Source organism: Gopherus flavomarginatus, chromosome 1 (genome assembly GCF_025201925.1).
Source record: "Gopherus flavomarginatus isolate rGopFla2 chromosome 1, rGopFla2.mat.asm, whole genome shotgun sequence".
Classification (NCBI taxonomy): Eukaryota; Metazoa; Chordata; order Testudines; family Testudinidae; genus Gopherus; species Gopherus flavomarginatus.
The window spans coordinates 29,558,370-29,702,548 of NC_066617.1; the positions used below are offsets into that span (position 1 = coordinate 29,558,370).

General features: G+C 43.7%; 1 protein-coding gene, 1 long non-coding RNA gene and 1 pseudogene across 3 annotated transcripts; all 3 read right to left on the reverse strand.

Moving 5' to 3' along the window:
* Window positions 1-3,545: 3,545 nt before the first annotated feature.
* On the reverse strand, window positions 3,546-62,339 carry NAMPT (nicotinamide phosphoribosyltransferase). 2 transcript variants are annotated; one of them, XM_050925743.1, is made up of 12 exons: window positions 62,139-62,294; window positions 35,020-35,176; window positions 33,276-33,379; window positions 30,909-31,037; window positions 30,097-30,255; window positions 29,426-29,562; window positions 26,590-26,815; window positions 21,551-21,670; window positions 17,978-17,995; window positions 11,555-11,695; window positions 10,733-10,867; window positions 3,546-6,427 (listed from the first exon to the last, which is right to left on the reverse strand). In XM_050925743.1, the coding sequence occupies exons 1-12, from the start codon at window positions 62,196-62,198 to the stop codon at window positions 6,314-6,316; spliced, it is 1,500 nt and encodes a 499-aa protein (XP_050781700.1). In that variant the 5' UTR covers window positions 62,199-62,294; the 3' UTR covers window positions 3,546-6,313. The 2 variants fall into 2 exon arrangements, with proteins under 2 accessions (XP_050781700.1, XP_050781691.1); XM_050925734.1 differs by lacking the exon at window positions 17,978-17,995 and having other exon boundaries at window positions 62,139-62,339.
* Window positions 62,340-95,796: 33,457 nt separating this feature from the next.
* LOC127035938 (uncharacterized) lies at window positions 95,797-105,990 on the reverse strand. Its single transcript, XR_007769971.1, has 4 exons — window positions 105,825-105,990; window positions 103,799-104,273; window positions 96,618-96,856; window positions 95,797-95,881 (listed from the first exon to the last, which is right to left on the reverse strand). It is a non-coding gene; the product is annotated as an uncharacterized LOC127035938 (long non-coding RNA).
* Window positions 105,991-122,481: 16,491 nt separating this feature from the next.
* Window positions 122,482-136,559, reverse strand: LOC127040187 (uncharacterized; annotated as a pseudogene).
* Between the last annotated feature and the right edge of the window lie 7,620 nt (window positions 136,560-144,179).

Consider the following 144,179-nt stretch of genomic DNA (forward strand, 5'->3'; position numbering starts at 1 on the left):
GCACGCAGGCAGGGGGGCAGGCCTTGAGCCATAGGGTCCAAAGTGGCAGAGAAATAAGCTACTGGGTGATTCTTGCCTCCATGCACCTGAGTGAGAACTCCAAGTGCACATCCAGATTTAATGCCCACAGCGGACACGGTTTTTCCAGAACAGGGAACCTCAGGCAGGTCGGTAGTACGAACTGCAGAAAGCGAAGCTCCCGTATCAACAAGGAAAGGGAGAGAAAGATCATTGATAGTTAACACAAACTCACCCATGGGAGTGAGAGGCAGTAAAGGGGCTAAAATTTCCTGAGGTTCCCCGGTTTCCTGTCATTGTTGTGGGGAAAAGTAAGGCTGGGGGCTGACTGGCTGTGCTGGCAGGGAGTTTAACTGGTTGTTCACAGAGTTACCAGGCCAGCTTGGACACTCATTCTTCCAATGTCCCGGCTGTTTACAGTAATTACAAACATCCCCATAACCCGAAAATCCAGTTCCCTGTCCCCTCCCACGACCACATCCCCATCCCTGGTACTGTTTGCCCTGCCCTGAATAATGCTGTATTTGCAAGGCCATTAACTGCTGAGCTGATTGCTCTTCCTTTCCTTTTAAAAGTACATTGGCAGTGCTCTGCCACTGTTTGCAATTTGTCCATGGTTTCGGTCTCCCATCCAACACTTATTTGTTTTAGCAGATTGCCAATAGCAGGCAGGAGGCCATTAACAAATGCACTAGCCAGGGTGCCCTGTCTATTTGTATCTGGTTGCTGCATACCAGAATGTTGCAGAAAAATGTCAGTTAGCCAGGTGCGATAGTCGCCCGGGTTTTCTCCGTCGTTGCTTACAGCTATTTATGGCCGTCCAGTTGGTTTTAGGAGTCCATACTCGAGGGATGGCTTCAAATAGATTTTTAGCTCGTTCCTTACACTTTTTTCGGTATTCAGCATTAGGACCAGTGTCTGGCAAAGTAGAGTGGCAGTCAGCAGCAAGCCAATCTGCTGCTGTGAGCCATTTTTCATGCTCACTAGGGGCTGTTACAAGTAGCTCGCACAGCTGCAAGAGGTCTGCCTCAGAGGGTTCATAGGTATCACACACTAACAACAATTCCTCTGCAAATTTGGTAGGATTTTCTCAGGCCTTTTATAATTGAAAGGAGCTCAGTTCGAGTCCAGGGTTTATAGCTCCAAGTGGGACCCCCGTCCTGGCCCCCAGTATGCAGGATTCGGAGGGGAGCCTGGATATTTTTAAGGCCCAAGCGCGAGCTTTTACGAGGCAGAGGAGTCCAGAGGAATGGGCCTCGGTAGTACCGGATGATCCGGATAGGTCTGAACTGGAGATCTCTGGGAATTGTTCCTGATCTGGGAGATCTGGTAACAGTTGTTCCTGAGCTGGGGGCGTGGGTGGCCGTCTATTGATTCGACGCAAGGCTGCCAGGCCAATTAATGCGTCTTCTTCATCCTCGTCCTCGGAATCTAGCAAGGGGTTTTGTCTTTTCCCACCCGGAGACAGGAGTATGAAGAGGGGGTCTGCTTGGAGAACAGGTAAAGGGGAGTGCTCGGTCTAGTGGTGGGAGAGGAGGTTTCCAATAAAGATTTTAACTTATCATTTGAATCTTTGAGAGAGAGTTTCGATTCTGTCCATCTACAATTTGCCTCTTCCCACCACTGCATGAAACAATCGACCTCTCCTTTTGCCAATTTAGTTTTAGATTGGCCAAGTTTGTCTTTTAAGACATCTACTCGATCCTTATCCCAAGATCCTAACAGTGGCCACTGAGTTTTGGGATCTCCCTGAGTTAGCCTAGACCATTTTTCCAAAAACTTACAGGAGTCCAGACCCTTCCTAAAATACATAAAATAAGCCAGAGTTCCTTTAGGGAACTGCCCCGGCTTAGATGTCTGGTTACCCATACAGGAGGACTTCACACACCAATCACACAAGAAGGAAATTAGGGTTCGTCAGAGCGATGCCCAGTGCAACACACAAAAGGAGCCCACAGGCTACTGCCTCAATCACCCTTGCTTTCACACTAAGGGTTTTACCCAAGGTGTGGTGCGGCTGCGATTGTGCAGATTTCACTCACTCAGACCGCGGGGACAGGAACCCCTTGGTTGGCCAATCCCTGGACGGAGATGGCACCCAGACTCAAAACACTCCACAGGGAGGATGCATAGACACAGAGACAGGACAGTCCTCAGTCCGGACAAAAGACAGAAATAATTACCTGACCAGATTCTGGATGTCAGATCCCAGGATCCCTACCAGAACAGAGTGGGAACCAACAGGTTCAATGGCGTAGACTTCACTGCGGTCGTGCACCTTTCCGTTCTAGTGGAGGACCGCTTGGGCCAAGTTCCCAGGTGCTGGCTGCCACAGTCGTCCTACAAAAACGGTCAGGAATCACACAGCCCCAGTGAAGACAGTTGACATCTCAGTGGGACCTCCAAATTGTCAAAGTTAGAATCAGGACTCACACTTTGTCAGACCACTCTGTTTATAACACAGCGCTCCGCCAATAACATTCAGAATATGTGAGTGGCCATGCAAGGCCCAAACAGTCTTATTTATACAGGTAAAAGAGCGGGAATTAGACAAAGGGACAAAGAAAGCAAAATAGTAAAATTCACCTGGGGCACAGCATGCATATCCTATTTCCTTACTAACTGTTATCGATCTAAGGCTAATGCTTCACCAATTGCCCTTAAACGGTGCAATTGTTCTATGTTAATGTCTGTATTCCTGACACCTGGTTGCAACATTCCAACAATTTTGCTTAAAGGTACAGACATTTCTTTAATCCTTTCTATTCTTACTATATAATTCATTCTACTTTCACAATTCTGAAACTGTCAAGTCCCAAGGAGAAGACATTCACTTGACTCAGAATTGTGTGAAATACAAAGGGTGATAAACCCTTGGGGTTTTTATACCTAGTGTTCCGGCAGCTGTATATCAAGATCATGGAAAAGTGGTCCAGGTTCAAGTACATATAAAAACTATAAGTGGAATAAGGTGCTAGAGTAGGGATTTGCTCAAGCTCTATAGCAAACACGGAATGCATGTAACCCGCCCCACCTCCTTCCAGTATGTGTTTTAAATCTAATACATAAATGTAAACAAGTGATATTCAGACTTCAGCGGTTCACGAGCCAAATCGGGTATAAACATTACCTAACAGAGCCAGAGTACTGCAAATTCATTGCTTCACTTATTATTTATATAATATATACAATCCTCACAGCAAAATGACTGACCAAGTATTATTTTACCAATTACAATTGGTTAATAACATAGTAAAAGCATCCTGATTGGTTAATAATTAAAACCACAGTTTTAATATGATGTTCTGCAAAGAGCTGCAGGAGATGCATTAAAGAGCCACTTATGGCTTGCGAGCCTCAGTTTGAGTATCACTTATGTAAACTGTTCGCTTTGTATGGTTAGCCTATATAGTAGATTGAAATTGAGGTGCCATGATACTCTGTCCAAACTGCTGGCAATGGGTGCACGTGGAAGAAATCTGATGTCCAACATCACAGTTTAAAACAAAGTCAAATGGATATTAGTGTTTCACTACCAGAACTAAAACTTTATTTCCATTTTATTACATATTTGTATTTAATGTTGAGTACATTTAACATAGGATTTAAGTGAAGAATATTTCCTCTCCACTAAACAAGTTGAGGAATGTAAAACTAGAAAAACGGTTTAAACTTTACGTTTTGAATTTTGGCAAATAAAACAAATACTTTTCTATTTTCTCCTCAGATCTTCTAAGATGGATCTTGTTACAAAAAGATTTAGCATCAGTTTCATAGCCATGCATCTCAGGAAAAAAGTCATAGAATCCTTCTTATGCTAAATACTGGTTACAAATAAATTATTGAAAGTATTGAGAGTATTAACACAAAACGCCCAACTCCTATTTTTAAATACAAACACTGTACTATAATTAAATGGGGATAATTAAAATCTCAATGGCTACAAATCTAATTATTTAAAGCAAACCCAAACATGCTGTTTGCTTCAGTATGGAAGAATTACGATATTGTAAGGTTCAAGCACAGTAATAGGCTATATCTGACATCACTATCAACTCTTTGGTGTCTGGGATGTCAACTGCCAAACACTTGGTGGCAAGAGTTGAGGATTGACTAGCACCAGGTGATTAAAGTACTAACATTATTTTGAAATGAATGACATGACTTTCTGCAAGTGACATGCACAGCTTAGGGAATTCATAGAAAAGTCCCAAATAAACTGAAATCTAGATATAATATCAAACAGTCACTTGTGTACTTCATGACAGACAAAAAGAAAACAGCGCTTCCATAGCATATCCCCAGCTTTTAATTACAAAAATATCAGTTATGGGTAGTCAATAGTTATCAAAATCTTTATTGGTACAGAATGAACGTTTTTTTTTTTTTTTTTTTAATACCATACATCATAAAATTCTCTAATACAGATCATATGGAGGAGTGAAAGTCTCTATTCTATTTAACTGTTACTAATCCTACCTCTGGAGTTAAAATCTTTCCTGACCAAATATGAACAATATGGGTAACAGCAATAGAATGCAGATCCAGGGTGTGAAAGGTCAGTGTTTATCATCTTACTTTAAAACTCTACTTTTTGAAACGATACATCACTGAAGTGTATAATCACATACAGTAAGAGTGAAAACATTTTTTAAACAAATAAAACAAACTATTGCGACTGGGCTTAAGTGTTTTAACTTCATATCCCGGAAACATCCTGGAAACATTACAAGTTCTTTGATGTGGCCCTTTTTGGTGTGACAGTAAGAATAATAAAGTATGGCTTTTTAAGCTTCCTTCAAATAAAAGTATGTTTTGTATTATCTGTGGTTGGTCTAAATTGTTTGATCTCTTCTAAACCATTTGCCCTATAACATCAATTACTAATACATTAGAGCCAGAACCAAATGCAACACCTGTACAATGATCAGTCGTTACAGACACGATTGCTTTTCTAAAAAAAGGAAGGATTCATTTTTTCGTAAGAGCCACCCTACAGTACAAACATCTGAAAACTTGCTATGGTTTGTCAAACAAAATCATTGACAGTTTTGTCCTCTTGCAGGTGTTCAAGCAAGCATATGCAGAGAGTGAATAAAATCAAGCACAGCTGACTAAAAAGTACCTTTCATATCTTTTGTTTTCATAATTATCCCTCTGTATCATGTCCCCCCTGGGGGGAGTCACGTAAAAGGAGTTTGTCTAGTGTAATATTTTATTAAAGTTGTTTAACAAAAAATAGTTAAACATATTTATACAATTTAACATCCAGTCTGATAAAAGGCAAATCAATGAAAAAAATACAAAAAGTAAAAAAGTGCACTACCCAGTCCAGTATTTCACTTTAAAGTCATGTCACTTACAATATATGAAAAATAAACCCAGAAGTATAATCACTTTAAAATACACCGCTTCCATATTTATCAGTATTTTACACATATATTCTGTAGTGGAAGAGGATATCTCTTAAAAACTTTACTCTTAAAATATTGAGGTGCATATGCCAAGTGGACTATACTTGACAAGAGACAAGTTGCAGTAGAGAATTCTTTCAAATTTGGCATTCCATTTACATACCATACACTGCTAGCGAGGCCTATATGCTTATAGTACCTAAAGATTCCAGCAAGAACAGTAATTTTCCTTAATGTAGAATGACTACTACAGATAACTATAAGGAACAGTGAGGTCAGCAATTCTATGGGTCTTAAGTAGGTACAAGTCCTGATTTAACCTTCAAATGGTACAATGTCACAAGAAACTTTAAGGCCATGTTTATTTGCTGATTAATGGACAAAAGGCAATGATTTTTCCTCCAAAACATTTTCTTGGAAGTCTGTGGTCATAAAAATCATGAAAAGTTGGAAAGACTTAATTATTGAAACTTTAAATATATTTTACACAATCTTGTTTGTACAAAAATACAAGTTAAATATAAACAAAGTAAGCGTGATAATTTTATGTAAATCCATTTTGTGATATTCTGTTCCATATAAAAATGTTTCTCTGCTCTGTCTCATTTGTGAAAAGATCAATACCAGATTGAGTCACTACTGGCAAAGGGCCCTAAAAAGCACACTTTAGCATGAAATAGATTTTACATTGTAAGGACCATTACCTAATTTCATCTTTTCTAAAGACTGGTGCAAAAAAGGAAAGAAAAAAGGCAGTATGTCCATAAACCAACAAATAATTTGGCTATAATGTATCATAAAACACAAACACACAGATCTGTACAACAAACTCGTTAGCTATGCAGTACATACTCATTACACAGAGAGACATGGAATTAAACTTAATGAGGTGCCACTTCTAGTTCACTGTCCTTCAGTCTGGCATTTTTCCTTACTTCGTCAAACGAGTAAGACTTCATTACCTTTCCGTTCTTGAAGACCGTATGAAGGAGATCCTGTAACAGATACCACTTTGTTTCAGTGAACGTGAAATAAGATCTCTTTCAAGAAGAGATGCTGAACACACATGTATACTAGTTATACTGTCAGATGTAAACTTCTATATGATCCTGCAAACACGTATGCACTGCTCAACTTTATAATATGAGTAGCAGCCCTGTAGACATCAATGTACTGATATGCAAAAATGAGCACCCACAAAGTGTTTGTGAGATTGGGCCCTTAGTTGCTAAGAGACTAACTTTTGTCTTTCTATTTATAACACTATCATTCTAACATTATTAAAATCTTATAAATATTTCAGTCATATTATGCATGTGTAGCAGAGTTTCTAGTACAAAGAATTAGTACACACAATCTCAAAATAAATTAAGACATCAACCTCTTGTGCCATGCCACTGCAGAAAGCACATAAACTAAGAGTGGGGAAGATATTTTATACACACTGCTAGAGCAATTAATAGGAAAAGTGAAGCTCACTGACCAACACCTGACTGTAATTCTGATATTAGAACTAAGGGTGTGATCTGACATTCACTTCCCTCAGTGCGTAGAGACCCCAAAACATTTTCCCCCGCTGGAATGGCTATTGGAAAACCTGTTTGCAGCATCCCGCAGAAATCTCCTTTGTATATATCCTTGTATTAAACAGAGCATCACCAAAGACACAAGCTGTAAGTTAGAAGTGTAACAAAAGCCAACTCTGTATAGAGTGTTAATGCGAACAAGAGTACCTGCCATCAGATGGACCTGCAATTTTAGTCAACCAGGCCTGGGGAGCAGTGAGTATTTTGTATTCAGCTTCTATTTAGTGACATTAATGAATAAGCCACTTCAACACAGTAGGCAGCATATCTTTCCTCCTTACTCATAGTACTTGCTAGAGATGGAGGACCATATTTTGCCTGATTTTGAACAGACTCAAAGCTTTGGAGGTCCTGAATTGTGTTGTGCTGAGGCCTACCTCCTATGTTTGAAAGCTAGATACCTCCAGGACGGACAAGCGTGTTACTCTGTGGGGCTCAAAGTGTTCCCAAAATATACCACCTCCTACAACAGTGCCATGCAAATACCTATTCTCACTTTCTGGTGGCACTGTAAATAAGCAGCAGGCAGTATTATCTCCTGTAAATGTAAACAAACTTGTTCGTCTTAGCAATTGGCTAAACAAAGTAGTAGGACTGAGCGTCCTTGTAGACTCTGAAGTTTTACCTTGTTTTGTTTTTGAGTATAGTATATATAAAAAAATAAAATCTACATTTGTAAATTGCACTTTCATGACAAAAAGATTGCGCTACCGTACTTGTATGAAGTGAATTGAAAAATACTATTTCTTTTATCATTTTTACAGTGCAAATATTTGTAATAAAAATATACACTGATTTCAATTACAACACAGAATACAATATATATGAAAGTGTAGAAAAACAGCCAAAATATTTAATAAATTTCAATTGGTATTCTATTGCTTAACACGGCAATTAATCGTGATTAATCGACAGCCCTAGAAATTATAGATCTGTTTGAGAAATCTAAAGGCAAAAGTGATGTATGTGCCTTCCTTGCTTGCGAACAGGCAAGTCTGTATAACTGTACCTTGCTCTTCCTCTTCAAGATACACCAGGCAGCTTCTATGACAAACTGTTCTGCAGTGAAGGTGTGCTATATAGTTGCCTTTACCCTCCTTTGCATGTTAGTGTAACCTGGAGAATAAAGACTCTAAAAATCTGTGCATAAATACTACTTAGGAAATTTCCTGTATACAGCCACTTCTTTATCTGGAGACAGTTAATGGATCCAAGAAGACCAAAGGATTGCATGACTTCTCCAACCTCCCCTGATTCTTCCTCCCCAAAAACTGCCCTGCCATTGTACTGTCCTGCCAGCTGCCATATGCTGCTGACAATTCACACATTTGATCCCTTTATAAGGGCCCCTACTATTTGTACACAACTGTCTGTAAAGGTTTTCTTTAGAATGCACTAGTGCCTGTTGTGATCACCTGCACCAAGTGTAACATGTCTGGTAACTCATGTCTTAACTGCTTCCTCAGAGAAGTAGGGTTAACACTGAGAAGAAAGTGGCTATTGGGTGAAGTGGCTGCAAAGGTAAGAATGGTCAGTCCTCCTCCAAGAAAAAGTCCTTTTCTCAGTAAGAAATCAGAGTCCAATAATCTGATGTTTCTTTGCCAACCAAGCACTGTGGCAATTCAGAAAGCCTGGGCAACAGCTGATAGCATACACATCTCTCACCACCTCGTTCTCCAATTTAAAACATGGCAACCAAGTATTTCCTCCCTGAGCATGCATATCACAGCCCCCACACATATCCCTTCTATACCAAATTCAGGAGCCCATTTTAAATGTCAAGCCAATGCAAAGCTCTCAGTAGTTTCATCCTGCATTCAACTCCTATCCTATCCTTTTGACTTTGTATCTCCCCTCTTTGCTGCACTCTAGATTTGAAACTGATTCTCTTGGCCTAAGCACTAAGTCACCTCCTTCCTCTCCTTCAAATCTACTGAGCCTGCTGCTACTGATCAACTACAGCTACTTGTTCTCACTCTTGCACCCAAATGTTGTTTAGTGTTTATCTGAACATGACTCAGCGTTCCAAAAGGCAGTGAACTTCTAAATCCTCTTCAAGTATTATGAATACATGCAGTGCAATGAAATGGCTAGAAGCCAGGAATGATGGATTTACTCTCTGATTTGCCCCAGATTTAGCTCAACACTTTGGGCATGTCATTTAATTTCTGCTTTCCTACATCTGAAAAGTGGAGAAATACCAACTAGAAGAAGCATTGCAAGGCTAGTTTATAAATCCTTGTCTGGAAGTCTCTAAGGGAAGTATTTTTTTTAAGTGCTCAGAGCGGGCCTAATTCTCCTCCTTCTGAAGTTAAAGGAAGTTTTACCTCAGATTTCAATATGAACAGAATTAGGCCTACACCAAGTGTGTTTAAAAATTCAACACTAAACCATAATTAGCATAATCATCAATAATGTAATATTTAACCCATAGCAAGTTAGGCAATTCTCAGGTGTTACTTGGCATCTGGCCAATTCCTTGGTTATTTTTGGGCTACTAGGAATGTGATGTGCCAGAAACAGAGTGTGTGGGTGTGTGTGGGGGGGAGGGAAGAGGAGGAGAAGAAGAGATGTGGTCTCTGCTAGGGTGGGCCTTCTAATGTACCCCACTTCTCCCTACAGCTGGATCCTGCCTCTTCCCCTCAAATTAGATAAAAGGTAGGAAGGGAAAAGCAGATACTGGGGTGCTAAAGTGGGAAGATAAGAAAGAGTGGGTCGGTGCAAGTCAGCGCAGGTGTACAACACCCTACTGGGGATGGGATCATTTTGAAAATGGGAAGATGAGAAGAGTCCTTATGTTGAGAGAGGTTGAAAACATCCCCCCCAGCTCCTTTTGCCTCCAAAACATCTAGTAGGAGTGTGCTAATGCTTAGTGATTCAGATCAATTCACTGAGGTGGTCTGCCGTCATCCTAACAGTAAAACTGGTCATTGACGTCCCAGGTACATCTTGAAGAGAACACACTGGATTTTTCTTGTAAAGGGGGCGGGGGAGGAAATCAGTGAAATAAGATGCATTTACTGAGATATTCTGTGGCCTCCAGAGTACAGTGTCAAGGGATTAATCAAAGTTTATGGCACAATTAAAGTTGAGTTTAAAATTTTAGACAACTTTAATGCAGTTTTGAAGGCTATGCTCAGCGATACAGTATATAATGCCACACACTGCAGATATGGCATCGTAGACAGAATGGAGCTAAAAATGGTTTGAGAACAGGAAAAGAACTGCAGCTTGGCTTTTATGAACATACCAAAAACCTTAATTTTTAAAAAAGGAAAAAAATGAGGGCATGCTCTCTAGAGGGTTCTTTACCAGAAACTGGATTTTTAAAAATCCATTTAAAAAGACTCCAGTTGACAAAAGATATTTAAATATTGAGGGAGTATTACAGAGGTTGCACTGTAAGAGCATTCTACATTTCAACAGACTGTTCAGATATGAAAAAAGGCAGGCAATTTTTCTCATTCCTTTCCTATAATCCCAACTGAAAATACTTGAGAGTAAAATTAAGCGATAACTACAATGCTGTTCATACTGAATTTGCTACAGATGGAGCTTCTGGGATTATTTGGTAGAGGTTATTGGTTGAATATTAAGAAGACTGAAAACAAATCTCAAAATCAAGCTTAACTATCTAAGCTACTTTCTCTCAGTTTGGGTTAGCATTGGGAATGAAGTCATCTACTTCTGGCAGTGATAAGTCAGAATACATACATGACCATATTCTTCTAGATCCCCCTTGCCTTCTTCTAATGTAACAAAATCTCCATTGGGTGTCCTATGTAAAGAGAGTCGACCTTTCTTTGACCTTTTGTTAGGATCTGCTACTGGATCCTTAAAGACGTTCACCTGAAAATCAAAGTGAGATGTTGGTAAGTATAAGAGGAGATATTCAAATGAGTGCTCATGCACATCATGCAGATGGTACTAACATGTGATTGAAACGTGAAGCAATACAAATACAGTAAAACGTCAAAGATACAAAAACCAGAATTACAGACTGACTGGTCAACTGGACACCACATGAAACCGGAAGTAACCAATCAGGCAGAAGCAGAGACAACAAGAGCAAAAAAAAAAAAAAAAAAAAAAAAAAAAAAAGGCAAATACTGTACTGCAGGTTAAAGGTGGGCACATGTGAGCTCCCTGTCCCCATCCCCACCACCTTGCATGAGGCACCCACTTACAGCTAGGAGCTGAAGATGCTGTGATTTGCAGGCAAAGCTGTGAGCCCCTGCTTCCAGTTGAAAGCAGCCGGAGCAGGAGCAGCATTGGGGTCTGCACTGCTTTTCTGTAAGCTCTGGGTGTTGTTTTCACCTCCCCTCCCTCGGCCAATCAGGAAGGGGACAAGCTTCCCCAGAAAGAAGCTGCCTAGCTGCATCTGGAACCTGGCCTGGAGCGTGAACTGTTGGAGCCAGAGCTGCGTTTTGTTCAGAGTTACGAACCTTTCAGAGTTATGGACAATCTCCATTCCTGAGATGTCCATAACTTGGAGTTCATATGTGATAAAATGAGTGAAAAAATTAGAGGTCATACCCCAAGGCCATTGGTCACCACATAACTGCATTTGAAGGAACAATTCAAGAGATCCCTAGTTAATTTCTGCAGCAAAGCTCCACCAGATCCGAAGGAAACATTTTCAATACTCCATTTATTCTTCTTCATTCCCTCCACAATCTGATAAGAAAAAGAAACAGTGAGAAAGGAATGTATTTTAAGAGCTGGGCTGATAAGTGCCATTTTCCATAATTTGTTATTGCACATTTTGAAAAGATGCTCTTTTACAGACAATTAAGCCAGCTAGCATTTAGGTTCAAGAAGATATATGTAAAATATTGTCAATACCGGCATGCTGTTCGAATTTTTAATTGATATTTTAGTCTGAGATAATTATAAAATGTTACTGCTGGAGAACTGCTATTTGCACTGTAACATGCAACATAAAACACCATCCCTTCCCTTCCCAAGACATGAGTAGTACAGTAATGCAACACCCAGCCACAGGGCCCTAAAGCATATTATTTCTTTGCCCAAACTTAATCCTTCATGGTGGCATTCAAGAGCCTTCTGATGGTTGTCAAAACTGTGGGCCAACGCTAGATTTCAAAGATGCTCAAGTTATAGGATGTGTTCTGAAACAAAGTGATCATTTCACCCACAAACACCAAGAGGGGGGCTTTGCTTGCCTCTACCCAGAACTGCAATAGAGCAATATATGAAGCCTAGAATTAGTTGTATTAGAGATTTCTAGGATGATATTCAATTATTTGTTTTACCCTCTTCTTCAACCAAAGTTCTCGAGAGATTCTTGTTTGGCATATGCAGCTGTTTTACCATCTTTTCTGAGAGTTATCAGAAAAAAAGTTAAATGCAAATGCAGACAATTTAAAAACTTACCATAAGTAAATACGTCTTCTCATAACACAAGAATCCTCTAGTCCAGAGTCATGATTGATGTATTAGCCCTACCCACAATGGCCAGATAAGCTGACTGGTCAAAGATCTGTTTTCCTGAACTGCTCCCCTATATGAGCTTGGAAAGCATGTCACAACTCAGGTCAGGAAACTTCCAGTGCTTGGAGCCACCTATAAACATACTACTAATCAGAGTGCAAAAGTCCTAGATGAGAGGATTCTTCTGTTATGAAGGGACAGTTTACATTTAAATTGTTACATTAAAATGATTTACTCTCTCACACAGACAATCCCTAGCCTGAAGTCATGACTGATGAGAAGTGACAACCAGGCCATCCAGAGAAAGGGAAGAGCTAAATGAAAAGAGATTAGGGGAGAATATGCAGTGTTGTTGTAGCCGAGTCGGTCCCAGGACATTAGAAAGACAAGGCAGGTGAGTTAATAGCTTTTATTGGTGAGATAGGCTTTCAAGCTTACACTGAGCTCTTCTTCAGGTCTGGGAAACTGGTTTGAAGTGTCACAGCTAAATACAAGGTGGAACAGATTGTTTAGCATTAGTTAACACACATTCCAAGGGACCATTTGAGGTGAAGTGGCCAGTTAACACCCATTACGGAGGGAAGGGGGGGGGGGAAGAAGATGTATTTAGTGGGTTATAGACTGTTGAAATGTGTGTTAACTATTTATGCTAAACAACTTTGTATTTAAGGGTGTAAGTACCTCCTGATACTTCAGTGTACGGTTGTCTCACCAACAGAAGTTGGTCCAATAAAAGGTATTACCTCACTCACCTTATCTCTCTAAGTAGGGGAGAATGGCAGACTAAAAGATGTAGCAGTCCAAAGCAGCAAGATCTTCAGCAGACTTTTCAGGATATTTAACATGCCCAACTTTCCCCTTGCATGATTTGTTCAGGGCCTTAACCTATGACAGGGGAGTCTGAAGGTTGTGACACTGAACATGACTGTTTGCAGAGCTGCAGAGGCTCCTTTAAAGAAGAGCTCGAGCAGGATGATGGGACAGTACAAGAAGGGGACACTCTGTCCCAGGGATAACGTTCAGATCATGGCAGACTTTGCCAGCCAATCTCAGGCCTGGTCCATGCTACAAAGCTAGGTCGATGCAAGGCAGCATATGTCGACCTAGTTGTGCATGTGTCTTCACTTAAACTGGGCTACTACTGACATAAAAAAAAAACAAAAAAAACACCAAAACCAAAATGTAGCAGAACACATCTTTTGACCTCTCATTAAATTAACTCATGTTAGAAGAGGTAGTGGTACAATCAAGAAAGAAAGACTTGCTATCTGCTTTTCATTCTCCTCTAGACTTAGGCAGGGGTGTCCATGTGGAGCACTAAACGCACAGGGATGTCCCAAAAATCCTCCAGAAAGATCTCGATGAAACTTTCATGAAGGTACTCTGCAAACCTCTGCCATATGTTTCTAGGGAGAGCTGCCTTATTTCTTCCACTGTGGTAATACATTTTCCCACAACATCCAGCGATACATTCAGCAGGCACAAGCTAGCAGCATATGGGCCTGGGCAGCATCAGGTCACCAGCAGCAGCTGTGTTCTCTTTGCCTCTGTTACACTCAGGAGTGAGATATCAGCTAAAATCACCACCACCTGTGGAAAACAGTGCCAGTATCATAGAAGATTAGGGTTGGAAGGGACCTCAGGACCCTAGTCCAACTCCCCTGCTCAAAGCAGGACTAATCCCCAACTAAATCATCTCAGACAGGGCTTTGTCAAGCAGGCCTTAAAAACATCTAAGGAAGGAGATTCCACCACCTCCCTAGGTAACCCATTCTAGTGCTTCACCACCCTCCCAGTGAAAAAGTTTTTCCTAATATCCAACCTAAACCTCCCACACTGCAACTTGATACCACTGAGAACAGACTAGATCCATCCTCTTTGGACCCTCCCCCCCCCCCCCCCCAATCAGGTAGTTGAAAGCAGCTATCAAATCCCTCCTCATTCTTCTCTTCTGCAGACTAAGTATTCAGTGTCATTGCCCTATACTACTAGACTCATGCAACTGAGCTATTACCACCTTATTTCCCCTTCCCCGGGTGGGACATACTCACCCTGGCTGTTTGTGCACTGCTCAGCACCAATCACAAGCAGAAGTGAGAATGGAGTGCTTGCAATTTCTGGGAGCAAAAGGAGTGTTTAACATCTTAAGTTTCACTTTCCCTAATGAATACACTAACAATAGTATCTTTTTGTTTTATCTGCAGCTGCTGCCATTGTGGCCTTCAGGTTCTCCCCCTCCACACCTGCAGAATGCCTGAGTCAGACAAGCAAGAGAAAGAAGGGGTCTCATGGAGACACATTCCAGGAGATCCTGGAAGCCAGTGTGGCACTGAACAATGAGCACAGGGCCTGGAGGATCACCATTGCCAATAGCCTGGAGAAGGATGGAGTAGAGGGGAGCAAGATGCAGGAAAAGGAGAGGGACATGCAGTAGGACATACTGGGATGTCTCAGGAAGCAAACACAGATGCTACAGACTCTAGTGGACCTGCGGGTTCAACAATTCTGTGCTCGCCTCCCTCTGCAGCCTTCCGACTTCAGCCCATAGCAGCTGGGAGTAGCACGGTCCCCCTGCTGCTCCCAGAGGGCTGTGATGGCGGTGGGGCCCCCACAACTCCCAGCCACCGGGGACAGCAGGGGGACCCTGGAGCTCTGAGCCCCCACAGGCAGTGCTCCCAGGGGGCCCCCCAACTGTGGGCAGTGTGGGGATCCTGCAGCTGAGCTCTCCATTGTGTCACGTATATTTTTAGTAAAAGTCATAGACAGGTCACAGGCTTCTGTGAATTTTTCTTTATTGCCTGTGACTTGTCCATGAGTTTTACTAAAAATATCCGTTCACAACATATGCTGGCTGGTGCTGAGAAGTTCTGAAAGGGATCAGTTACCTAGTACTGCGCAGTGTTTCAACGCCAAAAGATCATTCACAAGCAATATTAATAAGTGCATTGACAATACACTGTTCCCATATATACAGCTATCACCACACAATTCATACTGGGCTGCAAACAGGAGGGCCAGATAGAGCACATTACACCAACACACACCACTTGCTATTAAAATGCTATTTCAACACCTCCCTTAGCTGTATAGCTCTGCATTGAGCTCTTCTAATAGCCCTTATACCTGGCTGTTCAAATTCAGCAGACAGCCACTCCACCTGCACCTTGTTGAAAACTTTTTCTCCTCTCCTTCACATATATTATGCGGCACACAGTAGGCAGCTATAACCATTGGGATATTTCTCTCACCAATATCCAATCTTCTGAGTAACAACCACTAGCAACCCTTCAAACGACCAAAGACACATTCAGCAATTATTTTACACCTGCTGAGCCGGTAACTAAAGTATTTCGTGGTGCTGTTGGGCTGTCTGGCTCATGAAGCCAGAGGAGCAAAGGGAAGGCTGGGTTCCCAAGGATCACTACTGGCATTTCAACATTGGCAATCAATCTGCTGGTTGGGAAAGAAAATCCTTGCTTGCAGTCTTTTGAACAGTCCTGTGTTCTTAAAGATGTGAGCCATCAAGCACCCTCCTTGACCAGCCCAGAATGATATTGGTAAAGCATCCTCAGTGATCCACCAGTGCTTGCATTACCATAGAAGAGTAGCCCTTTCTTTGATGTACTCTGTGGCAAGGTGGTCTGGTGCCAAAATAAGAATATGCATGCCATCTGTCACCCCCTGCAGTTCAGGATTCCCACTGCTGCAAATCCATTACTATGACTCTCTGCAACATGCAGGATAGAGTCCTGCATAGGAGGCACTTAATGGTCCCGCAAACTTCTGTGACAATAGCCCCCATGATGGATTTACTGACTCCAAATTGATTACTGATTGAGTGGTAGCAACCTGGCACTGCAAGTTTCCACTGTGCAATTGCCACTCACTTCTCCACTGTCCTTGTCCGACAAGGAGAAAAGAATGTCAGACTTCCCTGTAGTACTTCAATTTAACGGAATCTTCTTGAAGCATCCCGAAAACTTCTCTTCTAAATGTCTAAAAATCATATTGGTTTTAACAATGAACTTAACATCCTCTGGTGCCAACGACTAGGGGATTCTGATTTGGACACTACTTCCTAGAGAGGAGTATGAGCGGGAAGGGAGTCTCTTTCCTTGGTGGATTAGAGGAGAAGGGGAACCCGAGGATGACAACATGATTCAGAGTTGTCAATTGGGTCTGAATGAGGGAGATTCTCCAAGAGCCTCTGGAATAACTGAAGGAGACAAGGAAGAGCTGTTTGTGCAGACTCCCTTCAAGCACAACCTCCAAAAAATTGTTAGAAGATGGCCATGAGCAACATCTTATCCAGGAACATGAGACTGCCTGGGAGGACCAGTCATTCTGAGGGAATACTCCCAGGTTAACAGGCATTACCAGTGCAGAGAGTGGCATAACTGGGCTATGCTTGAGTCGTGTACTACAGTGTGGCAAGAAATCACAGCTGCAGGGTTGGTCCCCTTCAGCCAGCATCCAGCCATATGCTTCACCCCATTCTGTCTGTGGCATCCCTGGACAGTGGGCCACCTTATGCTGTGGACACATTCCTCCATTATCTCTGCTGATGAACAAACACTTTTGGATGAAAAATTGGCTTCAATCCATCCACACTCCCATCATGAAGGGCCTTGGTTGGTCAGAATGGCCTTGTGTGTGTGGGGTATAGTATGACCCTTGCTAATGCTATAGCAAAGTTCTGATTCTATCACTGACCCTTCTGCTGAGATCCACATTTGGTGCTTCCAGAGAGGAAGAGGAGAAGCAAGAAGAAGAAGAGGAAGGAATTACTTCCACTAAAAACCTCAAAGGTCTGCAGCCTTTCCCCAGAGCAATGCCACACAGCAGAGTTTCTCATTGTGGTGGAGGCAGCAAGACAGAGGGCATGGTGTACTTTCCAGCTCATACAGAGAGAGCAATTCAAGTGTCCAGATTTTGACCAGCTAACAAACTTCATTGCAATGCGACCCCCTTCTGACAACAAAAATACTACATGGTCCCAGGAGGGGGCTGAAGCCTGAGCCCGCCCAAGCCCCACTACCCTGGGCGGGGAAAGCCAAAGCCCAAGCCCCATGACCCCAGGCAGGGGGCCAAAGCCAAAGCTCAAGGGCTTCAGCCACAGTTGGGGGACCTGCAACCTGAGCCTCACCACTCAGGGCTGAAGCCTTTGGGCTTTGGCCCCAGCAATGGGGCTCGGGCTTTGGCTTCATCCCTAGGCCCCAGCAAGTCTAATGCCTGGTGACCCCATTAAAACGGGGTGGCAATCCACTCTGGGGTCCTGACCCACAGTTTGAGAACTGCTTAGCTAACCATTTCTATTGTAGGCATCGTTAGCCCATCTGTCATGATCCCAAACTAGAGGATTCTCTAGTACAAGAATTTAAAGATGGCTGGAAATTGATGCTCAAAGATAATCTCTTGAAGGTCTAGTATATTTTGCAGTTAGCAGATTGCAATGATTTAAAAGTGAAAACATCAAAATAAGAAGTCAAACAGAAGGTTCCTTACCTGTGCTACCAGTATCTCCTATTAAAAAAGAATTTAAAAAATCCAGTTTACACTCTTCCTGCTGGTTTTTTGTTTCATCTAGTTTGGACAGTGAACTAGACTGATCAGTTAATTTCTCATTCTAGGTTTTCATAGCATGCCCATCACCACAGTACTGTACCTGGTACATGACACTGTAGTTACATTTGAGATTCCAACACTGATGTGGAATATTTAAAATTAAAACAAACTTTCAAAGAGTTTAAAAGAAAAGTAATCACTACGAATATGTATATACAGGTAAGATCATGTAAAACTATTTAAAAATGTTTTATTCTACATGAAACCTACACACATTTGTGTGTGTAAAATACTTGAAAGTGTCCAATCCCAGCACTGATATCCTGTACATCAGCATGAGAGATCTGAGGTTATTGAAACAACAGGAGTAAGAATGCCTTTGCAGTTTTAAATAAGTATAAACTTGGTTCTCTTATATCAAGTGTTACGACTGTTTTTATTCTCGCAGGTAATGCTATGCTGCTAAAAGGCTCATGTGGGGAAAATTAGTACATATATTTTTATATCCTACATTTTTGGAATTTGAATAGGAAAGTAATTTAAATACAGACTTATCCCTTGTGTCCATTTCCTCTCACATTAGGTATTAGAAATAAAAAACTTTTCCTGTCCTATTTATACCTTGCAGCACAGTACTGAATCTCCGTATCCTGAAGAACAAGGTCCCACCCCCTCCCCCATAAATATATATTTTAAAGACTAGTATAACACTAATTGTTGCCTCCTAGAATTTTGTCAGGTTAAGGAAAAGTCTTAGCAGAAGCTCACTGGCTTTCTTCTGGAAAGACTGAGTTTACTGGGCCAAATTCATCGCTGGTGTAGCCCCATCAAAGGTCAATGGAGTCAAACCAGGAATAATTATGGTCCAATATATTCTAACTCACAACTGAATTCTGTTTAACAATCAGACAGACAACGTTACCAAGTGTTCAGTAGTTATGTATTAAAGAGAGACTAATACTCCTGGAGGGATTCTGCATCACTGTGCATGCGCAGAATTCATGACCCCCCACAGATTTCTTTGCTTTCCCACAGAAAAATAACTTTCTGACAGGGAAGCAAAGGGAAGCCACAAGAGCAGTCATGCGACCCTCCCCAGCAGTACGTTTTGGGTGCCCAGGGAAGCCAGCAGAGAGGTAAATCACTGTGGAGCAAGGGGTGGGACTGGGGAAGACCTGGCTGGTGGCTCCTATCCTGTGCTGGGCTCAGCTGCTAGTCCTATCTGGGCAGGATGGGACTTCCTCTTTCCCAGCACAGCATCCGGAGCCGAGTCAGACCCACTCCCAGATTGCTCCCTAGGCTGCAGGAAGTTCTGCAAACTCCTCACCCATTGCTCCTTAGCTGCAGGGGGAGGGATCACTGTATGGGGAGCTGCTCCCCCATTCACCCAACCCCCATGCATCCAGACCCCCTCATACCTAGCCTCATCCCCACACACTCAGATCACATACACATACACCCCCAAGCCCCATGCCCCCTGCACCTGGACCACCTCGACAAGCCACCTGCACCTGGATCCCCACCTCACTGAGCCCCAGCCAGCTACACCTGGATCCCCACACCCCATTGAGCCCCTTTCCCCCAGCATCTGGACCTCCCCACTGAGTCCCCCCACACCCAAACCCTCCTGTTGAACTCTATCCCCCCTACACCCAGACCCTGCCCTGCTGAGCCCCCACCACCTTCACCTGGACCCCCATGCAGAGTCCCATTACCGTTGCACCCAGAACTCCCCAACAAGCCCATGTGCATCCAGACTGCCTCACACACAACCCTCTCAACTTACACCTGGATCCCCCACACTAAGCCCCTCCATACTTGGATCCTGCAGGGCTGAGCCAGCCCTCCCACACCTGGTGTACCTGGCACACAGGAGCAGGGCCTTAGTGTTTCTGGGACAGGCTTGGTCCTTGTGCTGTGTCAGGGTTCAGTGCAGCCTCACTGCTGAGCCATTCCTTGGGGGGGGAGCTGCAGAGCGATATCTTACCTCTTTGCACCTGTGGTCTATATTCCCCAATGACATGCTGGAGCCCCCACATGTATTTGACAAATAAAACTTGCAGAATTTTGAAATATTGTGTGCAGAATTTCTATTTATTTGGCACAGAATACCATTAGGAGTAGAGTATCCAGATTCAGTTATTTCATGTTTGCTGTTATCACAGTTGTACATTATACAGCAAGTCTATTCTTGTCAAATCACTCTTTCTGTCAAACAAACCAAGAAAATCAGATTTGTTTTTCAGGGCTGTCATGGCATGAGTTTGTTAGCTGTTCTTCATTACAAGGCTATCTTCCCACCAATGATTTTGTTACTCGATATCCCAACTATCATCCTCTCTCTGAGGATTTATCAGTGACATGTAAACAACTTCGTAACTTTGTTGTTTGGGTTCATGTTCGTGGATCTCAGATTATACATGCAAATGGTTTATCAAACTGAACAGATGCATGACTCCCACCAGTGTGCCACTGCTTTACTCCCACTTCTGTGGTCTAGTTTCTCCAGTCCTTAATTCAAAAGAATGCAAAGCTGCTCAGACCTGGTGAACTGGAGTTCCTGAGTGTGCTTCCAATATCTAAGAGGTTTCACTGAACTGCGTATTTCCTAATTGACTTTGTAGCATTGCAACAGTATTTACTAAGGTGAAGATGATGAATGCCCTGTGCAATGCTGGTATTCATTTTCAAAGCAAAAGGCATTAATCCTGTGATGGCTAGACTCTTAACATCAAATAACTGATGAAGTGCAGAAATAAGATTAACCAATCCTGCTCTGCACCTCCATCCACTAGACAGTAGCAAGTTTGTCACTAGAGTTTCCAGGTAATAAAAATTTAGGCTTCTACCTTGCTGAAATTGTACTTTTTAAATTTAACAGTAAGAAACTATGTATCCATCTGTCAGACTATCGGGCACCAGTAGGTTAATGTGGTATAATTTTGCATAAAACATGGATTGCTCAATTATTCTCATTAGCTGGCTTTTAAAGAAGCCTCCCTCACCATATTTTATACTAACAATGGTTTGTAGACACTTTTGCACTTGTTTTCAAAAGTATCTCCTTCAAAAAGCACAAGTATACCTTGAAAGTTTGAATGCAGACATATTTAATTTACAATCTAACAATTCAAACTAGTTAATTACTACTGTTGCCATAGCACAAGTCATGACTGGAACACTAGAGACAAAGAAAAGGATAGATCTTTGCCCTGAGTTTAATCCTAAATAGTTTCAACATGGGAGGGATTAAAAGTAAACAATGAGGTGATGAGCGAGAATAAAAATTACAACTGTGAGATTAAGAGACGTATTTTAGGTTATGTGCATTTTTTTTTATTCCTCATGTTGTTTTAATAAATTAATTTTGTATGTTAGGGTTTGTGGGCAGTGTCCAGAATGAAGGCTAGGAATGGGTCAGTAAAGAAACATTAACATCTGACTAGTTCTAATAGACTCCATATTAAAGGAGGACACTGCCAACTTCATCTGATACATTAAAAAAATTCATACCTCTTGCAGCGTGTTGACGTCCACGCCATCCCCCTGAATAACTCTGATATAAGGGGGCAACACCTTGTAGCCTTTTGCATTTTCTACAACAGGAAACTTCTTTCCTAAAATCTCCAAAACCTGTAGAAAAAAAAACTGAAGCAATTCTGTTTCTACTTCTCCCACTCTAGTAAAGTTAAACACCAAATCCATTAAATAGAATCCATTAATAGAATTAATTTTTGTTAGCATTTTGAGTACTTGGCTCAGAGCAAAGCCATGCTGTACTCTAAATACTTCAGCCATTGTGCAGAGGGTGGTTTAGAAGAAAATGGCTTAGGAGACAATAGGGTCTGTATAGTCACATGGCTAAAGAAAACTAATCACACCCAATCCCTATTTTTCTGCTTAACCACAAATTGGCAGCTAGACTCTTCTCAGTAGGTCAACCCAGCATATTATTCTCTCTCTTTTTTTTTTAAAACACTTTACACAATGCAAACAGCGAATGTGCCCTTCACATTTCTCAGATTCGTGAGCACCATACGCCTCATGGAGTAAGGACTGCTGTCTGAAGTCTCAGTTTAAACTAGCAATACTCAAAATTTAGATCTTGATCCATACGGCTTTTTTTCAGGGTTCTGAAAAAGGAACTTTGCTTAATCTCTCTATGGTGATGTAGCACTTGCCCTAGAGAAAAAAGTACCCAGACAGGTTAAATCTGTATTTGTCCTCGTAGATAGCCAAAATGTAATAACACTGAGAGTTACTCTAATGGAATGGTATTGTTGGCTTTTATGATAAGTTTTCTACATGCAAGTGTGTGTTCTAAATAGCTTTATACTTTTTTGTGGCATAATGCAATGACCAGGAGAACTGCATGATGACTTGTCTGCCTGGTGTAACAGTTGCGCATCTCTCGAGGCATCTAGATAGACTTATGTGTAGTGTTGGGGAGGAGCCGGTGGTGGTCATGGTACATGTAGGTACCAATGATATAGGGAAGGATAGTAGAGAGGTCCTGAAGGCCAAAGGTAGGCTGCTAGGTAAGAGATTGAAGTCCAGGACCTCCATGGTAGCATTCTCTGAAGTGCTTCCAGTTCCATCCGCAGGGCCAATTAGACAGGCAGAATTCCAAGGTCTCAATGCATGGATAAGACAATGGTGTAGGGAAGAGGGGTTTAGATTTACTCAAAACTGGAGAAACTGTTGGGAAAGGGGGAGCCTATACAAGAAGGATTGGTTTCAGTCAAGTATAGGTGGAGCCTGATTGCTGGCACTTAAAATTAAAAAGGTCATAGAGCAGTTTTTAAATTAAGCGCTAGAGAAAAGCGGATAGGTGCAGAGGAGCACGTGGTTTGGACAGAGACATCCTTTAGTGGAGGATTTATTAATCGAGATTCTCTATGCCCTAGTAAGGAGGAGAGGATGGAAGATGAAAAATACAGGCAGGACCTAATGAGAAATGAAAAAAATTAGTCAAATGAAAAAAAGTCCCATTCAATTACATCATGTAATGGCAGACAGCTAAAAAGTGCTTATAAACAAGCTTTTAAAGTGCTTATATAGAAATCATAAGATGGGCGAACTAGAGTGCTTTATACTAAATGAGGATATTGATATAATAGGCATTACAGAAACTCAGTGGAATGAGGATAATCAATGGGACACAGTAATACCAGGGTACTAAATACACTGGAAGGACAGAACAGGTCTTGCTGGTGGGGGAGTGGCACTATATGTGAAAGAAAGTGTAGAATCAAATGAAGTAAAAATCTTAAATGAATCAAACTGTATGATAGTAATTCTGTGCTCTAAGAAGAATATAGCAGTAGGGACATATTACTGACCACCTGACCAGGATATAGTGACTGTGAAATGCTCAGGGAGATGAGACAGGCTACTAAAATAAAATAATAATGGGGGATTTCAACTATCCCTATATTGACTGGGTACATTTCACCTCAGGACGGGAGGCAGAGATAGTTTCTTGACACCTTAAAGGACTGCTTCTTGGAGCAGCTAGTCCTGTAACCCACGAGAGGCAATTCTTGACTTAGTCCTAAGTGGAGCAAAGGATCTGGTCCAAGAGGTGAATACAGCTAGACCCCTTGGTAATAGGGACCATAATATAATTAAATTTAACATCCCTGTGGTGGGGAAAAAACCACAGCAGCCAACACTGTAGCATTTAATTTCAGGAAGGGGAACTACACAAAATTGAGAAATTTATTGAAACAGAAATTAAAAAGTACAAAAGTTTCACCAAAAGTGAAATCGCTGCCAGCTGCATGGAAACTTTTTAAAGACAACATAATAGAGGTTCAACTTAAATGTATACTCCAAATTAAAAAACATAACAAGAGAATCAAAAAAGTGACACCATGGCTAAACAACAAAAGTAAAAGAAGCAGTGAGAGGAAAAAGGCATCCTTTAAAAAAGAAGTGGAAGTTAAATCCTAGTGAGGAAAATGGAAAGAGAGCATAAACTCTGGCAAATGAAGTGTAAAAATACAGTTAGGAAGGCCAAAAAAGAATGTGAAGAATAGCTAGCTAAAGACTCAGAAAGTAATAGCAAAAAATGTCTCAGGTATATCAGAAGTAGGAAGCCTGCTAAACAACCAGTGAGGCCACTGGATGATCGAGATGCTAAAGGAGCACTCAAGGATGATAAGGCCATTGCGGAGAAATGAAATGAATTCTTTGTATTGGTATTCATGGCTGAGGATGTGAGGGAGATTCCTAAACCCGAGCCATTCTTTTAGGTGACAAAACTGAGGAACGGTCCCAGATCGAGGTGTCATTAGAGGTTTTGGAACAAACTGAAACTAAACAGTAATAAATCACCAGAATCAGATGGTATTCACTTAAGAGTTCTGAAGGAACTCAAATATGAAATTGAAGGACTATTAACTGTTGTCTGTAACCTATCATTTAAATCAGCTTCTGTACCAAATGACTGGAGGATAGCAAATGTGATGCCAATTTTTATAAAGGGCTCCAGAGGTGATCCCAGCAATTACAGACACCAGTAAACCTGACTTGTTGGGGAAGAGTCACCAAAGTTAACAAGTATGTGGACAAGGGGGATCCAGTAGATATAGTGTACTTAGATTTTCAGAAAGCCTTTGACAAGGTCCCTCACCAAAGGCTCTTAAGCAAAGTAAGCTGTCATGGGATAAGAGGGAAGGTCCTCTCGTGGACTGGTAACTGATTAAAAGATAGGAAAGGGTAGGAATAAATGGTCAGTTTTCAGAAAGGAGAGGGGTAAATGGTGGTGTCCCCCAGGGGTCTGTACTGGGTCCAGTTCTATTCAACATAATTCATAAATGATCTGGGAAAGGGGGTAAATCGTGAGGCAGCAAAATTTGCAGATCATACAAAATTTCTCAAGGTACTTAAGTCCCAGGCAGACAGCAAAGAGCTACAAAAGGAACTCTCAAAACTGGGTGACTGTGCAACAAAATGACAGATGAAATTCAATGTTGATAAATGCACACTGGAAAACAATCCCAACTATACATATAAAATGATGGGGTCTAAATTAGGTGTTACCACTCAAGAAAGATCTTGGAGTCAGTGTGTGTAGTTCTCGCAAAACATCCATTCAATGTGAAGAAGCAGTCAAAAAAGCAAGCAGAATGTTGGGAATCATTAAAAAAGGGATAGATAATGAGGCAGAAAATATATTGCCTCTATATAAAGGTATGCCAACATCTTGAATACTGAGTGCAGATGTGGTCACGCCATCTCAAAAAAGATACACTGGAATTGGAAAAGGTTTAGAAAAGGGCAACAAAAATGATCAGGGGTATGGAACGGCTTCCATATGAGGAGAGATTAATAAGACTGGGACTTTTCAGCTTGGAAAGAGATGACTAAGAGGGGGATATGATTGAGGTCTATAAAATCATAACTGGTATGGAGAAAGCATATAAGGAAGTGTTATTTACTCCTTCTCATAACACAAGAACGAGAGGTCACCAAATGAAATTAATAGGCAGCAGGTTTAAAACAAACAAAAGGAAGTATTTCTTCACACAATGCATAGTCAGCCTGTGGAACTCATTACCAGATGACATTGTGCAGGCCAAGACTATAAACAGGGTTCAGAAAAAGAACTAGATAAATTAATGGAAGAGAAGTCCATCAATGGCTATTAGCCAGGATGGGCCACGATAGTGTCCCCAGCTTCTGTTCGCTAGAAGCTGGGAATGGGCGACAAGGAATGGATCACTTGACGATTACCTGTTCATTCGTTCTGGGGCACCTGGCACTGGCCACTGTAGGAAGATAGGATACTGAGCTAGATGGACCTTTGGTCTGACGCAGTATGGCCATTCCTATGTTCTTATTCTACAGTTCTGTATGATGAAGTGGCTCTTTGATTGTTAAAGAGCAAGTATCTCTGGTTTAAATGCAAATCTGACAGGCTTTGGAGCTTTCCTTGTACGTGCAGCATGTGTAATTTATTGCTTCAGTGTTAAGTGACTTTGGATTTTCAGGCTTATCTTAAGTGGTGAGAAATGTCACTTTAGCTTGGCATTTGATTAATGCTTAGTCAGCCTCCTATTTTATTCCTTATTAGAAAGTGCTGAGACACTAATATATGTTGTATTATCCCAGAATCTTTCTAAAAAAGAATGAGGAGTCCAGTGGCACCTTAAAGACTAACAGATTTATTTGAGCATAAGCTTTTGTGGGTAAAAGACCCACTTTTTCAGATGCATCTGAATCTTTCTGTATCACAACTGAGAACAACAACATATACTATTCTTCAAGCAGTTAATACACTGACTAATCTTGCAAAGTTCTAAAAGGGACCAAAAATGGCTTTAAGACCTCTAAGAAGTTGAGTAACTGGCTTTAGTAAAAACCAAGCTATTGGGAACGCGGAACAGAGAGTTTCCTCAGATAAGGTTAATGAGGGACATTTTTGGATCTATCACACATGAAACACCTCAGTGCAGCAATAGTTTTAGCTCATCAATAATAAATTTCCCAAATGCGTTAGACAGCCATTTCAAAATTCTACATTGGAAGAATTTCAAAAGTATTACCTTTAACACAGTGTCAAGAGGATTTCCAGAATCTGGTCTAATAAGCAGCGGTGCCTTTGGACTTCTGGATACAATTAAATGCCTCAAGTCCTCACCCCATATTTTCTCACAAGCATTGTAGATGTCATAGCTGTCACTGACCACAGATACAGGCACTGAAGAAAATTGCGTCACTATGTGTTCAAAAGCATCTTTCTCATGGTCTTTTCCCCAAGCGGTTATGGTACTGGAAAATCAGTTGAAGATCTGCATTAGACTGAAGTTCATGAGCTAGCTGAATCACATGTTTTGTATTTTTCTGTATGTAAAAGATATTCTGTAACTAAAGCCAATTACAATGCAAACTGACCCAGTCCTTTAAATATCTTCAAGTAGTTTATATTAACTATAAAACAAGCTGAATCAACGTATTGCTGCTAATAGTTTTACAAGGGAATCTCTCAAAAGTGTTCCGCCTTAGCATCTTACTATCCTCCTCAGGCAGTGACCCAACAAATGTCACCCATCCCCTTCAATCTGAGGTCTATAGTACTTTGTAGAGGGCGCCTGTCTGCATTTCCAAACCTGGACACCAAGCCTAATTGGTACTGGTTAATCATTCTGTAGATTAGAGTAGGGTAGAATAAATAAAATCTCCCTCTACTTGGCTGCAAGCTGGTTTCCCAAAACTGGGTACAGGATATGAGGGAACAGATCCCTCTTGCCAGTAGTGGTGCTTGAGGTTCTATGTCCTGTCCCGTCACTCACTTCACCATTATCTGTAAAAGAGGGAAGGGCCCTTGTGGAGGCAGCAGAGTGGGGAGCAGGCATCTGTAAGACAATAGAACCAGGTTGAATGGAGAGCAGCACTCTAGCCTGGGGCAAGGGGGGTGGGGAAGAGAGGGACAGGGGAGGCAGGAAGGAGGAGGAGTAAGGACAGAGTCCTCTACTGCTAGGGAGTGGATGAGATGTAAGTACTCAGCTAGCAGGGGGTGGGCACCTGGCTTCCTCTCAGGACCAGCTCCTCCAACCTACAGGCAGACAGACTGACTGTTCAGCAGCAGCTCAGCTCCACCTCCTCCTCCTGCAGGAGCACCGTAGCTGGGGGGTGGGTGTGGGTGTAATGCATGCAAGAGCGAAGGGATTTACCTATAAATGCTGGGTTGTTTTTTTCTAAAATGCTGATACTGGATGGGAATCTTATTTTTCACCTGTGCAGTTTTGTAAAACTCTGCAGTATCAAGGCCTTAAATACTTCTAACACTTAACCAGGTACCGAACTACTTACATCAATAGTCTTATTGACTACAATGAGGCTACTCATGCTTGAAGTTAAGCAACATGCTTATATGTTTGCAGCACTTGGCACTAAATTTATGTTAGTAAAAACTTGTCTTGGTAGCATAAAATCTGTCACTTAAAGTAAAAGCATTTATCCAGTCTGGTTGTTCTCTCGCCTCACAGGCACCCTCAGCAATGTTAGCAAAGAGATGTAAGAAAGAAGTTCCTTTTCCAAGAGGAGCTGTGGCAATAATGGGATCATGCACAGCCAGGTGCCAGCTACAAGCACAGCACTGACAGCACTCCAATCCTGGAGAACTTGGAATGATTTGAGAAGTGGCTTGCATGAGCCTCTTCAAACTTATTAGCGGCTCGGAGACAATGGCCGCAATATACATTTACCAAACAGAAACTCAGCTGGGACTACTTAAGCTGCTGACTTTAACATCACCATGACAATGAACTGCACAGAACATTTATTACAATTATTAGTATATTTTCTTAAATTACACTTTAAATTTACAGCTGGTTCTGCCAAGCCTAAAATAAACAAGTCAAAAGCACTGGGCAGCCTGTTGAACTTCCAACAACGTTTACAACAGTTCTCTAGATTTCCAATTAGTAATTAAATCCCATACTTAGATTGCTCCAGAAACACTGATCTGGACAGATATTTACTGCTCAGAAATGACCACCATACAAAGTAAATCCAGTCTTCAGATTGGAATCATGTACCCCAGTTTACCAGATTAAAATATTTATGACATTAAACACTGGAGTTTTATCCACTAAGAATAATATGGAATGGTGCAAAGTTTTTATCCATTTAAGAGGGTAGACTGGATAGCACAAGGTAATAAAATGCAGACACTGTCATCTCTGTATCAAAATCCAGTACAGGTCAGGAGTAGTTGAAAGTTACCAGCTAACGACTGTGATATGATGTTTGAAATGAATGAGTGTCAGTCTCATAGGAGTGTTCAAAATATAACAACCATTGTCACAATTCTCATCCTTCTTGGCGGGATCAATAAAGATCAAGGATTGATAGACCTAATTACTCAGCCAGGGTCCTGACATGATGGGAAGCTTATTATATCTTAACTACCTCTGCCTGGGGGAGAGGTCTTGAGTTGGGAGTGCTGACACTGGCAACTTTCATGACTTCTCATGCATTTTCAAAGAGCTGTGCTAAAGAATTGGGCCCCAGTATCAAATTGTTGCCCATTGAGAATACAAATGTTCAAGATGTTTTAATTATGACTATACAACTTGACTCAGAAAACCCCCCAAGTTACTCATTTTGAACCTAAATAAGTTTCTTAAAAAAATAGATCAGTACATTATACATGCATCAGCTGGCAAGGTTCACTTCTGCCTTAACTGCTGGACTAGTATCTACTCGTACAGTGTGCCACACAAAAAGACTGAAGAGGTTTTATCTGCCTCCTTATGTGGAACGAAGCAAGCATTTCCACATGCAAAGAAAGGACATGGAAAAATAGTTGTGTTAACACTAGAAACAAAGAAATTCAGCAAGGGTTTCAAACAACTGGAGGGAAAAAAAAAATCTTACCTGTGTTCAGCAGCTGGAATAGAATATCCTGGAACAGGGTCTTTCGTTCCATAGTACTTTTTAATTAAAGCAATTCCTGCTACTGTGTCAGTTCCTTTAAAGTTTACCAGGTGAGCAGATGCTCCTATTCCTGCTGTCTGAGAAACAGAGACATCACTTTAAATTACAGTGCCGAATCACAGAATATCAGGGTTGGATGGGATCTCAGGAGGTCATCTAGTCCAAACCCCTGGTCAAAGCAGGACCAATCCTCATCTCCCCAACTAAATCATCCAATCATGAAGCCTAATTATCAAGTATTGTACAGGGTTAGTTCTGTTACACCAAAGCTCTTGTTTAATTCTAGTTTCTCCTGTATTTAGTTTAAACACAGTCTCATACTATCCAGAAGATAATTTCCATAAAGAGAAAAGCTCTCCAGATCTTGATATTTAAGTAAACTGCAGTTTCTTTAATTTTGCTCCTGAAGGTACTAAGAGAAGGAAAGAGTTCTCAGGAAAGTACTCTCAACACACACTGCTCCAATAATCCAAACTTTCCTAACATTACAAGACACCACAGTGTCAGAAATAGTCAAAAGGTATTTGCACCAAAATGCTATAAATTCCTGGCTATGCTACATTTGTTTAAATAGAATCAGACTTCTCAAGCTCTTGGGCAATTAGTGTTACCTCTTGTGAAGAAACTCCTCTGTAGCCAAAGTCATGCAGTTTATACTCCAGTCCTTCTAAGCTGCCAGATGTCTCTAGCAAATACTTTGCCAAAATTTTCTTCTGCTCCCTGGAATTTGTGGCCACTGTGATTGGATACCATGACTGAACAAGAATAGTCTACAACAAAAAAACTCATTGTTATCAGGTGCACATAAGTGAAATATGCTTGATCAAGACTCAAAAAAATCCCCATTTGGCAATGAGCCAAGCACAACTGGGACTACTGGCAATAAACCAAGGGGAAATCTGTATGGACTGCAAAGACTTAGCAAATTAGGTATGGCAAATGGTTTCAATGTGTGCACAAGTCACTTACTGGGAGAGTACCATCACATCATTCCCCAATTCTACTTCTGTCTGTTAACTTACAACTACACTCTTCCAAGAGGTGCTCCTCATTTTTAGAAGTGATGCAAGAAATATTGGCTATGTCCAAAATAATTTAATTAAGAGTCAGATTTAATTGAATAAGTCCTTTTTATTGTGAGGTGGGCCAAGCAACTACTCACTGCAGAAGTCAAACTTCCTGAGCTGCAGACCAATGCACACAAAAGCCAATCCCCACAACGTGTACGAGCACTGTTGTGAATTTCCCCTATTTATTAAATAAGACTATCATACATAGCACTTCTGCAGCAGGCTTCAAGAAAGAGACAGATCTTTTGAAAGCAGAAACCAGCTGGTTCCAGAGATCTCACCCTAAACCCAAGTAAAATGATTGTGATCCCATTCTTTATTTTTAATGAAAGCTTCATTTTTAAAAGCCTGACCTCAACCCAGTTAGTGAGCCAATAGCACTCTGGATCCATGTTTTCTACTGTGAAGAGTACATTTCCTCTGGGAATGACTGAGCCTTCAGGAACAGCCTTTACTTCTATTGGAAGATGCCCTTCATACTTCTGTAAGAGAAATTAATAGCAGCATTAGAGTGTAGGAACGGCTTGGCCAGCCCTGCTTCCATTGACTTCAGTGGAGCAAAATCAGGCTTTATATTTGCTAAAAAGAAAATTTACAGTGAAATAAACTGAATATTTAAAAAAAAAAAAAAAACCCACTCAAATGCATCAAAACCTATACATTTAAAAAGGAACCAATTCCACAAAATGAATAAATAACCATGTTCCACTAAAGGATATTTAATAATGTTATTCTTTGAACATACATTTAAGGAGACCCTGCTGTTTAAAATAATAAATAAATAAATAATAATAATTTGTTTGGTCCAGAAGTGTTCATTTAAACAGATCTTTGCCATTCAATTTTCTCTGGTGTTTTACCTTGACGGTTACTCCAGCTGGCATCTATATTTTAAATGGTCTGATTATGTCTTGGTGCAGACATTTATTTTAAGAGAAAAAATATCTTTAAATGGGAATCAGTGTACAACCTTTCTAAAAAGGATCATCTACTCTATCCACTGACCATGGAATCCAGTCTCCTAAAGTTTTATTTTTTCAATTTCAAAACAATTGTCAACATTAACCTTCATGCTTGAAATATTCAAGATTCTGTGGAATACGTCGTCGCTGCCTGTTTGCAATGAATAAATTATGAGACAGCAACTGTAAAATAACTATTGTAAGCTACTGAAATAGCACAATGAACTAAATTGATAAGTAGCAGCTTGCGTAGACTCAAATGAACATGCCTTAGGAGTCTTTCCATAAAGTGTACAAAAGTGTGTTAAAATGAACGTATGTACCAAAATCGTGCTTCTTTAGAAAAATGGTGCAGTTTTGTAGCTAGTATCAAAACACATTCTCCAGTGATATCCCAATGTATGTCAAAATGCTGCTTCAACAGCTCCAGTTGTCAAAGATTAATCAATATAACTTTTATTTAAAAAAAAAAAACAAAAAACAAAAAAAAAAAACACTTCCATTCAGAATTTCAGAAGCACTTTCACATGGAGACACATCCTAGAAATTCAGGTATTTCCAAGAAATTGCTAGTGTTTTAGAGGTATCATCAGAGTCCTTTCCTGTTTAAGAGCCTTCTCACATTTATATATAGCAAGGAATCAGTTTACTAGACTGACCAAAGATGACCATGCCTATTACAATCTCCCAAGACAGAAGCCTAGTAAAGACTGTCCAACAATAAGGCTTTAAATTATTTATTGGTGAGTAAATGGTGATAAAAAGATACAGCCTGGAAACCAGGTTATTAAACAAGTTCTGGTTCTCTTCAGGAGAAGTAATATGGGAAAATCATAGTAATTTACTCAAAGGATCTATGAACAGAAGTAGACAGACACCCACCCCTTCAGCACTCTGTTTTTCTCCATCCTACCATTTACTCCAGTTTGATTTACCTTGTCACTAATGTTACGCTTTGTGAAAGTGGAGAATTTCCATTCTTATTGTCCATTTTGGTTGCTAAAGGACATCCAGACATGCCAATATGTTCATAGCCACATGCCATCAAATACCTCAGTCATGATCATTAATGGAATACACAATGCTTTCGAAGAAATAATTCAGTCTAACATAAAAATTGGCAATGCAGCAACCTTTAGTGAGTGAAAAGAATGGAACAAATCTGCCCACACTTAAAGAGAAAATGCTCTCATTTCTTTGAAAAAAAATTACACACTAAGAAAATAACATTTTCAAAGATAGTTATTTTGGAATTTTTGTGTCTCAGAAAAATTCCTAACTGTTCTCTATATCTCATAACAAAAAACTTATTTTAAGTAGCACAACAAAATTTAGACGCCCGATTTTCATATACCAATTAAAATGTATTTTCTCCATTTACTAGTTACTCATGCAAAAAGTTGTAGTGCTTTCTGCATTAGAAGAAAAGAAACTATGATGAATTAGAGAAAGTGATTTTAATGTCATAACCAGGCAATAAATGTTGTATTACATAGTGAAATTTACCAACAAGCCCCCACTCATACTAGCAGGAGACGGCAGCAATAAATCCCTATTACAAATACCAGATATGGCTTTCTGGGTAAGGATGAAAACTACTTTGCTTTATGGATTTACAATTATTTGATTATTCTGTGTCAGCTGCTAGTCCTTGCACACTACAGCAATGATCCTAAAGATGGGAGTAACTAATTCCGATGCACAAATCCTACCTAGAATTTCCTTGAATTCAAATATACAAAAAACACAGATTTTTACCTCAAGAATATAGTTCCATCCCTTTTCATTGAAGACATCATCTTGAAAATGCTCCCTGTACACCTCTTTGGCTTCCTGGATTTTCTCTTTGGTTATCACTTTGCCTGCAATGAAAAATAATTAAAAATAAGTTCAGACAATGCAATAATTTTTTAATGCCAAGCATTATTAAGCAGCTCTTTATGAATAAATAAAAGATGAAGCTTTTATTATCAAAGTCTCCTTCCAGACATAAAAAAGTTACTTTGTGTACAAAAAGCTTTTGGAGGGCAATCCTGTCATAGCGAATGCTATGCTTAAAAGCATCATTTTTGGCTTTAAAGTTGTATTGTAAGAGAGACAGGATGGCTAAGAAAATTGGTATGGGAACAGAAGACCTTTCACTTATAGATTAGTAGTTCAAATTCAGCTCAGGTTGGTAATAATTTGAGGTCACTATCAATTGATGGCTGGTCAGCATCTACATGGAATGAGTTGATGATGCCCTCAACACTGTTCCCAGAGAAGGAATCACAACATTCAGCAAAGCACAGAAAGTCTGGATTAGCGTGGATCCTAAGCTATGTTCCTCCACACTGATGATCTCTTCAAAACAGGGTTGAGGCACCTTAGCAGGACACTCTAAGGAAGCTTGTAATGATATTGCCTCTGTCATACTCTTTTTATGCTAAACAGGGGACTTCAACCTACAGGACTTCTAACCTGGCACATTCCATAAATGCTAAAATGAATTAAGTTTAATATTGTCCTATAATTCTTTAGTGCTCTATAGAAGCTGTTATAGTAAGGTCAACTAGCCTCTGACAACCCACCCCAGAATGAGATTTTGAAGACCAAGTATACTGATTTGAATCATGCTGTGATTATTTTGGGACAGTTTTCCTATTTCAAGGAGGTACAAAAAGAGGAGGTTCACAGTGAATGAGATGGGACTGCCAAATGATTTTTTACTGGAGTGCCAACATTTGGCAAGAACGGAGATTGGAGTCTTGGTTAAGATTTGCACAGTCTGTGAACAATGATGTAGGAAAAGGATTTTTTGGTGTAACAGAAACTGGAATGAGAGGAAGAATCAAAATAGATGGTATTTACTTGAAGTGCAAAAACCAAATAACTGTACCAACAAATATGGATTTATAATGCAATGTGAAGTTGTAAGATGTACATCTTTAAATGGTCTGGAAAAAAAATGCACACTTAGCTACCACAGTCAACAATTAAAATCCTGTTATAGACCATTACTAGATTTAAAGGCAAACACACTAAAACACAAGTTACTAATACATGCATATAACTAATTGAAAAATGCACAATTTGTATTTTCTAAGTTTTGAACATAAAACTTATTTTCCTCCAAATCTTAACTGACTCTCAAAGAGAATGGTGTTGCTACCGTTTTTAATGATTCCAGGTAACTTATCTTTGGCTCTGATCTTTTTCAAGTTTTGATGTTTCAGATGACCATTCATCTAAAACACGGTAGCATCTTTTTAGATAAAAACACTTGTTATTCTTTTTAGTTTGCTGACTATCTCATTGATACCTAACAAAAATAGAAGGCACTGAATGTAGAAGATCGTTTTACAAAAGACGACATCACATTTGAGAGTCACGAGAATAAAATGAGACTTCAAATTTTAAAAACAACACAGAGCTAAAATAAACTGCTTCAACTATTAGAATTCAAGAAGTTTGGAGAAAAATATGGAGATTTACGTTTTACCTGAAATAATGAGACAAATACCTTTTAAGTACTTATTTAGAATGTACTGCAACCCGTAAAAAACTGTTTCCTCATATTTCACCTTCTTTAATCTGGAGTTCTCAGTCTTCTTTTCACGACATTCAAAGTAGGAATAAACTTTGCTTGTATTAGGTGGATATTGCTTATAATGTGTAACCTACATTAAGAAAAACCTCAGTAAGAGCTCAAAACGTATAATCACCACAGGACAGACAATAAAAGATCAGAAATGAACAAGACTTGTTAGAGTTTTCAGCAGAGTTCCATCTTTACATGTGACTTTGGAATGACTCCCAGTCTTTCAGGCTGCTAGAAATAAGGAACATTCTCTCATTTCCCCATTACATCCATACTAGTAGCTGAGCGGATGGGTGGGGGATCTCTACCAGTTTACCTCTCCCTCAGATTTCTGATTGCTCAACCCAATTTCTCCTATTTTACTCCTTCCCCCATCTGTTTTTCAATCTTTCTGTCTAGTGAATAGCTTTAGTGCCCACCTCTGCTTCTACTCATACAGTAGGTTTCCCTATATCAGCAGAGTGAAACTGACCTGGGTTTTGAATAGCAGCAATGAAAAGTGACAGGACTGGTCAGTTTTCGTTCTGCTGTGTCTTTGCAAATCTGGTAGCAGCAGTGGAATGGAAGATGTTTGCCTGTTGAGAAGTTAGCACTGCTTTGGTTTATGCTCAATTCACATTTGCAGGTTATCATAGTCATAAGGCTAGAAACAATTCTTGAAGCAGTTCAGATTCTGAAGAAGCTGACGGCACTAACCCAAAAGAGCTTCTCATCTATCCTGGGTGAACAGAGGAGTAGATTTTTCTAGCTCTGCTTATGTCCATGCCAGCTCTCAAATCTGTTATTGCTGTTAGTTGTGTTAAATAAGTGAGTTGATTTTCTTCTTCAATGGAAGAGTTGCATTTTCCCACTGAAATTATTAAAGGGATTTTTCTCAAAACTTTCCATGAAGGCTGATCTTCAGGCACAGACCAGGGATTAGGAGTTCCACTCCAATAGTGAATGTTTAGTGGGAGCTGACCATTTGAACACAAATGGTTATAAATGTACCTAGCATTCTATCTTAGCGTGTACATTATACAGATCTATTACATTTCAGGTCTAACTAGATCTTCCTTTCCCATAGATGGGCCATTTTAGCCTTTAACTTTCAAAGCTGGTATTCCTTTTAAAATTACACATACAATCCACAACTGCATGCGAGATAGGAAGGGTATACAATGGTGTAAATTGGAACGTTTGGGCTGATTTACAGATTCTACCATCTAAATGTCATAAGAAATCAGCTAATTTTCACAATTTTTTTTTGTCTGTCAGAATACGTACTTATACACCATACATACACTAATATACGCTTACATGCTTTACAGCAGAAAAAAAATGTAAGAAAGGAGAGGTGTCATCACTGCTCAGAACAGAAAATTGAAGGAAAAGTGCAAGATGTGTTTGCATATCTCTACGAAGACTGACAGATTTCTAGGCTTGAACAAGATATTAGAAATAACATTTTCCCTGCTACTACTTCCAAATTAAAAGGAAGTTGAGTGATGGTTTCTAAGTATTTGTTTTATTATATCTTTTTAGAAAAGTGTTTCCCAGCTTATTTTTACAATAAGTATCTGACACTTTCAAGATTAAATACTTAATTTTTCCCTTACCTGTATTACTAAAACTGTAGATTAAAAGATTTTAAAAATCCAATTTTCCTTTTCATCACTTATGCTGTTCTATTTTTTGAATTTCACTCAGCTTGGACAGTGAACTAGACTGGCCAGTTTCACTTTCCGGTTTTCATATACCAGCACAATGCCGTTGTGTTTGGGTATCCAATGCTGCAAGGGAATGTTTAATAAATCAAAGAGTGTAAAAAATGTACGTTTTTATTCATCTTTGGCCTTAGAAAATTCAAACCCCAAATTTTAAGCATGGACAGCATAATGGAATATTTTTGTGTCTGCATTTACTTCAACTAATGAAAGTGCTGCAGAACCAATACAGCTAAAGGATCATAAGCTGGCTCAAACATCAAACACAATTGCTCCAAATGCAGAATGTGTATCATCTCTGATGTTAGAACCAGAAACAAACAACTGGACTTTTTAGATTCAGCCAAAGGAAAATGATGTGTTTTAATTTGGAAAGTCAGAACATTCTATATAGAATTTAAAGACATTGCCACTTCTATTGACCAATTCTTCAAGAGTAATCACATCTGTATGGAAGAAAAAGTGCTACAAATCGGAAGAATCTGAAAAAATTAAGTTGAACTCTTAATTCCACTTAATGTTTATATATAAACAAGTATGTTTGACCACTAAAATTATATTACTTGATCTTTAAGAAAAGAGGATGCATGGAGCCATTAACAGGTTTGGCTATTACAAGATATTGGATGTTTGATATTCTGTGCCAGACAGTTTCACACTGAAGCGTACTGGACTAATCATGTGATTAACTTTCTAGTGTGTGTAAATTTGCAGAATTAGATCCGTCATTAGGCATTTTTCTGGTTTTGTGGGTTTACATCACCGTAACATGATGGATATTAAGTTTGTGTGCATACTGAAATTCAGTATTTGCACCTACTATTTTAGCTATAGTTATACTGGGCTCTGATCCAGTATCTATTAGTACCTAGATTTTGTATAGCAACCTGAAGGATCCCAAGCTGCTTCTGTGTCTACACTACTTTGGTCTATAAAACTTTTGTTGCTCCAGGGTGTGGAAAAAAAAACAAAAACAAAAAAACCCCAAAACCACACCCGGATTGAAAAGTTTTACTGATGCAAAGCCCTGGTGTGGACAGCGCTTTGTCAGGAGGAGATGCTCTCCCGCCAACAAAGTTACTGCCCCTCGTTAGGGATGGTTTTATTTTGTCAGCAGGAAAGCTCTCTTCTGATGACAAAGAGTGGCTACAGTGCCTGCCTTACAGCAACAAGGCTTTAGCGGCACAGTTATGTTGCTGTAAACTGTGCAGTGTATATACAGCCCTAACGAGAACACTGTCATAATGAATTGGCAACACTACTTCCTGCTCCATCTACAGAAAGTGTTCTTTAGAGGTTTCCCAAAGAAATACTGAATGGGCACAACGTTGCTTAGCTTGAAATATGCAATGTGATCACAGTACAAGGTGTGAGAAGTGTAAACTACAGCTTGCAGGCTGAAGTCAGATAGGATTAATAATAACTAGATTAGTTCTTTATGTATGGGGATTGAAAAAAAAAAGAAAAAAAGTTATCCAGTTAATTAAGAATCCTTCATTGACAGTTTAAAATCTATAAACTATTAAAGTCTCCAAAAAAAAAAAAGCAATCAAGTTTAATGGATTTTCCCCTCTCAAGTTTCTTTGGGAAAAAATGTTCCCTTACCTGAAGATATATACCAAGCTGCTTTGCAAAGAAAACTTTTCCATTTAGTTTTAAAGCCTTGAAGAAAGTTATATTTCACAGAGAAATGCTGTGTAATGTAATAGTCAATTACATTGCCTCAAATATTTTAAAAAGTCATTGACAAATTTCAAGCTCAATTAAATTTCTAAGGCTAAAATTCTTATCTTGATCACTGGGTACTGAGAAATAATTTAAATGAATTGAACAAGGTATATATGTCTGTCATTTTAAGACACATAATATTTAAGCAATCTTTGCATTATATTTGTAGCATGCAGGGCCAGCTCCAGGGGATTTGTTGCCCCAAGCAGCTAAAAAAAGAGCCTCGCCCGCGATCTGCGGCAATTCAGCAGGAGGTCCTTCGCTCTGAGCGGGAGTGAGGGACCCTACGCCGAATTGCCGTCGAATATCTGAAAGTGCCGCCCCACTCCGGAGTTGCCGCCCCAAGCACCTGCTTGATAAGCTGGTGCCTGGAGGCAGCCCTGGTAGCACGAAACACACAACATATGCTCCCTCCCACATATTAAAACTCACAGTGTTAGTTGTTCTCACTTGCTTTGTCTTATTTGAAGACTGAAAGATCTTCAGGGTACATGTCCTTGTGAGGTGCCTAGCACACTTCGGTGTTCAGAAAAATAGAACTGCATAGCCTTAAAGTGCTATACTTTCCAACTGTTTATTACAGTCGAACTATATTAACACGTTAGAAGTTAACAGAGGGGAAGGCTGGTCTTGCGGTTAATATGTGGAACTAGATCTCAGGAGATCTGGTTCACTTTTAAGCTCTGCCTGAGTGAAATTGGGCAAATCCCCAAATCATTCTGTTCCTCATCTGTAAAACGCAGACACTACCACTTCCTTTATCCCACCCTTTCAGTCTCATCTATTCCACTGTAAGCTTATTGGGGTAGGGACTGTATCTTACTAAGGGTCTGTACAATATTGAGCATAATAAAACCTCAATCTCATTAGGGCCTGTAGACTTTACCATGATACAAGTAAATGTAAATCATCATTGTGACAGTCAGCAAGAATGATATATGGGTTGTGTTTAGTAGAAAACACAGCTTTGAAAAGGACAAAACATTAGTGAATAAAAACACTGCAGAAAAGATACAGACAACGAAGAAAGCGATAAAAATCAGTATCATATGGCACTTATGACTATAAAAATGTCAAAAGAATGTTACAATCACTTTTTTCCATTTCCAGGTAGACAAGAGAAAATGCAAGACATTGGGGAAAAAACCCTACAATCAGAAGAACAACAACTGAGTGAGATGCGGAGAACATCTCACCTGAATTACCATGTGTCCAACAGATCAGTTTAGGGAAAAGTTACTGTTGACTATTCTGTCACGGAGGAATAACTTGATACATTTTGCAAATGGTATAGACTCTGCAGGTGACTGTTTAGGGATGAGGATGTGTTGATACAAAGGGACAGAGCACTCAAATTTAAAATGACCTATGACAGACTTGTTATCAAAAGTAACTATGCTGTTCAATAGAAAAATGCAAGATAATGAGGCAAGGACCTTCAAAAGAAAATACATCTCAATGACCTCACACTGTTAAATCAGACTAGTGGTGTGTAATGGGGTGTAACAGCCCACACTAGATGAGAAGGGTTAACCCCATATTGTAGGCAGAGGAAGCCACATCTCCTCACCACTACTGGGCTTGCTCCAACTGAAGCCTCAGTATAAAGGGAGCATCCCAGCTCAGTCTGCCCTGATCAGTGAAGGAGGATGCACATCACAGGCTCCTTCCTGGGAGCTGCTGGAGCCCCAGATGCCAAACACACTGAGACCCAGGAGCATGCCCAGCTGCCCACAGAAGCCCAAAAGGAGACAGAGCCATTATGACCTTCGCCAGCTGGTGATCACAGAGACCAGGAGACCTGTGGATGGCAGCACTAGAAAATAGGGTAGGAAGTAGCCCAGGGGAACTAGATAGTGGTCCAGTGGTGAAACCAGGACAAAGGCAGCATGTTTTGGATGGATCCCTGCTGACCAATGAGGAATCCACTCACTGCTATCAGGGTCCTGGGTGGAGTAGGAAGGGCCCAGGTCCCCCCTCTACCCTGGCCACCACTCACCCCTGGGAGGCAGCCCATTTCCCCTTGGCCACTAGGCCCCGCAGAGGAGAGCTGCCATATAGACTCTAGCCACTAGTCCATGCAGCCCTGAGGCTTACAGTGATCATTAGGACTCAGCTGCAGGGCTATAACACCCTTACCTGCCTACCTTAAGGGTATACCAGCCCAGGACATGGTGATAGTTTAGACTTTGTCTACATGCAATTTGAGCAAAGATTCTGATGCAACACCCAATTTAACTAAACTAGATTGTTAAACTGAAGCTCAAACTGTGTGCAAACCAGCCCTAAGAAGCAGCTAAATAAAACAAAAAACTAATACCATCTACCTGCTAATGCCACACTAGCATAATCGAGAGGAACCCAATAGACTAAGCCTGTTAATGAAACTGCTTTCAAAACTACATAGCCCATCCACTTTTAACCATTCCAGAACTGTTTTAACACATCCCTGAGACACCCCCAGGCAGAACCAGATTCAGGATCATTCCTGGTGCCGAGCAAGGTTCAAACATGTTAACAGAGGATAAAAATGGTTGTCTCTGTGTACACCAAAGAGATATCTGGCAGCAGCGATTTGCTTACACTGGAACTCCCACAAGTTCAACTAGACCTGCATCAGACCCTGTTGTAGTTAACTGAAAATTTCTCCAGCATCGACAAGGCCCATGAGTTTGACACCTGGCATAAGCTAGCATGATAGGCACCTTATTGTGACGGATGCTAGAATACACTGTCTTACTGACGTAACCAGTTTCAACAGCAGTTGGGACAGGGAGAAGGAGAATAATAGGCAGTCATGTTTGGCAAGATTTTCAGCTGTAGACAACCAGTTAGCCAAATCATTTTTAAACATTTATTTTTATCCACCCTGGAAACAAGAATTTTTTTTTAAAAAGTCAGATTTTTATTTAAATTGGATTTTTTATAAAATGCTTTTTGAGGAAAAAACAAATTTAAATTATCTTTCAATTAAGATATATTATATCTTAAAGAACTCATCATGGAATAGGGATTATAAATTCTATTGCAGTGGTTCTCAAACTTTTGTACTGGTGACCCCTTTCACATAGCAAGCCTCTGAGTGCGACCCCCCACATAAATTAAAAACACTTTTAAAATATATATATTTAATACCAATACAAATGTGGGAGGCAAAGCAGGGTCGGGGTGGAGGCTGACAGCTCATGACCTCCCACGTAAAAACTTTGTGACCCCCTAAAGGGACCCAACTCCCAGTTTGAGAACCCCTGTTCTATAGCATTTGACAATATATTCATATAATGTTTAAGAAAAGTTTTGTAAATGAGTTCCAATAGTTCATGGATTAGGGATTCAATCTTATGGGGTTCCACAGGCTTCTGTATAGATTATTTAGGTTAATCTTTCAATCTACCCAATGGGACTCAGGGCTCAGTCTAGAAGATACCATCAGAGATGCATAGTTTTGCAGTTCTCAAACTGTGGATGTGTCTCTCCAGAGGTAACATGCTTGTTAACAGCAAAAATGTTTTTAAATACACAGAGGTGAGAAATAGCAGACCTCAACTCTATTGTCTCTCTGCAAATTTGGGTAAAAAAAGTCACTCTCTTATCTCTCTCTAAAAGTCCAAAGTTTCAGAAAGTTCAATGAATAGAAGATTGTTGGGGGCGCAATAGATCTGGACAAGGAGAAGTCTGAAGATAAATTTGAGAAGTGAGGGACATATGCTTATTTTGTTAAATTATTATGTTTGCTGTTGAAGAAAAAAATCCAGAATACTTAACATTGTTTTAGTTAAATAAAACAATTTAAATGTCTGTTTGGTGATGTTCTCTTCCTAAAACGGCATGGCAAGAAAATCCTCCAAATAGTAATGATTAACCTGTTGAATTGGAGATATTTAAGAAGTCATTGGGAGGTGAAATATCTGCTTCAATTATCTTTGGTAAATGAAATAACCAATCATTCATTTTCTGATATAGCTGTAAAACTCATCTGAAGTTTTCAAAATAAATCACTATTTAAAAATGTATAGTGTGTACTTTCCAAAAACGAAACCTACATCTCTCTCTGAGTTGCGAAGAATATGTATTAAGGGTATAACAACCAACAAGAATGCATTTTTATGTAGAAAACCATGATTAAATCGAGTCTTCCTGACTAATTATTTAAATCAATTGCACCCTGATTGTTTCAAACAATCCTTTTCTCTGGGAGCACAGATGTCAGTTTGGCCTGGCCTAACAGCTTTGTAAGTTGGTTTTGTTTTTTTTCATCTTAATTAGAACACTGTAAATTGGTTTGCTACACAATTAGGCTGTAGTCTACAGTAGCCAGGGAGATCATAAAAATGTAGGACTGGAAGGTACAAAGGGTCATCTAGTCCAGCCCCCTGCACTGAGGCAGGACCAAGTTGTGACGTTATTGACAAACTGTGACTGTATAAATCATTGCTGCAACCACTGTTATATCTGCGGCAAATATTGTACAAAGGTTGTGATTTGTTGATTATGATTATACAATCTGTATGTGTGTATCATTTTTGTAGTTGAAGTTATGAATATTGGCTATATACTTGTATCTCAATGGATTTTGAGTCTAAGGGCTTGTCTACATCAGAAAGTTGCAGCGCTGGTGAGGGAGTTACAGCGCTGCAACTTAGGAGGTGTACACATCTGCAGGGCACCACCAGCGCTGCAACTCCCTGTTTGCAGCGCTGGCCGTACTCCCGTTTTGTCTCGGGTGTAGAGGATCCAGCGCTGGTGATCCAGCGCTGGTAATCAAGTATAGACACTTACCAGCGCTTTTCTTGACCTCCGTGGAATAAGCAGGTATCCCAGCATACCTGAGGAAGCCTCTGGTAATCAAGCTGGTCTCCTTCCCCGGCTTGCTCTCGCGTTCCCCGAACCCCGAGCAAGCAGGTCTCCTTCCCTGAGGTTTGCTGGGTGGTTCCGGGAACGCGAGAGCAAACCGCGGCGAAGCTGGTCTCCTTTCCCGGTTTGCTCTCTCGTTCCCCGAACAAGCAGGTCTCCTTCCCTGCTGTTTGCAGGGTGGTTCGGGGAATGCGAGAGCAAACCGCGGCGAAGCTGGTCTCCTTTCCCGGTTTGCTCTCTCGTTCCCCGAACCCCCGAACAAGCAGGTCTCCTTCCCTGCGGTTTGCAGGGTGGTTCGGGGAACGCGAGAGCAAACTGCGGCGAAGCTGGTCTCCTTTCCCGGTTTGCTCTCTCGTTCCTCGAACCCCCGAGGAAGCAGGTCTCCTTCCCTGCGGTTTGCAGGGTGGTTCGGGGAACGCGAGAGCAAACCGCGGCGAAGCTGGTCTCCTTTCCCGGTTTGCTCTCGCGTTCCCCGAACCCCCCTTGAAGCCGCCCAACAGCGCTGCAGTGTGGCCACATCTAACACCACTTGCAACGCTGGTTGCTGTAAGTGTGGCCACTCTGCAGCGCTGGCCCTATACAGCTGTACTAATACAGCTGTAACAACCAGCGCTGCAAAATTTTAGATGTAGACATGGCCTAAGAAGCCTCAGTGAAGCATTTGGTCAGCTTCTTGAGAAAGGAATTTGCAAATTAAGCACTCAATAAAGAAACACTTAACTGACAATGAACCTTGGAAGACTCCAATCCACATGAGAAGTCTTCCTGGGAACATTTCAAGACGCATGTGAGCAATGGCTGCTGCCTGTAAAGAACTGAGTCATGCATGGACGTGTGACTTGCCTATGACTCCAGACTCCATCTTCCTGCTGGGATTTTCCACAGTAAGAACAAAAGGTGTCGTCCTATGGGCAGAAAGCATAAAAAGGCCCTAAAAACTCCTATCTTGTCTTCAGTCCTGCTTCTTACTTCTGGAGGTTCTTTGCTACAAACTGAAGCTCTGAACAAAGGACTGAATGACCCATCCCAGCTGTGGATGTACTTCAGAGACTTAATTTGAACCTGCAGTTTATTCTATCACTGCTACAAGCCTGAACCAAGAACTTTGCTTTTACTGTATGTAATTGATTCCATTTAACCAATTCTAGCTCTCATATCTTTTTCCTTTTATAAATAAACCTTTTGATTTTAGATTCTAAAGGATTGGCAACAGCGTGATTTGTGAGTAAGATCTGACTTGTATATTGACCGGGGTCTCGGGCTTGGTCCTTGGGTAATAGGAGAACTTTTTTCTTTTACTGGGGTATTGGTTTTCATAACATTCGTCCCCATAACGAGTGGTACTGGTGGCGGTACTGGGAAACTGGAGTGTCTAAGGGAATTGCTTGTGTGACTTATGGTTAGCAAGTGGGGGTAAAACCGAAGTCTTCTTTGTTTGGCTGGTTTGGTTTGCCGTGGTGTGCAAAGGAACCCCAGCCTTGGGCTGTAACTGCCCTGTTTTAAGCAATTTGTCCTGAATTGGCACTCTCAGTTGGGTCCCTGTAGCAGCATCCTTACACAAGTACACCTAAATCAATCATTACAGCTGTTTGTCTAACCTCTTCTTAAAAACCTTGAATGACAGAGATTGCACAGACCTCCATTGGAAGCCTATTCCAGTGCTTAATTATCCGTATGGTTAGGAAAAACTTTTGAATGTCTAACCAAAATTTCCCATGCTGCAGATTAACATTACTTCTAGTCCTGCATTCGGTGGACATGGAGACCAACTGATCACCATCCTCTTTATAACATTTAACATATCTAAAGACTAATCAGATCCCTCCTTTGTCATCTTTTCTCAAGACTAAAGATGACTAGTTTTTTAAGCCTTTCCGCCTAAGTCACGTTTTCTAAAACTTTTATCATTTTTGTTGCTCTCTTCTGGACATCCTTCTTAAAGTGGCACCCAGAAATGGATAATACTTCAGCTGAGGCCTCACCAGTGCCAAGAAGAGGACAATTACAGTCTGCAGCTTGCATGACGTTCCTGTTAATGTACCCCAGAATATTAAAGCTATTTTCACAATTGCATCTTTTTTGGGTCATTCACTTTGTGATCCACTATAACCTCCACATCCTTTCCAGCAGTTTTCATCTAGTCAGTACTTCCTCATTTTGTACTGGCACATTTGATTTTTCCATCTTAAGTGTAGCACTTTGCACTTGTCTTTACTGAATTATGTCTTGTTGATTTCAGACCAATTCTCCAATTTGTCACGGTCCTTTTGAATTGTAATCCTGCTCTTCAGAGTGCTAGCAATCTCTCCCAGCTTGGTGTAGCCACATATTTTATAAGCGACAGAGTCCTGTGGCACCTTATAGAATAACAGAAGTACTGAAGCACAAGCTTTCGTGGATGAATACCCACTTCATCAGATGCATGCTCCAATACTTCTGTTAGACTATAAGGTGCCACAGGACTCTGTCGCTTCTCATAGATCCAGACTAACGTGGCTACCCCTCTGATATTTTATAAGCATATTCTCCATTCCATTAACCATGTCATTAATGCAAATTTTTAATAGTACAGGACCTCACTAGATACATCCTCCCAGTTTGACAGTAAGCCATTGATAACTACTATGAGTACAGTGGTTCAACCAGTTTATTTCCCTATTTGATTTATGACAATGTCATGTGGAACTGTGTCAAAGGCCTTTCTAAAATCAAGGTACCACATCCATAGCTCCCTGCACCCACCCCCCTCCCAATCTTCTAACCCTCTCAAAGACAGAAATTAGGTTGTCTGGGCATGATTTATTGACTATTCCCTATTATCCTCTAGGTGCTTACAAATTCATAGTTTAATAAATTTGTTCTAGTATCTTTGTACCTTTCCAGGTATTGAAGTTAGGCTGACAGGGGTCTATGATATTTCAGAGTGCAATCCAGACCAGTGAGAGGCTGTGTCACCCCGGCCCTGCAACCTTGGGTCTGTTTACATATACTAGTTGTGGGACAGCATTACCATGAGACTTTTTAATATGCATCTTCATTCACCTCTCCTGGTACCTCAAAAGATCCTTCCAAGAATTTTGCATTTTTTCCCACAGGGCTTAAGATGAACACCAAATCTCCTATTTCAAAAGAGTATTTACATGTAATCATAGCACACCTTTTGTTTGGTCTGTCACTGACGTTAGTTTGAACAATATCCAGCATGTCTTAACTCTTTTCTGAACCTTTGTACATACTCTATTACTGTTCTTCTTTTGCCTCAGGGTCCAGTTCCCAGGAGTCTGAGATCTAAGGGTCCTCTCACATTCCTTTCATGTAGAAGATCAAATGGGGGAGAACCTAGTTGATTCTTGGGGTACCTCTCTGTAAGAGAATAGCAAATAATGCAACAATTTGTCCCCGTCTTGAACTCTTCTTTGCGTACATTCCCAGCACAGACTGAAGAGTTCTACTGAATCTCTTCACTAGACCATTTACCTCTGGATGATATGGGGCAGCCATTAGTTGTTTCACCCCACATAACTTCCATAGCTCACTGAATAGCCGAGACATGAAATACAACCCACAGTCAAATAAAATCCCTTTAAGGAAACCCATTCTGCTAAAAATAGTGAACCAGACTTTAGTCACAGAATCAGCTTCTATGTTAGTCAGAGCAACTGCTTCAGGATATGTAAAGGCAAAATCCACTACCAACAGGATATTTCTTTCCCTTCTGGATAGGCACAGGACCCACAATGTCCACTACTACCCTATAAAATGCCTGTTCTTTCACAGGCCAGGAGCATATGGGAATTTTCTTTTGTCTGAAAGGTCTTTCCCCTTTTCTGTCATAATTCACAAGACCTGCTATAATAATTCATCATTCTGTATCCCGGGCCAGAAGAAATTTTTCTTTAATTTCTCAGATTTTCTTGCCCTCAAATGATTGGCAAAAGGAAAATCACATGCTAGAAACATTAATTCCCCACAGTCCTGGCCAGGCTTAGTTACCTGCTTGTACTGTTTTTGAGGGCTTTTGGTTTCTCCTACAGGAGCTTCCCTGTAGCGTCTCCTTTCTTCAAAATATCTTTCCCATTTCCCTTTTCTGGGAGTCTCTCTCTGAGACATCCTCTTATGCTCTCTAGAATGGGGGTATCCCTTTTGTTCATCTTCAAAATGCTGGCAACTGACAACTGGGACAGCTTCTTCTGAAACAGAGGTCTATTTCTTCCACCCTCACCCCTAGGGCCAGGGCCAGCTTTAGGTTGATTCGCCCGATTCCCCGTCTGGAAGAGGGGCCCCCCAAAGTAAGAAAGGACCCTCTGCCTAAGTGCCGCTGAAAACAGCAGCAACCGATTGAGCTGCTGCCGAATTGCCACCACTATCTTCGGCAGCAGCTCTTTTGAATCAGGCCCCGCGCATCCTAAAGTTGGCCCTGCCTAGGGCATACTATTTCCATGCAGGAGCTGGCCTCAGCCCCTCCCACATCTGGTAATATGCTGATCCCCCCCGTGATGGCGTACAAGGAAGCACCTTCGTCTCTTTTCTCAGCAGTTTCTGGGATTTTACCATTTTCCTCTCTAATCTCAGCACAATATTCCCTTTTATTATGGGTTACAACATTAAAAGCCTTAGTCATGTGCAAACTATCATTCCTACAAGCATTTCCACAGGCATACTATTCAGCACACCCACAGTAAAGTCACCCTTTAAAGCTTCCCATTCCAAATTAACCTTAACCAAAGACATGGGAATTTTATGTTCCCCCAGTGCCAGAAGCTCTACCTCCTGGCCAGGTAACATAGTCTTTTGAACCAGACTTTCCCTGACCAGAGAGATATGCACACCAGAGTATCTCCATCCTATGCATTTTTTACCATTCACTTTACCATTAATTGGCAATGTCAATAAATTCCATATCTACCTCCATAGGGTCAAACCTCACAAGATTACAGAGAGGGCCTACAGATACCTCTTGAGGGCCTGCACTCTCCCAGCCACCCTCCTCCCTTGCTAGCTGGAGGATCTGTTTCCTCCCAATGCTGTAGACCCTGCGGCCTCAGATAAGTCCTGGTAAACTGCCAGCCCACCATTGGCTTTGTCATAATCCATGAGGTTTCTTAATTCCTGTCTTTTTTCCACACCATGGAATAGGCAGCAATTAGCACACAATTCTTCCGGGTTTTTCTGGTGTGTTTGGCATGTATTTCTTTACTTATCTGGCCCTTGCTTCTGTTCCCCATCTCTCACCCCAAATAAGCAAATAGAAAACTGTAACCTTTCTTTGACTATTTCTGAGCCATTGTACTTGAGACCCACCTAAACTAACACCAGTGCTTACACCACTATGACATTTTAGGGTGCAACCCAGACCAGGGAGGGAATATTGTAAGACATCCTGCAACTTTGGGTGTCTTACAATACCTTGCTGCTGTAGCTCCCACCTGGGCCACTCATAGGCAGCCTGCAGGTATGCAGGTCATATCCCGAGTGAAAAGTGTCCCATTCAATTACATTGTGTAATGGCAGACAAGTAAAAGGAGATACATTTTTAAAGTGCTTTTATACCAATGCTAGAAGTCTAAATAATTAAATGGGTGAATTAGAGTGCCTCGTATTAAATGAGGATATTGGTATAATAGGCATCACAGAAACTTAGTGGAATGAGGATAATCAATGGGATACAGTAATACCAGGATACAAAACATATCAGAAGGACAGAACAGGTCATGCTGGTGGGGAGTGGCACTATATGTGGAAGAAAGCGTAGAATCAAATGAAGTTTTTTTTTTTTAAGAAGTATCTATCCCATCCACCTGGGCCCTTTTAAATCACCAGGCCCCTGGGCAATTGACCCCTTCCCCCCCTCCTGTCCCCTGATGGCAGGCCTGACCCTTGGTAAATTGTTCCAGTGGTTAACTGATTGTCAAATGGAAAAAGGAAGCCAATGGGGGAGAAAGCCAGTAAGGTTAAGTGACAAGGTTTTAAGAAGTTATCTGAGCCAAAAAGGAATCCTTTAGAAAACGGGATCCAATTCTAGTGAAGTCAATAGACAAGAGCATCAAACTACAGCAGCTAGCATAAGTGCTGGAACTAAGGGTGTGGGGGGTGCTGCAGAAGCCCATGGCTTGAAGGGGTTTCCATCTTATACAGGGTTTACAGTTTGGTTCAAAGGCTCTCAGCACCCCCACTACAAAAATTGTGGGGCAGGTCAAGCGTAACATGAAAAATAGGAAGCCTAATAGGGTCTATAGGAGTTTGAAGATCAAGTAGCCAAGGACACAGAAGTACATAAGAATCTCCAAGCACATTAAAAAAACCGGTTGCCTGCAAGAATCAGCAGGCCAGGCCTGCTGGACTAACAGTATAAAGGGTGTAGTTAAGGAAAATGGAGGATAAGGACATTGCATAGACACTAAGGCCATGTCTACATCTAAAGTTTTGCAGCGCTGGTTGTTACAGCTGTATTAGTACAGCTGTATAGGGCCAGCGCTGCAGAGTGGCCACACTTACAGCAACCAGCGCTGCAAGTGGTGTTAGATGTGGCCACACTGCAGCGCTGTTGGGCGGCTTCAAGGGGGGTTCCGGGAACGCGAGAGCAAACCGGGAAAGGAGACCCGCTTCGCCGCGGTTTGCTCTCGCGTTCCCGGAGCCACCCAGCAAACCGCAGGGAAGGAGACCTGCTTGCTCTGGGCTCTGGGAACGAGAGAGCAAACCGGGAAAGGAGACCCGCTTCGCCGCGGTTTGCTCTCTTGTTCCCGGAGCCACCCAGCAAACCACAGGGAAGGAGACGTGCTTGCTCGGGGCTCCGGGAACAAGAGAGCAAACCGGGAAAGGAGACCCGCTTCGCCGCGGTTTGCTCTCGCGTTCCCGGAGCCACCCAGCAAACCGCAGGGAAGGAGACCTGCTTGCTCTGGGCTCCGGGAACGAGAGAGCAAACCGGGAAAGGAGACCAGCTTGATTACCAGAGGCTTCCTCCTTCCACGGAGGTCAAGAAAAGCGCTGGTAAGTGTCTACATTGGATTACCAGCGCTGGATCACCAGCGCTGGATCCTCTACACCCGAGACAAAACGGGAGTACGGCCAGCGCTGCAAACAGGGAGTTGCAGCGCTGGTGGTGCCCTGCAGATGTGTACACCTTCAAAGTTGCAGCGCTGTAACTCCCTCACCAGCGCTGCAACTTTCTGATGTAGACAAGCCCTAAGTAAAGACTCTGGGGGTAGATCTGAACTAATAATGGATTTTATGGTTAGAGACCAAATGGAAAAATCCAGAACAACAACTCTGGCTTGATTCCAAACAAAACCAATTTTTTTTTTCCTTAAAATGTTTTGTTTAGTTGAAAAACTTAAGATTTCATTTCAAATTAAAAAACAAACGTCAGGTCAAGTTCAACACTTTCTTTGTTGTTTATTGCAAACAAGATATTTTCAAGTTCTTTTTTTTAAATTGGTCAATTTTGAACTAAATCATTTAGAAATGAAACACTGAAGGAATCCCCCCCCCCCCCCCCACAGCTTTTTCATTGGCTGAAACTATTTGTCAAATTTGACATACATTCACAAATAGTTTTGGAGCATCAAAAAAAAAAAAATTGGGTGAAATTTTCTTGAGAAAGATTTTTTTCCCCCATCTCTGGCTGGGAGACACCTAACTTTCTATATAATGAAGAGGGGATACTGGTAGAAATTGAGGTGTAAGAATGGTGCTAGAACAAAGCAACACATTAAAAGCTAAGTCACCAGAACCACAGTTCCAAAAGGACTTAAAAATGATGAGGCTAAGCTGCTAAAGAAAAATATTCAGAGAGAAATCCTGGTCACACTGAAGTCAGTGAGAATTTTGTCACTGATTTCAACAGAGCATGGACTTCTTCAATTTCCCAATTAAAACCTTTTAGAACACTGGAGGACAAGTGAGGCAAATGTGATCATCTTTAATTCCCATGATCACCTCTTTTTTGTTTATTGTTTGAAATCAGGCTTTTCTGAGTAGTTACAGTTAATTTAGTGAGTTTTACTTCAATACCATATAAATTGCTTGGAATAATGATTAAGAATTAAATTTTAGTATTTAATGTGATGACAGGGACAAACCAAGCTTCTGTAAGAAGAAAAATCATTGTATCTCTTCCAATTGATTAGAATTCTTATAAATTGTCAAAATAATGGCTAAATAAAAGAACCAAAAAGATTTTTTTTGTTTATTTGTGTTTGTTTTTGAAGTTCCAGATAAGCTTTCACAATGTTCCTTACCAGAGGCTATTAAGGAAACTAGTGTAGCCATGGGGTGGGAAGTTATACAGCATCATGAATTAGAAACTGGTTAAGAATAAATGGCTAATTTTTATTAGGGCAAAGAAATTAACATGAGTCCCTCACTGGTCTAAACTACAAAGTTATGTCAATGTAAGTCTACTTGCATCAACCTTGTTGTGCAGGTGTCTACACTCAACTTTGTCTCCAGTTGACACATGTGCCCTATTACAGCAATGCAGTAAAACCACCTCCCTGAACAGCATTGAGCCAAAGTAGAACTACTGAGGTTGTCTCAGGATGAGTGTAGACACTGACACCTATGGTGACCCTAACAGTCCTCCATCAGCTGTCCCAGAATGCCTGACAGAAACCACTGTGGTCACAACTGTGAATCTCACTGCTCAAGGGTCATGGAGACGGAAGCCATTCCCCATCCCTTTTAAAACTCCTATGCATTTCTGAAATTCCTTTTCCTGATTGCCCAGTGAGCACACCTACTAGTTCTCCTATGTTGCATACAATGTCTCAAACAACCGTGCCAGTTATATGCTTTAGAATGTGCTCCTGCCTGGAGTAGACAGGAATATTTCTCCCCACAGGTCCAGGAGAGCCAGAGACTATGGAGGCACAACTACCATCCACTCATAAAAACATTGACATCTATGATCAAATTACATTGGAGGGGGATGCAAATGTAGGGATATGACAGGGACCAGCATGAAACAGAAGGAATACTGGCAAGCATATCACAAAGCCAGGGAGATCAACAGATTATCTGCTGCCAAGCCGCAGGCCTATTGCTTTTACAAGAGCTAAATGCCATACTTGACAGATTCCACAAACACCCTGCAGAGCACTACGGATACCTTGGAGGAGCCAGAGTCAAAGACCCCTTCTGTGAACAGCAAAGAGAAGGAGAAAGACGGGGCACATGCAACTGGCGGGGTCCAGCTATGCCACAAGCTAGGACCATTGGAGTCTCCACCACAGTCTAACCATCAAGCTCAGCTGGCAGGACTGGAGGGGAAGGAACCTTGGGTAAGTGTGTGAATGTATATTTCATTACTATGTTTAAATGTACAGATGCTACCCTGCCCAACTTAGCAGGACACAGGTATAGATTTTTCATTATTTTACTCATATGAGAAGGTGGTAAAACAAAAAGGTAGAATTGGCATCCACTTTTCATATCCTTGTTGGGTTAGACCGGACTGGGGTGTGGGGGAGGGATGGGACAGGACTTGCAGAACAAGTTGTTTATGTACATTGGGAAGTACCTTGTATCCTCCTGAGAGTTCTCAAACAAACAAACAACAACACTTTCACAGAGATATTCTGCAGTCCTCCAAAAGTTTTAGGGACAGCAGCCTTATTTCTTCCTCCATGATAGGACACTATTCCATGCCAGTCTGCACAGACTTCAGCAAGCACCACTGCAGTAAACAAGATAGCGGCATACAGGCCCAAGCGGCTCCAGGAAGCCAACAGCTGCTGTGCAGTTTGTGCCTTTGTTACCCTCAGGAGCGAGAAATCAGAAAAATTACCACTGCATGTGGAAAATTGTGCCAGCACTCAGTGACATTTCCATATACTCAGATCCATGGGAACAGGCTGAAATTGTATTGCTTCACGTGATTGAGCAATTCCTTCCTCAGCCACACTCACCATGGGACTGGACAGCAGTGCAACGTCGAGGTGCTCCTAAGCTGAACTCTCATAAGCATGTCTTATTTAAAATTTATAGGGAGCAAGGGAAGGAATTCTGACTCTTATTAATAGTAATAACAGAAAGCAAAAGTTAACTCTGTTTTATCTGTAGCTGCTCCTGTTGCTGCCTTGAACATTTGACCATGATGAGGAAGAGAAAGAAGAGGACTCGGGAGGATGTTTGTCAAGATCTTGCAAGCCAGCGTTACACCAAACCACGAACAGAGGGACCTGGATGGTGAATACTGCAGACAATATGGAGAAGGAACAAGCATACAGGAGAAAAGTCACAGCATGAAACAGAGAAGGAGATGTACCAGGACATGATGGGGCTTCTCCAGCAGCCAACACACATGCTGCAGACTCTTGTTGACCTACAAGTTCAACAAGCACAGGTTCCCCTCCTGTTGCAGTCAATGGAGAACTCCATTTCAACAGCCTCCTACACCCCTGAACATTCCACATGCCATCATGGGCCACATCTCTATACTTCCCATTCCACGCCAGGGGATAGTAAGGACAACCAAAGCTTCAGATAAACCAACAGTGGCTTTCACAAATCAGTGTATGGTAGCCAAAGTGGTCTAAAATGGACACGAATGTTCTTTCCCCTTGTTAAGTCTGTTCAATTCATTTATTTCAGAGGTTTTTATTGTATTTTTTTAGTTTTGGTATGAATTTTTTTTTATTGGAAGTTAATTCACTATTTCGGAAGATACATTGCAGAATGGCTAGCACTACTCAAAACACCAACTACTTGTTATTGTGCAAGATGACAGAACTCATAGGATCAGTGACAAACACACTAATAATTGTAAGTGTACATCAAGTACCACACAATTCCTTACAGGCCCTGAAACTTCAGGGCCAGGTAGAGCACAAACATACCACATCACTGTGGTTGACTGTTAAAGTGCTCTTTCAAAGCATTCCTCGGCCACATAGCTCTGCGTTGAGCTCTTTTAATAGCCCTTGTGTCTGGCTGTTCAAACTCAGATGACAGCCACTTCATCTCTCTCCTCCATCACAACAGCAATATTCCCCCCCCCCCGCCCCCCATTGCCTTACAGATATCACGTAGGACACAACAAACAAGCTATAGCCATTGGGATATTTTTTTTCCACTGAGATCCAATCATGTGAGTGAACACTACCACCAGCATCTCTTCAATACACCAAAAGCACATTCAACTGTCATTCCACACCTGTTGAGCTGTTAGCTGAATTTCTCTTTGGTGCTGTCAAGGTGGCCACTGTACACCTTCATAAGCCAGGGGAACAAGGGGTAGACAGGATTCCCCAGCATCATTATTGGCATTTCAATCTCACCAGTGGTAATCCTCTAGTCGGGGAGGGGAGGGGCGGAGGGAGAGGACCTGCTTCAGCTTTCTAAGCAAGCCTGTGTTCTTAAAGATGTATGTCATGCACCTTCACCGATAACCCATAATGATACTGGCAAAGAGTCCCTGGAGATCCACCAACATTTGTTTAATCACACAAAACTAGCTTCTTCTGTTCGTGTACTAAGTGACAAAATAAGCTGGGGCCAAAATAGGAATATGCATGCCATCTATTCCTCCGTCACCCCTGCTGCACCCCACTACTGCAAAGCCATCTACTATGTCCTGCATGTTACTAAGTCACAGTCCCACACAGCATATGACAACTAACGGCCCTGCATACTTGCATGACAACAGCCTCCATTGTGGATTTTCCATAATGATTGCCCACTGACTGGCACCAAGTCGGTACTGCAAGCTTCTACAATACAATCACCATTCACTTCTCAGCTGTGAGCGGAACTCTCATTCTGGTGTCCGAGCTGGCGGGTTGGCATGAGCTCAGCACACAGATGCAGGAACATGGCCTTCTGCATCTGAAAGTTTGGCATCCACTATAATGTAAGTTTGGGACAATGAGTAATGTGATCCAACCAATCAGTGCTTGTTTCTTGCGCCCAGAAGCATCATTCCACCATCTTCTGCTGCTCAACGAATGCCACCAAAAGCCTTGAATTAGTTTTCACTACGTGTCCCACAGCAAACAGTCCTTCATGAAATAATCATGTCCCCCAGTGCCGTTCTTCCTAAGTATCAGAGGGGTAGCCGTGTTAGGATTCTTTGCTGCTTTAAGGTGCCACAGTCTGGATCTGTAAAAGACTAACAGACGTTTTGGAGCATGAGCTTTCGTGGGTGAATACCCACTTCTGAGGAAGTGGGTATTCACCCACGAAAGCTCATGCTCCAAAACGTCTGTTAGTCTTTAAGGTGCCACAGGATTCTTTGCTGTTCTTCCTAAGGCTCTACAAATACCGAAGGATTGTGCATCCTGTGTTTCCAATGCTTATGACGATAGTGCATATCTACATAGGCTCCATGCTTCTGCCAGAGATGTCAGACACCAAAAAGTGCTGCAGGGTGGGACTTAAAAAAAAAAAAAAAAAAAGTCCCACCCTGCAGCACTTTTTGGTGTCTGACATCTCTGACATCTATATATATATATATATGGGATATGGATGGCATTATGGGGATTTGACCCCCTTGCTCCCAATAAGGATTTGTTCTGCCCCACCCTGTGTTGTCAAAATTTCCCAAAAGATAATGCTTCAGAGAAGGTGATTGGCACACTAGCATACCTATTCATGGTGTTTCACATTGTGCATTGACACAAGCAATCCTGGTGAGCATGCGCAGCCCGGATACAAGAAGCCAACTATGCACACGCATGAGTGACACACTAACTGCTGTGGCTCTATGCCAATGTAATTTATGTTTGTCTAAGTTTGTAGTGTATACATGGCCATAGTTGTGTACAAGAATTAGTAGGAAAAGGAGATAAGCAGCAAGGTAGAAAAATTTACTGATGACAGAACTTATTTTGGATAATAAAGACTAGAGAAGATAAACTTCAGATGGTCTAATAAAGCCAGGTGAGCAGGCAGCACAATGCCTAGCGCAGTGGTTCTCAAACTTTTGTATTAGTGACCCCTTTCACATGGTAAGTATCTGAGTGTGACCCCCCCCCCGCAATAAATTAAAAACACTTTGTTATATATTTAACACCATTTTAAATGCTGGAGGCAAAGTGTGGTTTGGGGTGGAGGCTGACAGCTCATGACCCGCCCGCCCCCCGCCCCCATGTTGTAACCTCATGATCCCCTGAAGGGTCCCAACCCCCAGTTTGAGAACCCCTGGCCTAATGCAATTCATTGTTACCAAATGCAAGGTAATATATCTCTGAAGAAACATATTAAACTAGGGGGAATCCCATTCCATGTCCTCATCCTACCCCCATCCCTATGCCGGGGGTTCTGACGCACCCATGTCAAGAGTTCTGTCTTCCCCCATTAATCTACCCACCAAGGAGTTCTCAGAGTGCAACCTGGATGTAGGACAGCTGAGCTAACTGTTGCACCAACCTGGGGTCTCCCTCTCACACCAAGAAGCTGTTGGCAAGCTACGAACCACTGGCAGGTACTGCACTTACACAGACATCCACAGGCAGGGACACACCCAACTGAGTTACATGAATGCTTCTCTCAGCCACTAGAACAAAAGAGAGGCTCAAGCCAATTCCCCCCAGCTCCCCAGCTTTGCCTGATCAGTCTAAGTTCATTATCCAGTTCACCCCCTACCTCACTGTGAAGAGGACACACACTAGCCTTTGTAAACTGAGTGGCAATTTCCCAAGAATTTTAACCAAAACACACTAGTTTAGTAAAATATCAAACAGATTTATTAACTACAGAAAGATAGATTTTAAGCAATTATGGGGAGTAAGCATAAAGATCAAATAAAGCATAAAGACCTAAAAAATAAAAGTAAATTTGCAGTCTGAGTTATATAACTAAACAGGATTTGAATCAAGCAGTATCTCACCCTGATAGATGGTACAAACAGGTTACAGGTCTTCAAGGCACAGGCTAGAACTGCCGTCCAGCCCAGGACCACCCTCCCAGTTCAAAGTCTTTGTCCTCCAGACAGGTTTCCAGGTGTTGAGTTGTGGGGGGAGTGAAGGGGAGTCATGAGGTCATTTCCCCTTCTTTTATAGTTTCTTCCAGCTTGCTGGAAAGATCTTTTGCTATGAGGCGAGTCAAACTGCCTCCATTATATACATGCTCTCTCTGAGATGGTTGTCAGGAGTGTGGATTCCCTTCAGCAGGTCTGGCTACTCCACTATTGTACCTGAAAGGCTAGTTGTGGGTGTTCCCAACCTCACAACATATTTCAGTAACACAACAAAATGTCGTAACTTCACATCCAAAGACCGTACATAGAACCCAACAGGCTATAAGTGTTCAACAGATCAAGACTTTTAAAATGATACCTCACAAGGCATACTTTTTACAAAACAATTACATGACGGTGGTGAATATGGGGGTTCCAGGATGCTGTCTTCAGGTACAGAGTGCCACACAAGGGTTTTGTGGGCCCCTCCCAATAACAGTCCCTGGCATATGACAATTAGGGCCACACAGAGCCCCTACCATGGTGAGCATGGGGAAAACGAAGGGGCACAGAGCCCCAGGCACAGATTAGAGGGAGTCCCTGAAATAAAAAGGGGAAAGAGGGAGGCACACAGAGTTTGTGAGGTGAAATGGACACACACCAGGGGCTCCATACATTGTGGTCAGCCTAGAAAAAGCAACAGAGTATGCGACGCTCTAGTTAAAAACTGCTAGCATTTTAAATCAGAAGAACTTTGCCCTTTTTCAGCTATGTTGTTTCACAGTAAAACCATAACAATGAATCTTTAGCTTTAAGCTATTACAAATGATTTTGCACAAACTAAAAAGTTTAGTTTTCAGAAACTGCTTTTGGCTTTCACAGATACAAATTTCTTTATTCAGTTTGCCACATTAAGATTTCTCCCCTACACTGAGGATTCGTTTAGAGATGTTTACAAAGTAATACCACATTAATAACCCTTGAAAACTTTATTTAACAATGATAAACCAAGTACTAACAGGGAACATATTCACTCTGCAAGACACATATGCCCCAACATTAACTAAACATCTCATTTAGTGATATAGCAATTACTGACAAGAGCTAAAAGTGATACCTTATATATTTTAAAAAAAAAAAGTAAGAACCACTTTCCTCTAAGCCTGCATGTGCTACCTTCTTGATCTTGGTCCCTGTACACAGTCCATGTCTCCACAGTTCATCCAACAGGTTGCTCAATACTGAGAATGAGGCAGGCAGAGCTGGACTATATTATACTAGACTAACTGCAGGAAGGCAAAACACATGCAGGTGTGCAAGGAAACAGTGAGTGTGATTATGTGAAACATAGTAAATTTAATTTATTTCTGCAAATTGTTTTTAGTGTCATACAGTGTAAAGTGTTATATAAATATTTATCTTGTTATTGGTGTGGAAAGGACAAGATAACTTAGTTTCCTGCTTCAAAAAACTAGGAACACTTGCTCCATATTTCTGGGGGCCCAATTTATAATGCTAAATTGACCTTGCAACTCAGCACTGCAGAAAACTGTCCTTAGCCTGCAGCAAAGCTCTGAAATCCATCCATCAAATGTTAATTGTTACCTAGAATAATTATGCCAAAAAAAGCTTTTTAATACTCTACCACCCCTAATTTTTGATAGACTGGCCCAGTGACCCAACAGGACTTTCCTGCCATACCGTATGAGATACTGAGATGTTTTTAGAGGAAATAGTGATAACATGCTGATTGTTCACATGGTGTTCCTTAACCAAAAGATCTGAGTCCAGTTCACAGTACTTGTTTTTAAAGTCCTACATGGGGAGAGAGCTACTAAGTCCCTCTCACTCCCCCACCCCAATCTCTTCACATTACATTCACTAAAGCTAATTATCAGAGGGGTAGCCGTGTTAGTCTGGATCTGTAAAAGCAGCAAAGACAGGTCTGTTAGTCTATAAGGTGCCACAGGATTCTTTGCTGCTTTTACTAAAGCTAATAAAACTCAGATTCAAATTCATGGTTGGGTAGAGGGAAGGGCTGACAGTTGCTGAGTCTGCTCTCCACTAAAAATGAGTTCAGTAACAGTCTTGCCCCATTTAGGACAGATTATAAATTCTGTTCATGCTGGCTTTTGCTAAATAATCATGTGTCACTGACAATGGTTGCTTGGAAGTCATCCACTGGGATTGGAACACTAAGTAAGCAGCTTAAACCAGAGGTGGCGTCTTCCTCGGAGGCTGAATTATGATCCATTTTTATAAGGTGTTCATACAGTAAAGGACATTATATATGTGTGTAACAGCTCTTACAGATTTTTTATTATTAGGAGGTAGGCATATAACAAATAGTAAAACTTACATCGTATAGAAAAAGTAGAGGTTTCCAATTGTATCTAGTATACAATGAAGGACACTAACTGTAGTATTAACTTTGTCCAAACTACCCGCTTTAAGTTATGTTAAGGAGTATCAGGCCTACTCTAGCCTTTTCTGACAGTTTGAACTGGAATCCATAGTGTAGATGATGCACAGGCAGTCAGCAGCATTTTAAACAACACAGCTGTTAAACACTGGCTAACTGATCTATTATACCAGCACTCCTACTATTGCTACCACCAGTGGAGATACACTAGCGGAAATCTAAGAAAAAACATCCAGCACAGATTGAGTTTAAGTACATGCAGCACAATTTACACCCACACCACAAAGATTCTGAACAGTATTTTAAATTTATTAGAGAGCAGTATTTGAGACCTGCTGGTGTTTAGCCTGAAACATAGTTCCAACTTGGTTCACTTACACCTAGAGCGCCCAGATTGCAAGTATGAAAAATCAGGAGAGGGTGGAGTGTAATAGGCACCTATATAAGAAAAAGCCCCAAATATCAGGACTGTCCCTATAAAATCAGGACATCTGATCACTCTACTTACACCCCTCCCTTCCCCAAAAGAGACATGGTAAATTCATTGACATAGTTCCTAGAAGGGTAACGTACATGGGTTGAAAGCAGTTTCACTAAGATCTGGTTTACATTAGAAAATTAGATCGGTTTAACTACATCCATCATGGATGCAAAAAATCCACACCTGAGTGGAGTAATTAAACCAACTTAAGTCCCCATGTTGACAGTGCTCTGTTGATGGAAGAATTCTCCCATCAACCTAGCTACCGCCTCTCAGGGAAGTAAATTATCTATGCTGACAGAAGAACCCCTTCTGTGGGTGTAGATGTCTATACTGAAGCACTCTGGCAGCAGCAGTGCAGCTGTAGCATTTTAAGTGCAAACAAGCCTTAACCCCTAATTGACTTGGTAAACTGATCTAATTTTCTAGCGTAGACCAACCAGGTCTAAGCATAGTTTAACAGTTACAAATACTTTTTTCTTCACTACTCTAGAATGAGACCCTTCCCTCCAGATCCTAAGCAATATATCTCTCAAACAACTTCTACAGTGAGACTGAACAAAGCTTTAGAGAAAACAACACAGTATGTTATAAATTACAAGCATACTAGCAATAACAGAAAAATTTAAGGGTCCTGTTAACTAATTCACAGCCCAAATTTGGATTCTGGGGGAAAATGCACAAAGGTTGGGATATTCAAAATCTATTAGGGTTATTTAGTCAAAGCAGCAAAGAATCCTGTGGCACCTTATAGACTAACAGACGTTTTGGAGCATGAGCTTTCGTGGGTGAATACCCACTTCCTCAGATGCATGTCATTTAGTCATAACTCTTATTCATTCCAGCAGAAGGCAAGCAGCTAAGGAGCTGGGTTTGGAAGTTTTACCCCGAGAATCTGACACCCAATGTTAGCATTGATTGTTCCCTTTACAGCATTGTGAAATCACGACCAGAAACGAAACAAACGTGAAGCCAACCAGCACAGCCTCACTGTCCGAAGTTGAATGAAAAGGGGGTGGGGAGCTCAGTGAAAAGAGCTAGACATGGAACATTTTCAGTTGTTTTAAGAAGCTGTCAGTAACACGAGCAAGGGGTTTTCAATAACATTCGTTTTACAATTTTCTCTACACAGCCCTTCTTTGGGATCCCCCAAAACACCATCTTTATAGCCGGCTAGTGTGTTTTTTTAGAACAAGGCGGGTTCCTGGCCAGGCAGCAGCATCTCCCCTTCGCTGTCCCACCAGCTAGGTACCCAGGCTAGTCGCTCTCCAAACGCGAGGCTTTTCTTAGCAAGCCCCAAGTGACATGCTGCCGCTGAGCACTTAGCAACCGCCCGTCCGCAGCCAGCGGGCACCGCGTAACCACTGACCCTCGCGGGCCTCGGGCCCCCACAGACCTGCGGCGGGCGGCGCCAATGCCCGCCAGCGCCGAGCGTCACCCGGCACCGGTTTCGCTTTCTAGCTCGCCTCCACTCTCCAGTTCCCGGCAGCCCCCGCCCCTCTTGCTTAAAGGGGGCACGACCCCCGCACCGGGATAGCCCGGGCCAGACCTGCCCCCCGCCCGCTAGCCCAACCCCTCCACTGGTACCCCGGTCTCCTGCCGCCACTGGGACCACAGGGCGGCCTCCCAGCCCTCCCTGCAGCTAGGGGGAGCCCCGGGGGCAACCCAACCCCCTCCGTTGGGTACCCCGGCCTCATGCCACCACCGAGACCCTCCGCCAGCCTCCCCCGGGGGCAGCTCCCCTCCAGCCCCAGCCCCGTGCCGCTCTGCGGCGGCCTGCCCAAGCCGACAGGCAGCGGCCTCAGGTCCGGCCGGTGCCGTGCGCGGCGGCGCCCCCTCGCCGTGCCCCGCTAGTCCCTGGCCGGGCACCGTCGGGAGCCCGGTGCCCTGCGCGCCATGGGCCAGCCGAGCCCACGCACGCAGAGGTGACCCCGGCCAGGCCCGCCGCCCCCCTACCTTGTAGGAGTCGGTGGCGAGCAGGATGTTGAACTCCGCGCCTGCCGCTGCACGTTCCATCTCGCCGAGCACGAGCCGCCGCTGCCGCCGCGAGCAGGGACAATCGCAAACGGGCTGTGCCGCTGCCGCTGCCGCCACCTCCCCCCCTCGCTGCCAAAACCCTCCCTGAGGGGCGGAGCCACCGCTCCATAGCCCCCCCATTAGATTAGACCAGCGACGGGAGGAGGAGGGGCTATGACGTCACGCAGAGGGGCGGGACCTGCGCCTCCATGCATTCTCGAAGAGAGCGGGGCGGAGCCAGCGCTTCACGTTTTCTGTCGTAAGACTCGATCGCCCAGCTGTTGGAAGGGGGCGGAGCCGAGGCGGTGATGCCACGAGGGTAGCCGCTCCACTCTCTCTTTCTATTGGCTGGGCTCCCCGGAGCTGGGCGGCAGGCGAGGGGAAGATGCTCAGTCAAGAGAGCGGGTGACCAAGCGGGGAAGGAGCGTGCGCGCGTGGGCTGGCGCAGAGCTCGCTGCTTTCGATTCCTCGGAAACGCGGCGGGGGCGGGGAAATGGCTCAAGCCTCGCCCCGCCCCTGGCTGAGGCGCCGCGGAAGCCCCGTACGCTGGACTCCGCGGGCGGGAGGCCAGGCCCAGAGGGCAGCCGCTTCGCAGCGAAGGAGGGTCTGGAACAGGGCTGGGCCCGGCTCCTCTGTGGGAGCCCCGCTCTGTAGAGCACCAGCTCGCGGCGCTGCTCGGAGCCCCGCTTAGCTGCCCGGCTGGCCGAAGCTGAGCAGGGCGCGCAGGCCGGCACGGAGACCCGCATGAACCCCGCATGAAGAGGGCTCAGGGCTGCTGCAGCAGGAGAAAGTTGATTGGAGACGCTTAGGCCCATCCCTGTAGTCCAGTCCCTCGTCGAGCGTGCCCTAGCGTCTGGGCCTCCGAGGGATGGAGACTGTGTCTCCCCGATGACTCTCAGCGAGCCTCAGCCAGGGACACTGCTCCTAGTCCGGAGCTGGCAAGTGGCCACTGCAGGGTGGTGTGTTTGGAGAGGGTCTCATCCCCAGGGGCGGGGGCGGCTCTCTGTGTTTTGCCACCCGAAGCCCGGCAGTCAGGTGGCTTTTGGTGGCGCGCCTTCGCCTATCCGTCGCTGTAATACCACGGAACCAGTGACCTGCAGAAACGCCGCCGTGCCCTCACGGTGACCGGCAGGCCGCTCCCTGCGGCTTGCCACCCCAGGCACGTGCTTGGTGCCTGGAGCCGCCCCTGCCCAGGGGAAGCATCAGCTGCTACATCTCTCCTGAGCTGTGGGGCTGAGTTCTGCACACACAAGCCTACCACAACCAACTCCTCTGGGCCCAGCTTGCTGATTTACCTGCAAATGCTCTGTATGCTGGCTGCCCTTTGAGGATCAATGAGCTGAATGTAGGATTAATTCACCATGACCTCTGACAGCCTCTCCTTCTCCCCTGTGACTGACATTGAAGTTTCCCACCCACTTTCCTCTGGTCCATAACACTTGATAAAGTCACCTTTCTCCCTCCCTTGATTGCTTTCACTGGTTCACCCTCTTCCACAACATGAAGTTCAAGTATCTCGCCCTTATCTTCAAGCCAGTACTGCGTAACTCTGCCACCTTCCTGGTGTTCCTTCTAATTTTTCCCACCCTTGGTGCCCATAACAAAATTTATTCCGCACAATATGGAGGGGATGTGTGGTGGGGTGAGAGGTTTGGAGTGTGGGAGGGGGCTCAAGGCTGGGGGTGCAGGCTTTGGGGTGGGACCAGGGAAGAGGGGTTTGGGGTGCAGGAGGGAGCTCAGGCCTACAGTCAGGAGTGAGGACTTTGCATAGCTCTCTCTCCACACATCAGTACCTGGGCTGGCAGAGGAGGTTCTCCCTGCTGTGGCAGATCAGGGGCTGCAGCATGGGTGATCCTCCCCCATGCCCTGAGGGTCCAGGCTGGAGGAGGGCTGTGCCTGGGGCTGGCCCAGGCAGCACTGCAGCAGAGTTGGGGCTGGGGTAAGGGCAGCAGGTTGAGGGCTGGGCAAGGTGAGGGCCAGGGGAGAGGCATCCCTCCCCTGGCCATTGTAGGTCCCCTGAGTGCCTGTGTATTGCAAAATAGGCTGCTGCACGGCTGTGCAGCTTACAGGGAACCGAGTTTTCTACTTATCTGTCCTTGTCATGCCTCCCCGCTCCTCCAACAGTGCCAATCTCCAAATACCATTTACCTGCTTTTCTAGTGATCTTTTCTGCACCCTCTGCCACATCACCCCCAAGCATGGAATAACTTTCCTGAGCTGGTCCGGACTGCAACCTCAAACCCCTTCTGAAGACCTACTTCTACTGTGATGCATTCAGTAACTATAGAGTTGTATAGTTGTTGTATACCCTACAAGTATAGTTGTAGGGTAATTTGGGATCATTTTTACTTGATATATGATCATTTTAAAGTAGTCTGTCCTTCAAACTTTGTATTATCAGGATGGGGCCAATCATTGCCTGGCTTGTTTGCAGTTCTTTTTTGCCCTGCCCTGCATGTCTATTTTCTTTTAGAGTGTCAGCTGTTTGAGGCAGGGGCTGTATCTGTTTTAGTGTTTGGAAAATGCATATTATAGTGCAGGCATTATCAGAAACAAGAGTTACTGATAATTAAATTAATGACTGAATGAAGAAAAATCCTTTGCCTGAAACCACAGCTGCAGGAAATTTGCAAACTAGCTGTTTAATTAGTTAAGACTGGGGAGCAGAAATCCTGCAGTGTCCAGTTTTTAAAAAAAGTAATGACATTTCTCTGTATAAGGCTCTGTTGATGTATTTTAAAGCTTTCAGTAGTATGATTAATGCTGATTTGTTCAGACAGGATCTTTAATCCTCAGCATCTTCCCCCCTCTTAGCTCTTCAGTTGTATCTGACAACATGTCAGAGCTTGAATAATGGCTTAATTTAGTTTAGGTGAAAGAATCAAACTGTATCCATAATGAAATATTGGAATGTTAGCACACTGTGGAGCCTAAATAGAAAATGGGACCAGGCTAAATGAAATTATGCTAAATTACAGTTTGCTGAGGAAAAGGACAAAAAGCAAAGATTAAACAGTGGCAAAGATTAAATACTAGTCACTGATGCAGCACTAACTGGAGGGAGCATGGTTACAAAGGGGAAGAGGGGTGAATCTAGGAACATACAGAACTCTACTCAGATATAGAAATGCACTCAGTCAATGATTACCCGTCATATTCTCCATTGTGGGTATAAGTAGATGTCAGCCTACACTACAAACTGGAATCAGGATTGTAACTTGGTTAGGGGACAGCTACAATGTAATCAAGTTGCATTTGTAGCACAGACAACACCTTAATCTCTGTCTAAAGTAGGCAGGGAACCAAGTTACGTTTTTATTTATTTATATTCAGTTTAAATATGATGCAGATAAATTGTTTCTAACATTATTTGGCTATTTTTTATGGTCAGGGCTCGTCAGGGATAATCTTTTAGCATTTTAGTCTTGCAAGTGGGGAATTTTAAAATCTGTTCATTATAGGTATCTTTAACTCTCTCTCTCTGACAGTAATGAATGGATTCAAATTATGCTAGAAATCACCTCGCTTTCAAGGGGTTTCTGCTAACAAGTGGTTTTCTATTCAGCAGAAGTGTCCTATCAGCATTTTGCATGTAGAATTTAACAACTTACTGTAGAAAGTCAATCCCACAAAAATATTTTCAGTCTAGTGCCTTGTGAGCTGTCCAGGGACAGTCAAACTAAAATGCACAATTAAAATACCTCTCCACTGTACAGGTCACTAATCCAGATATATCAGAGCTCCAAACTTACTTTACATAGACCTGGTCTACACTACGCGTTTAAACCAATTTTAGCAGCGTTAAACCGATTTAACGCTGCACCCATCCACACAACGAGGCCCTTTATATCGATATAAAGGGCTCTTTAAACCGGTTTCTGTACTCCTCCCCGTTGAGAGGAGTAGCGCTGAAATCGGTATTACCATATTGGATTAGGGTTAGCGTGGCTGCAAATCGACGGTATTGGCCTCCGAGCGGTATCCCACAGTGCACCACAGTGACTGCTCTGGAAAGCAATCTGAATTCGGATGCACTGGCCAGGTAGACAGGAAAAGCCCCGTGAACTTTTGAATTGCATTTCCTGTTTGGCCAGCATGGAGCTCTGATCAGCACAGGTGGCGATGCAGTCCCAAATCCAAAAAGAGCTCTAGCATGGACCGTATGGGAGATACTGGATCTGATCGCTGTATGGGGAGACAAATCTGTTCTATCAGAGCTCCATTACAGAAGACGAAATGACAAAGCATTTGAAAAAATCTCCCGGCTATGATACAGAGTCCACAGCACAGTGCTGTGTGACAAGCGTAACGGAAAGCCAAAGAATCAAATGGACGCTCATGAAGGAAGGGAGTGGGGACTGAGGACTCCAGCTATCCCACAGTCCCCGCAATCTCCGAAAAGTATTTGCATTCTTGGCTGAGCTCCCAATGCCTGTAGAGTCAAACACATTGTCCGGGGTGGTTTAGGGTATATCTCGTCAATTTATCCCCCCGCCTCCCCCGTGAAAGAAAAGGGGAAAAAATCGTTTCTTGACTTTTTTCAATGTCACCATATGTCTACTGCATGCTGCTGGTAGACATGGTCCTGGGGCAATGAACAGCAGCATCCTCTCCCCTCCCTTCCCCGGTGGCAAACGGTACAATATGACTGCTATCCATCATCATCATTAGCCCGTGAGTACTCCTGGCTGGCCTCAGGTGAGGTCGGCAGGGGGCACCCGGGTAAAAATAGGAATGACTCCCGGTTATTCCCGGCAGATGGTACAGAACGGCTGGTTACCGTCCTCATCATAGCAACTAGGGGCTGAATTCCATCAGTCCCCCCCTCACCCCCTTCATGTCTAAAGAAAAGATTCTGTACTGCCTGGACTATCACAGCAGTGGGATGCTGCACTCCTCTCCCCTCCACCGTTTAATGTCCTGCCTGGACTATCATAGCAGCTGGAGGCTGCCTCCCCCTCATTTTATCTCACTAAAAAGTCAGTGTTTCTTATTCCTCCATTCTTTATTACTTCATCACACAAATGGGGGGACACTGCAATGGTAGCCCAGAAGGGTTGGAGAAGGAGGGAAGCAACAGATGGGGTTGTTGCAAGGACACCCCCTAGAATGGCATGCAGCTCATCGTTTCTGTGGGATCGGACACAGAGCGACTGTGCTCTCTGGTTCTCTCATACACTGGTTCTCTAGTACACTTGCCCCATATTCTAGGCAGGACTGACTCTATTTTTAGATAAAACATAAAGGAGGGAATGACCTGGGGGGTCATTCCCATCTTTGTCTTTGCGCCCCTGGCCAACCTCAGGAAAGGTCAGCCAGGAGCACCCATGACAGCAGCAGATGGTACAGAACAACTGGTAACCATCTCTGCTACCTTGCAAAGGCAAATGAATGCTGCTGTGTAGCGCTGCAGTACCGCCTCCGTCAGCGGCATCCAGTACACATACAGTGACAGTGACAAAAGGCAAAACGGGCTCCATGGTTGCCATGCTATGACGTCTGCCAGTGCAATCCAGGGAAAAAGGGCACCAAATGATTGTCTGCCGTTGCTTTCCTGGAGGAAGGAATGAGTGACAACATTTACCCAGAATCACCCGCGACACTGTGTTTGCACCATCATGCATTGGGATCTCAACCCAGAATTCCAATGGGCGGGGGAGACTGCAGGAACTATCAGATAGCTACCCACAGTGCAATGGTCCAGAAATCGACGCTAGCCTCGGTACATGGACGCACACCGCCGAATTATTGTGCTTTGTGTGGCCGCGTGCACTCGACTGTATACAATCTGTTTTACAAAACCGGTTAATGTAAAATTGGAATACTCCTGTAGTGTAGATGTACCCATAGTCACAGAAATGATATTGTAGGAACGCAGGAAACTCATCTGAGTGGAATTTCAGCACAGACCATGCAGAATTTAAGTTTCATCTGGAAAGTTTCACATTGTTCTGGTTGTACGTGTCTACCGACAAACAGGTACAACTGTCAGCCTGAAACAATCACTCAGATGTGTCCTGCCCTATTCATCTCTGAACCCTATTGATAAGTCAACATTAACTTTTAATGCTGATCATGAAATGTATGTGAGTTCAATTATCCCCATCCCAGTGGGTGCTTGGGGTCTGTTTTACTAGTGGGCCAGCACCTGAACCACTATTTGAAGCCTCCTGGCTGTTTCTTCCCCCTTGAGGTCCCAACTGAAACAACATGACAGCTCACAGTCAGTAAACAAGGTTATAAAAAGGCCTAAAGGAAAAGAAAAAGCTGTAGGCAGCTCCCTTCAACATATAGGCCTCTCTTACTTCCGAGGACCCAGCTTTCACTGGATGTCTAGTGCAACTCTGAGTCTTTTCCCCCTTTTTAGCCCAGGGGATCCACACCCTCTTTCTATGAGGGCAGAGGCTTCTCTGGCTGTCAACCCCCTCTTTGGGCTGGAGAAGCTCAAACAACCTGTTCCCTTCCCAGGGTTTCCTCGTTCTGAGTAGAGTTCTTCCTTTAATGACCTCCAGTCTTTGCATGATTTGCAGGTGTGGAGGGGCAGAGCCCCTCCTCCTCAAAACAGCCCCCTGACCCCTTCCATGCTAGTGCAGGGTTTATAGAGCCCGTTACATGGTATCCTCCTAAGTACTGTCCATACTTCACGCATATGTGACACCAAAGTGAGATGTGCAGATTCACATTAGATTATGTAGGCTTCCATAATATGATTATCACTCTATTTTGTGTGCTTTGATCAGCAGTGAAATACTGCAAAGAATCCTGTGGCACCTTATAGACTAACAGACGTTTTGGAGCATGAGCTTTCGTGAGTGAAATACTGACGCTGTAGTTTAAATGATCGTTATTAGGCCTCAGAGTCAATACCTTGTGGAAATAAATAGAAACCATACATCCCTGGTATGAGCTGTCTGCAGATCCAGGCAGATACTGTTCCATTGGTTTACATCTATTTCACACTGAAATTTACCTTTGAACTACAAAGGGTAGAGACAATTATTCAAAGAAAACTTACATTGTGTAGCAGAAGATGGCAGCCACTAAGAAAAAGTGCCAGCCCAAATTAACCTCTGTATACTCCATAGGACAGGGCCCACAACTGCCCAAGGTTTCCGGTACTCCCCAAATTCCAAAACCTGCCTGCCCTGCACCATCCTATAGCACCTCCTCTAGCCCCATTTCAGTGTTGCAGTGACCTTCCTTGTGATCAGGGGCGGCTTGACATTTCATTGCCCCAAGCACGGCGGCATGCCGCAGGGGGCACTCTGCTGCTTGCCGGTCCCGCGGCTCCAGTGGACCTCCCACAGGCATGCCTGCGGAGGTTCCGCTGGTCCCGCGGCTCCACTGAAGCTGCGGGACCAGTGAACGCTCTGCAGGCACGCTTGTGGGAGATCCACCGGAGCTGTGGGACCAGCAGACCCTCCGCAGGTGTGCCGCCGAAGGCTGCCTGCCTGCTGCCCTCCAGGCGACCGGCAGAATGCCCCCTGCAGCTTGCTGCCCCAAACACACGCTTGGCATGCTGGGGCCTGGAGCTGCCCTTGCTTGTGGTAGGACAGCTACATGAGTCTCGAGCTCATCAACTCCGCTGCAGGGTATGTAAGGGCTATGCGGTGTACTTATTCATTATCTTAGGATGTCAGTATTACCTAAATGTACATTTTGGTGAACTTATACAGGGTAAACTCATAAATTGTTTGCCGTCTATACCACTGATAGAGAGATATGCACAGTTGTTTGCTCTGGGTTAATAAGTAAAAAGTGATTTTATTAAATAAAGTAGGATTTAAGTGGTTACAAGTAGTAACAGACAGAACAAAGTCAGTCACCAAGCAAAATAAAATAAAACGGGCAAATCTATGTCTAATCAAACTGAATACAGATAATCTCACCCTCAGAGATGCTTCAGTAAGTTTTTTCCTCAGACTGGACATCTTCCAGGCCTGGGCACAATTCTTTCCCTTGGTACAGCTCTTGTTTCAGCTCAGGTGGTAGCGAGAGGATTCTTCATGATGGCTCCTCTCCTTCCTTTGTTCTGTTCCACCTCTATATATATCTTTTGCATAAAGCGGGAATCCTTTGTCCCTCTCTGGGTTCCCATCCCCTCCTTCTCAATGGAAAGACACCAGGCTAAAGATGGATTCCAGTTCAGGTGACATGATCACATGTCACTGCAAGACTTCATTGGCCACTTGCCAGCACACATGTATACAGGAAGACTTACAGGTAAAACACACCCATCTGCAGACAATTGTCCTGGTTAATGGGTGTCATGAAGATTCCAACCCACCATTAATGGCCCACACTTTGCATAATTACAGTAGGCCCTCAGAGTTATATTTCATATTTCTAGTTTCAGATACAAGAGAGAAAAGAACAGGAGTACTTGTGACATCTTAGAGACTAACAAATTCATTTGAGCATAAGCTTTCGTGGGCTACAGCTCACTTCATCGGATGCATGCAGTGGAAAATACAGTAGGAAGATATATATACACACAGAGAACATGAAACAATGGGTGTTACCATACACACTCTAACGAGAGTGATCAGTTAAGGTGAGCTATTACCAGCAGGAGAGAGAACTTTTCGTAGTGGTAGTCAAAATGGTCCATTTGCAGCAGTTGACATGAAGTTGTGAGGAACAGTGTGTGTGGGGTGGGGGGAGATAAACATGGGGAAATAGTTTTGCTTTGTGTAATGACCCATCCACTCCCAGTCTTTATTCAAGCCTAATTTAATGGTGTCCATTTTGCAATTAATTCCAATTCAGCAGTCTCTCATTTGAGTCTGTTTTTGAAGTTTTTTTGTTGTAATATTGCGACTTTTAGGTCTGTAATTGAGTGACCGTGGAGGTTGAAGTGTTCTCCGACTGGTTTTGGAATATTATAATTCTTGACGTCTGATTTGTGTCCATTTATTCTTTCACATAGAGACTGTCCGGTTTGGCCAAGGCAGAGGGACATTGCTGGCACATGATGGCATATATCACATTGGTAGATGTGCAGGTGAATAAGTACATTTATACAAATAGGATGATCACATTCAGTAGATTATAAACTTTGTAATGATACCGTACAAGAGACCTTTTGCATGAAGCATATTCCAATTACATTATATTTACTCATTAGCCTATTTTTATAAACCCATATAGACCACAATGTTACACAGGCCTCACTGGCAAGATTGGTATCCCGCTACCTAATGTGAGAATCCTGCTGTGGAGCCCCTGGGACTTAGGTTTGAACTGGGGCTATGAGCTTCTCATTATCTGTGAGGTGGCAAATAGGAAGTAGGCAGCTTTGCGAATGCCAACCTGCAGAAACATAAGCAATTAGAGGAGTTCAGCACCTACAGGGTTAGCTGGCTGCATAATGGTTGTTTTGAAAATGTCAGTGGTACCTAAACGTTGTCCTTAAGTGCTTAAAGAGACAGATACATGTCTTGCGGGATCTGGGCCTACATTCTCTCAACCAAGGTACCTCTGAGGTATTTATGACCATGACCTTCTCAGTCAAACATCCTGCAGAACAGCATTCCAAACACTTGCATGAACTCAGCGAGAAGGAGATCATCTTACATGGAAATAAAAAAGAAATCCCTGACATGTCATTTTAAGTCATCTTCAGTGAACAAAGGAGTGTTGTTTTTTATTGAACAGTGTACTCTCCCATGTAGTTCATCTAAAAGAAATGTGTAAATGGTTGTTTAAACCATAACTCAAAAAGTTGTTTAAAAGTGATTTGTAATGAAGACGAAACATCAGGACTTAGTTCATACAATAGCCAGGGCAAGGCCAAGCCCAGTACAAGATTTTATTTCTAAAAGACTAGATACCGGATACTACTGGTATTGTTAAAATATATGCAATTAATAATTTAGATTTGTCAACTGTTAATATTTTACCAACATATAGTATCATGCTTTCAATATCCCAGGCTATCTATTTATGTTGTGTATGTGTGTAGGACCCAAACCAGCAGGAATCAGATTTCATTACTACCAGCACGTGGATGTTCAGCAGGGCTCCCGAGTGCTACAACCTTAGCCATCATCAGAGGTCACTTTGACCTTCTACTTCCTAGGAACAGTGTCTGACAGTCAACCTCTGTCTTTAGATGTAAATGTATATATTCATGCCAGACTCTGGATTTGTTAATCTTCTGGCCACACTACAAAACTGTCCTTTCGTCACTGGCATTTTAGTCAGAACAGGGGGAGGGTGGAAATGGAGATTTGGTGAATTTTGATATAATGGCTTTGCATCACACTATATCAACATATATTCCCTAATGTGTGTTTTGCATATAAGGTGCATAACCCTGTTTGGGGCATCTAAATTGTACCATAATACAAATAATAAATAGTAATAATGAGGTAGAAGATGTGATAATCTGCAACTAATATGAGCCTTTGTGTGCCTCACCTGCACTTTGCCCACTAATCCATCTCCCATACAGCTATTAAAATTCCCAAGTTTCTAAACAGCTTCACACAGCTGGCATTTTCTCTTTAAAATCAATTAGAAATATTTGTACCTTTCCTTGCCTCAAAAATGAACCCCTCTATCCCCCCAAATTAAAAATACAACAGCCTGAGGCTCAGCATACGCAACATACAGTAGGACTCATGGTAAATGAGAAGTCCGGACGTACTTCCCAGTGAAAGTTAGGTTATTTGTCTCTTGTCAGTTTCTCTTAAATGAAACTCCTCCAAAGCAAAGATAAATTTCACTAGCAGTCTGGGGACTGCTAGACAATCATCAGATATCTGATGGAAACTGTTTTAACATCCTGGTAATATGGAAAGTGTTCATTATTTTGTGATGGATCAGGTCTATAACATCCACCAATGTTACCCAGAAAAACAAAACACTACATCAGTATATTGAAAAAACTACATGGCCCTGACTCTCAGCATTTTGCTTTTACCTGCCAGTTATCTGAGTTGCAGTCTCATAGCTTATGACATCAGTGGAGCCCCTCAGATGAACTGCAGCCTTGAACTGTATTTACTCTTCAGCTATGTTAGCCCAAAGTGTTGGAGCATGTTATGTCCTGCAAGGTCCTGAGTCTCTCCACATACATGCTCAGCAGCCAGAGCTACTATTGACTTCAGGATGCTTAATACCTTGCAGGATTGTACCTTATAAAGGCAAAGTCTGAACTATTTCATCAGTTTTCTCAAGAACAGTACTGAGGTGAGGTATTATAGAACAGATTGTATTCTGATTAGCTGTCATTGGGCTGTAACATTTCTCTCAGTATAAGTTTAAAGAAATGTCTGATTTTTTCCATTGTGCCAGATTTAAAAGTGAGCCAAGAGGTGTATCAGACAAAGAGCCTGCTCCTATTGAAGATTATGAAATTTTTTCCACTACCTTCACAGGAAGCAGGATAGGACTTTACATGAGGTTGCCAACCTTCCAGGACTGTTCTGAAGTCTCTAGGAATTAAAGATTAATTTTTAATTAAAGGTTATGTCATGATGAAACCTCTATGAATACACCCAACCAAAACTGGCAACCTTAGCTTTACATGTAGTGCTGCATCATGGCCATTGCCATGTAGTAACATCATAACCTGCAAAGCCAAACTCCTTCAGTCACTCAGAAAGTGGCCTTTGTAACAGTGTGGCAAGAGCTAGAATCCTTCACAGGGATGCAGGGTGGTACTGCAGAGTCATTCTGTTTTCAGTTGCTAGAACTCCACCTAGGGACTCAGAATTATTTCTGCTGATTCAGTGGTGAGTGGATTGTGGTAAACCCCAATCAAATGTGAGAGGAGTCATAGGCCCTCTCTAGAGGTGTGGAAAATAGGGTCCCAGCAGGGAGAGAAGACTAGAAACACAGCAAACTCAGGAGGAGATTCAGGCCAAGTTTATGTTTTGTTTCTATTGACATTCATAATAAAGGTAAAGAAGATGAGTTTTAAATGGTAACCTAGACTCTGATCCAGCAAACTGGCTTAAACTTAACCAGAGGAGGAGTCCTGTTGACTTCAGGGGGCCTACGAACATGATTAAAGTTAAGCATACATGTAAATTATTACAGAATGGAGACCTAGCATGTGTGTGCTGTTTTGGAAAGTGGGATGGTAGGGTGGCTAGGCCAAACTTGAGCAGTGCAGAGCTGCATGAATATGGGGCAGGCAAGGGGTACAAGTGGAGCTAGGTGTCCAGGATCAGGATGAACTGCCCTACTCCAGGATAGGAGCAGAGTGCTAGGTTGCGGGGTGTGTGAGTAGTCAGGAAGGTCTTGGGGGCAATGGGTGAGGGTCTGTGGATGAGCTGTTGGTGGTCTATGGGGTGAGCATGGGAGGTTGGGTTGTGGGTTAGGACATGTCAGGGCTGCTGGTATGTGTGTGTAGGCTACCAGGATAAGAGGGGGTTGGGGGAGGGTTGTTAGGGTGTATGTGGGTGGAAGAGGCATTTAGGGGTCATTGTGTGGGCTGCAGAAAGGAATATTCTGGGATCTGTGTGGGAGGGGGTAAGTACTGGGCAGGGGTGCTTTAAAGTGAGGGTCCCCATTTCCATAGTGCATAGGGCTCCAAAATTCTTTAATCTTGGTCTGCATTATCAACTCCTCATGCTTTCCAAAGCTTCATTTTCATACCACCACACACCACTTTCTCTCACCGGATTGATGGCTCTACCTCCATACTCTCCTTTCCGTCTTCCTGTATTGTGAGTGGCATTTATGAGGCATATAGAGTCCTGTGCCAATCTTTCCATGGGTGTTGATATCATCACCTTCAGGGAGGACTCTGCATTGTGATGTTATGTTTAATCATGAGGGAAACTTCTGGTAAGAAGTCTGACTACTGTGACCATATCTTTTGTATTATTACACTCCTTGTGATTCTCAAGTTATGTTAATACTTCTGGAAAAAAAACCCAGATTCACATTAAGAACAGGAGTACTTGTGGCACCTTAGAGACTAACAAATTTATTCTCTGAAACCTGATTCACATTAACTTTTCAGATTAAAAAGATGCTCTCTATAGCCAGTAACTCCTCACTTAACATTGTAGTTATGTTCCTGAAAAATGCGACTTTAAGCCAAACGATATTAAGTGAATCCAATTTCCCCATAAAAATTAATGTAAATTGGGGGTGAGGGATAGGTTCCAGGGAATTTTTTTTCGCCATACAAAAAACTATATATTATATAGATATACACACAGTATACGTTTTAAACAAACAATTTAATGCTGTTCACAGCTATGATGATTGTGAAGCTTGGTTGAGGTGGTGAAGTTAGAGGGTGGGATATTTCCCAGGGAATGCCTTGCTGCTACTAAATGATGAACTAGCGCTTGGCTGAGCCCTCAAGGGTTAACACATTGTTGTTAATATAGCCTCTCTACAAGACAGCAGGAATGGAGAGGAAGGAGAGACAGCATAGCAGACAGAGACAGACACATGCCTTGTGCGTGGGAGAAAGAGAGAGATGCACACTGCCCCTTTAAGTAAGCTGACCCACACTTAAATGCATTGTCTTTTTAAGGGTATCAGGAAGTTGAGACCGAAGCTGCTGCCCCAGGCTCTCTCTGTCTCTCTCCATCTGTGTCCCCACCCTGCTCTATATGGAGAAGAAGGGGTAAGCGGGGTATAGGAGCAGGGAGGAGGGGGACACCATGACATTAGCCCCCCTCCCTTCCATTCCGCCCCTGGACAGCAAGCAGGAGGCTCCAAGAGCAGCTCCAATACAGAGGGCAGGAGCAGCACATGGCAGTGTGGGGAGGGATAGCTGGAACTGCTAGTCTGCAGGGTGGCTGCAGCACAGGGAACTTAGGGGAGTGGGGAGCTGATGGAGGGGGAGCTGCCAGTCTACCCTGGTTCCTTTCCAAGCCCCCACCAGCTAGCTGCAACAGGCTGCTCTTCCTGCAAGCAATGGACAAAGCAGGTGGCTGCCAAACAATGCTAGAAGGGAGCACTGCACAACTTTAAAGGAGCATGTTCCCTAATTGATCAGCGACCTAACAACGAAATAACATTAACTGGGATGAGTTTAAGTGAGGAGTTACTGTATTTTGAATGGACAGTGACTCAGGGCTTGATTATTGAACATAACAAATGAGTTTTCATATTTAAGAATGGGAAATTTGACATTAACAGTAACTCTTGTGGCAACATTTCTGAAATAGTCTGAGTTTGATCAATTAATCCAATGACAGCGAGACAGTCATGGGAATGTAGAGTTGGCAGGGATCTTGAGAGGTACTCTGGTGCAGCTGACCTGTGCAGGTCCCTAAAAAGTGCTTGTCTAAACTGTCCTTAAAAATCTCCAATGACAGGGATTCTACAGTCTCCCTTGGAAGCCTATTCCAGTTCTAAACTATGAGGATACTTAAGCAAGTCCTCCCACCCCAACATCAAACCTAAATCTCCCTTGCTTGTAGCAGATAACTTCTTGTCTTTAGTGGACATGGAGAATAATTGATCTGTCATCTTTATAACAATCCAGAGGGCTAGAGTTACTCTGAAAAACAGATTTTGGGACACTTATATAATAGCCTGCCTGCTCTGCCCTAGTCTATTCTTCCCAAGGTATAAGTTTCCAGAGTTGTTAAAGCAACATTAAAGGACACAAATAAAACCTTCCAATAAAGTAACTGGCACAGGCAGTATTATTTTCCAAAACAAAGTATCTTATTACTGTAACTAATAATCCTAAAATCCTAAACAAAACACAAAATTCCAGTCAAAAATCCCTTACTGCAAGCTAAAGACCATTCAAACTATAGTGGCATATTTTTTAAATGATTCTAAGCGAAATGATTTGTTACAAGTGGCCAGTTTGCTATAAATCACTGACAGCAGATCTTAAATTTGCAGTTAAGTTTTACTTAAGTAAGATACAATTAAAACACGTGCACACTTGAAGCCTGTACAGAATACTTATGCTAAACTATAGAACACCAAAATTATATTAAAAATTGGCAGGCTTACTTTATAAATTTGTTGGTATCTCTTTAAAATTGTTGCTATTTAGCTCCTGGTCAGTCACCTTTGCTCTGCTCCAGTTTTTTTCTCTCTCTCTGCAGCAGCTTTTCTGATTTCTTTCCAGCAGTTTTTCTTTGGCTTTCAATTCCTCCGTCTGTTCCCGATTGAATCTCTCTTTCTATCATTCTGACTTCAACTCTGAAACTGCATGCTGGCATCTGGCCTTTTATGCTGCATTGTGGCTCTTTCCTAATACACCTTTCTATTCTTAGAAGCAATTCTAATTTGCAGATGCCCAGTATCAACCATTACCTTCAGAATTATGATTGACAGCTCTGACCTTTAAAACAAGTTGGGACCAGTATGAGTGGTTTATAACCAGTTAGCTGCTCAGTTAACTAACCTGTCACACCTTGCTGAACATGCTCAATAGCCATCAATCTTGCACATACTGACTGTTGTAATTTACCCCTGTGCTGTGATTCTTCCAATTCCTTGTTCCCCCCAGCACACACCACACATGGCTCTTTGCCAAAGCACCATTTTAGAAATCCTGGGTTTTCAACTGAGCATGCTCAGAGTCCACAATGTCTGTCTCAGAGTGGAGTGACTTTTGCTTCTTGAGAACAAAGATCAGAATAACAAAGGGAAGACTGGAGAATTTTTCTAGTAATACTAGCAAGCCCTCAGAGTTTGGTGTCACCCACACATTTTTATAAGCATACTCCATTACTACCAGGTAGTGTGTTCAGATATTTCTGTTATTTGTTCTAGATATGCCTCTTTCACCTCATCCTACTCATTTGGTGGTTTCAAGTAATAACAGACAGAACAAAGTAAGTCACCAAGCAAAATAAAGCAAAAGCACACACGCCTAATACATTAAAAAACTGATTACAGGTATGTTCCAATAACCTTCTTTCACAGACTAGACTCATTCCTAATCTGGGCCCAATCCTCTCCCCAGATGCAATCCTTGTTAGTTCCAGCAGACGTCTCAGGTGGTAAGCAGGGGTTCTCTCATGACTGGCAGTCCCCTTTGTCCTGCTCCACCCCCTTTTATAGCTTTGGCAAAAAGCGGGAATCTTTTCTCTGTGCTTGTCCCCACCCCTACCTCATCAATGGAAAAGTACAAGGATTAAAATGGATTCCAGTATCATGTGACATGGTCACATATCACTGTAAAACCCCTAGTCTCCATTCTTCCTGGCTTGGCCCGCATGTACACAGGAAAATTTGCATGTAAATAAACCATTACAACCAACAGTCAATGGGAGCCATCAAGATTCTAAACCACCATTAATGTTTGCAGGTAAACGAACCATTTACAACCCATAGTCAATGGGAGCCATCAAGATTCTAAACCACCATTAATGGCCCACACTTTGCATAATTACAATAGGACCTCAGAGTTATACTTCATATTTCTAGCTTCAGATACAAGAATGATCCATGCATACAAATAGGAGGAATATATTCAGTAGGTTATAAGATTTATTATGATACCTTACCAGACACTTTTTGTATTAAGCATATTCCAGTTACATCATATTCACACTCATAAGTACATTTCCATAAAACATATGGAGTGCAACATCACAGGTATTACAAAAACAGTGTAAATAGCCCAAAAAATAAGTCTCAACTCAAAGTCCATTAATCACCCCCAGTGTATATAGTCCCTAAAATCCCAGGACATCTAATCCCTCAGTGCCCCATGTACCACACTCCAGCGTCTTCCACCACATCTGGGGGATCATCAGGGAGTTCTCTGCTGGGAAATCATCTTAACCCGGGGAGCATCCCTCACTCCCCTGACACTTCACTCTTCTGCTGGGTCCAGCTCTCCAGTATGGAGATGTGCATGAGTAAGCCCCTCTGCTGCTCTCCTGCCTTCAGCCTTCTGGACCCTGGCTCAGGGGCAACAGGGAGAAGCCAGAAAATCTCTGTTACTGCTCTTCTGCCTTGAGCTGTTGGGAATCAGGACCTGTAGGAGTGCCAGTTTCTGAGCAACCTAACGAACACCACTGGCCTGTAGTAGGCTGCCCAACTGGATACACTTGATTGGCAGGAAGAGTCAGCAAACCAGATCTTAAGCTGACCATCAAGTCAAACAGCTGCTTAAAGCATTTGTGTATGGCTCTGATAGCTTCTGTAACTGCTTGTGCATAGTGCTGTTCCTGTTCATTCCTCCAGACAGCCTGCCTCCAATCCTCATCTTTGATGCTTAGCTCTAGCATCTGGTCTCTGATTCCAGTTTTGACTCTCAGCTCTGATTCCTGACTCTTATTCTACCCACTGGGCCTGACAGCCTAGTCTCTGACATCAACCTCCTCCCAGAGGCCAACTTCTGGGACCTCTTCTAGTCCCCTGGTTTCTGGAAGCTCCCAACTGATCCTTTATAGCCCCAGCTGCTGCCCTGTCCTCTTAATTGGCCAAACTGGGAGTAGGCTATGCGTGCTTCGCCCACCCCAACTGTCAGCTCTGCAGCTCCCATTGGCTGGGAACTGAAACAAATGGGAGCTGCGTGGGCGGTGCCTGCAGGCAAAAGGGCAGCACACTGAGCCTCCCTGGCCACCCATGTGCCTAGGGGCCGCAGGGACCTGGCGACCACTTCCTGGGAGCCGCGGTAAGCATTGCCAGGACCCTGCATCCCGAACCTCCTCCCACACCCTAACCGCCTGCCCCAGCCTGGAGCCACCTTCTGCACCCCAAATCCTTCATCCCTGGCCCCACCCGAGAGCCTGCACCCCCAGCCAGAGCCCTCACCCCCCCCTTCACTCCAACCCCTGACCCAGCCTGGTTAAAGTGAAGGAGGGTGGGGAAGAGCAAGTGATGGAGGTGGGATGGAGTGAGCTAAGGGTGGGGCCTCAGAGAAGGGGTGGGACATGGGCAGGGCCTCATAGAAGGGGAGGGGCGGGGGTGTTCCATTTTGTGTGATTAGAAAGTTAGCAACCCTAATATGATTGCCAGTGAGTGTCAGGTGACCTAGAACAAACTTAAATAGTAGCAGATTAAAGTACAGTTGAACCCCTATTTTACAAATTAATTGTGAATGAAGGAGTTCATAACATAGAACATTTCAAAATTACAGTAGATATGGTGCATAAGTGAATTTATTAATCATTCGATGATAGTGTACATAATGAATGGTAACACATTTTTTACAGTGTGCCTGATTTTTCTTTGTTTGAGAGAACTTTGTCACCAAATCTCAGTCTTTTCAAACCTGGAGAAACTCTTGAATGCTGGCTGAAGGATTGAAGTCACTTTTGAAAGCAGAAAGATGACTTTGGCAGCAGAAAAATCATGCATATAACTGGTTGTTCACAAGATTTATGTTCATAAAATTGGGGATCTACTGTACTTTACATTAACAGCCTCTGTACTAACTCCTAAGTACTACTCAAGAAATGTTAACTGAAGCCACAAACAATTGTATCCAAGTCTTAGAAAATCTGTTGAGTAGTTCACTGTGGTTTTCCAGTAGCTTGTTTGTAGATAATCATCACTTTTCTGAAAGATAATATGGGGAAATATGATGTGGTCTCGTGTTCATTAATAGTTGTTCACAACAGTATCAAGAGAATTAAAAAGATCTAGGATTCCAGTTGTCAATTTATAGACCTTCAATTATCCAAAATACTTTTGAGTCCCAATACCATAGTATCTAAGCAACCCCGAACTGTGATAACTACTATAAACTATTGATTTTCAAAATTAAATGGCATTAGCATAGTCACTTAACATAACCCTGGCTTTGACTTTATTAGAGTACTTTATCCTGTACTTTTATCGATTTTTCAATCAGATCCATTTTTTCGAAAACATTTTTCATAACTTGGGTATTAGTCACTTTGGTAAATAGCAGTTCATGGATACTAAAATGCAGAAGACTGAAAGGGAGGCTTAGGAAAGGCATCTGTCTGCATTGGGATATTCTAGAATATATTTGATATATTTGAACAGAAAATTAATGGGGGGGAACGTGTAAATGTTTTTGCTTTTGACAGTATTTTAATTAATTCTTTTGCCTTTGTCCATGCAGTGAGGAGATGCTGTTTGCAGAGAACAAAGGACAACACTCCCCAGGGCCAGCTCTACAGTTTTCGCCGCCCCAAGCAGCGTGCCGAATTGCCGCTGGACTTTTGGGGCAGTCCATGTGCCCTTAGGGCAGCAGGCGCATTTCTGCGGCGGTGGCGGCAATTCGGCAACAGCTTCTATGTTTAGCTGAAACCCCCCGGGACAGCTAAACATAGAAGCTGCTGCCAAATTGCCACCGTGCAAAAATGCGCCTGCCACCCTAAAGGGGCAATTCGGCGTGCTGCTTGGGGCTGTGAAAACACAGGGACTGCCGCCCCTTGCAGAACGCTGCCCCAAGCACCAGCTTGGAATGCTGGTGCCTGAAGCCAGCCCTGACACTCCCTGTGCTCCTACTACCAAGGAGCAGAGAGAAGCTGCTGCTAAGGGCCAGAGAACACCAGCCTGTGGACTGGAATCCTGGGGTGAAGGCCCGGACCCACTGAATTCAATAGCAATACTCTCATTGACTGCTACAGTGTCAAGATTTCCCTACTGGAGCCTCAGTGGGATTCATCTGATCAGCTGATGATGTTTTTTTATTTTAGTGTGTTCTATGTCACTGAAAGATCTACAGTGGGGACTGCTGATGTAGGGCAGTGTTGGGGAATCAGAGTCCTAGGGGCCAGGTTCCTGGTCTGAAAGAAAGAGGGGGAATGGGACAAGAATAAAACTGAAAAAGAAAACATGTGGAAGAGGCTGTTTTAACTTAGAAAAATTAACAGGGACTAAGGGTAGTTGCCAGTGTAACCTGACACTATGTAATTGTATAGGGTAATTACTAACCTTACCAAGTACACTAGAAACTATTTACCAGGAGGCTTGTGAAGTCTGGATTATTGCTTGCTACCTGAACTCGGGGCGGGGACAACCATGCGGAGCCTCCCTGGCTGCCCATGCGCTTAGGGGCTGCAGGAGCTGGCGGTCACTTCAAGGAGCCGTGCAGAGCCAGGGCAGGCAGGGAGCCTTCCTTAGCCTCAGGCCTCTGGTGCTGTGCTGCCAACCAGACTCTTAATGGCCAGGTCGGCAGTGCCTTTTTGACCGGGCATTCCAGTCAAAAACTGGACACCTGGCAACCCTAAACCATAGAAGTGCAGGCTTTTCAATTTATGAGGGCCCTTCTGAAGCATAAACTCTTACTCCTCTCATCCATAATTATATGCATTTTTTTGAGTGAACTAGTGGGTGTTAAGAAAAGTCCAGTAAAACTGATCAGGCTTTATTCCAGTCTTAATTATGCTGATGCAGTATTGCCAACTCTTGTAGTTTTATAGTGACTTGAGTGATTTTGGAGTGGGGAGTTTTTGCCTGCCCCATGAAAATATGATGAAAGATGTCAACTCATGAATTTTCCCATATTCAAAATGACCATCATCTCCTATTACTGTCAATGGAGCTGAAGCCTGCAAGATGGTCACCATTTCCCTACAGTTTAACTATATGTGGACGTGAGGTTGCCCTTAATAAAATTGGCTGCCACCTCGCACTGTTTTCTGTTAGATTGAAGCCATGCCCACAGGCAAAATGGCTTCCACTGTATGGTTCAGGGAGCTGGAGGAGCAGCGGAGACACTCAAAAGTGGCTGGGGAGAGTGCGGGAGAGCAGGGGTCCAATTTAGGAGGGATGGGGGGCAAGAGGGAGACAGAGGAGGGTGCAGAGCATAGGAGATGGAAGGGATTAGGGTGACCGATGTCCTGATTTTATAGGGACAGTCTCAACTTTGGGGGCTTTTTCTTATATAGGCACCTATTACCCCTCACCACCATCCTGATCTTTTACACTTGCTGTCTGGTCACCTTAGATGAGACAGGATAGCAGCTCCCCCAGCCTAGGGATAGAGGTGTGGAAGAGGAGTAACCTCTGAGCAACGAGGGGAAGGCTAATGAACTGCTCCTGAGTCACAGAATTTTGGCAGCTGCAGGAGGAGCTATTGCAATTATGCCAGAAGCTCCTCTGATCTTGTGATCAGCTTCACACAGGCAGTGGTTAAATCACAATCTACTGTTGTAAAGATCAATACAGAACCATATCATCATCACAGCACTCGTATTTTTTTTTTGTTTATACATTTGAATGATAAAAAACTGTCTTCTGTTAAATGTGAGCAATTAAGGTCCAGTACATTGTCAACGTGTAAACTCTAATGTTGCATTATAATTGTTTGAGTATAACTGTGTTCTTGTAACAAGCCCCCAGTTGGGATGGGACCTTCAGTATTGACTGCTTGAGCTCAGGAGTAACTCTGTTAGAGTGCAGCTGTTGTAGACTTTTATCCTCTTCTGTGGACTAGCCACTAGAGGGGCATAAACATGCATTGTCTTATTAGAGTAGGCTATATTCTTATTTTACATAACAGAATGCCAGTGACTGGTATTATTTATGCCATTATAAACAGGGGACCAATGTAGAATACAATGAAGTGTTTTTATTACCAAATAGAATGGTGTAATAACATTTCACCAAATTGTAATTCCATGTACATTTTATGTTATGTTACTCCTCGGCTCAAGCAGCCAAAGCCCATGCTTTTAATACTGAACGTCTCAGCCCAAGTGAGGCTTTTTACAAGAACACAGTTATAAGCAGCGGCATATTATTGCCTAGGCCAACAAGGCGTAGGCCTAGGGCGGCAAATTTGCTCACGCCTCCTCCCCAGCTCCACCCCTTCCCCAAATCCCGGCCCACTTCCTCCCCCAGGTGTGCCATGTTTCCCTCCTTCCACCTCCCTCCCAGGCTTGCTGCGCAAAAGTGCTGGGAGGGAGGGAGAAGTGAGTAGCGGCACTTGGAGGAGATAGAGCAGAGATGAGTTGGGTCCCGCGGGCGTGGGGAGTAACGGCGGGGGGGGGCCGGAACTGCTTCCCAGCCCAGCTCACCTCTGCTCCACCGCTGCCATCTCCCGAGTGTGCTGCAACTCCCCTTCTCTCTCCTCGCTCCCTTCCAGGCTTGCCGTGCGAAAGTGCTGGGAGGGTGGGAGAAGTGAGTAGCGGTGCGCTGAGGGGATAGTGGAGGTGACCTGGGGCCAGCAGGCGCGGGGAGTAACTCTTGGGGGGGGCAGGGACCCGCCCCCTGCCCTCTTCCCCAACTCATCATCTTGCCCCTGCCCCAACTCACCATCACTCCACCCTCGCCATCCCCCGAGCATGCCACATTTCCCCCCTCCCTCCCAGGCTTGCCACGGGGAGCAGAGGTGAGCTGGTTTCCAAGAAAAGCTTGAGAACATGGACCCTAAAGGTTTCAAACCCAGAAGGCAAATAAGAAGAACTGCAAATGTACTAATTTAAAAATTTCAAGATTTTTAAGCCATTTTCATGATATTTTGGAGCCTGACACAATTTGGGGGTTGGCAGTATTGTATCATGCACCCTTTGGAATGGATGAACATTTGACTACTGCTGTTTACCACTTGGATTGTGGTAGGGCTCAGAAAGCCTAATTGACATTATGTCACCACTATGCTAGGCACTAGAGAGACAAACAGATACAGCCCGTGCCTTGGTTATAACAGCATGACCCCTACTTCTCAGAGGGACTTTGATTTTTCTCAATGTGTATCCCCTGAAACCACTTGCTAGACATTTCTGTGTAGTTTGACTTAAGTTTTTAAATTCTCTTATGTTTAGGTTCTAAGCAAGATTAAAGGGGAAATGCTTGAGATTTATGTTGGTGTTCGCACAGTGGCATCGTATGCACCACTGCAAACAGTCTTTTCTATTTACTTATTTGATCGAGTTCCAGGCACAAAAGCAAAAAGCAAAAAGGTAAAAACAGTTGGAAGGTTTTAATGTTAAAGAACACTATCAACATATTTAGGACTTGAAAATGCACCCTCCTTTAATAGAAAGCAGATCACATGTCCAGTCTCTGAAGAATGCCTTTTTTAATATATTCAACATAGATTTTTTAAAAATAGTTTGTGTCCTCCATGACCCACATATGACTGTTTATAGCTCTATTGCTGCTGCTGGCTCAAAGTCAGAGAGAGAGATTTTAGATAACACAAAGGGTACTTACTATCTGTGTTCAACAAAGGTACCATGGAATTTTTACAGAGTAAGGGTTTCAGTCACAGTATTCTGGACAAATGCCAAAGATATTTACCTTCTGCCAACCTAATTTTCCTCCTCAAGTGTCACGTGGATGACTTTTTCTTCACTTGTGCTAAACTGTTGTGTAGTGTTTCAGAGGAGCTGTAATCACTTGGGGACAAAGTATTTCTGTACATACATGGGACTTAGTATTAATTATTATCTTCTTGTTTAATATATTTTTGCACTTCTCTAGTACCGCCCCTCAGAAAATCTCAAAGCGCTTTACAAACATCAGTACACTAAACCTGTAAAGGGAATTTAAGGTCAAAAGTTTACAAAATTGTCCTTTGATTTTAAGAACCTGTAGCGAGTCAGTGTGGCTCCCCTCCTGCCAAGGGGAGGGAGCGTCCAGCCAGAGGCCTGAGTGGGCGGGGCTAAGGAGCGGTGAGCCCGCCCCTCAGAGGGCCAGGCGGCGACCCGGAAGTACAAAAGCCGGCAGTCAGAGCTCAGTCAGGGCCCAGCCGCTGCAGGGAGCAGACCTGCTGCAAGGAGCTTGGGAGCGGGACCCCTCTAGGATCCAGGGCAGCTGCCCTGACTGGTCAGGGCTTCCCCGCGCTCGCTACTTGGAGGAGCTGCCAGAGCTTTCCCGGGCACACTACCCGGAGGAGCCGCTGGAGCCTCCCCGTCCCTGCTGTTAGCCGGAGGAACCGCTGGAGCAAGCCTGGCCAGACTTCCTGGAGGAACTGCTGGACCTGCCACCCAGCCCTGGTCGCGAGGAGCCCATGCTGCTGGACTTCCCAGGGGACGACCCTGCGGACCAGGTAGGCCCTGAGGGGGAGGTCGGAAGTAGCCTGGGGGCAGCTGACTCCAGTCCAGCTGCAGACATGTCGGAGCCTATGTCAGTGTGTTGCGGGCAGGATCCCCACTGATGCAGCAGCGGACTGTCTGCTGCTGTTAGGGCCCTGGGCTGGGATGCAGTGGAGTGGGTGGGTCTGCATCCCCCCTGCCACCCCGCATATGGGTGGCAGTCTCCCCCTCTCCCCGGGGCTCAGGCCTATGGGCCTGGGCTTATAGATTGTGTGCTTTGCTCAGCCCGGAGCCAAAAGGGCCTCAGCTTTGTGACTTTGCGTTTGGTGCCCCGCCTGAACTTAGGGTGGGTCCCCTTTAGGCTGTGGTGCTGCTCAGCCCTGAACCAGAGGGCTTGAGCTGCTTAAACCTTGTGCTTTGCTCAGCCCGGAGCCAAAAGGGCCTAAGCGTTGTGACTCTGCATTTCTGCCCCACCCGAACTTAGGGCTGGGCCCCTTTAAACTGTATTGTTGCTCAGCCCTGAGACAGAGGACCTGAGCCCCCTTCGACTCTGTATTGTTGCTCAGCCCTGAAGCAGAGGGCCTGAGGCCCCTTTGACTCTGTAGGGTTGTTCTGCCCCGGACCCAGGGCCGGAGCCTTGTGCCTTTGTGTTTGCTGCTCCAGGACCAGCCCGGACTGACAGCGTGTAGGGAGCTGATGTGGCTCCCCTCCGCCCCTCGGAGAGGGTCGAGCCCCAGTCACACACCTTTTTACAGAACCCAACTTGAGACCCTGTGAGCCCTATTTTCATTATTCCTATATAGTCTTGACATAACATCTTATGTTTCTAATGACAGTGCAGGGTCAACATTTAGAGATAATTTCCACCAAAGACCTCGTGGTGCATACCATGCCTGAAGTCTTAATGCCATTGAAGTCAATGGCAATACTCCCATTGATTTCATGCTATGTCCTCGATCCAGATATTTACAGTGTTTAATTATGCTTACTCCTAACCTCCATTCCAGATGGACAGCTGGAATAATAACTGAGAGAGAGAGACAGCTGTATTTGGAATAGTATTTTTTCTCCAACTTGGAGATATCTGAAAATGTTTTGAACTACATTTGTCTCTGTGATGGTTAAATGATGCAGTCAGCAAAAACTGAATTAGATGACATGATGCAAATACCTGTCTAACACGTATACGACCAATCTGTATACTGTAGTTTAGATCCATCAGGTACCAAATAATGACCATCAGTATCTGAATGATCCCAGATATGGCTAAATATGGATTCCTGTGAAACTGACAGGAATTTTGTGACATTTGCAATGAAGTAGAGAGATGGAAGCCAGACTGCACTGTGTTACATACTGCAGCATGACAAGACATCTGGTTAGATAGCCTTAATAAAATACTCAACTTTTATTTAAAGCCTAGAAGATCCCAAATAGCTGGAGGTCAATAATAGAACATTGTAACTAGCTATGAAGCCAACACGCCCCACTTTCTTGCAGTTTCTCAGCACTTCTGTCTCCAGCCTAATCCAAACTCAGAACAATTAAATAGACAACTGCAGCCTTGCACAAGTTGCAAGTGTGTTACCTTTTGGTGTCCCCAGGCACTTATCAACAGGCACACTGTAGCTCACATGGTCTTCTGTGTTGTCCATGTGCATGCATTTAAACTAGTTAACCCTTTAGTTTCTGGATTAAGTCTGTAACACTGTGCAGAGAACATGTGATAGGGACTATCTAAAGTCAAAGGCAGAATAAAGGAGAAAGACATCAACACAGGGTACGTCTACATTACGGGATTATTCCGATTTTACATAAACCGGTTTTGTAAAACAGATTGTATAAAGTCGAGTGCACGCGGCCACACTAAGCACATTAATTCGGCGGTGTGCGTCCATGGTCCAAGGCTAGCGTCGACTTCCGGAACGTTGCACTGTGGGTAGCTATTCCGTAGCTATCCCATAGTTCCCGCAGTCTCCCCCACCCCTTAGAATTCTGGGTTGAGAGCCCAGTGGTTGATGGGGCAAAAATCATTGTCGCAGGTGGTTCTGGGTAAATGTCGTCAGTCATTCCTTCCTCCGGGAAAGCAACGGCAGACGATCATTTCGCGCCCTTTTTCCATGGATTGCCCTGGCAGACGCCATAGCATGGCAACCATGGAGCCTGTTTTGCCTTTTGTCACTGTCACCGTATGTGTACTGGATGCCGCTGACAGAGGCGATACTGCAGCGCTACACAGCAGCATTTATTCGCTTTTGCATGATACCAGAGACGGTTATCAGTCATTCTGTACCGTCTGCTGCCATTGTAAATTGGCAATGATATGACGGTTATCTGTCGTTCTGTAGCATCTGCTGCTATTATGGGTGCTCCTGGCTGAGGTCAGCCGGAGTGCAAAGGCAAAAATGGGAATGACTCCCCGAGTCAATCCTCCCTTTATGGTATCTAAAAATAGTCAGTCCTGCCTAGAATATGGGTCAAGTGTACTAGAGAACCAGTGTATCAGAGAACCAGAGAGCACAGTCGCTCTGTGTCCGATCCCACAGAAATGATGAGTTGCATGCCATTCACAGGGGGTGCCCCTGCAAGAACCCCACCCGTTGCTTCCCTCCTCCCCCAGTCTTCCTGGGCTACCGTGGCAGTGTCCCCCCATTTGTGTCATGAAGTTATAAAGAATGCAGGAATAAGAAACACTGACTTCTTAGTGAGATAAAATGAGGGAGAGGCAGCCTCCAGCTGCTATGACAGTCCAGGCAGGACATTAAGCGGTGTGAGGGAGAGGAGCCCAGCATCCCGCTGCTATGATAGTCCAGGCAGTACAGAATCTTTTCTTTACACATGAAAGGGAGGGGGCTGATGGAGCTCAGCCCCCAGTTGCTATGATGAAGACAGTTACCAGCCGTTCTGTACCATCTACTGGGAATGATCGGGAATCATTCCTATTTTTACCCAGGTGCCCCCGGCCAGCCTCACCTGAGGCCAGCCAGCAGTACTCAGCAGCTATCAAGCATATTGTACCGTCTGCCACCGGGGAGGGAAGAGGAGCGGATACTGCTCTTTACTGCTGCAGCATCTGTCTACCAGCAGCATTCAGTACACATAAGGTGACATTAAAAAAAGTCAAATGATTTTTTTCCCTTTTCTTTCACGTGGGGGGGGAGGGAGTAAATTGACGAGCTATACCCTGAACCACGCCGGACAATGTGTTTGAACCTACAGGCACTGGGAGCTCAGCTAAGAATGCAAATACTTTTCGGAGACTGCTGTGGACTGTGGGATAGCTGGAGTCCTCAGTACCCCCTCCCTCCCTCCATGAGCGTCCATTTGAGTCTCTGGCTTCCTCTTACGCTTGTCACGCAGCACTGTGTAGCTTGGAGATTTTTTTCAAACTCTTTGTCATTTCGTCTTCTGTAACGGAGCTGTGATAGAACAGATTCGTCTTCCCATACAGCGATCAGATCCAGTATCTCCCGTACGGTCCATGCTAGAGCTCTTTTTGGATTTGGGACTGCATCGCCACCCGTGCTGATCAGAGCTCCATGCTGGGCAAACAGGAAATGCAATTCAAAAGTTCGCGGGGTTTTTCCTGTCTACCTGGCCACTGCATCCGAGTTCAGATTGCTGTCCAGCGCGGTCACAGTGGTGTACTGTGGGATACTGCCCGGAGGCCAATACCATCAATTTGCGGCCACACTAACCTTAATCCGATATGGTAATACCGATTTTAGCGCTACTCCTCTCGTTGGGGAGGAGTACAGAAACCGATTTAAAGAGCCCTTTATATTGATATAAAGGGCCTCATAGTGTGGACGGGTGCGGCGTTAAATCGGTTTAACGCTGCTAAAATTGGTTTAAACGTGTAGTGTAGACCAGGCCACAGTGTTGGGGAGGTGAGAGAAAGCCAGACCATATTTAAAATGACCTCATACCATTTTAAATATCAATACTTGCATAGAGTTTCTGAATCAAATTTGCTCAAATTCAAATCCAGAACAATTGCTGGATTTGTTTCTAGTGCCTAGTAGTGCTAGCATTTCCCATGACCTCTAAAAAATCCTGCAGCTAGGAATCTTTGATCAGAGAGTACCTTAATGTATTCTCAGGGAAAATCCATCCCCTTGTCTGTGTGATGGCAGGTACAGCAAGAGGTTGAAGTATTGCTGAATATTGCTTTTGTTTAGTATCTGAGAAGAATAGTTACTGGTTGAGCTTCTTAGAGGAAATGTAAAAAGCATAAACTCTTCAGCTGGCAGAATATTTCCTAATGCATCATACCCAATGGATAAAAGGCACACTCAGGGCAACAGAAATTACCCCGATAAGGGGATACACTATCTATTTCAATGGTTTGTGGTTTAGTGTGAGAAACCTTTAGGGAGAGATTATAACAGGGGTACGCAACCTATGGCACGCAAGCTGATTTTCTTTTAAAAATAAAGAAGAATCAGTGTCTAGTCCAGGGTTGGCAACCTGTGGCACACAAGCTGATTTTCAGTGGCACTCACACTGCCCGGGTCCTGGCCACAGTCCAGGGGGCTCTGCATTTTAATTTAATTTTAAATGAAGCTTCTTAAGCATTTTAAAAACCTTATTTACTTTACATACAACAATAGTTTAGTTATATATTATAGACTTAGAGAGAGAGAGACCTTCTAAAACGTTAAAATGTATTACTGGCATGCGGAACCTTAAATTAGAGTGAATAAATGAAGACTCGGCACACCACTTCTGAAAGGTTGCCGACCCCTGGACTATAACTACAGAAGCCTGTGATTGTCCCTAGCTAGTAAGATCTATATACAAAACCGTATTTGTCCACCTGCCAAAATGCCAATACTGAAACAGTTTAGATGCAGACCCAAGCGTTCAATAGAGTTCTAATTGTCATAATAGTCAACAGATGCAATATGCGGTAGCATGGATTGACCTTTAAGTGGTATTTCTCCTGGCAGAGGTTATCTTCTTGCAGATAAATTGTTCCGTTCACATTCTTTAACATCTGAAGTTACCATATGTGTATTTACCACTCAAATCCTCCTGCATGCCACCCAGTAACTGCCAAAAGTTACATTTTATGTGATGTGTATGCTAATATTTGTGTGCATATTTGTGTTTGTATTCTTGTCCTTGAGCATGTTTCTGAGACATTGTGTGTCTATGATTAAAGGGACCGCCACTACATCTGCTGAAAACAGAATTAACTGTCTTCTCAATCGGGTACTAGTGTAACTTTGTCTAGTTTTGATTGACTGTAAGTAGGATTAGGAGATGATCATTAAACATTAAGTCCCTGCTCCCTCCGAACAGCATTCTGTGAGAGGCTGCCACAGATCTCTCCTTGTAAAAGCAGCTTCTGAATCAAGCCCATACTTTTCACAATGAGCTAGCCAAGGATAACAGCTATATACTGTAACAACCCAGTATAGTGTGTGGCTTTTAACCAGCGTAAGGTTTGACATTGTTCCTTGGGTAAGTACAAATGCAGTTGTGTCATGGGGGCTCGGTCTGTCCAGCAGGGGTCACCTCCATTGGCCCAGTGTGGGGTGGATAAACCCTGTCACACAGTCATCAAGATTCCCTGCAGGGTCAAGTTATCACAATCAGGAATTCTGACCCCCTGGCTGGAGCAGAGCAACTGAGTAATCTATAGCCCCTCAGCCTCCTGGCTGGGGCAAGCAATAGCTGGGTAGGGCAGAACAAACTGCCTAGAGCCCTTGAGGGTGGGGCAGAGCAAACAAGGTGTCTAATAGCCCCTGGGCCTCCTGGCTGAGACAAACAATAGCAGTTTGGGGGCTCCGACCTCCTTGGGTGGGGCGGAGGAAACCACCGGTCTATAGCAAGAGTCCCTGACAGCCATGTCTAGGGGCAAGTGCTGAGCAGGGGTAGGGGAACCCAGGCTCGCCCTACTCCACCAGGTTCTAACTCAGGGCCCTGTGAAGCCAGTAAACTTCCTATTAAGGATTCAAGCATTGGATCCTAACACATTCCCTAGGTCAGTGGTTCTCAACCAGGGGTCTGGTTTCAGGGGGCCCACCAAGCAGGGCCAGCATTAGACTCACTGGGGCCCAGGACAGAAAACTGAAGCTGCACTGCATGGGGCTGAAGCCCAGGGCCCTGAGCCCCACCACCGGGAGCTGAAGCCAAAGCCTGAGCAATGTAGCTTCATGGGGGGCCCCAGGCAATTGCCCGGCTTGCTACCCCCTAATGCCAGCCCTGACTTTTATATGCAGAAAACCAGGTATTGTGGCACCGGTGGGCCATGGAGTTTTTAAAGCATGTTGGGGGGGCCCCCGAAAGAAAAAGGTTGAGAACCTCTGCACTAGGTCACTTCCTACTATAAAGCCCATCTTGGGCATCTCACTGGCAGTGGCTCAATGTCCCTGTCAGTGCTGATCTACACTAACGCTGTACATCAATCTAAGTTACACTAGGTCAGTTACGTAAGTTACATAACTGAACTCAACGTAACAGGTCAACTTATAGCAGGGTCTACACCGTGCTATGTCAACGGGAAACACTCTGCCATTGACATAACTTCTGCCTCTTCTGTGGAGTACAGATATCAATGGGAGAGTGCTCTCCCATTGACTTAGCATGTCTTCATCAGACCTGCTAAATCAACACCCCTGCATCGATCATAACAATGCTCATTTAGCTGGTAATGTAGACATGGGCTCAGTCTCTGAGGTCAACTGTTCCTCTGCAGCATAGTCCCGGGCCACGGTCTTAGCAATCTGGAGAGTCAACAGTTTCTCTGCAGGAGCCTGCAGTGCATGTCCTTCCTCCTCCTCCGCCAGCCCCAACTGAGCTGAGCTGTCTCCTTTTATCTATTCCCTCCACCTGGAGCATGTGCAGCAGGAGTGAAGGGGTGTAGTCTCCTGGGCCCACAGTGATTGGTCAGCCCCAGTTAGCTCAGTGTTGGGTTGACACACCCAGTCATACACCTTCCCCTTCAAGTTAGGGCTTAACAGTGGGTCTCCCTCATCTTCCTCCCCTCCCACTCAGGAAAATAAATCAGCATTTGTGTGGGCTCAGCTTGGGCAGTAAAGTATGTTGAACTCATAGGGCTGGAGAGAGAAGTAATCCTGGTGTTAGTGTCCTTCGTGGAGTGGATCCATTGAAGGGGCATGTGGTCCGTAATGAGTTTGAACAAGTTCCCCAGAAGATAACAGTGCTTCTTTTTCTATTGTTAAATACCTCATTTCATGGGGAAATAACTTCGTACTTAGGTAAAGTATTGGGTGTTCTTTCCCAGTCTGCTCCTGGGATAGCACTGCTCTGGAGTATAAACCACTTTAAGAAGTCTAGGTGGAATAGGATTGGTTCTCAACTCAATCGATTCTTCAGGATCTGGAAAGCATGTTCGTAATCCCTTGACCACTGTACCCTCAGGGGCTGGGAGTTTTTCCATCAGGTCTGTGAGGGGTGCTGCCAGGCTGGCAAACACAAGTATAAAGCAAGTATAGTAATCACCCAGCCTGAGAAACTGCTTTACTTGCTTCTAGGTTGAGAGGGTCGGGCACTCTTTCAGGGCCTAGATCAGGGGTCTCAAACTCAATTTACCTTAGGGCCAGTGCCAGTCCTCAAATCCTCCCAGCGGGCCAATGTCACTGATGCCACCCAGAACCCACCCCCCAAAAAACTCCACACCCCACCTGCCTAAGGCTCTGGGATGGAGTTTGGGTGGGGGAGGAGGTCTGGGGTAGGGGACTGGGGTGCAGGCTCTGGGAGGGAGTTTGGGGGTGGGAGGGATTATGTGGGGAGGGAGTGGGGGTACAGGTTCTGAGAGGTTGGGGGTGTGGCACTTACCTGGGGCTCCAAGGTGGGGTGGGCCAGGGGGCCTCTGAGCGCTTCTGCCCCCAGGCACCACCCCTGCAGCATCCCATTGGCCTCAGGGTGCTCAGGGCAGGGGTAGCACGCGGGGGCACAGCCTTACCCCACCCCTGGGCCGCAGGGAGGGGCTGGCAGCCACTGGAGTGAGCAGGCAGACGCTACTCAGCTCTGCTGCGCTACTGGAGCCCCTGCAGGGGGGGGCACCCGGGGGCAGCAGGTGGGGCCAAGGGAGAGACCTGACCCCAAAACTGCTGGAGTCCCATGGGCCACATAGGGGAGGCCCGTGGGCTGGGAGTTTGAGACCTCTGGCCTAGATCTTATCCATGAGTGGGCGCAACTAATCCTGCCCCACTGTGTATCCCAGGTACATTACCCTTTTTGTCCTAGTGACATTTGGACAGTTTTGCAGCTCCCCACAGGCTTGCAGCACTACAGTGAGGTGTCTTAGATGATCTTCCCAGCTGGCATTGCAGATCACTATGTCGTCAATATAAGCTGCTGTGTATTGTTCATGTGGCCACAATAGCTGGTTCATAAGCTGTTGGATGGTCGCTGCAGCCCCATGTAGTCCAAATGCCATGGTTGTAAACTGGAAAAGGCCGAATGGCATGGCAAAGGCTGTGTTCTTCGGGGAGGTTGGGGGGATCTGCCAGTACTCTTTCATCAGATCCAGGGTAGATATAAACTTGGCATTTCCTAGTCACTTGAGCAGTTCATCCACCCAGGGTGTCATGGTATAATTCCACACTCTGAACCTTAGCGTCCAAAAGATGGGGTACCAGCATGAATTCCTCTAAGCTCAATTACCAGCTTAGTACTTGCAGCACTGCCACCAAGCAGGAATTCCAGTGCCTGGTACACTCTGGTCCCCCCAAAACCTTGCCCGGGGACCCCCAAGACCCAGACCCTCTGGATCTTAACACAAGGAAAGTAAACCCTTTCCCTCACCGTTGCCTCTTCCAGACTTCCCCTCCTTGGGTTACCCTGGAAGATCATTGTGATTCAAACTCCTTGAATCTTAAAACAGAGAGGAAAATTCACCTTCCCCTCTCCTTCTCTCTCCCCCTCCCAGACTCTCCCTGAGAGAGACAGTAATCCTAACACAGCGAGAAATTAGCCTCTCTCTCTCTCTCTCTCTCTCTCCCCTTCCCTCCTTTCTCTCCACCAATTCCCTGGTGAATCCAGACCCCGTCCCCTGGGGTCTCACACCAGAATAAAAAAACAATCAGGTTCTTAAACAAGAAACTTTTAATTAAAGAGAGAAAAACAGTAAAAAATATCTTTGTAAATTTAAAATGGAATAAGTACAGGATCTTTCAGCTATAGACACTGGGAATACCCTCCCAGCCTAAGTATACAAGTACAAATTAAAATCCTTTCAGCAAAATACAAATTTGAACTCCTCCCAGCCAAATACACATTTGCAAATAAAGAAAACAAGCATAAGCCTAACTTGCTTTATCTACCTAGTACTCACTATTCTGAACTTAAGAGCCTGTATCAGAGATTGGAGAGAAACCTGGTTGCACGTCTGGTCCCTCTGAGCCCCCAGAGTGAACAACAACCAAAAACTAACAGCACACACACAAATTTCCCTCCCTCAAGATTTGAAAGTATCCCGTCCCGATTGGTCCTCTGGTCAGGTGACAGCCTGGCTCACTGATCTTGTTAACCCTTTACAGGCAAAAGGGATATGAAGTACTTCTGTTCCATTAACTCTTAACTATCCGTTTATGACACAGGCCATAGGGTAGGCATTGAAATGTGAGATCATATTGATTTTCCAGAAGTCTATGCAGAACCAGGTTTTGGAATGAAGGACAATGGGGCTTCTCCACCCACTGCAAGAGTCTTCCATGACCCTTAGGATTAGCCTCGCCTTGAGCTCTTACCGGATGAATTCCCACCTCTTCCTGGGTAGTGACTGCTGATGATCTTCACACCGTCTTCCCTGGACTGGTGGCTATGTGATGGTGAATCATATTCATCCATCTGGGGTGAGATGAGATGGGAAGGCTGGACTAGTTGTCACAGCTGCTGCTGTTGCTGTCCACTAAGATCCTTTCTGATGGATACTGCTGTTGGCTCAGTTGAGTTTGATGCTATCGGCCCCAATTCTGGTTCAGACCAGTAGGAGGGAAATAAAAAAAAAGCTCTTTTGGGCCTTTCAGGCCTTTAAGAGGTTGAGGAAGTACACTTGGGAGCTTTGATGTCACCCAGGTAACCGAACTTCATAGTCTACAGGCCCGACTGTTTGGGTCACATGAAATAGCCTCTGACACTTGGCCGACAGCTTGGCCTTGGATGAGGGGAGCAACAACAGTACTCTGTCCTTGGGCTCTCTTCTCTGTCTGGGTGGAGTTTTCAAATAACAGCAAATGTCCTGGGTTTTTGCAGAGCAGATGTTGCAGCCCTGATTGGTCCATTTCCTTATTGGTCCCTCCTAGACATCTACAGCTCATCGGTCAATTCCCCTGCAAGCCACAGGATCCTACCCACCCAGACCCTGGCTCTCAGCCTTGGGGAAGGTGTCCTGCAGGGAGGCACAGACTGACAGCTGTCACTATGACAGGGAGCAACACTGCTGCCCACCACCAGTGAGTGCCCTGCTTCAAGTACCCTCCATCAACACCCTCAACTGTCCCACCTCCAGCTATCCTTCCCCACCCCCAGATCCCTCCATCCAGTAGTGTCCTCTTTTAGGGAACCTGAAATATGGTAACCCTACCTGGCAGCCAGTTTCCTTCTTCCTTGGCTGGTCCAGCAGTTAAACAGGATTCCCCTGCTATGGATGCATGCTCTTCTCTTCCTCTCTCTGAGTTCTGCAGTGCCTAAGCCTTCTGTGTATCTTTGAGTCTCCCTCAGCTCCATCTGTCTCTCTCAGGCTCTGTGGATTTTAAGACCCATTGTGAACACTGGATCTGTTTGTTCTGCTTCTGGGAAATTCCATTGCTCTAAATCCCAATCCTGCAGACAAAGTCAAACTGGGTCGAACTGGTTTCCCTAGACCTCAGCCATCCCACTGCCTTAAACTGGTGCCACTTCACTGGGAGCCATCAAAGTTTAACCCCCACCATTGTTCCTGGTCTGAGGATAGTCTGGGGAGCATGAGATTGACTCTGCATACACTGAGGCATTCAGTGTTACAGGTGTTTCATACAATCAACCTTCATAAATTGTACACAGACCAATTCCCCAAACTGTCACACTTACAATTAAATTTATGTTAATTAGCCAAACCTATGATTTACTCAGATATAATCCTTACTGGCATATTTATGCCACTAATCTCTAACTGCAGCATGTATCACAGGACCAATTCATAACCAAATGTTTGTCTGTAAGTAATTCTGACATTACTAACATTAGCTTTAGGCTTCTTTTGATCTTGACAGTTGCAGTCCAAAAGAATCAATTTATTTAAATCAGGTATGTTGCTACTTGTTGGACTGCAGCTGGTGTCTCCTCTACACCAGTTAGTTACAGTACAGAGAGGAAGAATTTTTGACCTCACAAAACCGTTGATGAATCGTGCAGAGCTTATTTCTTTTAAAGAAGTGAGGTGAGGAGAGGTGAAATTTTGTCTCCCTCCTTGTCCACTCGAGTTCCACAGGAAAGTACAGGAGAGACTTCCTGAAGATCTTTTGAGCTGTGCAGGAGTGAGGCTCCCTCCCATTCCAGGACAGAGTCCCTGGCTGGTTTACAAGCACTGCAGCAGTTAAACCTCAGTTCCTGAGGTGTTTCTAAGCATCGCTCTGCCACGGCATTTGCCATCCATTATTTTTAACTCCCCAAACTCAAGATGAGCAGATCTGCTGAGGATTGCCCCAGAGGAACACTTTTGTAACAAATATTGCATTATATAGTCCATCCACCACAGTTCTGTATGAAGAGGGAAGCTATCTCAGAACCAATTCATTCAGGAGAGAGCCCAAAGGCACATGTGGGCAGAGGGTTTCTGCCAAGTATGGTTTTGAGTAGAGGGGTGTGCGAGTAAGAGAGTGAAACCCCACAGACACACAAACGCATCAGAAAGCCAGATCCAGCCTGAAGAAGCACTGAGAAAAGCCTAGAGAGTGTTCATTTGGGCTGAGCACTGGGCAAAAGGGATTTGGAGCTGCAAGGGAAGAGACTATCTCCTGGGGTTTGATTCCTGCTGTGTTCAGGAAAACAGGACTTTGTACATTCTCTGTAAATAAACAGGCTTACATTAAAGACACCTGATCCCATCATCAATTTCTCCTGTTAATGGGAACAACCCATAGGGCACTGAACTTTGGCTCATTGCTCAGGTCAAGAGAGGTAATGCTGACATACGATGATAATCACAAGCTGCAGTGTTATTTGGCTTTGTTCAACTGTATCCTTTAGTAACATTGAGTCTGAGCTAAGAGCTTTCTTTATTTGCATAAAAACACAGAGTCTAATCCAAAAGTTTCAGTAAATAACAGCAGCTCAAAAAAAAATAGTGCTCCATCAGATTTCAGTCTTTCTTTCCAGTAATGCCCCCAAGATCTGGTCCATTATTACACACAGAACAGGGGCTAGATCATTCTAAGTCCTGACAATCTCTCATCCAAATTCTTTGGGTCCTAGCAGTAACAGAAAAAATTGCCCTACTATTAAATTATGTTCATTGTTGCTAACCTCGTGTGATGAATGGCTATCCCTGAACAGATCATTTAGCATTGCTACCATCTTAGGCCATGTCTATACTACTGTGCTGCTCTACCACTGTAGCACAGACACTTCCATTACTAACATAAGGGTTTTTTCCACTGATATAGGAAATCCACCTCTTCGAGAGGCAGTAGCTAGGTCAATTGAAGAATTTTTTTGTTGACCTGTTTGTGTCTATAGTGGGGGCTAGGTTGACCTAACTATCGCACAGGATACGAAAATGTTCACAGCCCTGAGCAGTGTAATGAGGTCAACTTAATTTTAGGTGTAGACCAGGCCTTAGTATCAAGATGAAAATATAATATGTATAAGGCCCTGCCAGGGGAAAGCTACAGGTTTTGTATGCAGGATGACTCCCTGAGCAAGTGGGGCTAGACGGAACGAGTTCTAAACATACTTCAGGAACATTCACTGGAGACAATACATTGGGGGACCAATGTCAGATGGGGCTCAGAGAAAAGGAGCAGAGAGATGGGCAACTTCTCTATATAAGGCTATACCAGCTGAGGGAGACAAACTTTTGGTGAACTGGGCACTGCCCATACATAACCAAGGGAGGGACTAGTGCCACTGGGTACGAGTGCTGCCCCTACAGCTACTGCTAGGCAACGTTCTCCAGCTTCAGTGCTCTGGACCAGGGCCACCTGGGGGCGGGGGGCAAGTGGGCCAATTTGCCCCAGGCCTTGGGCCCCACAGGGGCCCCCATGAGAATATAGAATTGCAACTTTTTTTTTATGGAAGGGCCCCCCCAAATTGCTTTGCCCCAGGCCCCCTGAATCCTCTGGGCAGCCCTGCTCTGGACGCATGCACACCTGTGGAATACATGTATGAAACCATGCACAATTACTTTTCTTCATGTTCCCACTAGGAAAGGAATGGAGAATTTGTGACAATTTACTTTTTAGTGCTTTCCAGACACCGCAGGCTATGCTGATATGGGAAGATATCAACATACACAGGAAAAACCCTCTATTTATAGCATTCTCCAGTATCCACACATGATCAGATAGCTTTAAGTGGGAGTGAAGATTTGTCTGCAGGTGGTGTGTGAGAGAAAGGTACTTAAATACTTATCTCCTTTAACTTAGGGTATGGCTACACTTGAAACGTCAAAGCGATGCCGCGGCAGCGCTTTGAAGTGTGAGTGTGGTCGCAGCGCCAGTGCTGGGAGAGAGCTCTCCCAGCGCTGCACGTACTCCACATCCTCATGAGGTTTAGGTTGCAGCGCTGGGAGCAGCGCTCCCAGCGCTGCGGCACTGTTTACACTGAGGCTTTACAGCGCTGTATCTTGCAGCACTCAGGAGGGTGTTTTTTTCACACCCCTGAGCGAGAAAGTTGCAGCGCTGTAAAGCGCCAGTGTAGCCAAGGCCTTGGTGTAATACCATTTCCTTGTCATGGTTCCCTTCCATATGGTTTAGCCTTAGCTGGTTTTACACTATCTGTAGTATTCCTCTCCCCCAACTCCCTCTGTGAGAAATCTCAATCAACAAAAATATTGCTGGATCTCATTTCATGTCTTGATGGGATGCCCTTTCAAAATCCACACGTTTGCTGAACTTTTGATTCAGCATTTTACTGTCTTCAAGGCTAAAATTAGACTTCCTCTTCCTGGCATGCACAGAATCAGTCTGATCCTTGGGATGTCATCCAAGCCTGAAAGATAGCAGAGACTGAGGAGGCGGCGGCGGCGGCAGCAGCAGCAGCTTCTGATTAACCAACTTTAGGGAGGGAAGGAACCACTTGCCTGTCAATTAGATGGAGATGCAGAATTCTTATCCACGGGCCCACTCAGTTGATGGTTTCCCCAAAGTGCGAAATCATTGGCTATGAAATGTGAGTGTAATTATTATCCAAGTGCTGTGCACATGTTCAGCCCAACCTGCCTCAGTCCCTGCCTCAAGGCACTTACAAATTATTACAAATCATTACAGCCACACCAGATACGCTGCTCTTTACAAACGGGTTATAACACCTTTCTTGTCCCCAAAGAGCTTGCAGTCTAAAAAAAAACTCACAAGACAAGACACAGGGCAACAATTGACAGGTGGGCAGGAAGGGGAGGCTACTGGGAGGGAGAAGGAAGGATGGAATGCTAGCAGCCAGGGTTTCAGAATGAGGGGAACGGCTTAGCGGATGGAAGTGGAGATTGTTCCAAGTTCTAAGGTCAGCACGACAAAGTGTGTAGCAGAGTGTGTGAAAAAGAAACAATGGGACCAATCCAGCTCCTGTTACAGTCAATGGAACAATCCTATTGACTTTAATGGGAGTTGTTGAAAGAGACCCCAAGGGAGCAGCAAGGGGAGAGGACTGGAGGGAGCACTGGAAACAAGTAAGGAGAGCAGGAGAAAAAGAAGCGGTGTGTGTGTGTGTGGACACGGCCGGTGCAAGGATGTTTCGCGCCCTACGCAAAACTTCCACTTTGTGCCCTCCCTCATCCCTGAGCCCCTGTCCCCAAGGCGCCCCCCCATGGCAGCTCCCCCCTGCCCCACCTCCTCCTCGAGCATGCTGTCACCGCTTCACTTCTCCCGCCTCCCAGGCTTGCGGCGCTAATCAGCTTAGGCTCCACAAGCCTGGGAGGCAGGAGAAGTGAAGCGGCGACGGCGTGCTCAGGGAGGAGGCGGGGCAGGGGTGAGCTGGGGCAGGGAGTTCCCCTGCGTGCCACTCCCCACCCCTTACTTGCTGTAGGCAACCCTTCCCGCACTCACCTTCCCCAGCTCCCTCCACCTAAATGCCGGCAGCGACCGGGGTGGCCGAAGATCCGGCCGCCGTGGTTGCTGCCTGGGAAAATGCCACCTCCCAAATCCTAGGCGGTCGCCTAAATGGTTGCACCGGCCCTATGTGTGGAGGGGGTGGGGAGACAAGATTATATTGGGCCTTGAAGATGATTGTAAACAAGGAACTTGAGTAGGACGTGGTAAGAAATAAGAGGTAATGAAGAGTTCTGAGGAGGGTGATGTCGTGAGAGGCCAGGAGATGAAGATTACTTTGGCAGCAACATTTTGAAATACCTTTTAAACCAGCCCCAGGACGAGTAGAAATGGGGCACTGTGGGTTCTGTGAGCTCTGTCACAGCCCCACATCACCCCCTGCAGTCTATGCTATGCTGACGCACCACTGCATTATGTGAGCATGTTCCACTAGTGCATTAAGTGATATGACTAACATCTGTCACGTGTTTGTTCTCTCATCCTCACTGGTGGTAGAAGCATGGGCAGTGGACTTGTATTGTTTTGCTAGGGGGTTGTTTTGTTTGGGTTGCTTTTTTCAATCTCGCCCCCATGCGTCCAGAGGGCTCATCCTCTCTCTCTGTCATTGTCCCTCCCTTTTATCTCCTTCCACTTCAGACCTGTTTTCTTCCTCTCCCCCATCTGTTCCCAGTGCTTTGCCTCTAACCCTTCACCAGGTGTGTCAGGAAGGCTTAGAGTCCCTCATGCTGAGTCCAGGTGCATGTGTTGCATGGGGGTGATATTACGCTGCACCTTCACCAGCACCCATCCACCACTGCCTCCCCTCAGCAGCGGCAGCTGGGAGTGTCCACCAGACCAGCTGCATTGAGAGACTTCACTGTGCTACTTTCCACACGTGCAGAGACCTGCCAACAGCACTGTCCCCCCACCTCAGCTCAACATTTCATAGATGAGAAAGTTTTCATAGCTTTCAATTTTGTAGTATAGTGGGGCTTCTGGGCACAGCATCTAAGCACTGGAAGAGGTCAGAGGTTGAGAGGAAGATAGATTGCAGTGGAGAGGGATGGATTAATTGACAATGTGTGTTAATTTTGGTGCTAAATCTTTGCAAGATTCTGAACCAAACTAATCACAGCACACAAACTCCACAATGCTTTTTATACATAGATTCATGGTAGAAAGCATTTCCGCTTGGCTATATGGGATTTTGTGCCTCAGAGTGGAGCTGGCTAATCCTGACCATTGTGCAATCTGCTGGATTCATCTCGTTGTCCCTTTATAGCCGTATAATACGTATTCCCGTTTTTTCCATACACAACAAATGGCAGAGCACCGGCGCTTTTTTCGTCTTAGACGAGCATTGTCAAGTAGTTTTTGGCCCAAAATATAAGATTAATTTAAGAAAATTTTAGTTCTCATTCTTGTAGTATAGATACAGCCTTAAAAATTATTATTATTTTGGGACTTCATGTGCGTCATGTTTTCAAGATCAGGGTCTGTATCACTGTAGTGCCTAGAGAACCAAATCAAGATTGGGTCCCTATTGTGCTAGGTGCTGTACAAATCCATAATATGTGACAGTTGTTTCCCTAGTGAGCTTCTCTTCATAAATAGCTTAAAAAACCAAAGATGATTTAATCTGCAATTGTAGGTGATAGCAATGGTTTCAGTCTGAGTTAAAAGTTTTAGCCTCACAGAAAATTTGGGACAAGACCATACAAACAGAAGTGATAGAAAAACAATCAGAACAAAGCTCAGGAAGTAATCTACAGCCAGAAGCAAAGAGCATTATCTGACATGGTGTGCTGGGCATGAATCTCACAACCACTCATCATCAAAATTCCTGAAGTCATAGGATTATCTGCTAAGGTGCTGGCTTCCAACATGTTTTGCTTGGGCCTATGAATAGTAAGAATTTTTTTTTTTGAGAGTTTCTTCTAGAGCAGAGGTTCTCCAACTGTGGTCTGCAAGCTCCATTCAGGTGGTCCCTGGATAGTTCCCTCTAAGATGCATACCTGGGCGGCTGCATATGAGAGAATGAAGGGCCACCCACCTAATTAGTGGCGTGGCTCCACTAATTAGGTGCCTGGATCCTGGAGAAGACACACATGTACGGTGAGGTGGTGGCCTTGGGGGGGAAATAGGGAGTAGGTGGGAGGGGGTAGTGGGGTGAGAAGAGGGAGTAGGGGAAATTTGGGATGTGCAGGGCTGTGGTGGCCAGAGAAAAAGGCGACTTTCCCCAGCTTCAGGGAAGCAGGTGAGAGAGAGCACATCCATCGCATTAGAAAGGTGAGACTACTGATATTAAAATATGAGTTGTGTGCTTCTATTTGTAGAACAAAAAACATTAAGTATTATTAAGGTTTTTTTTAATATATTACTTTTATCCAAAGTGCTATACAATAGTTAATTAATGGTACAACCAACATTTGGAAAGATAATTAAGTGGTCCGCCAAGACCCTCAGCAATTTTCAAGTGGCCCGTGGAAAAAAAAAAGTTTAGAACCACTGATTTAGATAATGGCATAGAGACTACACTTACTGAAGGAGTTTGCAGATGATACCAAGCCGGGAGGGGTTGTAAGTGCTTTGGAGGATAGGATTAAAATTCAAAATGATCTCGACAAACTGGAGAAATGGTCTGAAGTAAACAGAATGAAATTCAATAAAGACAAATGCAAAGTGCTCCATTTAGGAAGGAACAATCAGTCACACATACAGAATGGGAAATGACTGCCTAAGAAGGAGTACTTCAGAAAGTGATCCGGGAGTCATAGTGGATCACAAGCTAAATATGAGTCAACAGCGTAACACTGTTGCAAAAAAGTGCAGTTTTATCAGCAGAGTGTTGTAAGGAAAACACGAGAGGTAATTCTTCCTGTCTGTTCTGCGCTGATAAGGCCTCCGCTGGAGTATTGTGTTCAGTTCTTGGTGCCAAATTTCAGTAGAGATGTGGACAAATTGGGAAAAGTCCAGAGAAGAGCAACAAGAATGATTAACTGTCTAGACAACGCATCCTCTGAGGAAAGATTGAAAACATTGGGTTTGTTTAGTCTGGAGAAGAGAAGACTGAGAGGGGACATAACAGTTTACAAGTCCATAAAGAGTTGTTACAAGAAGGATAGTGAACAATTGTTCTTGTTAATCTCTTAGCATAGGACAAGAAGCAATTGGATTAAATTGCAGTAAGGGAGGTTTAGGTTGAACATTGTCATTAGGAAAAACTTCCCGTCAGGGGGGTTAATCATTGGAACAAATTGCCTAAGGAGGTTGTGGAATCTCTCTCATTGGAGGTTTTTAGGAACAGGTTCGACAAACACCTGTCAGGGATGGTCTAGTTAATATGTAGTTCTGTCTTCAGTGCAGGGGACTGGACTAGATGACCTGCTGAGGTCCCTTCCAGTCCTACACTTTATGATTTGGGGGTGGGGAAGATAGGGAAGCAGGGTGCTCGACTCCAGGTATAGAAAATGTTCTAAATCACATTTTTAGATACTGTTTTTATTTAAAAAGAATAAGTGTAGTTGTGTATATGATGATACTATCTAGTAAGTGATGTCTTAACTGGAAGGACTTCTCAATGTAGGGGACTGTAGCAAGGTCGAGATTCACCAACACAGCACCTCCTGATGGGCATCTTGGGAATTTGCTCTTTTGCAGCCTCAGAGCATCCTCTTCTGGCCAGTAGCTCACCTGCCTCAGGCCCTGTGTCCCTGCTAGACCCCAGTGCCCTTTACCTCAGGGTTCTACCCCAGCAGCACCCCCACACCCTAGGTCTCCCTTCCCAGGAGAACCCCCAACCCTCTAAACCCACCTTGCCTCAGTGGCTACTGCCAGTCATCATCTAGCCCCAACTCACTGGAGCAGACTGCAGTCTGTAATGACCACTCATCATTAGCAAGGGGGTAGGACCAGCTGCCTCTGCCTATTCCCTAGCTGCACCTCTGTAGCCCCAGTTCCTTTGTAGGCCTTCACCAAGGGTTTGCCAGGCTGGAGCTCCTCAGCTTCTCTTGCCCTTTCCCAACTCTGCTCTACTTCTAGTACCTTCCTCTCAGACAGCTAGCCCTTCCCACTCCAGGGCTAGAGTGAGACTTCTTCCAGATCCTGGCCCCCAGCCCAATTATCAGGGCCAGCTGGGCCCTGATTGGGCATGGCCCCAGCTATGGCTGCTTCCCCAGTCAGTCTAGCTTGGCTGCTTTTAACCCCTGTTCTCCAGGAGCGGGGCAGCTGCCCCACTACAGGGACGTAGCCATGGTTCCTTTGTGCTCTGCTTATTCCCAGCTGATTGATCAATCCCTTTTCACCAGAGACAGCTGGGCATAAATTAGAGCAGTCTTCAAGTTACTCTAATTTACCCTGTGGACCAGACTTATCTCTGACTGGCCCCAAATTCTGACTATGAAGATGCCAAAAGTCATATTTGCTCCTCCCCTTCTCACAAGCTGTGCTGAGCATAGCTCAGAATCCTATTATTATTTGTTCTACAGTAGTGCCTAGAGAGCTCAACAAATATCAGGGCCCCATCATGGTAGGCACTGTACATGCACATAGTAAGAGATAGTTCTTACCGTGAACAGCTTATTATTATCCCCATTTTTTAGATGGGAATTTAGCCACAGAGACATTAAGTGACTTGCAGCGGGGTTATGCAGAAAATCTCGCAGAGCCAGAAACTGTATCCAGATCTTCTGATTCTGAGTCCAGTGCCGTAAGTGCAAGACCAAACTACTGCAGCTTTAGATGAGCACAAGACCACAGCTTCATATTCAGCTTCTTCAGCTGCAAATTGTTTCTTCAGGACCAGTTCTTGCCTTCTGTTCTGTATTACATGACAAACATCTAGAAAAAAATAAAATCCTTTGTAAGATACCTTGCATTTTTAAGTGGCTCTCAGCCATAGGTGCCGACTCCGTGGGTGCTCTGGGGCTTAAGCACCCATGGGGGAAAAATAGTGAGTGCTCAGCACCCAGGAGTCAGAGCTTGGGTGTGGAATGTGTTGAGTTCTGTGCTGCTAACAACTTCTGCCCTTGGGGCAGGGAGTTTGTTTATAAACAGAGGCAGGGTGATTAAGATAACAAAAGGCTTCTCGTTAAATTAAATTAAGGACTGTTAGGGTATGGCTACACGTACAGTTGTACAGCGCTGGGAGTTACAGCTGTCTTCGTACAGTTGTGTAGGGAAAGCGCTGCAGTGTGGCCACACTGACAGCTACCAGCGCTGCAGTGTGGCCACATTTGCAGCATTTGCAGCGGTGTTGGGAGTGGTGCATTATGGGCAGCTATCCCAGCGTTCAAATGGTTGCAATGTGCTTTTCAAAAGAAGGGGGTGGGGTGGAGTGTGACAGGAAGCGTGGGGGAGACAGAGAGTGGATTTTTGGAGGTGACACTGTGTCAGCTCCCTGCCTTGCAAGTTCTAAGGACTGGAAGATACACAGCACCAACCTGCAATCAATTTAAAAGTTTCAAGCCCTTCCCCCACCCCTCTTATTCACTAAATGCAAATTATGCACTCCTAAATAGCCTTCAGACCACATAAGCAGCTGATCAACACGGACTTCCCCTTCCCCCTCTGCAGTGTGACTTCTCTCTTCAAGCAAACAGCAGTGAACCTTCCAAAGCAATTCCCCTGCCTGCCTCGGCTGGATCGAGCAAACAGGAGCTGTGTTTGTTTTTTAGATAAGCAGCTCGGGGGAGCTCGGAGTGCAGCCATTCTTCCGGTTTGTTGTGAGCAGGCATTCTGGGATACCTCCTAATACCCTGGCAGCCAATAACAACGCTTTTGGTGGCCACAGTTGATGAGCAGCACTGCAATCGTTACACCCCAAGCAGACCAGGTGTACAGCCAGCGCTGCAGCCAGGGAGTTGCAGCACTGGATGTGCCTTGCAGGTGTGGACAGTTATAAGTTGCAGCGCTGTAAACCCACCACCAGCGCTGCAACTCTCCAGTGTAGCCAAGCCCTTAGATGATCCTGAAAGCATTCCCAGGCATTCCAGTTAAAAGATAGGAAGCAAAGAGTAGGAATAAATGGCCCATTTTCAGAATGGAGAGAAGTAAACAGAGGTGTCCCTGAGGCTGGTACTGGTCTGGGATCAGTGCTGTTCAATATGTTCATAAATGATCTGCAAACTGGGGTAAACAGTGAAGTGGCAGATTCTGCAGATGATACAAAATTATTCAAGATAGTTAAGTCCAAAACAGATTGCAAAGAGTTACAAAGGGATCTCACAAAACTGGGTGACTTGGCAACCAAATGGCAGATGAAATTCAATGTTAAATGCAAAGTAGTGCACATGGCAAAATATCATCTCAACTACACATACAAAATGATGGTGCCAAAAATCAGAGGGGCAGCCGTGTTAGTCTGAATCTATAAAAAGCAACGAAGAGTCCTGTGGCACCTTATAGACTAACAGACATATTAGAGCATGAGCTTTCGTGGGTGAATACACCTGACGTGTTGCATCTGACGAAGTGGGTATTCACCCACGAAAGCTTATGTTCCAATATGTCTGTTAGTCTATAAGGTGCCACAGGACTCTGTTGCTTTTTAAAACGATGGTGCCTAAATCAAGAAAGAGATCTTGGAGTCATTTGCCATACTCTGGAAGCACTATGTTTCCAGAGTACTGCAAATTCATAGCAATTCTTCTCATTGTGCCTCTTTCATCCTGAACTGTGGAATGCTCATTCTCCTGTTTCAGAAGACTTAAAAAGTATCTCCAGTCACCAATAAATAGGACAGATACAACAGAATAATGTAGCTGTCCCTAATGTGCATCAAAACAATACCAGGGAACCTGGATGTAAATAAGATTGCTGACAATTTCATCCAGAGAGCTACAGTGAGACATAATGTCTTTAAACTGGGACGTTAGTGAAGACAGCTTGTAGGTGATTGCAATGATCTTAATGTACTGTAATTCATGATAATGTAATTATGTAGTTCATAACAATTGAATCATTGTTAAAATAGTAAAGATACCAACGACAGACACATTCAATAACTAGAATATGAAACAAATGTATAAATATGCTGAAAATAGCCTCCCCCCAAAACTGGCAGGGTGCCTTCCCTCCAGACACATATACCTCTGCAAAAGCACCCACTGGCAAAACTGAAAGTCAGGGCTTATGCTCTCAGCGCTCTCCTTACCGCTTTTATAGGGTATGGCTACACTTGAAATTTCAAAGTGCTGCCGCGGCAGCGCTTTGAAGTGTGAGTGTGGTCGGAGCGCCAGCGCTGGGAGAGAGCTCTCCCAGCACTGCACGTAAACCACATCCCTTACGGGTGTAGCTTGCAGCGCTGGGAGCCGCGCTCCCAGCGCTGCGGCACTGATTATGCTGGCGCTTTACAGCGCTGTATCTTGCAGTGCTCAGGAGGGTGTTTTTTCACACCCCTGAGCGCGAAAGTTGCAGTGCTGTAAAGTGCCAGTGTAGCCAAGGCCATAGGCAGGCACGGTAGCAGGCATGGAGGCACCGCTAATTAAGGATGCCCGACACTTTCCATTATAAGACCCTGTTTACAGTTGTTTGTAACTTCACCAAACTTTAACCATTTGGGCTGATGTTTTCCATTCTGGGTGTCTGCCTCTGGCTGAGGTTTCTGAGTTTTTTTTTATTTCAGCCAAAATAGTCCGGCGATTTCAAAAAACCAAGGTTTGGGAAAAATATTTTGTATTGTCCACATTAAAGGTCAGGTGACCTTTCTTTGAGAAGCTCTAATGCTCCCATTGTTTGGAGCTCAGACTTGAAATCTGGCCACCCACTATTTAAATAATTATTTTATCAATGGGTGGCCAGGGCAGATGTGTTAATTTCTCTAATCAACATTGGTCTCTACTGTATAACAAGCCATAGTTATTTCTTCAAAATGACCACCATTTAGAAATTCTGCAGGAACCCTGAACTATGAGTGGATCAATGCATTTTCTCTTACCAGCATTTTTGGCTCTCTTCCTAATTCTCTGAGATTGTACCTCTGTTTTGGACAAAATCTGAATAGCTTTTGAGAGTTTGATAGACGGTTCTCATATGCTTGGCTGCCACACATACTTCTGCTTCCTTGAAATCCCACCTCTTCCACATATTTATTGGAATTCAACCTGCAGGGCATGAAACCCTTACAAAACAGGTGGAATTTTATGGCTGCAGGATTGTTTGCCAGCTGCTTCTGCCAGTTATTTAGCTCCCCCTCCCACACCCACTCCTTTTCTCCACAATGCTCTCTCACTTTTGGTATGTCTGAGGGTATGGCTACACTTGAAATTTTAAAGCACTGCCGCGGCAGCCCTTTGAAGTGAGTGTGTGGTCGGAGCGCCAGCGCTGGGAGAGAGCTCTCCCAGCACTGCACGTAAACCACATCCCTTATGGGTGTAGCTTGCAGCGCTGGGAGCCACGCTCCCAGCACTGCAGCACTGATTACATTGAGGCTTTACAGCGCTGTATCTTGCAGCACTCAGGGGGGTGTTTTTTCACACCCCTGAGCGCAAAAGTTGCAGCGCTGTAAAGTGCCAGTGTAGCCAAGCCCTTAGAGGCATCCCGAAAGGAATAAGGCCAATAACACAACTGGATTGATTAGACACATGTATTTTAGTTTTGTGATATGAATACCCCACATCTAGACTCATAGACTCATAGACACATAGACTCTAGGACTGGAAGGGACCTCGAGAGGTCATCGAGTCCAATCCCCTGCCCTCATGGCAGGACCAAATACTGTCTAGACCATCCCTAACAGACATTTATCTAACCTACTCTTAAATATCTCCAGAGATGGAGATTCCACAACTTCCCTAGGCAATCTATTCCAGTGTTTAACTACCCTGACAGTTAGGAACTTTTTCCTAATGTCCAACCTAAATCTCCCTTGCTGCAGTTTAAGCCCATTGCTTCTTGTTCTATCATTGGAGGCTAAGGTGAACAAGTTTTCTCCCTCCTCCTGATGACACCCTTTTAGATACCTGAAAACTGCTATCATGTCCCCTCTCAGTCTTCTCTTTTCCAAACTAAACAAACCCAATTCCTTCAGCCTTCCTTCATAGGTCATGTTCTCAAGACCTTTAATCATTCTTGTTGCTCTTCTCTGGACCCTCTCCAATTTCTCCACATCTTTCTTGAAATGCGGTGCCCAGAACTGGACACAATACTCCAGTTGAGGCCTAACCAGCGCAGAGTAAAGCGGAAGAATGACTTCTCGTGTCTTGTTTACAACACACCTGTTAATGCATCCCAGAATCACGTTTGCTTTTTTTGCAACAATATCACACTGTTGACTCATATTAAGCTTGTGGTCTACTATGACCCCTAGATCTCTTTCTGCCATACTCCTTCCTAGACAGTCTCTTCCCATTCTGTATGTGTGAAACGGATTGTTCCTTCCTAGGTGGATCACTTTGCATTTATCTTTATTGAACTTCATCCTGTTTACCTCAGACCATTTCTCCAATTTGTCCAGATCATTTTGAATTTTGACCCTGTCCTCCAAAGCAGTTGCAATCCCTCCCAGTTTGGTATCGTCCGCAAACTTAATAAGCGTACTTTCTATGCCAACATCTAAATCGTTGATGAAGATATTGAACAGAACCGGTCCCAAAACAGACCCCTGCGGAACCCCACTTTTTATACCTTTCCAGCAGGATTGGGAGCCATTAACAACTACTCTCTGAGTATGGTTATCCAGCCAGTTATGCACCCATCTTATAGTAGCCCCATCTAAATTGTACTTTCCTAGTTTATCTATAAGAATATCATGCGAGACTGTATCAAATGCCTTACTAAAGTCTAGGTATATCACATCCACCGCTTCTCCCTTATCCACAAGGCTCGTTATCCTATCAAAGAACGCTATGAGATTAGTTTGACACGATTTGTTCTTTACAAATCCATGCTGGCTATTCCCTATCACCTTACCACCTTCCAAGTGTTTGCAGATGATTTCTTTGATTACCTGCTCCATTATCTTCCCTGGCACAGAAGTTAAACTAACTGGTCTGTAGTTTCCTGGGTTGTTTTTATTTCCCTTTTTATAGATGGGCACTATATTTGCCCCCTTCCAGTCTTCTGGAATCTCCCCCGTCTCCCATGATTTCCCAAAGATAATAACTAGAGGCTCAGATACCTCTTCTATTAACTCCTTGAGTATTCTAGGATGCATTTCATCAGGCCCTGGTGACTTGCAGGCATCTAACTTTTCTAAGTGATTTTTTACTTGCTCTTTTCTTATTTTCTCTTCTAAACCTACCCTCTTCCCGTAAGCATTCACTATACTAGACATTCCTTCAGACTTCTCAGTGAAGACTGAAACAAAGAAGTCATTAAGCATCTCTGCCATTTCCAAGTCTCCCGTTACTGTTTCCCCCTCCTCATTGAGCAGTGGGCCTACCCTGTCCTTAGTCTTCCTCTTGCTTCTAATGTATTGATAAAAAGTCTTCTTGTTTCCCTTTATTCCCATAGCTAGTTTGAGTTCATTTTGTGCCTTTGCTTTTCTAATCTTGCCTCTGCATTCCTGTGTTATTTGCCTATATTCATCCTTCGTGATCTGACCTAGTTTCCATTTTTTTATATGACGCCTTTTTATTTTGTAGGTCACGCAAGATCTCAAGGGTAAGCCAAGGTGTTCTTTTGCCACATTTTCTATCTTTCCTAACCATCGGAATAACTTGCTTTTGGGCCCTTAATAGTGTCCCTTTGAAAAACTGCCAACTTTCCTCAGTTGTTTTTCCCCTCAGTCTTAATTCCCATGGGACCTTACCTATCAGCTCTCTGAGCTTACCAAAATCTGCCTTCCTGAAATCCATTGTCTCTATTCTGCTGTACTCCCTTCTACCCTTCCTTAGAATTGCAAATTCTATGATTTCATGATCACTTTCACCCAAGCTTCCTTCTACTTTCAAATTCTCAACAAGTTCCTCCCTATTTGTTAAAATCAAGTCTAGAACAGCTTCCCCCCAGTAGCTTTTTCAACTTTCTGAAATAAAAAGTTGTCTGCAATGCAGTCCAGGAAGTTATTGGATAGTCTGTGCCCCGCGGTGTTATTTTCCCAACATATATCTGGATAGTTGAAGTCCCCCATCACCACCAAATCTTGGGCTTTGGATGATTTTGTTAGTTGTTTGAAAAAAGCTTCATCCACCTCTTCCACCTGATTAGGTGGCCTGTAGTAGACTCCCAGCACGACATCACCTGTGTTTTTTACCCCTTTTAGCCTAACCCAGAGACTCTCCACACTTCCGTCTCCTATGTCCATCTCCACCTCAGTCCAAGTGTGTACATTTTTAAAATATAAGGCAACACCTCCTCCCTTTTTCTCCTGTCTATCCTTCCTGAGCAAACTATACCCATCCACACCAACATTCCAGTCGTGTGTATTATCCCACCAAGTTTCAGTAATGCCAACAATGTCATAGTTGTATTTATTTATTAGCACTTCCAGTTCTTCCTGCTTATTATTACTCATACTTCTTGCATTTGTATATAGGCATCTAAGATACTGGTTTGATCTTGCCTCCCAGCTTTGCCCTGACCCTCCTTCCTCTCTGCCATTATAGCCCGTGCTCCCTCCTGTTTCCAACCCATCTCCCAGGTCTTGTTCCCCACTTACCTGTAGGCTTTTGGTATTTATGATTTTGAAAAGTCAGAGGACTTAGATTGCTGCTGCTTGTGCAGGTACAACACACAATCATAATGTAATCCCAAATACTTATGACTTACTTATTAAACTATGCTTCCAATCCTGAGTGTTAGACTGGAAGTGTATTTTCAAGAGACAAATGGCTGGATGTGTGACATTAAGATTGTTAACTTGCCAAAGGAAAATTGAATCAAAAGGTAGTTTCCTCTTAAGAATACTGCTGGGCTGACTGCTGATGCTGCTTTCCGAGTGCCTCTTACTTCTTCCAAAGCCAGAGCCCAAATTCACAGACTGCTGAAGAGCTTCACAATCCTAGCTAAGCTTGCTAAATCCCTCTGATGTTTCTAGCAAATGCTTAGATTTTATCATTAATGTAAGAAAAATTCACATCTTCTCTGGACTCAGTCCATCTTATCTTAAGAGCCTAGCTGACAAGTAAAATGAACCTTATTTGTAAGAGCCTAGCTGACAAGTAAAATGAACCTTATTCTTTTCATTGAGTCACTTTCCCTGTCTGATCAACTGAAATCAGACAGAAATAATGAAGCGCTTTTAGAAGAGTAGCAAATTGATAAAAGTAAAAACAACTCCACTCTTTTTTTTTTTTTTTTAAAAGTGAAATATAACGAAGTGACAATCAACTGCCTGTTCCAAGTTTTTCTTCACAAGACTTGAATTGAAGGAAGCTGTTGTGTGGGACATAATTCTCCTTAAGACACTGTCTCTTGTTGAGCACTTCAGTCTGAATGCAACATCCTGCAACCACATATATTAGTTGGAAGTTCCTGAGTACCCTTAACTCTTTCCCTCTGTGTGTATTCACTACAACCATTTTTCCATTATATGATCATGTACTATTATTACTGCAGAGCTATTTTCTCATTACATCCATACCTTGGACAGAGAATGCAGCAGAGTTGTACAGTGAATTAGTGTGAGGTCCAAAGCATTCACTGCTGAAGTTTTGTGGTGTGTAGTAAATGAGGCAAGAGTCTGCTGGAAGAGAAAAACTGCTCTTGTGATTCAGTCACTAGAATGGCATTTCTGAGACCTGGATTATTTCATTGGCCCCTGTCAGAGACTTCCTGTGTGATTTTGGGCAAGTCACTTATCTTATTGTCTCTGTGCTACACTGGTAAAATGAAGATAATAGTACTTCCTGATCTCACAGTGATGTTGCAAGAAAAAAACCTATTGATTAAATGTTTGTGAAATGTTCATATACCAAAGTGATGAACACCATAGTAAAATTTATAAAGAAAATAACTTTATTGTGCGGGGTTAGGATGATGTGCAGTTAATAAAGCATGGGACCACATAAAGTAGATGGAGAAATAAAGAAATATTGAAAAGCTAGTTTGTAAGTGTCTGAAGCAGAGCCAAAGCAGCACATATTGCAATATGTGGAGAGTGATAAATGGAAGTGCAATTCCCGCTGTAAAATAATTCCTGCAACTTCAAAGCTCATTCAAGTCCAAGTATTAAAGTCTGTATCATGATGCGGACACCAAAGGCCCTAAGGGGAAAGAGTTAAGGTTCCATAGGGTGCCTTAACATTCATTTTCTGACTTCCACGTTCTTGACCACTGTGACATTTTGGGGTCCATCCTGACTGGGAAGGAATTCTGGCCCTGCCTGCCCTGTAACCTTTGGGTGCCTTGGTGCTGGGTGACTTTAGTTCAGATCCCTGACACCAGTAGTCAGCCCACAAGTGTTAAGTTTCATGCTGGCTCTCACCAGCCTGATTCCTTTCTGGAGGGTGACACCAACAGCCCTTTCAGTCCAGAGTCTTCCCAAATACATCCTCCCCAGACACTCAGGTTGTTCCCCTCTGGTTCCTCACTCCCAAAGACATGAAACCGGCCCCCCAGATATCAGCTTACTTTAGCTTATACGCTACACATGGTTTTCACACCAGAGACTTGCTTAGGATGAAAATAAACAAACAGTTTATTTAATAGAAAACCCACGGACTCAAAGATGAAATAGCAGGGGAAAGCAAACATACAAGTTACACTGAAATTAAACAAAGATGCAACCTCAGGCTTCACATTCCTGGACAGCCTCCTGCTTCAAGCTTCTGTTCTCTCCTTCCCATAACAGAACCTTTGGTAAGGGACATGCGGATTTTTTAAATGTTGATCTAAGGCACATTTACTACCAGCCTCTGTCTAGTGACACGTGTTTCTCTTAAAGCGATTGTGCTTCCTTTTCACCCCTCTCAAAGCAGAACTGTTGTTTCAATACAATAAGTGGAGCAAACAGCAAAGATGATAGATCAGTGAAGCCTTTTAAGAACTATTGCAGTGGCATAAAAACCACTACAAATGAAGGATATAGTCTCTTTATATTCAACAAAAATAACGAGTCACAAAAAAAGAAACTATTACCCAGGTTTACTGAGTTTTTTTTAGGAGCAGTGCCAGGAGGCGGCACCATAGAGATCTGCATGGCAGAGTGATGACTGTTGGTTATCACAGTGGTAGCTATAGTACAGTCCCATAATCTCATCAGAGCAGTGCACTGTAAGTTGCTACAGCTGGAAAATCTAAAGGGGCACTTGGTGTTTCCTGTCATTTAACTCTTTAAACAAGAAGAGGCCAAACCAAAATGCTGAGTTTGCCACCGTCGTTTTGTGAAACTGGTTGCATGCTGATAATATCCTGAAACCTTACCAATGACACTCACTTTTTAGAAGAGATGGTTTTATTGCTGATAGGTCACATTGTTGCTTATTTTAAAAGCATCTTCCAAAAGACTTGTTTTTCATAGATTTCAAAACCCTGCTCTCACTATCGCTGTTCTAACATATACCAGAGCAATGCGTCAGGCAGCTGTTAATGAAAATTGTACATTCTGTCTCAGTAAACTAGTGTTTTGGCTATCTGTTCAGTGTAGAACCACATCACACACCAAAATGGATTACTTTTGTTCAGAGCTGTTCCTTTCAGTAGGTATTAAATTGAGCAGTGCTCAGGCGGTAAAGATTTAGCAACAGGAGTGCCCATTCTTTGTCCTTTTTTCTGATAGTTGGGTATATCTCGCACTACAGATGGGGTATGTATATTCAATGGCAAAAAACTTTGTTAATGCAGAGTTACATTTGCCCATACCCTTACATAGCTCATACCCTTCCAGAATATCAAGTCCACAAAAATGCAAACTTCTTTAAGGCAAACAAGCCAGCCAGCAACCTGAAATCTGCCCCTCCCCTAGAGCTGGCAAGAGCCACTGGGAATTATTTGCCTACATTCCAATGGCTTTCAGTGATTTTAAGTGTAGCTGTACTGAATGGTGGAAGTGGGGCAGATTGGCAGAGGTGTGTTTGTGATATGGGGAGATGTAGGGATTAGTCTGAGGAGTGTCAGAGAGCTGTGATTGTGATATGAGGAGCCCTGGGTCTGAGGCCCCCCGGCCCCATGTGTATTATCAAAGGAAAGAGGTGCATGAGTTTCCTGAGGTTCCGGTCTGCATCATTTCAATACAGAATTGGGCAGGCCGTGTCAGTGGCAGAGCACTGTGGTCTTCTTGCCATGGTTATTGCCAGTGGTGAGCTGGGATATGAGAGCAGTCTGAGGATTTAACAATGGATGGGGAAAGCATAGACTTAGGTGGTATCCTGCGTGCAAGTGTGAAGGGATTGTTACATTTTACATATTATAGGGTCTGTTGGGCAAGTAACTTCAGTGTCTGAGCATAGGGCAGGTGCAGGTATCATCTGTCCATTACAGTGAAAAGGCAGTGAGTGAGTCTGGGTGTTTTGGGGCATTGCTCAGTGGGCAGAGCTAAGGTTACTTCGCCATTTACCTATAAATCTGTATTTCCTGGTTTTCAGAAGTTTCCGTTTTTCTGAACTCAATTTTCTAGAAGGGCATGAGCTATCACCAGCCACCTTTACTTGGCATTTACAAAGTTTTCTGTCATTTAATTTCCTAGTTTTTTGAACAAGAAGAAATGTTTTTTGGTAGGCTATAGTGGCCATTTAGGCAGTTGTAATTCTTAGTTAGGTTTGTGTTAATGTGCTCCTGTGGCTAGGTGATATTACCTAGCCACAGGAGTATTTCAACAGACCTAGCTTTTATATAGTTGTTTTTTTTTTTTAATCAGTAGAACTCAAATAACCATATATCATTATTCTCATCTTACAGATGGAAAACTGAGGCACACAGAGGTGATGTCCATAGGTGGTGGGCAGCTTGTGCTAGAGACCCAGGCCCCCTCCCCCAAATCTCTCTCTGCCTTGCCATTTTCTGAGCCAACTCACCATGTGTTCACGTGCCAGCTTGACAGGCGAAACACCATGGCCATTAGTGCCAGCACCAGGAAGGGGCTGGAGTGGGGCTTCATGTGGGGAGGGGCCTGGCTGCATGGAGATATGTGCATCAAGTGACCAGGGCCGTCCTTAGGATTTATGGGGCCCTACGCAGTATTATTAAACTGGTGCCCCTATGCCCAACTTAGCAACACAAACATAACCTTTCTAAGACTGTAAGCTTGCCACATGCACTTTATTAAAAAGAGTTTAATTGTGCTGCCTTCACCCCAACCCCTGCACTTCCCTCCCACCTGTGCCCCCAACCCCTGCCCTGAGCTCCCAGCGTGCCCTGCCACACCGCTCCCCTGCCAAGAATCCCCCACCCCATTATGCTCAGCAACCCCCATGCCCAGTGACCCCTTACTCAGAGATCTCCATCACAGATCCCTATGCCCAGCGATCTCCAACCCACAGGTCCCTACTGCCCAGGGCCCCTCTCACAGCCCCCCAATTCCCCAGCACCCCATATTCCTGAGGGAATTCAGCACCAAAAAATTAAATTCTGTGCACAATATTTTAAAATTCTGCAAATTTTGTCAATAAATAAATGTGGAGGCTCCAGCATGGCAGTGGCAAGCATAGGCCACTGGCTGCATGGAGCTGGGAGATCACCCTGCAGCGTCCCCCATCCCATCCTAGGATAGGGACTTGCCAGTGAGATACCTCTGTGTGCATGTCAAAAGGCCACAGGGAAGCGTTTTACATGATGGCTGGGATGTCAGCCATGACCCAAAAGCCATTTGAATGACAAAAAAGAAATAGTCGATACCAATGGCTGAGTCCAGCCCTCATCCAGGACCTTGCCTGCCACCGCTCTGGGCCATCAACTCCCAAACAGCCTTTCATTCTCCCTAAAATAGAGCATTTGCCTCTAATGCTGAAAAGTAAAGAGGTGCTTGGGATGTGCAGTTCAATAAGAAAAGGAATTATAATCAGCTACCCTCATTTACACAGCCGGTTGCCACACACGGCTCAGTGGGATTGTACTGGGTATAACTCGGCACGCAGCTTCAACAATGCTTTAACAGTGGGGCTGGAGCCATAACCAGCCAAGTCTCACTCGAACAGTGAGCCTTGTTTTGGATTATTTAAGCCAACTTTTTAAAGGTCTTTCCCCTGGGTGAGGAAGAAGGTGCTGCATTCCTGAAGGGACCTTTAAAATCCCACTCAACTCTGCACTGTTTAGAACCCTCCCCCATTCAAAATGCTACCAGCTAGATTGTAGGGCTCAGCGGGTAGTGATCAATGGCTCCATGTCTAGTTGGCAGGCGGTATCAAGAGGAGTGCCGCAAGGGTTGGTCCTGGGGCCGGTTTTGTTCAATATCTGCATTAATGATCTGGCGGATGGCGTGGACTGCACCCTCAGCAAGTTTGCAGATGACACTAAACTTGGAGGAGTGGTAGATACTCTGGAGGGTAGGGATAGGATACAGAGGGACCTAGACAAATTAGAGGACTGGGCCAAAAGAAACCTGATGAGCTTCAACAAGGACAAGTGCAGAGTCCTGCATTTAGGACGGAAGAATTCCATTCATTGTTACAGACTAGGGACCGAATGGCTAGGAAGCAGTTCTGCAGAAAAGGACCTAGGGGTTACAGTGGACGAGAAGCTGGATATGAGTCAACAGTGTGCTCTTGTTACCAAGAAGGCTTATGGCATTTTGGGCTGTATAAGTAGGGGCATTGCAAGCAGATCGAGGGGTGTGATCATTCCCCTCTATTTGACATTGGTGAGGCCTCATCTGGAGTACTGTGTCCGGTTTTGGGCCCCACACTACAAGAAGGATGTGGAAAAATTGGAAAGAATCCAGCGGAGGGCAACAAAAATGATTAGGGGATGGAGCACATGACTTATGAGGAGAGGCTGAGAGAACTGGGATTGTTTAATCTGTGAAAGAGAAGAATGAGGGGGGATTTGATAGCTGCTTTCAACTACCTGAAAGGGGGCTCCAAAAAGGATGGATCTAGACTGTTCTCAGTGGTACCAGATGATAGAACAAGGAATAATGGTCTCAAGTTGCAGTGGAGGGGGGCAGAGGTTAGGTTGGATATTAGGAAAAACTTTTTCACTAGGAGGGTGATGAAGCACTGGAATGGGTTACCTAGGGAGGTGGTGGAAATCTCCTTCCTTAGAGGTTTTTAAGGTCAGGCTTGACAAAGCCCTGGCTGGGATGATTTAGTTGGGGATTGGTCCTGCTTTGAGCAGGGGGTTGGACTAAATGACCTCCTGAGGTCCCTTCCAACCCTGATATTCTGTGATTCAGCTTGAGAGACAGCCCTGGCAATATTTGGATCCACAAGAAAAAAAATCATGTCCCTTTTCCATAAATAAAAGTTTTCAGCTACTCCAGCCTTGTAAAGTGTGAGTCCATCTTCCTCCCCAGCCAAGAGGTTGCTCCCTCCCTTGCATTCTGCAGCCCTGATAGCTTCTTTTTTGCTCCAGGTACATCCCCCTCCTCCTTTTCTTTTAGTGTCAGTTTCCTTCTATTGACACTGGAATATTGTGAGTGCAAACACCACCTTCTTTTGTTTTCCTTTAACTTTCCCTCTTCCCCAGCTAGGTTGTGTGCGCACCTCTCCCAGCCCCTGTTTGCTGCTGATCCCTGCTGGGGAAGGGAGGAGAGAAAAAGGTGCAGGTCCAAAGGAGATCCTGGTGTCTGGGCATAAACTTCAGAGAAGAGGGAGGTGGAGTGAAACGGAGACTAGGAGAGAGATTGCAGGCAGTTGCCTGTGGGGCAGGGCACATGGGAAAGAAGGGGAGAGGTTAGGGTGACTAGATGTCCCGATTTTATAGGGACAGTCCCAATTTTTGGGTCTTTTTCTTATATAGGCTCCTACCCCCCACCCCCTGTCCTGATTTTTCATATCTGCTGTCTGGTCACCTTAGGAGAGGGGCAGGTACAGCGTGGGGCTGCTTGGAACAGCTGCTATCTCCCAGGGCCATCAGCCTGCTCCCCAGAAGGCTCACTCACATGCAAACTTTCGCTCCTCGCCCCGTGAGGCCCTGCCCAAGCTGAGAAGTGAGTGGGCAGCCAGGGACTTAGGGAGAAGCCTGCTGGCTCAGCATGGGAGAAGTGCCGGATGGAGAGGAATCCGTGCCATAGCTAGCGAGAGTGGTGCCCCAAATTTTCAGGTGCCCTATGTAGCCACATGTGCTGCATATGCCTAGGGATGCCCCTGCAAGTGACACTATGATGGTCTCCTCTGACTCTGTGAGCAGTGAGAGCCAAGGACACTGTGAGTTGAGTGCAGGGTGGACTCAGACCCGCTTCCTCCACCAAGAATATTTTCAACAGCTGGTAAAGTGATTTGCCTAAGGTCTCCCAGCAGTCCAGTGGCAGAGCTAGCAGTAGGGCCAGGCAGTGCTCTTTCCACTAGGCTACACGTTTGACTAAGTGTGAATTGTGTGTGATATTTTTACATTCCCCTCCCGTGTGTGTGTGTGGCACAGTCTGGCTGACAGGTGTCCCTACCTCAATTCTCCCTCACCTGTCACTTACCTCCATGTCCCCCTTCCCAGTGTCGCACCCCTCACCTCCTCGTCATCTGACCCTTTAACCCTCTCCCACCCACTCATCCATCCCATTTATCTCTCTGCCCATAATCACCTCCCTGCACCCTAAGCATCTTTCCCCATTTCACCTACTCTCCACTCCAATTACCTTCCTCTCCCACTGAGCATGTGCATCTGTAATTAAATTTCTTTTCAAAAATAGTTTCAGAACATCTGAGTATTCTGCTGTACTCAGATTACATTGCTGCAACCTTAAAAAAATGCCTTTGACAGAAGCATATTGGAGCAAGATGTGCCACCCCTTCTTTTTTATTTCAGATCTCTGTCCTGGGTTGGATTCAAACTCTTAATGCCTGAACGTGACTCAGATTCGATTACCAGAACATTCCCCCTTAAGCCAAACACGTTCTGTGGTAGAGAGGTAGTTATCCAGATAGTTTAACTCTCTCTGTACGTTTGGCATAATCCATTTGGCACACTGCCAAGCTTTTCAAAGGATAAAATGAGGTTAACTAATGGGACACAGTAATACCAGAGTATAAAATATATAGGAATAATGGAGTAGATCTCACTGGTAGGGGAGTGGCACTATATGTGAAAAAACATGGAGTCAAATAAAGTCAAAATCTTGAATGAATCAAATGGTACCAGAAATTCGGTGCTTGAACAATAAGCATATAGCAGTGGGAATATACTACTGACCATCTGACCAGGATGGTGAAAGTGATTATTAAACGTTCAGGGAGATTAGAGAGACTACACAAACAGAAAACCCAATAATAATGGGAGATTTCAACTATCCTCATGTTGACTGAATATATCCCCTCAGGACAGGACACAGAGATAAAATTTCTAGACACCAGAAATGATTGCTTCTTGGCGCAGCTTGTCCTGGAACCCACAAAGGGAGAGGCAATTCTTGATTTAGTATTAAGTGGAGTACAGGATCTGGTCCAAGAGGTGAACATGGCTGAACCGCTCAGTAACAGTGACCATAATGTAATTAAATTTAACATCCTTGTAGGAGGACAAATGCCAAAGAAATTCACGACAGTCGCATTTAACTTCAAAAGGGGAACTACACAAAAATGAGGAAGCTAAGTAAATAGAAATTAACACTACCACGCCAACATCAGCTTCCTGGACACCAAGATCAGCTTCAACAATGGAACCCTGCAGACAACTCTATATAAGAAACCCACAGATCACCTCACTTACCTTCGCAGATCCTGTAAACATTCCAAACACACCAAGAAATCTGTTGTCTACAGCTAGGCACTCAGATACCACAGAATATGCTCTGAGGATAAAGTCCGGGATACGTACCTTAATACACTTAAAACTGCCTTCACCAAACAAGAACACTCCACTAGAGAAGTAGATCACATCACAGAATGGGCAACTTAAATACCTCAAGAGAACCTGCTTCAATACAGGGGTGCAAAAACCCTCTGACAGCATACTCCCACTTGTCACCTAACACCCCACATTGGAACCCTTCCGGGGTACCATTAAACAGTTACAATACTCAATCATTAAACAATCACATCCTGAAAACGAAGCCCCTCTTCTGGCCTGCAAACAATTCCCCCCTCCGCCCCCGTTCATCATCACAAGCAAGCTCCCCACAGAGCAGGACACATCAACTCAAAGTGGAACCAGCCACTGACATAACACCAGATGCAAAACCTGTTACACCAACTTTTGAAAAGGCTCCAGAGGTGGTCCCGGCAGTTATAAGCCAGTAAACCTAACTTCAAAACTGGTTCAAACTAGAAGAGAACAGATTTATCAGACTCATAGATTAACACAATGTGTTGGATAAGAGTCAACATGGCTTTTGTAAATTGAAATCATGCCTCACCAATCTATTAAAATTCTTTTAGATAGTGAACAAGTATGTGAACAAGAATAATTCAGTGGATGTTGTGTACTTGGACTTCCAGAAAGCCTTTGGCAAGGTCTCTCACCAAAGGCTCTTAATCAAAGTAAGCAGTCATGGGATAAGAGGGAAGGACTTCTCCTGGACCAGTAACTGGTTAAAAGATAGGAAACAAAGGGTAGGAATAAATGGTCAGTTTTCACAATGGAAAGAGGTAAATAGCAGGGTTTCCCAAGAATCCGTACTGTGACCTGTGGTATTCAACATCTCCATAAATGATCTGGAAAAAAGTGTGAACAGTAAGGTGGCAAAATTTGCAGATGATAAAAAATAATTCAAGTTAGTTAAGTCCAAAGCTGATGTGATCGCCCCATCTCAAAAAAGATATATCAGAATTCGAAAAGGTACAGAAAAGGGCAACAAAAATGACTAGGGGTGCGAAACAGCTTCCATATGAGGAGAGATTAATAAAACTGGGACTTTTCAGCTTGGAAAAGAGACAACTAAATGGGGAGATATGATAGATGTCTATAAAATCTTGACTGGTGTGGAGAAAGTAAATAAGGAAGTGTTATTTACCCCTCCTCCTAATACAAGAAATAGGGATTGCCAAATGAAATTAATAGGCAGCAGATTTAAAACAAACAAAAGGAAGTATTTCTTCACACAATGCACAGTCAACCTGTGGAACTCCCTGCCAGAGGACGTTGTGAAGGCGAAGACTATAATAGGGTTAAAAAAAGAACTAGATATGGTCATGTAGGGTAGGTCCATCAATGGCTATTAGCCAGGATGGGCAGGGATGGCGTCCCTAGCTTCTGTTTGCCAGAAGCTGGGAATGGGCAACAGGGGATGGATCACTTGATGATTACCTGTTCTGTTCATTCCTTCTGAAGCACCTGGCATTGGTCACTGTTGAAAGACAGGTTACTGGGCTAGATGGCCCATTGGTCTGACCCAGTACAGCTATTCTTATGTTCTTAACATTGTTAAGAGGGATAAAAGGGACTGTGCAAAAACAAAAGAATGCTGTGTTCAGTAGATCAATGGACTTTATTAATTGCAGGTTTCAGTTTTGAGGAGGACCCAGCAATGTAACCTGTATAGTTTTTAACTGAACAATCTCATTTCTTTCCTCTGAAAATATGTCCATAATCTCCTAAGGCAGAGAGACCATCAGAGAAAATGACGACAAACACAGTAAGTGTACTTGGGTGGAAGTAAACACTGCCACCAGTAAATAAAGTAAGAATCCCACCCCACCACTCCCACAACGTATTGGAAGTTTGGCATAAGAAATATTTCCCCCAGAAAATAAAATATAAGACACCATGGCACACATGGCATATGAATAACCATGCAAATGAGTCTAACACCTACTGAATGTATGCCTTGTTTACAGTGCAAAGAAAAAGGCAAGGGTGGGAGGGAGGAAGATTGTTCCGGGAAAGCTTCTCCCAAACCTGTTTTCAAATCCAGGTTCAGTGAATGTCACATTTCCCCCATGTGTACAGAGCATAATTTGGTTAATTAAAAACAAAACAAAATGAACCATTCAAGGCATTGGTGCTGGAACTAGGGGTGCTGCCACACTCCCTGGTGTGAAGTAGTAACAACCCAAATACATAGTTTCCACACTGCAGTAAGGGGGAAAAAACAGCCTAAAGAACAGCTTTGGGCAAAAAGAGGGAGAGAGAGAGAGAGAGAGAGAGAGAGAAGCCTGAGCCCTGAATATTCTAAGCAAAAAGCCGCAGAGAGATTTCTTGTGAGGCGCTTAGGGATAATACTTTGTATATTATTAAATTAGGGTTAGTACTAATTCCAAGATCTCCTTCAGAAACAATATCACAAGACATTACTTATCCCAAAGGAGTGACACAGCAGTATTTAAATCCCATTCTGACAGGAGCTGTGCAAACAAGCTACTTATATAATGTAACTTACTATGGCCCCAATTCAGCAAACTACTTTAACATGTGCATAAATGATTTGCTGAATTGTGGTCTCTCTAGTAGCACCGATGCTGCATTTAATTGCTTTTAATGTACGGTGCTTATGTGCACACATTGTCTTGAGTGTGTAATGTAACAGGATATTAAGCAACACAACTGTGGCCATAAGCACATCCCTATTATCAGTGAGTGCACATGTAGTACAATAAACCCGGGAAAAGATTACACTCTGTATTTTGAAAGTAGGGAGATAAAACAAGTGAAAAAAAGAAGGCAAAAGGTCTTAGACTAGGGTGACCAGATGTTCTGATTTTATAGGGACAGTCCTGATTTTTGGGTCTTTTTCTTATATAGGCTCCTATTACCCCCCACCCCTGTCCTGATTTTTCACATTTGCTATCTGGTCACCCTAGCTTAGACAGACAACACATACATTTTAGCCATTCAATAGCTTTGGGGTCAGCAGTATGGAGTCTGGAAAGTCCTTCTGATAGACCAGTATGAGATGAACAGAGAGCTAGCACCAAGCTGTGCACTGTTTGCACATCAGCTCTCCAAGTTGAATCTGTGGGCTCCTTTAAGAGGCCATTTCTACTCTTAATCTTGTGAGCTACTTTTGTCAGGTTGTCCTTATAGGTAAGTGTATGAGCCTGAGTTACTCCTAGATATACTGGCTTTGGGTCATGCCCCAGTTATTCTCTATTCAAGATGATGAGTTCTCATGAAGCGTTCGCGCGATTGAGAGGAAAGCATGACGACACTGTCTTTGACACCCTGAGTTTAAGTCACCTCTTTTTGCAGTAGCCTGTGATGGCTGCCATATCTTGGTTCAGGTTGTCAGTCTTTTTGAAATCTGTCTCTTGAAGCTGGGCAGATGTCAACCACATACTTGCATGGCTTTGAGACTGTTGGAGGCAGACAATTTATAAGTGTGTTGAAAAAAGTTGGGGGCAACTGTTCTTCTGGATTCTCCATGTGCTCAATTGATTTCCTTGCATCATCTGGAATTGTCTGTTCTGAGGTGTCATTTCTGTGGCCATAACAATCCACTGAGATGACATCTTTGACGTTTTGACCAACAGGTCAGTATGCCAGATGGCATTATATACTGCTGTCAAAACAAGAAACACAGCTTTCTGGTAACCAACTTCTCTCAGACTATTGTGCCTGACTCCTGCTCTGACTATGAGGCACAGCTGCCCATGTTCTGATCACTGACACATTCCTCATCTAAGCAGGGTATGTAAGTCTTTTGGTAGCCAATTGGGATGGATTTAGTGGATGCTTTGAAGATTGCTTTTGAGAAGGGACTGTACGCATGTTCTCCAGATGTATTATGTGGTATGCACACTATAATTATGCAATTTATCTACTCTAACACCTTTCTCCAGTCTGATCTTCTACAATTCCACCATAATCTAGGGAGTGTGGGTATTATGGGGAAACAGTTACTCTCAGCTGAGTAAGAATGGCGGGGGGGGGGGGGGGAAGGGGCGCAGTGTGGGAATTTTCTGAGAACAATGCAGGAGGTTGATAACGGTTGGCTCTCTTGGTTGAGGTTACTCAGCTGAGGTCAGAAGAACAGCCCTGCTTCCACCATGCAGAGAAAAAGGTGGCTGGCAGTTTAGTGTAATGCAAAAGATACAGGTAATTTATAGAAGTCCAGTCTATAAGATCCAGACCATGTGTCAAATTCTCCCTATTAACGACTCTCTTAATATTTTCAAGTAGGTGCCACCTATATGTTTTCAAGTACATTTTTAAAATGCTGCCACCTACATGTATATACTGGCTCAGGGCCAGGGCAAGGATATTTTGCACCCTAGGCGAAACTTCTACCTTGTTCCCACCCCCCCTCCAAGCATCACTTATTAAAAAAACTTTCAAAAATGAATGCTACATAATGTGGCATTGTTCATTAGAATTAATATACGTTCGGCTTGAAAATTTATTAATTTAATTATTTAGTCTACATATTTAATTAAAATAAATGAATAACCCGACAGTGTTGACATTGTTATTGTTTTCACTTTGCACAACATAGCATGAATCTTAAAATAAATCACATACATTATACACAATACACGGTCACAGAGTAACATGTTATAATTTAGAATTATTTTTCCGCGCTTTCAGTTTAGCAAATTTAGAAACAAGTTCCTCCAAGTCAATGCTGCAAGCAATGTCATGTTCTATTGGCAAGGTAGATAGCCCAAAAAGTCTTTGTTGCAACATTGATGTTCGCATGTATGTTTTTATCAACTTGAGCTTCGAGAAGCTTCGCTCACCACTGGCCACAGAAACTGGGAGAGTCAAGAGGATGCGAAGAGCAATAACTGTGTTGGGGACACTGTTTGTCAGTTTATTTGTGCATATGAAGTTCAATACATCTTGCGGTGATGCACTCTTTTGGACATGTCGCGCAATAGCTTGCAATTCATTGCAAAAGTCAAAGGCATCAATATCTTTGGATTCACCATGTTGCACAGCTTGCTCCAGAGTCAAGCAATGTTCCATAATTTGCTTTGCTGTTGTATTTTGCAAACTGTAAACATCACATAGGAAGTCAAATACTGAATTAATTTGCTGCATCAATGTGAATCTTTCTTCAACTGAATGTATTCCTGTGTCGATGACTGCAAAGTAAAAGTTCACTTTGAATTTTTCTTTCGGATTGTAAATAGGTTCGTCATCCGCTTCATATGTGAACTGCTTCCTCTTTTTTCTAATACTGATTGGATCTGGTTCAAAAAGTGTCGGTACATCCAACTCCTCCTAAAGTTCACCTGCATCTACCAATATTTTTTCAAAGTCTGCGTCACTTCTGCGACCTACAAGAAACTTCTTGGTTTCTCCAAGTTGATTAATGGCGTCACATGTCGAATTCTTTCGCCTGAAGTTGTTTGCTAGTCATGTTGATCTCAAACAATATGTCATACCACACAACAAGAGAAACAAGAAATTTGAAACTAGAAATGGCTTTTGCAAAATCCTTTGCAACAACTCGTGACGTATTGCCAGATGATCCTGTTAGAGTAGTGTCTTCGTAGATGTCTATCAGAGCAACATAGATGTCACCAACCTGATAGCGAAGAGGTTTCAAGGCATCAATTCGACTTTCACATCTTGTTTCACTCAATGGTTTAACTGTGAGATTAGATACGTGGTGTATTAGAACTTCCCAGAGACGTGTAGAAGCTGAGAAATACACATTAACACGCTGAACTAAATCAAAGAAGGCAGTTGCCTCCAAGCAACACTTTGCAGCATCATTAACAACCAAATTCAATGAATGTGCACTGCAAGGAACAAAAAAGGCTCATGGATTAATATCCAGAATTATTCGCTGGACACCATTTTCTTTCCTTTTCATATTGCTCCCATTGTCGCACCCTCGACCACGCACGTTTTCTATAGGCAGTGACATCTCTTCTAACTGGTGAAGAATAGTTTCTGTCATACCAGCTCCAATTGTCTCCGTAAGTGACACAAATCCCAAGAAGTGTTCCTTTATGAATACTGATTCAGTCTCATTCTCTGTCTCTGATGTAGGCCCATCCACAAACTGAATGATTATGGTCATTTGTTCAACGTGGCCTGCATCTGGTGTACAATCTAGAATGATCGAAAAGTATTTTGCAGCATGAGCAGATGCTAGGATTTTTTGTTCGATGGCATTGGATAGAAGCTGAATAAGCTCATTCTTTATGTCGTTCCCTAGGTGACATAAACATTGATTTAAGAGATCAGAATGACTTTTCCTTAAAATTAAGCAATGTTTATTGTAATCAGAAATACATCCTTTTTGGTCACCTATACTTCCTTCCTTCATTCTTTCATATCAAAATCTACTACATTTTATTCTACCTTTATAATATTGAATTATTGTTATTAATAAAATTTATAAAATTAGAATGGCAGATACTCCATCATAGTGGGGTATCGGGTTAGGTAGGGAAGGGAAGCAGACTGGGTTCGGGTCAGTGGGGGATTGGGTTTGGCTGGAGAGCGGAAGGGAAGCATACTGGGTTGAGTCAGTGGGGTATCAGGTTAGGTGAGGAAGGGAAGCAGACTGGGTTTGGTCAGTGGGGGTTCGGATTTGGCTGGGGAGTGCAAGGGAAGCAGAACAGGTTTTGGTGTGGAGGGGGGTGGAAGACGGAGTAGGATTCAAAGAGCTGCATGGTGAAATATGCGCTCTCCTCTCCAGTCCCTGGCATGCAGCAGAGGGCCAAGTCACAGTGCAATTGCAACAGGGCAATGGGAGCGTGTCACCAGTCCATCCTGCTCCTGGGCTGGGGAGTTGAATACTGGGCTCTCGCTCTGGCAGGGGGGCATGGGGCAGGAAGGACTGTGAAGCAGAGAGTGCGCAGCCCTCACACCAAAGCAAGGTCGGGAGGTTAGAAAGCTGGGGAGCAGGGAGGTGGGTTAAAGTGGCTTAGCCACCCCTTCACGCAAGAGAGTCCTCAAAGCTGCCAGCTGTGGCCTCCCTCCCTTCTCTCCCCAGGGAGCAGAGCCTCTGCCCTGGAAAACCTGCAGCCTGCTCTCTGAGGAGCATGCCATGTGCAAGATGGCCCTGCTTGCACCACACTGACAGCACAGCTCAGCCCCAGCGGGGGGGGTTGGTCTTACACCCCTCCCGCCCAAGCTGCTCCACTCTCCTTCTGGCTGCTGCTGTGCAATCTACTACAAGACAGAGGAGCTAATACTGTAATAATGTACCTACCAACACAGCAATCTGTACAACTATTGATTCACAATCAAAGGACTTCACATGGCAGGAGTCAGAGAGCAGTTGGTACTTCCCTGGTTTTCTAAATGGCAGGAGACAGGAGTCGGAGAGCAATTCACTGGAAGTTTGGTTCTTATCATCTCCTCCTCCCTACAGTCTGCAATCTAATCAAAGAACTTCCTTGGGAGCGTGATTCTTATCACATCCCTATAGTTTGCCATCTAATCAAAGGATTTCCCTAATCCCTGGCTTTGTAAATGGCAGGAGAGCAATTCACTGGGAGCATAGTTCTTATCTATGTCCTCCCTACAGTCTGTGATCTGCAACTTGTGTCTATTTTTAGGCACCGGCTTTTCAGTGCCCCCCAGATCTCAGTGCCCTAGGCAGCTGCCTAACTTGCCTAGTGCTTCCACCGGTCCTGTGCTGGCTTAGGGAGAATTGCCCGAAGTGTAGGTTATAGATCACTGAACCAAATAGCTAGTAATTGATTCCAGCAAGTGACAGAGAGGCTGGGGTTTCCATTTACACCTCCACTCTAAAACATCTAAGAATGTAGCTTTTGATTTGAGTGTTGGATCGGTGCTATGTGCAGGTTTTTGGAGAAGCTATTAAAGGCAGCAATACATGTTCATTCGTCCAAATTCTTCATTAGACTGTACATTGGCCAAACCGGACATTCTCTACGCAAAAGAATAAATGGACACAAATCTGACATCAGGAATCATAACATTCAAAAACCATTAGGAGAACACTTCAATCTCTCTGGTCACTCAATAAAACAGACCTAAAAGTGGCAATTCTTCAACAAAAAAAACTTCAAAAACAGACTCCAACATGAAGCTGCAGAACTGGAATTAATTTGCAAACTGGATACCATCAGATTAGGCCTGAATAAAGACTGGGAGTGGTTGGGTCATTATAAAACCTAAACTTAATTTCCCCAATAAAGTACTAATTTCTCCCTACTGTTACTCACACCTTCTTGCCAACTGTAATGAGCCACTCTCTTACAACTTCAGAAGTTATTTTTCCTCCCTTGGTATCCTGCTGTTAATTGATTTATCTCGTTAGACTGACCTCACACTTGGTAAAGCAATCCCCATCCTTTCATGTATTTATACCTGCTCCTGTATTTTTCACTTCATGCCTCTGAAGTGGATTTTAGCCCACGAAAGCTTCTGCCCACATAAATTTGTTAGTCTCTAAGGTGCCACAAGGACTCCTCATTGTTTTTATTGTCTTGTTAGTAACTAGAAGCCTCCACTCTCTAGGGCTGTCATTTTAGTGCCTTTGACAAGCACTGGATTCACGGGGTTCAAAGCATTCAGAAAAATCAGTTAAACAAAAAAGTGCAGTTCTAGTAATATGGTGAACGTGCTGGAGCGCATGGGCAATACAGAGACTAAATGTCCTGTATCACATCAAGCATGTATGTGATTGACTGTACAGAGACAAACTAAACTCAGAGAGTGGATTCCTGAGAGGATAGCAGGAAAACTATCACATGCAGGATGCAAGAGCCAACAGAAACTGCAATTGACTGGGCATGCAGGGTCTTATCTGGTGAAGACCAAGAAAAGCTGCTTTAAAGCCAGTCATTAAAGATCTGGAGGATGGCATGGACTGCACTCTCAGCAAGTTTGCAGATGTCACTAGACTGGGAGGAGTGGTAGATATGCTGGAGGGTAGGGATAGGATACAGAGGGACCTAGACAAATTAGAAGATTGGGCCAAAAGAAACCTGATGAGGTTCAACAAGGACAAGTGCAGAGTCCTGCACTTAGGACGGAAGAATCCCATTCACTCTTACAGACTAGGGACCAAATGGCTAGGGAGCAGTTCTGCAGAAAAGGACGTAGGGGTTGCAGTGGACAATGTGAGGGAACATAACCCTCCCCCCTGTCTCGTTGGATAGAGCTTTGCAACTGTTTATATGGGATCTTGTCTTGCCACCAAAGCCTTTTGGCAGGTTGCTGTCACTGGTCGGATGCTGTATCAGGGCCCTGATTAAAATAGTAATCTGTCAGTCCTTGCTGCAGAGCCCTGCCATTGATATAAGCATCTGTGATTTTAACATATAATATTGTAACAATTATATGCTTTTAGCTTTATTAGTTTACAGGCCCATGCAAGCTAAATAAATGCAAAATATAAGCCATGGTTTTAGTTCTCAAAGAAAACTTGTTTATCTGCATACTGTGGCACTGGGTGTGGAGAAACTAGATATAAGAAAGCGGGGTATGAAACACTGACAAAAGAGGAACTAGGAGGGGGACAAGGGGTCACTTGAGAGCCATCTGCTTTAAGCAAAATATAGTATGATAATTATTGCTTGCTTACGGTAACTGCAAGGTGGAGTTACAAAATGACCAGCTCACCCACTGCCAAAACGCATGATAAGTGTGGAAATGGCTTGCTCAATTATAGAATGACCAGCTCACTCACTGCCAAAATGCATGATAGGTGTTGAAAAAGCTTGCTCAATTATAATATTTTATGCTAGATAAGGTAAAACATTAGTTTTAACATACTGTGTTAAGCAATATAGCCCAAATATAAATATGTGACGTTTTGCGGTTTTAACCTTTATAAGCTTGGTGAAAATTGTAAAGGGCAGAGCAGCCTACCTCTTGCATGGGATTACACTGTCTCTCCCTGTATGCATACTTGTAATCTTGTAGTCTTGTTATAACAATAAAGATGCCTCAGGCTGTCTGATCCAAAATCAACTGGGTGGTAGTCTTTCCCCCCACAACGAGAAGCTGGATGTGAGTCAACAGTATGCCCTTGTTGCCAAGAAGGCTAACGGCATTTGGGGCTGTATAAGTAGGGGCATTGCCAGCAGATTGAGGGATGTGATCATTCCCCTCTATTCGACATTGGTGAGGACTCATTTGGAGTACTGTGCCCAGTTTGGGGCCCCACACTACAAGAAGGATGTGGAGAAATTGGAAAGAGTCCAGCAGAGGGCAACAAAAATGATTAGGGGGCTGGAACACATGACTTATGAGGAGAGGCTGAGGGAACTGGGATTGTTTAGTCTGTAGAAGAGAAGAATGAGGGGGGATTTGACAGCTGCTTTCAATTACCTGAAAGGAGGTTCCAAAGAGGATGGATCTAGACAGGTCTCAGTGGTACCTGATGACAGAACAAGGAGTAATGGTCTCAAGTTGCAGTGTGAGAGGTTTAGGTTGGATATTAGGAAAAACTTTTTCACTAGGAGGGTGGTGAAGCCCTGGAATGGGTTACCTAGGGAAGTGGTGGAATCTCCTTCCTTAGAAGTTTTTAAGGTCAGGCTTGACAAAGCCCTGGCTGGGATGATTTAGTTGGGAATTGGTCCTGCTTTGAGCAGGAGGTTGGACTAGATGACCTCCTGAGGTCCCTTCCAACCCTGATATTCTATGATTCTATGATTCTAACCCATGGAAAAAAGTTGTAAACACTAAGATTTCTACATCCATCCTCCACTAATATAATAGTCACCTTCTCCTCCCAGTAGCATCAGACGAGAACATCATCCCTTATCTCTGTAGGCTGGATCAAGAAAACTAAAAATATTGGGCTTTGACTGGTTGCCAGAATTAATGTCTGTATGGGGTAGCCAATGAGACTCGTTGGAGCAATAAGTTTATTAACTGAGAACTGGAATTGTAAACCATCCCTAGGCACTCACATTGGCTGCCAAATCTATGGTGCCATGTCTAGCTCTTAATCAGAAAACTGCATTGTCGGGAATGTTCTTTCTCAGTTAATTAAGATGCAGTTAATAGCAGATTAGAGAGCGAGGGGTCATGACTGCAAAAAAGTTAGGATTTTAATATAGTGCCTTCCCTAGCCACAGCTTTTCAAAGCTCTGTACAAAGCAACAAGTTAGGTATTGATAATACAGGTGACGCTACCTGCAAACATGTTAGCCAATGTGTGCTCAGCGATAGCTCACACGCAGCTGTAGATATTTGAGCATGTTTTTAAAAGAGGAATGAGGGTCAACATTACTCTGATGCTTTTCAAAAGGTGACAGAATTTTACTCTTTTTATAGGCACATCCCAAAGTTCAGCAGAATTAGCACTTGCCTCATCCAGCAGACACCACTAGAACTGATTCCATCTCCTAGTTGAGCAGAATGAGCTGTGCTAATTAGAATCAGGATTTGCTCCTTTTTTCATATTTGCTGATCCATCAAACATTTACCAGCAGTGTGTGAAAGATTTTGCACTCAGTATTAGATTTTCAGAGTTGTATAGGGATTAGCTGTCTTGTCTAATCTCCTGATTTTAGAAATGTAGGCTGGGGAGGGACCTCAAGAGGTCATCTAATCCAGCCCCCTATGCTGAGGCAGAACCAAGTATACCTAGGTCACTTCTGACCAATGTTTGTCTAACCTGTTTTTTAAAAACTCCAGGGATGTGACAGGGATTCCACAATCTCCCTTGGAAGCCTATTTCAGTACTTAACTATCCTTACAGTTAGAAAATGTTTCCTAATATATAACCTTAATTTCCCTTGCTGCAGATTAACTCAATTATTTCTTGTCCTACCGTCAGTGGACATGGAGAACAATTGATCACCGTGCTCTTTATAACAGTCCTTGACATATTTGAAGACTTATCCTCCCCAGTCTTCTTTTCTCAAAGCTAAACATGCCCCGTTTTTTTAAAACCTTTCCTCAGAGGTCAGGTTTTCTAAACCTTTTCTCAGCATTGTTGCTCTCCCCTGGATTCTCTCCAATTTGGCCACCCCTTTCTTAAAGTATGGCACCACACCCAAAATGAGACACAGTACTCCATTTGAGGCCTCACCAGTGTCTCAGTTACCTCCCATGCCTTACATATAACACTCCTATTAACATAACATGGCCATAGGACTTCCCTGAATTATTTTCTCCTTCAGGTCCAATACCTGTGTTTGAACTAGAGCATATCTTTTAGAAAAATATCCAATCTTGATTTAAAAATTGCCAGTGATGGAGAATCCACCACAACCGCTTAGTAAATTGTTTCAATGGTTAATTACCCTCACTGTTAAAAATGTGCACTTTATTTCTAGCCTAAATTTAGCTAGTCTCCACTTCCAGTCACTGGATTGTGTTGTAGATTAATCTGAAGGACAGAAGAGTCCTCTATTATCAAATTTCTGTTCCCCATGTAGGTATTTAGAGACTGTGATCGAGTCACCCTTTAACCTTCTCTTTGATAAACTAAATAGCTTATAGCAAGAGAATCCAGGAACACAAAGGCATGATTTTAATCTTTTTATCACTCTCCTAGCTCTTCTCTGAAACTTCTCTAATTTTTCAACATCCTTCTTGAACTGTTGACACCAGAACTGGACACAGAATTCTAATAGCAGTTGCACTAGTGCCTAAAGCAGAGATAAAAATAACCTCCTTTCTCCTACTTGATATTCCCCATCTTATGCCTACAAGAATTGCCTGGATCCTTTTAGCCAGAGAGTTAAGCTGAAACTGAGCTCCCAGTGCATTATCCACCATGACTCCTAAGTCTTTTTCAGAGTCATTGCTTCCTAGAATCCTCCCTCCTGAAAGTACAGGCTGCATTGTTTGTCCCTAGATGTGTGATCTTTCATTTGGCCATGAAATGCACATTGTTTGTTTGTGCCCAGTTTACCAAGCAATCCAGTTTGCTCTATATCAATGACCTTTCCTCTTTGTTATTTACCACTCCTCCAATATTTGTGTCATCTGCAAACATTATCAGTGATGATTTCTGTTTTCTTCCAGGTCACTGTTAAATACATTAAAAAATGTAGGTCCAAGAAACAATCTTTCTGGGATCCCACTAGACAAGCCCACTCAATGATGATTCCTCATTTACAATTACCTTTTGATATGTCAGCCAGTTTCTAATCCATTTAATGTGTGCCATGATGATTTTATATCACTCTAGTTTCTTAAACAAAATGGCATTCGGTACCTAGTCAAGTGTCTTACAGAAGCCTAAGTATATTACATCAACATTATTAGCGTGATCAACCAAATTTGTAACCTCAAAAAATGATATCAAGTTAGTTTGACAAGATCTTATTTTCTATATGCTCATGTTGATTGATATTATATTACCCTCCTTTAATTCTTTGAGCAATGCATCAGCCATTCCATTATTTTGCCCAGGACACAGGTCAGGCTGACAGGCCTATAATTACACAGATCATCCGTTTTAACCTTTGCATGCAAATTTACCCCTATAAATATAACCATATATGACAAATCCTAAAACACACACTGATTTGTATTATATATAGCTAGGTGCAGAGACCTACCCCACTTTGTGTTTGTAAGTTTGTTCCCTTGTGGTTCCTGCAGCTTTGGGTCCAGGAACTACATTTCCCAGGATACACAGGGGGAAGGGGGGCAGGAGAGGGGAGACAGAGGAGAAGGAAAGTTACAATGTGAGCTCTGTGAAAGAATGAGGGCCATAAGCCTTAACTTGCCAAGATCCACAAATAGTTCCAGGAAGGGAGAGGGACTGCCAAAGTCCAGAGGAGGAGCAGCCAAACTTTGCACAAGCTGCCAAAAAAGAATCAAGGATAGTTCTTGTAGAAACCGGGTCACCCCAGTATTGATCTCCATAGACACCCTCAGCAAGCAAGAGAGCTAGTAAGTGTTTGTTTTCTTAAAGGGCTAACCCTCTTTTTAAAATTGTGCTAAACTTCCTAGAGAGCAGACTCCCTTGAGGGAAGGGGAGAGCACATGAGAGCTCACCCTGCTCTTCTTAACTATCTGAGTCCATCTGATTAATTGGCTCTTGTACAGAGCTTTCACAAAGAAGAGACCAATTCAGAGGTCCGAGATCGCAAGCCTGGGAGGGAGGGGAGAGAAGCGGAGCGGCGGTGCGCTCGGGGGAGCAGGCGGCAGTGGAGCAGAGGTGAGCTGGGGGGGGGAGCAGTTCTTCTGCTCCCCCAGGTTACGTCCTGCGGCCCTCCCCATGCCCCCCACCACCGTAGCTCACCTCCGCTCAGGGCCGGCTCCCAGCTTTTTGCGCCCCAAGCAACAAAAAAAAAAAAAAAAAAGAGCCGGAGTGCCACCCCTTGGAAAGTGCCGCCCCAAGCACATGCTTGGAGTGCTGGTGCTTAGAACCGACCCTGGCTGTAATTCACATGCATTGGGAGCAGGTTTTATGTTAGTTTCAATCTGGGGTGCACTCATGGTAAACTTTGGGGGGGGTTGATTTTTGGTCTGACTACTCATCCCCTCTGCTTCTCTTACCTAGCGTAACTCTTCTGCCAGGTGTTGCCAGCAGCCACAAAGGCTGGGTTCAACATCTAGGGGTTCCTCCTAAAATTACAAAACAAACCCGGAAAAACTAAAAAAAAAGCCCAGAGCACCCTTAATAGGCAATACTTCTCCACTCACATGCACTGAGTCTGTGTATAGAACAAAAGACAACTTGTATTAAGGGAGAGGGGACACAGCTTTAATTTGGGAAAATGCAGCAATTATTCAACAGTGTGTAAATAATAAATAAAACACCTACCCCAAAGCATCTTCACAGTGTCCTTCATCTCAGTTTGTTCACTTGCCAGCGTGAATGTCCAAGGAACCTTTAGCACACCATTTTATCCCTTCTCTTCACTGCATCCCACTGACAGTTCATTGTCAGAGGACAGCAAAGTCCCAATGCATTCAGGCAGGTTCACCTCCAGACCCTGTGGGGAGAGCAGTACCTGGCCTTACTTCCACTTCTGTGTTTTTTCTTCACCATCTTTCACTGCTGCTGTCAGGGCCAAGATGTAGGCAGCTGGGTCTAGTGGCTGGAAAAGGAGTCAGAGCTGGGAGTCAAGCCAACGGTAAGAGCCACATGTGAAGACTGGGGCAAAGATCAGGAACAGGTCAGAAAAGCAGGAACCAGCCACAGAAGCGGGGTCCAGGAGTCAAGGAACAGGGCACAGTTCAGTGTAGCAGCCAGGTAGAGCCCAGTTATGCAGACAACTTCCTGTGCCTCTCTTTGGGTTTAAACAGGAAGCCCTGGTGGCCAATCAGAGTTCACAATGTTCCTCCAGTTAGGCACCAGGAAGCCCTCCCTGATATAACTTCAGGTTTCATGTTCTCCTGTGTTTTTAGTTAATAGTGAGCTGCTGGTTGGCAGCAGGACTGTGCAAGTTGAGTGGGAACCCTGTGCACACAGGTTCAAGACCTGCAGAGTGGTGACAGCTACCTACAACATGTCTGTGCTGGCTCTATTGCCTAGCCTAGTGATTTTTGCCCCTAGTAGGGGAACAAAGGCTCTCAATGAAATCTAGTCAGGCAGCTCTTTTTTTGCACTTTTATTGACTCCCCAGCAGGGAGCTACATGGGTGAGAGATCAAATAACAAATAGGACCCTCAAGCAGAGTCATCACCACAGGATGGAATACACCATTCCTCTTCCCTCTCCTCCCTCAGCTGTCAACTCTCTACCCAGTGGTGGGAGAGTGAGATACTGGTTAGGGTGACCCTGTTATAAACAGATAGCTAAGGGTTAATGTCTTTTACACCTGGAAAAAAGTATCTGAAACACCTGACCAGAGGACCAATCAGGAAACCAGACTTTTTCAGATCTGGGTGGAGGGAAGTTTGTGTGTGAGTCCTTTGTTCTTGGTTCTTCTGCCTGCACTCTCTCGGCTATGAGAAGTGATTTCTGTTTCCTGCTTTCTACTCTTCTGTTTCCAAGTTGTGGTACAATATAGTAAGGCAGTAAGGTTTCTATTGTTTTTCTTTTTGTATTTACATGTCTATAGTTGCTGGAGTGCTTTGAATTGTATTCTTTTTGAATAAGGCTGTTTATTCATATTTCTTTTAAGCAATTGACCCTGTATTTGTCACCTTGATACAGAGAGACCATTTTTATGTATTTTTCTTTCTTTTTATATAAAGCTTTCTTTTAAGACCTGTTGGAGTTTTTCTTTAGTGGGGAACTCCAGGGAATTGAGTCTGCAGCTCACCAGGGAATTGGTGGGAGGAAGAAGTCAGGGGGAAATCTGTGTGTGTTAGATTTACTAGCCTGACTTTGCATTCCCTCTGGGTGAAGAGGGAAGTGCTTGTGTTTCCAGGACTGGAAATAAAGAGAGTGGAATCCCTCTGTTTAGATCCACAAAGTTTACTTCTGTGTCTCTCTCCAGGAACACCTGGAGGGGGGAAGGGAAAAGGTTTATTTCCCTTTGTTGTGAGACTCAAGGGATTTGGGTCTTGGGGTCCCCAAGGAAGGTTTTGGGGGGACCAGAGTGCCCCAAAACACTCTAATTTTTTGGGTGGTGGCAGCTTTACCAGGTCCAAGCTGGTAACTAAGCTTGGAGGTTTTCATGCTAACCCCCATATTTTGGACGCTAAGGTCCAAATCTGGGACTAGGTTATGATATGACCCCTTCAGTACAGTTCTGGGGGAAAGAAGCCCAGGCTGGCTAGTCACACAATAAGGATAACAACGGTTCATTATCCCTACATCCAAGACTTAGAATCATAGAATTGTAGGATTGGAAGGTACTTCCAGAGGTCATCTAGTGCAGTCCCCTGCACTCACGGCAGGACTAAGTATTATCCAGACCATCCCTGACAGGTGTTTTTCTAACCTGCTCTTAAAAATTTCCAATGATGAAGATTCCACAATCTCCCAGGGCAATTTATTCCAGTGCTTAATCACCCTGACAGTTAGGAAATTTTTCCTAATGTCCAACCCTAACTGGCCTTACTGCAGTTTAAGCCCGTTGCTTCTTGTCCTATCTTGAGAAGTTAACAAGAACAATTTTTAATAAGTGTTAACCCAAAATGGCCAAAAATGATCACATTGGCACCATATAATAAATAAGATGTATTAGTATTAGCATATGCAAATGAGGTCTGCTCATTGGGTCTCTTCCTCTGGTTCACCAATAGATGGTGAAGAGTACTCCTTCCTTCTAGAGTCCTATTCACAATCATTTCTCTGACCCTTCCCCCTCAAAGGAAGATCTAGCATTATACATGTGTTTAATCAAGCTAAAATGTTTGCTATGAACTCAGGAAATTCCATGACCAGGCAACGTTGGACCTAGGACTTCTTGAATTAGCAGGAGAGCTTGATCCTACAATATGCCACGTGCCCTGCTCAGCATGTTGCAGGATCAGGCACCTACTAGCTAAGAACTAGAGAGTCACACTGGGAGGGAAAAGTGGGGAAAAGCCTTGCCCCAGTGCTGTCAATGGGCGTTTTGCCACAGACTGCAACTGGGCCAACATCTCACCATAGGTTTCTAGCAGGGCTTGTTCTAGTATGTGCTCTGGTTTCATGCATTCTTATGCTAAATCTGTGTCACTGCTACTTGCTCACTGGACACCCCAGGTAAGTTCCTGTTTGCATGAAGGTCATCCTGCCCGTACTTCAGACTAGTATACGCTACCCACAGGTTTTAAAGAAAATCTTTATAGACTAAGAAATGTATCCTATAAACAATGGAGCTATCTTGTCACAATACAGAGAGTGAACTGTAAGGGAAGGATTTTTTAAAGAAATAATCCCCACTGTATCTTGGAATTTAATTAAGGAACTTGAATGAATGTTGTTACTATCTGTGGCTGTGCCTGGCTGATTGGAAGTATGATTTACAAACAGTGCCCTATTCAATGGACTGTTCAGCTGATGTGATTAAAAAATGGATTTTCTATTATTAGTTCAGCAGTAACAGTGTGCTCAGTGCAGGGCAAGGGGGAAGAAAACTCTATCCCTGCTCCCCAAAAGCTTAATCAATCATTTAGGGGCAGATCCTCAGCTGTTGTAAATGGTCATAGCTCCACTGAAGACATTGGGGCTATGACATTGTATAGCAGCTGAGAATTTGCTACAGCTCCCTCTACCACAGGAAGAATTAAAAAAATTACTGAACCAGATCCCTCTATATCTTGCAATTTTAGGTAATGTGTCAAATGATGTTCTAGTCTAACTCCTTTAAGTGTTTGTCTTATAAAGTTTGGATCAAATTGTACTTTTTGATGTATGCATTTCCTTTCTTATCTTAACCTCTTTGAAGATACATGCTATAAATTCATTCTGACATACTAATTGATCCACCAAAAAGCTAGGTCAAATTGTAACCATGCATTACATTTCAAAGGTGGAAGCGTATCTATGTTCAGACTTCAGTTTTGAATAAAGCATTCAGATAAAATAAATTAGCATCCAGGGTAGTCATTACAGCATGAAGAGCACCTGCAAGCATTAAAAAATAAATCTCTTAAAGAATGAGACAGCTACAGTTTTAGACACCTTCCTAATGATTTCTTGCTAGAGTAAATGACATGGTTCCATTTTTGTATGCAGTGCTGTTGCAGCTGTGTTGGTCTCAGGATATTAGAGAGACAAGGTGCGTGAGGCGATATATTTTACTGGACCAAATTCTGCTGGTGAGAGAGATGAGCTTTCGAGTCTACCCAGAGCTCTCCCTCAGATCTGCCTGAAGAGATCTGTGTAAGCTTTAAAGCTTGTCTCTCTTACCAGCAGAATTTGGTCCAATAAACAATATTATCTTACTCACCTTGTCTCTCTATGGTTCTCTTTGACTTAAAGAGGAAAGGGGGGACTTCCCAGTGATGATGATGAATACATTTGACCTCTCTTTCACTCACAGGTACACTCACTCACTACAAGTACAACAGGCAGGGCCGGCTTTAGGCCTAATCCACCAATTCCCCCGAATCGGGCCCCGCACCTAAGAGGGCCCCGCGCCCAGTGAGAATCCCTTCCCCGGCTAGAGGCACCTTTTTAATTTTTACACACCTGGTGGCACTCCGGGTCTTCAGCGGCACTTCGGCAGCGGGTCCTTCTCTTGCTCTGGGTCTTCAGTGGCACTTCGGCGGCTGGTCCTTCAGTGCCGCCAAAGACCTGGAGCGAGTGAAATACCCGCCACCGAAGTGCCGCCGAAGACTCGGAACACTGCCCAGTGAGTACAAGCCCCACATGTTTTTTTACTTTTTTTTTTTAAGTCATCCCTGCCAGGGCCCCATTGAAACTGTTCAAATTGGGCCCCGCACTTCCTAAAGCCAGCCCTGACAACAGAGGTTCAGATTTCAATAGGAATTGATGAAGGCAACTAGTAGTGTGAAAGAATGTAATTTGAAACTGTGATCCATTAAGTGAAGAACCATAGCATGAAAGGGGGGCAGCAATATATGAATTTGCCACAGTGGCAGTTAGATTTTAAAACTGAAATCCAACATATTAGACTCCAACAGGATAACTCCTTTTATTGAGTCCAGGAAGTGTTATCGTACTACTTTAATCCTAGGTTCGTTTCAAGTCAACTTTTAACTTAAACAGTATTTCTCACATTGCGATACTTGCTTATTGTTAACCAACCAATAATTTAGTAACTCACCCAGAACCACAATATTTACTCAACAGTTTATCACCTACAGAAGCTTTAGTGACTCCACATGACTTTGCATTTTCCTTTAGGTTTATAACAGAATTGGCTAGATTGGTCTTGGTCACCATGGCTTAAATGACTGTGCTCTTAAATGACACAAAGAAGAATGATGGCTTTTTATGGATATGCAAAAAATAGAAAGCTTTTCCAAATGTTAGCCAGCTAGGAATTTTTACCAGGCAGTTAACAATAAACTCTCTAGGGTCCCCATCCATACAAAATGTCTACAACTTTATGGGATGTACAGAGCCCCAGGAGGTTAGGGATCCAAACATCAACAGACTACTCAGTTCAGCAGAGTGTTTTGTATATTTTAAATAAACCCTTTGCAATGCTGTGGAAAGAAGATCCTGATCACTATAGATTTTGAGGTTCAAGGGTTGAATCTCTGGCTCATGGACAGCCCCTTTGCTGCATTTCTCTTCACATGGATATTCGGAGAGATAAAGGTATAGAAATACCTCAGCCAGTGAAGTGTCCAATAGCTAAATGCTAGCAAACATTTGACCAACTAGATCCTAGAAGAACCTTCTTTTCTATTAGAATACCTGAGGTCTCTGATGGCAACCATCTTTCTTGCCCACTGTTCTGACCATGACCAGTCCCAGCGCAAAGCCCTTCATTGCCTTTTCCTCACCCACCAAATTAAAATTCAGCTTCTTGTCCTCACTTGAAAATCCTGATACAACCTGGTTCCCATTTACAACAGCTCCATTCCTGTCTCCTATGGCTCCAGTTGAGCTACCCAACTCTACATCCCATCTAAGGCGTTCTCTCCCACACCTTCTTCTCTGATGTCCCCTTCTCCTGGGACTTCCTTCCTGACCCAGCGCACCATGCCACCACCTTCTCCTCTGTCAGATTCTTCCTCAAGCTGTGCCTTTCCCAGCTAGCCTACAATTCCTAATGCCTTTCAGGACAGTGCTCACCATCCCCTCCTGGCGCCCTTTTCAGATAGCTACAGAGAAAAAAAACATCATGGACCTGAAAGACCATGTACCCAATTCCATTCCTCATTCACATGGCTTTTCTAGCCCAGTATCCTGTCTTCGGACTATGGCCAATGTTGGGTGCTTCAGAGGGAATGAACAGAACACGTAATCATCAAGTGATCCATCCCCGTAGCCCATTCCCAGTTTCTGGCAAACAGAATAGCTGGATGGATCATTCCTTCAGCAGACTGGGTGTTACAATAAATTCCATAAAAGTTAAGGAATGCACTGTATGAACTAAGTATCAGAGGGGTAGCCGTGTTAGTCTGGATCTGTAAAAGCAGCAAAGAATCCTGTGATACCTTATAGACTAACAGACGTTTTGGAGCATGAGCTTTCGTGGGTGAATACCCACTTCGTCGGATGCATGTAGTGGAAATTTCCAGGGGCAGGTATATATATGCAAGCGAGAAGCATGCTAGAGATAATGAGGTTAGTTCAATCAGGGAGGATGAGGCCCTGTTCTAGCAGTTGAGGTGTGAAAACCGAGGGAGGAGAAACTGATTTTGTAGTTGGCAAGCCATTCACAGTCTTTGTTTAATCCTGAGCTGATGGTGTCAAATTTGCAGATAAACTGAAGCTCAGCAGTTTCTCTTTGAAGTCTGGTCCTGAAGTTCTTTTGCTGCAATATGGCCACCTTAAGATCTGCTATTGAGTGGCCAGGGAGTTTGAAGTGTTCTCCTATAGGTTTTTGTATATTGCCATTCTAATATCTGATTTGTGTCCATTTATCCTTTTCCGTAGAGACTGTCCAGTTTGGCCAATGTACATAGCAGAGGGGCATTGCTGGCCTATGATGGCATATATTACATTGGTGGACGTGCAGGTGAATGAACTGGTGATGGTGTGGCTGATCTGGTTAGGTCCTGTGATGGTATCGCTGGTGTTGATATGTGGGCAGAGTTGGCATCGAGGTTTGTTGCATGGATTGGTTCCTGAGCTAGAGTTACTATGGTGCTGTGTGCAGTTACTGGTGAGAATATGCTTCAGGTTGGCAGGTTGTCTGTGGGCGAGGACTGGCCTGCCACCCAAGGCCTGTGAAAGTGTGGGATCATTGTCCAGGATGGGTTGTAGATCCCTGATGATGCGTTGGAGGGGTTTTAGCTGGGGACTGTATGTGATGGCCAGTGGAGTCCTGTTGGTTTCTTTCTTGTGTTTGTCTTGCAGCAGGAGGCTTCTGGGTACACGTCTGACTCTGTTGATCTGTTTCCTTATTTTGCCAACCTGAAGCATATTCTCACCAGTAACTGCACACCATACCATAGTAACTCTAGCTCAGGAACCAATCCATGCAACAAACCTCGATGCCAACTCTGCCCACATATCAACACCAGCGACACCATCACAGGACCTAACCTGATCAGCCACACCATCACCGGTTCATTCATCTGCACGTCCACCAATGTAATATACGCCATCATAGGCCAGCAATGCCCCTCTGCTATGTACATTGGCCAAACTGGACAATCTCTACAGAAAAGGGTAAATGGACACAAATCAGATATTAGGAATGGCA

What these genes read in the sequence shown, in the direction of transcription:
- NAMPT (XM_050925734.1), bottom strand. Translation starts at nt 62,339, where the DNA reads ATGGGGGGGCTATGGAGCGGTGGCTCCGCCCCTCAGGGAGGGTTTTGG. An exon ending in TCGCCACCGACTCCTACAAG is followed by an intron (nt 35,177 to 62,138) that starts GTAGGGGGGCGG and finishes TTCTTAATGTAG; the next exon opens with GTTACACATTATAAGCAATA. An exon ending in CTCTTGACACTGTGTTAAAG is followed by an intron (nt 21,671 to 26,589) that starts GTAATACTTTTG and finishes TTTTTTCTACAG; the next exon opens with GTTTTGGAGATTTTAGGAAA.